The sequence below is a fragment of the Glandiceps talaboti genome, chromosome 22 (genome assembly GCF_964340395.1).
Source record: "Glandiceps talaboti chromosome 22, keGlaTala1.1, whole genome shotgun sequence".
In the NCBI taxonomy this organism is placed as follows: Eukaryota; Metazoa; Hemichordata; class Enteropneusta; family Spengelidae; genus Glandiceps; species Glandiceps talaboti.
In genome coordinates, this window is record NC_135570.1 from 15,916,902 (window position 1) to 16,060,321 (window position 143,420).

General features: G+C 36.2%; 7 protein-coding genes across 7 annotated transcripts; 3 read left to right on the plus strand and 4 right to left on the minus strand.

The window, feature by feature from the left end:
* The first annotated feature begins 4,052 nt into the window (after positions 1 to 4,052).
* On the plus strand, positions 4,053 to 15,347 carry LOC144452203 (growth hormone-inducible transmembrane protein-like). The gene is made up of 8 exons (XM_078143252.1): positions 4,053 to 4,132; positions 4,888 to 5,093; positions 9,747 to 9,858; positions 11,975 to 12,116; positions 12,798 to 12,996; positions 13,887 to 13,985; positions 14,723 to 14,894; positions 15,009 to 15,347. Exons 2-8 carry the CDS (start codon positions 4,892 to 4,894, stop codon positions 15,097 to 15,099), a joined length of 1,017 nt encoding a protein of 338 aa, XP_077999378.1. The 5' UTR covers positions 4,053 to 4,132; positions 4,888 to 4,891; the 3' UTR covers positions 15,100 to 15,347.
* A 13,314-nt stretch (positions 15,348 to 28,661) lies between these two features.
* On the plus strand, positions 28,662 to 35,172 carry LOC144452164 (uncharacterized). Its single transcript, XM_078143204.1, has 2 exons — positions 28,662 to 28,718; positions 32,461 to 35,172. The coding sequence occupies exons 1-2, from the start codon at positions 28,709 to 28,711 to the stop codon at positions 32,775 to 32,777; spliced, it is 327 nt and encodes a 108-aa protein (XP_077999330.1). The 5' UTR covers positions 28,662 to 28,708; the 3' UTR covers positions 32,778 to 35,172.
* Positions 35,173 to 45,034: 9,862 nt separating this feature from the next.
* Positions 45,035 to 68,491, minus strand: LOC144452296 (CCR4-NOT transcription complex subunit 6-like). The gene is made up of 10 exons (XM_078143365.1): positions 68,397 to 68,491; positions 58,737 to 58,862; positions 55,098 to 55,284; positions 52,766 to 52,941; positions 51,086 to 51,154; positions 50,788 to 50,945; positions 50,108 to 50,262; positions 49,510 to 49,664; positions 48,615 to 48,851; positions 45,035 to 47,996 (listed from the first exon to the last, which is right to left on the minus strand). The coding sequence occupies exons 2-10, from the start codon at positions 58,846 to 58,848 to the stop codon at positions 47,608 to 47,610; spliced, it is 1,638 nt and encodes a 545-aa protein (XP_077999491.1). The 5' UTR covers positions 58,849 to 58,862; positions 68,397 to 68,491; the 3' UTR covers positions 45,035 to 47,607.
* A 371-nt stretch (positions 68,492 to 68,862) lies between these two features.
* LOC144452169 (large ribosomal subunit protein uL1m-like) lies at positions 68,863 to 81,741 on the plus strand. The gene is made up of 8 exons (XM_078143210.1): positions 68,863 to 68,898; positions 69,791 to 69,959; positions 70,941 to 71,166; positions 73,937 to 74,017; positions 75,230 to 75,413; positions 76,151 to 76,248; positions 76,696 to 76,777; positions 78,984 to 81,741. The coding sequence occupies exons 1-8, from the start codon at positions 68,877 to 68,879 to the stop codon at positions 79,106 to 79,108; spliced, it is 987 nt and encodes a 328-aa protein (XP_077999336.1). The 5' UTR covers positions 68,863 to 68,876; the 3' UTR covers positions 79,109 to 81,741.
* A 3,197-nt stretch (positions 81,742 to 84,938) lies between these two features.
* Positions 84,939 to 92,020, minus strand: LOC144452206 (dnaJ homolog subfamily C member 12-like). Its single transcript, XM_078143256.1, has 5 exons — positions 91,884 to 92,020; positions 91,266 to 91,344; positions 88,315 to 88,454; positions 87,122 to 87,284; positions 84,939 to 86,708 (listed from the first exon to the last, which is right to left on the minus strand). Exons 1-5 carry the CDS (start codon positions 91,959 to 91,961, stop codon positions 86,617 to 86,619), a joined length of 552 nt encoding a protein of 183 aa, XP_077999382.1. The 5' UTR covers positions 91,962 to 92,020; the 3' UTR covers positions 84,939 to 86,616.
* A 4,839-nt stretch (positions 92,021 to 96,859) lies between these two features.
* LOC144452089 (THAP domain-containing protein 11-like) lies at positions 96,860 to 97,726 on the minus strand. The gene has a single exon (XM_078143101.1). It carries the CDS (start codon positions 97,724 to 97,726, stop codon positions 96,860 to 96,862), a length of 867 nt encoding a protein of 288 aa, XP_077999227.1.
* Positions 97,727 to 104,020: 6,294 nt separating this feature from the next.
* On the minus strand, positions 104,021 to 104,770 carry LOC144452090 (uncharacterized). The gene has a single exon (XM_078143102.1). It carries the CDS (start codon positions 104,768 to 104,770, stop codon positions 104,021 to 104,023), a length of 750 nt encoding a protein of 249 aa, XP_077999228.1.
* Positions 104,771 to 143,420: the final 38,650 nt, after the last annotated feature.

Here is a 143,420-nt window from a genome sequence, read left to right on the forward strand (position 1 = left end):
AAGGTAGATGGTAAACGTTCACTCTACAAAACGTATTTGGATAGCTTTCCGTTTGTTTGTTCGTTATAACCAGAGAAAACTCGGCTATAACGTGAAGTGTCTCACAAGATCGCATATCCCATCTACTAAAGTTATGTGTTTTTGTCATAAGCATTTGATAAGATTAGAAGTTGACGTAATACTCCATCCACTCTGACATCATTTGTATTTATCAGAGGTCTTACTCGTAAAAAGACTGTGTTGATGTGAATAAACTCTTCTTCTTTGACTATGTTGACAGTGTTTTAAAAATAAGTCTGAAGGCATTGCACTGACTTGAGAATCTAGTGAAAGTCGTCTAAACACGTTGTCTGGTTTCGGATCTTCTCTCTTCTCACGACGCTGATCATTTCCATGCTTAGATACCCATGACGATTGTCTATCGGAACTGTACGAACTGTTCCTCGACAGTCGGGATAAACGTTTCAAAGCCTCGCCCCTTTTGTGGTCTGTAAATTGACGGCGGTGTTGGTTTGACTGTGCAGACGTCTTTTTGTCGCTGAGCAATGCTAAACTCGTGCTTGTAGCATAGCCGTTGGTAGTGTATGACCCGTAAACTGCATCTTTATTCCCATCTGTTTTACCGCGACTTTGTCTGACTTTGGCATTACTTTTCCTATCAATTTTCGATTCTTCACTGATATCACAGAATGTTTTATGCGACTTTTTAATTTCTCTGTCGTATTCCTTCGTCATTACTTTCAATTCTTTCTCCAAACTCTGTTGATGGCTGGATCGTCTTCGGTAAGTCTGCAATGACGAATCGCTGAACGCCTTTCCACCACGGTATTCTGGTTTCACAGGGTTGCTATTTAACATGGCATTTGCTAGCTTCTGTTTGTGGTATTCGCCATGAATTTGATCGTCTAACATACTTCTAGGGAGACTCCGGTCTGCCATCATCATTCCCAGCTCCTGGACAATCTACAAGTATTATGGTATGCTGTGGTAACAACGGAAAATATTGACTTAGTTTTACCCTTGTGTTGTTGTAGGTTTCTACCGACCTTTGTGTGACCTGTATTTGTTCAGGATGCATTCCTTACATCGAAGTGACTGTCCTGTTTAACATATTGCCCTGTCTATTGTAATCTTCACGACCCAATGACAAGGCTCTTTTTCACATCCATATCTCGTACGATCATAATGAGCCTTTAATGTATGCACAGGTCTACCAATTTACTTGGAATGAATACTTAAATTGTGTAGTACAAAGAAGATGGTCTGCAATAGAAGTGATTTATATAACAATGGATCACTTCAGTCACATAGATGTAGCGTGTCAGTCCCGTAGAGTTAGTCGACAGTTCCTGCTAAGACTGGTCTTCTGTGTGACCTCAATAGAATCCCAACTATAATTGAAAAGAAAACTAAACCCCAGAGGCAAAATAAACAAAGAAAACACAGAGAATAAAACCAACCAAACTGAATCATAATATTCAATATCCTTTTTCTGTTTTTGGCTCATTATTGTCTTCATTTTAGAAACATTTTTTTTATATTCATAAGGGAAATACTCTTGAAATAATTAAATATATTTTATCATGTCACTATATATCATTATTTCTTCAAAAAATATTCAGTCGATACCTGACCTGACCTGACCTGACTTGACCTCCCTTCCTGCGTTTTGTACCGACCGTGTAGCACTAGCAGATTGTAAAAATTTTGATTCCCTTACACAAAGACGTGAATCCGTCATTATATTTGGTGTCGATTTTCGATTAGTTTCGGGTTATTCATTCTCAGCAATTTGTCGTCAGTTATCTTTGTTTTCAAAATCACCACACAATTACAATTATAGTGTCTTCTAGTCTAGGAATTACATTTTTCACATATATTACATACTCGTACTTACTGGGTGCATTGAGTAAAAACGTTTTGCACACTATACAGGCACTTTTAGAATGTTGTGCATGAAAAACAAAAAGATGGTAGATACTCATATGGGGAAAGTAGTTCGTACAGTTTCACTATTTTATTGATAACGCAGGACGATTTGCACAACTAAAATATACAACTGCGATAGGTTTAAGACAAGCATGAAGAAAGTACAAAAATATGAATGAAGTGACTCACCCAGGCTCGTTCAAGAACAAAACGTCATTGAACGCTAACAAACGTTAAAGCTAACAGAGAATTTGGAATGATTACGTTCAAAAGACATATTTCTCAGATTATTAAAGCAGTTTGTCAGACTACATCTAGGATATGCCTCACAAGCATGGTCACCTTGGTATATAAGAAATGGTCACGATTGTATGGACAATTGTGACCTGCCACTTCGCATATAGGAAATCATATAGTAATTCTTGTAGTTGAGAATGATTTGTAATTACTCTCTTGTTGATGCTTGTCATTATTTATTTATTTATTTATTTATTTATGTATGTATGTATGTATGTATGTATGTATGTATGTATGTATGTATGTATGTATGTATGTATGTATGTATGTATGTATGTATGTATGTATGTATGTATGTATGTATGTATGTATGTATGTGTGTGTGTGTGTGTGTGTGTGTGTGTGTGTGTGTGTGTGTGTGTGTGTGTGTGTGTCTGTCTGTCTGTCTGTCTGTCTGTCTGTCTGTCTGTCTGTCTGTCTGTCTGTCTGTCTGTCTGTCTGTCTGTCTGTCTGTTTGTTTGTTTGTTTATGTATTGTTTGTTTGTTTGTTTGTTTGTTTGTTGGTTGGTTGTGTGTTTGCTTGTTGGTTTGCTTGTTTATTTATGCATTTATTGGTTGATTTATTTTGTTTGTTTTCATAAACATAACTAACTAAGCCTGAGTGCCCTGTGAACTAAGGACATACATGATTTCAAAAGTAACATTATTATTATTGTCTTTATTGCCATAGGTATAAAAAAATATACAGTGGAATTCGCTTTGGTTATACGTAGCACGGTTAGAACACAAATATGTACATATACTCTAAAACGTCAAATAAATTACGAATCATTTAAAATACGAACTGACAGAGGACAAAAACTATTTTTGAAGCGATTTGTTTGGTTTTGATTGATCTATATCGAGTACCAGAGGGCAGTAGTTCGAACAATGTGTGGGCTGGATGATGTATGTCATTAATTACAGATTTTGCTTTCCTGCTTGCATGTGAATTAAAAAGTGACTCAAGAGATGGAAGGCCTATACCAATAATACGTGATGCCGTTCTCACAATTCTATTTAACTTAGTACGATCCTTATGAGTAGTGTTTCCATACCAGACTGTGATTGAGAATGTCAGAACACTCTCAACCACAGCCCGGTAGAATTTCTTTAATATAGCTTGACTGACACCAAAACTCGTTTTGGCGTAGAAAGAAAAGGCGTTGTTGAGATTTTTTTACAATGTGATCAACATTTTTCTCCCACTTTAAATCCTCTGAGATAAGTGATCCTAGAAATTTAAACGTATCTGCGTTTTCTACCTCTTTCCCATGCCTCTGATGAAATGTTATTATCTTAGGATACCCAACCCCTAACTAAACTAAACTAAACTAAACTAAACTAAAGTAGGCTTTGATTTCTACTTGCCTACAACACATCTAAATGCGCATGTTCCATGGGAGCAGTGATTAAAATTGGTAGTTACTGGTTGTCAAGAGATGTACCGTTTTGAGCTGTTCAGACACAGTCGCTTGTAAACTGTTATTCCTTTCCTAAATGGTTTTATTCTTGTCTATGACGGTCCTAATACAGAACAATGACGTTATTATAGGGATTGGCGATATTCTTATAAAATCGGTAGCGATGTCATACCCCCTACAACACATGTACATTATTGAATTTGGCATTTGCCATGAAAATCAATACATATTGCAATTAAAAACAGTTGACGGTCCGACGTATCGAATATATGTTATTATGAATTTATTGGTACTTCTAAATTGACACATACACTACATCGCTAGTATACTCCAGAGTAAACTCTGCTCTGAAATACGCCAGTACCCCGCCCTCTACGGACATCATAAGTCGCAAAATACGATCGTACGTACGTACCTCTTTACGGTAGACCAAGTGGAACTTCATTAGAAGTTAAACGTCGCGATTGAGTCAACACCCCACTTGCTTCGCAGAGATAAAAAACGTAAGTCATTGTTCATCAAACGCCTTGATGAATTAACAGTACAATACAGAGTGAACCATTTTCACTCTATAAAGATATTTTTCATAAGATACGACATGTGGCATTGCACAGTCCTGTGGTTTATGTAACGTGATGACGCAATACTTATACGATTTACATCGTTCGTACTGTACAACAGTACATATCGTAACGTAATATACGAAACAAACTCACTTTTTATAAGTGCGAGTTGTAAACACTTTCTAATATATGCACCTTTTGAATAATAACATAGATAAACCGAACTAAAATGAGAATTACAATCATTTTCAAATTAATAATATATTCTTCTTGTGTGATTTTTGGAAGGAGTACTAATAATTAACAAATCTTGACTGATTGGAGTCTGTATAGAGAACCTTTCAGAATATTTATTGTGATTTCAACAAATAACACGTACAAAGTTAACAGTCTCTTTAGCATATTATCTTTACTGACATCAGATCCATTCCAAATATTATTTAAGATATACTCTACGTTGTAATTTAGTGGTGTGTCAAATTGGCTTAGACTCAGAGGGTACACTGGTAATGACACATTCAAAATTGATCATGACAACATCAGACTGTCATTATTTGAATGAGGTCATTGAACTTGACATGCTTGAGTCAAAATGTAATGAAAAGAATCCATTTCTTGCATATACTCGACTCACAAAGAAACAATTTATGTATTCTATGAAGACTTATTTGAAGACATACTATTTTTATTTCCAGAAAAATGTTTGCAGCAAGAGTGTTGCTGAGTTCATGTAACACTGTGATTTGTGCTCCTATAAAGAGGTTTGAAGCCAACAAGTGTGTAGGTTTTATAGTTCGACATCAACGCTATGCATCACAGTCAAGACTAGCAGCAAGAAGGGCTGCAAGGGCACAGAGTAAAACACTGAAAGAAAAGGCATATGAACCAACATCAGGAACACGTATGTATTGAATATTTTGTACCACAGGGGTGTATAGAATCTCAGCTGATATCCGATATTCATAGTCGCTATCTACAATATTACTATCGATATTCTGAGTTGATATCTACAATATTACCATCGATATTCTGAGTTGATATCTACAATATTACTATCGATATTCTGAGTTGATATCTACAATATTACCATCGATATTCTGAGTTGATATCTACAATATTACTATCGATATTCTGAGTCGATATCTACAATATTACTATCGATATTCTGAGTCGATATCTACAATATTACTATCAATATTCTGAGTCGATATCTACAATATTACTATCGATATTCTGAGTCGATATCTACAATATTACTATCAATATTCTGAGTCGATACCTACAATATTACTATCGATATTCTGAGTCGATATCTACAATATTACTATCGATATTCTGAGTTGATATCTACAATACTACTATCGATATTCTGAGTTGATATCTACAATATTACCATCGATATTCTGAGTTGATATCTACAATATTACTATCGATATTCTGAGTCGATATCTACAATATTACTATCAATATTCATAGTCGATATCTACAATATTACTATCAATATTCTGAGTTGATATCTACAATATTACCATCGATATTCTGAGTCGATATCTACAATATTACCATCGATATTCTGAGTTGATATGTACAATATTACTATCCATATTCTGAGTTGATATCTACAATATTACCATCGATATTCTGAGTTGATATCTACAATATTACCATCGATATTCTGAGTCGATATCTACAATATTACCATCGATATTCTGAGTTGATATCTACAATATTACTATCCATATTCTGAGTTGATATCTACAATATTACTATCGATATTCTGAGTTGATATCTACAATATTATTATCCATATTCTGAGTTGATATCTACAATATTACTATCCATATTCTGAGTTGATATCTACAATATTACAATCAATATTCTGAGTCGATATCTACAATATTACCATCGATATTCTGAGTCAATATCTACAATATTACTATCGATATTCTGAGTTGATATCTACAATATTACTATCGATATTCTGAGTTGATATCTACAATATTATTATCAATATTCTGAGTCAATATCTACAATATTACTATCAATATTCTGAGTTGATACCTACAATATTACTATCGATATTCTGAGTTGATATCTACAATATTACTATCGATATTCTGAGTTGATATCTACAATATTATTATCAATATTCTGAGTCAATATCTACAATATTACTATCAATATTCTGAGTTGATACCTACAATATTACTATCGATATTCTGAGTTGATATCTACAATATTACTATCGATATTCTGAGTTGATATCTACAATATTACTATCCATATTCTAAGTCGATATCTACAATATTACTATCAATATTCTGAGTCAATATCTACAATATTACTATCGATATTCTGAGTTGATATCTACAATATTACTATCGATATTCTGAGTCGATATCTACAATATTACTATCGATATTCTGAGTCGATATCTACAATATTACTATCGATATTCTGAGTCAATATCTACAATATTACTATCGATATTCTGAGTCGATATCTACAATATTACTATCGATATTCTGAGTTGATATCTACAATATTACTATCGATATTCTGAGTTGATATCTACAATATTACTATCCATATTCTAAGTCGATATCTACAATATTACTATCAATATTCTGAGTCAATATCTACAATATTACTATCGATATTCTGAGTTGATATCTACAATATTACTATCGATATTCTGAGTCGATATCTACAATATTACTATCGATATTCTGAGTCGATATCTACAATATTACTATCGATATTCTGAGTCGATATCTACAATATTACCATCGATATTCTGAGTTGATATCTACAATATTACTATCGATATTCTGAGTTGATATCTACAATATTACTATCGATATTCTGAGTCGATATCTACAATATTACTATCGATATTCTGAGTTGATATCTACAATATTACTATCAATATTCTGAGTTGATATCTACAATATTACTATCGATATTCTGAGTTGATATCTACAATATTACTATCGATATTCTGAGTTGATATCTACAATATTACTATCAATATTCTGAGTTGATATCTACAATATTACTATCGATATTCTGAGTCGATATCTACAATATTACTATCGATATTCTGAGTTGATATCTACAATATTACTATCGATATTCTGAGTTGATATCTACAATATTACTATCGATATTCTGAGTTGATATCTACAATATTACTATCGATATTCTGAGTTGATATCTACAATATTACAATCAATATTCTGAGTCGATATCTACAATATTACCATCGATATTCTGAGTTGATATCTACAATACTACTATCAATATTCTGAGTTGATATCTACAATATTACTATCGATATTCTGAGTCGATATCTACAATATTACTATCGATATTCTGAGTTGATATCTACAATATTACTATCGATATTCTGAGTTGATATCTACAATATTACTATCGATATTCTGAGTTGATATCTACAATATTACTATCCATATTCTGAGTTGATATCTACAATATTACAATCAATATTCTGAGTCGATATCTACAATATTACCATCGATATTCTGAGTCAATATCTACAATATTACTATCGATATTCTGAGTTGATATCTACAATATTACTATCGATATTCTGAGTTGATATCTACAATACTACTATCAATATTCTGAGTTGATATCTACAATATTACCATCGATATTCTGAGTTGATATCTACAATATTACTATCGATATTCTGAGTTGATATCTACAATATTACTATCGATATTCTGAGTTGATATCTACAATATTACTATCGATATTTTGAGTTGATATCTACAATATTACTATCGATATTTTGAGTTGATATCTACAATATTACTATCGATATTCTAAGTCGCTATCTACAATATTACTATCCATATTCTGAGTTGATATCTACAATATTACTATCGATATTCTGAGTTGATATCTACAATATTACTATCGATATTCTGAGTTGATATCTACAATATTACTATCCATATTCTAAGTCGCTATCTACAATATTACTATCCATATTCTGAGTCGATATCTACAATATTACTATCGATATTCTGAGTTGATATCTACAATATTACTATCCATATTCTAAGTCGCTATCTACAATATTACTATCCATATTCTGAGTCGATATCTACAATATTACTATCAATATTCTGAGTTGATATCTACAATATTACTATCCATATTCTGAGTTGATACCTACAATATTACTATCTAAGTCGATATCTACAATATTACTATCTGAGTCGATATTTACAATATTACTATCTGAGTCGATATCTACAATATTACTATCTGAGTCGATATCTACAATATTACTATCTGAGTCGATATTTACAATATTACTATCTGAGTTGATACCATGGTGGTAAAGGGATGAGAAACAAATTATCTGTTTCAAAATTGTATGTACTGTAATCATCTCTAATTAGAATAATTTTTCTTTCACAATAAAATAACATTTTTGAATGATGTCGCACATCCCGACATACGGTCAATTTTGGGGTCAATCATTGAACTTGACAACACGGTTTGATGTATAATTACCGTCACCACATTGCTATTAGTTTTATAGTCACCAAAATATTTCATCATAAGTAATGTATTTTTGTTATCATTAAAAAAAAGCACTAACCCTCGGTTCACTGCTGACTTTGTGTAACATAATGGTAGCAATATAGTTCAGTCTGAGTTTCGACTTCCGGAAGTTGAAATCAAACATCCAAGCTCACAGCCAGGACACAGCTTCATCTCTTTCTATAAAGAGACCTATGCTACAACAATGTTCTATAAACACTTCACATTACATGTTGTGGTTGGCTGTAAGATTACATCTGCGGGAAATCATGCTGGAGAATTCGCCGACATAAATTCATACAATCTCTTCTGAATCACTATTTCATTCTCAATCAAAATTGAAAATCTTGTTTGTACTTCATTTGATACATGTGTACATGTTTGCACTCCTGCATGTTTCTGTTTGCCATGAAAGCATGCATGAGAAGATTGTCTGTGAAAGCAGGTCAGCTTCAACTTCTGAGTCATATAACCTGCTTTCTACCGAAAATTCTTGAACAAAGAATATAAAGTACACAAAGACCTTGGAAAGTCCAATGTATTGCCATTAGTTGAATTAGTAGATGTTTACACTCGCTTCGCATTGTGTTAATTGGGCAATTAGCCCATGAGTTTGTGCTAGACTAGCAATCTAGTAATTAATGCAAGGTTGGTAAACTCTGATAAGACAGTGATAACAGGTAGGAAATAGGAAAAAAACAGTGAGAGGAAACAATATTTAAAACTTTATTTGAAATATAGAGAAAGTATTATTAGAAATCTGGAAGATCGCGAGAACAAAATTGATTATTCATCCTTTTCGCTGTGTATTAACATTACTTGTACTCTCCTTGTTTTTAGATTTAGATCATGATAATTTCTTTGTGATCAGGTGACCTTTGTACCAAATTTATGTTGATTTGTAAGTTTTGATACATGCTGTATATAACAATTGACTAAAAAAAAAACATGTTATGTGTGTTTAATCTTGCAGCCATTATTTTAGGTAGAAGTCTATTAGCAGGTGCCTCAGTTGTTGGTATTGGAGCTGTGTGTTACTATGGTTTGGGAATGTCAAATGAAGTCGGGGCCTTTGAAAAAGCTGCGTAAGTTTTAAGCCATTGAATCTCTCAGTTTTTAGTGCTACAGTCATGGTACAGTGTCTGTCTGTCTGTCTATGTGCTATAGTCATGGTACAGTATCTGCCTGTCTGTCTATGAGTATGTGCTACAGTCATGGTACAGTGTCTGTCTGTCTGTCTATGTGCTATAGTCATGGTACAGTGTCTGTCTGTCTGTCTATGAGTATGTGCTACAGTCATGGTACAGTGTCTGTCTGTCTGTCTATGAGTATGTGCTACAGTCATGGTACAGTGTCTGTCTGTCTGTCTATGTGCTATAGTCATGGTACAGTGTCTGTCTGTCTGTCTATGAGTATGTGCTATAGTCATGGTACAGTGTCTGCCTGTCTGTCTATGTGCTATAGTCATGGTACAGTATCTGCCTGTTTTGATATTTGGTGGTGGTGTTACTTTTGGTGTCTAGTTTGGAAATTGTTCAAATCAAAATGATTGCACCACAGGTGTGCGTTTTGGGTCAAAAAATGCAATTTTTAAAAGAATTTATTTATTTTTTATAGACACAGAACCTTGCAGTCTCAAGACAGAGTGCAAGTCATAGTTTTAATGATGTCATGAAATCATTGAATCTTTTATAGAGTAATTCCCATCTAGGTCTGAATGACACCATGGGATTATCTCAACTATTTGGCAATAACACTCAGATTAACATGTTTTAGATTGCTTGATTGCACTGTTATTAGCACAATTGAACTATAAATCTATTATTTGCATAATTAATGATTTCCAGTAAGTAGGCTATACCTTAAGAATATATTGATGGTAACAAAGTTCACACACCATATAAACTTTGATAATGCAGCTTTAAGTTCTAATGGCTCATTTGCATAAATTAATGATTTTCCGTAATTGCTAAATCATAAGAATGCCCATTTCAAATTCTATAAAATTTGCTACATACATCAAACATAACAAAGTGCGCAACATTAAAAAAGCTTTGTGATGTATCTTTAGTTTTAATGACTCATTTACAATTATTTTCAGTATTAAATGTGGCTATATCTTAAAAATGCATCCAAATTCAATATTATATTGTACACACAACCAATTGCACATGTTCTGAAAACCTTGGTGATGTACCTTTCAGTTTTAATGACTCATTTGCATAATTACTGATTTTCAGTAATTAGGCTATAGTTTATAAATGCACTCCTCAAATACACTAAAAAAAATTGTGTATGTAGGAACACAAAGTCAAAAATCTTAGGGAAGTTTAAATCTGGTTGTATAATGTGGAGCAAATTTGACTTTTGACATAACTGAGATGCGGTTACAAAATTTGATAGATATCTCAATGAACGCTACACTGTTAAATATTTTACCCACAATTCCCTCTGATTTGTACTCTCACATGTAAGCTTCTTCAATTCAGACAAATCTCACCAGTGTACAGGGTTCTGTAGAAACATTTTTGTCATTTTCAAATCGTACTTTAGTAACTCATGAGTTTTTGAATACCCAGTTTCATTGGTTCAAATATCAATTATCTCTTGTAGAAGGAGATGGCAATTTTATAAATATTTAAATAGACTTTCTTGAAAGGCATGCAGAATATTTCCAAGGAAACTAAGGAAAATATTTGCACCTGTTATTACTTCACCAAAGATATTGATTTCTCTGAATAGGTATAACAAAAGAAATTTACATGTTAAAACTCTCTACACAGACTGACTACCCAAGTTTGTGATTACTTGATGTTGGAAAGTATATTATTCAAAGCACGTGTTTCATTTTGTTTTTGGTACATTTTTATTCAAAATTTGCAACTGTATTTTTTAATCTCAATCTTTTGCTACACATTATTCAAATGTAATTGTTATGTTTTAAATATTAAGAAATATTGCTTCTCTTTGAAGTTATAAAATAAGGAACATTCACGCATACAAATCAGAGAGAGTTGTGGGTAAAATACTGTACAGTGCGCTAGAAATTAATGAACACAGAGTGAAATTTTATGAATAGTTGTCAGGACAGCAGGATACAGGATTGAAAATAGTCAATTTACTTATGAAACAACATTTTTGCTTACATTTGTGTAGAAGAGATTTTTGTCAATGATAGACGCTACATATTTCCTTTGATAGGATATGGCCTCAATATGTTAGAGATCGCATCAAATCCACCTACATGTATTTCGGAGCTGGATTGAGTCTGACTGCATTATCTGCTGTGGCTATAGCAAGGAGTCCAGCTATCATGACCAGAATGATGTCAAATTCTTGGCTGGTAAGTAGTGACACTAGCTATCTAGCAGATTGTGACTGTAGTAATAACACCAGCTATCTTGTAAGTAGTGACTGTAGTAATAACACCAGCTATCTAGCAGGTAGTGACTGTGGTAATAACACCAGCTATCTTGTAAGTAGTGACTGGAACATTTCTCAGAACTAGTCACAGTTGTTTTCCGGACTACCTTCACTGTTGTCGTATGGTAAACCTATGGTGTGCATGTATCATTACACTTTTCAGACATGGTAAACCTACGGTGTGCATGTATCATTACACTTTTCAGGCATGGTAAACCTACGGTGTACATGTATCATTACACTTTTCAGGCATGGTAAACCTACGGTGTACATGTATCATTACACTTTTCAGACATGGTAAACCTACGGTGTACATGTATCATTACACTTTTCAGGCATGGCACACAATGTGGTGTGTTAGATGTTGACTGATTATACTCATGCCCCATCATACATCACTTTAAGTCAGGGCTGTTGGTCAACCGAAAGCTCAAGGAAAATAGTCTATATGTATGTTGTGTTTACCCACAATCCCTTGAAGAAACAAACACATGATGTTGCCCTCGTAATAAGTCAATATGTGTAATAGTGCCCTGCCTCACTGAATGGTAGTGAACAAGCAAAGTAGTAATTTTTGATATAATTTCTAATATTACTAAAGGCAATAGGAGCTACATTTGCAGCAGTGATTGGTTCTGGAATGCTGTGTAGGGCCGTTCCATATTCAGAAGGCTTTGGCGCTAAACAGCTAGCCTGGATGTTACATAGTGGTATCATTGGTGCTGTTATTGCACCTCTGACTATCATGGGTGGACCAATTCTTATCAAAGCAGCATGGTATACTGCTGGAGTAGTTGGTGGTATGTTTGTTTTCTTCATGTACATACATACATACATACATACATACATACATACATACACACTCATACATATGTACATATGTCTGTATGTCCGTACGTACGTACATATGTCCGTACGTACGTACATACGTACGTACATACGTACGTACGTCCGTCCGTACGTACATACATACATACATACATACATACATACATACGTACATACATACATACATACATACATACATACATACATACATACATACATACATACACACTCATACATAGAAATGCATAAGGAACTAATAAACCAGTCCGTATATATAGTTGTTAAATCCGACGTTTCGAATAAATATTCTTTTTCAAAGGAAAAATTGGCGAGACAGAGAAATGCCAGATATATGTACATATGTACGTACGTATGTGTGCGTGCTTGTGTGCATGCACATGTGTATGTACGTATGATTGTATGTATGCACACACATACACACATACATACATTCATGCATACATACATGTACATACATACGTACATACATACATACATACATACATACATACATACATACATATATACATACATACATACATACATACATATATATACACACATGGTACATTGTGTGTAAAGGGTGTATAATATTGATGTTATACAATAATTTGTACTATTTATCTAACTAAAAAAGCTCTTTCAATTTTCACATATTGTTTGTGAGTCATGTGACACTAAAATAGTGTATATATATGTGTGTGTGTGTGTGTGTGTGTGTGTGTGTGTGTGTGTGTGTGTGTGTGTGTGTGTGTGTGTGTGTGTAGTCTGAAGATTTTGACATGTGCAGAGATAAAATGTATACTTCAAGTTCATCATATTATATTATGTTTACTTTTGTGTGTTTTCTTGATCTACATAGGTTTGTCATTAGTTGCTGCTTGTGCTCCAAGTGATAAATTTCTGTACATGGGAGGACCATTAGCCATGGGTCTTGGTGTTGTTTTTGTTGCATCCTTGGGTAAGTCATTTTCTGGTATTTAGAACTAAGTAAGTCACAAATTTGGGTAAATATAAATTTTGATAATTCCTAGAAAGTATACATTTTGAGTAGGAAGTATAAGATGAAATCATATCTGATATCTAAGTCCTCAGCTACAACACCAATTTTTTATCTTTGCAAAATACAAGTTATGATCTGTTATTTTAACTCCCTAAGTAAGTCATTATCTGTTATTTTGACTTTCTAAGTAAGTGTCTTAAAGATAAATATCTAATTAGGTGTGTTATCAGAAACACCCATTTTTAGCACAACTGAACATCTTAGGTTCAGTATTGCTATAAGCATGGCAAAGTGTCTGTCTGTCTGTCTGTCTGTCTGTGGATGTGTGTGTGTGTGTGTGTGTGTGTGTGAACAACTTAAAGTCAGAAACCACTGGACCGATTGCCATGATATTTGGTTGGTATATTATCTTGGATGTCTAGTTGGAAAATTGTTCAAATCGAAATGATCTTACCACCGGTGTGTGTGATTTGGGTCAAAAAATGTGAGTTTTGGTCAAAAAACTTAAACTCTCGGGCAGATTGATCTGAAATTTTGTGGGAACATTCTAAGGGGTGTTAAGATTAAGAATGTTCATGACTTGATGACCCCATCAATGATACGCAGATATGGGCTAAAATAAGTCTTTTGTGATTATCTATTTCATTCCTGTTAGACCTGCATGACTAACATGTGTAATTTCTGTTTGGTTGTAGGTGGTATGTTTTTCCCTCCAACGACAGCCCTTGGTTCTGGCCTTTATGCCATCAGTGTGTACGGTGGTGTTGTCTTGTTTGGTGGCTTCCTACTCTACGACACTCAGCATATCATTAGGAAGGCAGAAGGACACCCAATGCTAGCAAACAGACCATTTGATCCAGTCAATGCGTGAGTTTCTTTGATAAATTTGTTATGTGATTCAATTACCAAGTCCTTTGTCTTTGCTTTAAGTGTTATAACTTGATTTTTATCTGCTAACTATTCCTTATTTTCATTCCACAGAGCAATGGGAATCTACATGGACACAATCAATCTGTTCATACGTATTGCTATGATCCTTGGCAGTGGTGGTGGTGGTGGCAAGAGGAAATAAACTGAAATCTTCTATTGACATTTCTATGTGTCAACATCTGTGAATAAGGACTTGTTGTGATAGAAACTGAAGACACCGAGTTACTGATGTATATACCTTTGAAACATTTGAATACATAAAACCTGGCCAACAATGATACGCTATGATGTGATATATGATATGAGGCAATCTGATGCAATATGATATGATATGATGTTATATTATATAGTATGATGCCATATAATATGATACGATGTTATATTATATAGTATGATGCCATATAATATAATATGATGTTATATTATATAGTATGATGCCATATAATATAATGTTATATCATATAGTATGATGCCATATGATATGATATGATGTTATATTATATAGTATGATGTCATATAATATGATATGATGTTATATTATATAGTATGATGCAATATAATATGATATGATGTTATATTATATAGTATGATGCAATATGATATGATATGATGTTATATTATATAGTATGATGCAATATAATATGATATGATGTTATATTATATAGTATGGTGCCATATAATATGATATGATGTTATATTATATAGTATGATGCCATATGATATGATATGATGTTATATTATATAGTATGATGCAATATAATATGATATGATGTTATATTATATAGTATGATGCCATATGATATGATATGATGTTATATTATATAGTATGATGCAATATAATATATGATGTTATATTATATAGTATGATGCCATATGATATGATATGATGTTATATTATATAGTATGATGCCATATAATATGATACAATGGAATATTAAAATTCAGTACAATATGAAAAACGTCAGTACAGTAATAAAATTGAAGACAAAACATAGAAATAGCACCAATGACGTTGTAGCATAACTGTACAGTTTTTAAAAATGTTTACCCACATTCTAGATATAGGTGTTCATTTGCTGAATTATTATCCAGTTACCTATCCAGCCCTGTTGTTATCTTTGCAATATACACAATCATTTGGCTGCTGCTATGGATGGGCATGGTCATGTTGCTACACATTTTTGCATATATTTTTTGAATGTTCGTTCACTTGTCCCTGATGTTATCTTTGCGATATACATCTTCATATGGCTATTGCTATGGGTGTGGTCTTGTTGCTAGGTATATTTGCATACATTTTTTGAATATGTATTGTCTTTGCAATATATGTGTTCATTTGACTTGCTATGGGCGTAATAATGGCATTTTTTAACCCAAATCACACACCTGTGTTGCGATCAATTTGCTTTGAACAATTTCCCAAATAGACACCAAAAGTAATGTCCCCACCAAATATGGCAATCAGTCGGGCAGTTTTGAGTTTAAGTCGTGCAAAACACACAAATACAGACAGACTGACAGACACCACGTTATGCCTATAGCACTACCGAACCTCATTAGTTCAGTTGTGCTAAAAATATGAACAAAATGATAGTACACACATAGATTTTGAGGAGAAAGTTTTAAATTAATGTATTCAACAAAATAGAATTGATTGTATAATTCTATGTAATAAACATGTTAGTATAGTCAGAAGAAACAGTTGATAAAAAGATATGAATTCCAATTTTGATGAACCACTCATTGTATTAATATTAGTTTGTTACTCCAGAAGTGAACTGTTTATCAAAAAGTAGTTTTAGCTTCAATTTTTCATAGGTTATTTATATGTAAGCAAAACTTTGTTTAAGAGAAATAAAGGGAAATGTACATTGATCGTTCTTGTATATCATTGTGATGAAGTGTAAAATTGTAATGCTATGATATTGTGAAGGAGTGGATATTCTCTCTCTCTCTCTCTCTCTCTCACTCACTCATTCTCTCACTCACTCATTCTCTCACACACTCACTCATTCTGTCTCTGTCTGTCTCTGTCTGTCTCACTCTGTCTCTCTGTCTTTCTCTGTCTCTGTCTCTCTATCTATCTATCTATCTATCTTATGATGTAGTGGTAGGGATGCAATGCGGAAAGTTTGTGTTGTTTTTAAATCTTAATATCTTTCCAACACTTTCAATAATGTGAGCATTCTGTTCTTGGAACGCTTGTTCCAAACATGTCAGGTGTATTTAACTTTATTGGACAGAGAATACATTTATAAAACAAGATTTTAAGTGTAGTTTTGATTCATGAAACTCAGACTACACTTGAGAAACTTTACGGATGTTCGTCGTGCACATGGAGGCTTTCAAAGGGGTGCGTCACGTCAGTTTCGTTTCTATATGAACATTAGAACTTGGACATATATCTACGGATGGTCATTTTGACACATTCCGTAGATAGATAATGTGATATCCTGCTGACTTCTGAAACATGTAAATCAATTATTGAACACAGGCACTTGTTTCCCGATACACGAATGAACAGCTGAGCACCATCCCAACAAGTCGGGGAGGGGTAATTCTATTACACGTATAGGTTTCACAATACAATAAAATATCAATAATATTGAGATGGTAAAGTGATCTTTAAATTTATAGGTAATGGGATTTATATGATTTCAGTGAATTTGAATATCTTGTATGTTGTCCCATAGTCAAGAAATAATGATAAAACAATGCATTATAGTTTGGGAAACCATAGTGACTATATTATTGTTCACAGTTCTATCTGAAAACAGACGAGATCAAACGGAAGTGGGGGGGGGGGAACGAATTATTTTTAATCATGGAATGTTACACAACCAAGGGACATTGACAAACACATCTCCCACTGACAATATCATTTTTAAAGCAATACAAAGTTTTATTGTAACAAATTTCAAATCTACTAAAAATATCACTAATTTGCTGCGATAGCATATGCATATTGGTATGACAAGTCTTCACGGCTTGGCATCAATGAAAAGGTCTCGGAGTCTGAGTCGGTTTCTTCGTCTGTACTTTCCATGTCATCATAACTTGAATCAGTGGGGACGTCGAAATGAACTTGACGTTGAGCAGTAACATTGTCATTTTCAATATGATATTCAGTGTTACTCTCATTACCTACATCTCGTTCATCTTTTTGTTCATCATCTGACCCAAAGTAGAATTTTTTCCATGCCGTGGTGACGTCATCATTGGAAACACGTGCATGTGTTACAAAAGTCTTCATTTTAAGGTGAGTTAGAAGCCACTGAGGACGATTAACTGCACTCTTTTCTTCATCGTCTTCACTTCATCAGATAAAGAAAATAGACAAAAACAATAGGTAAATGATAGTGAAAATTCGTCGTTGTAGGCGCTCCACGACGAAGAGTGTGATGTATGTTTATCAAATTTGAACATAACACAAAAAATACCCCTCTTTGAATGACTATTTTGAGAAGAAATTATTTTTGTTTTTATGGAACATAGAAAATAAGCGATAACGATCATCAAGACGCAGGATAATAGATATCTCTTTCATTATTATCACTTCTTGACAAAATATTAAACGATAGAAACGGGGAAAGTGACAGTCAGAATTCAAACTTGAAATGGTCATTCCTCCCAAATACACAATACAATATATACATTGATGGAACATAACATAATCATGATAATAGCAAATCGTTTGCTGCATTCAACCATGGACAGTGATGCAACTTAGAATTTAACGTCACATAGTTTGTAATCAAAGTTGTATGCAAATTATGTGAATGTAGATTAAACTTTACCAACCTCTTTTTATCTTGAGAAGCGATTACATCCGGGTACCTTAGTTTGAATATTTCACCAAACCGCGCACCGGCATCGTATACATCAGTTGGGTTCAATATCGTAGTCATCATAGCAAACCAAAAACTGGGCGTTTTCATCCAAGACAACATCGTGGTGCCAGTATTTTGTGTTCGATGACCTCTTCCTAAAAACATCATTGTAAAGTTATAACTGAACAATGACCAGTAAACATGTATATTTGACAAACTTTTACGAGCAGCCGCAATGTGTTCATTCAGTAACTATGTCACTATTCGAACTGATGGTGAAAATGCGCAGTCGTCTGACGCAGAATCTAAGTAAGACTAAGAGAACGCGATGGTATCCATGTGACGTCATCGATACCGTGATTCGATCGAACATACGCCATGGCAGGGCGGTGTCCACTGAGACCTCCATGGCCAAGTCATATAAATTATCGTTTTGAATATTATATTTGAGATATATTGTTATTGTGTGTAACGATGTTCCTCCTCTGAAATGAGATAATTTGACAGAGACACTCTCGGAAGAAAATTTACTCGTAAATATAATTTACTTTTTACCGTTTTGAATATAAAAAAAATATTTAAAGGTACAAGTAAATGGCTGAATCATCATTTTTTACTGTGTTGAATGTAAGAAATGTTGAACTAGGGTACGTCGCTCGTAAATCTATATTGTGTTGTATTGCCAATGTCATTACAATATTAGATTTAGATATTTTTATTGAGAAAGAAAACATGTTATACTAATAATAATGATAACTTACTAGTGTGGAGTGGGGGGGGGGGAGCTGGAAAAGAAACAGTAACCAAAAGAGTCTAAAAATTGACCCTTGCCGAAAATATAGGGGGTAGAGAAAACCATTACCCTTCTCCAATACATGTAACATGAAAATTCATAACACCCCCATTCCCCCAGCTCGATACTACTGCTACTACCCCCTGGTAATTTACACCCAATTCGTTACAGGGTCTATAGGCCTAGCGCCTACATACGGTGTATCACTGGTGGTCATTTGACAAATTGGAAAGTTTTAAGTCTTTGTAAAAATCTTTCCAACACTTTAAATAGTGTGAGCGTTCTGTTCATGGAAGGCTTATTCTCAACATATCAGGTGTATTTAACTTTATTAGACAGAGAATATATTGAAAACAAGTTTTTAAATGATTTGTCAGATCTCTGCTTGAGAAAACTTTATGGACGTCAGCCATGGACGCTCACAAAGGGGTGGGTCAGGTTTCGTTTCAATATGAACATTAGATATTGGATATGGATGAATAATTATGACACATTCCGTAGTTAGAAATGTGATGACCTGCTGCCACAGAGTGACGGCTACCGACCCGATCTCGTGTGCTAAACATGTAAACTGCGTTTTAGAAGCAACAGGTAGGTGCAGTGCGCCATCAAGCGGTTGGAATGCATTGACCGTTTGACCTCGGGAAACCTTTAACCTATGCAAATTTTAGCTAAGAGCAAAATTGTTTGCAGGTGACACAACGTGTCCCGGTTAGTCGATGGTCATGATTGTCTAGCAGTTAACAAGGAATTTACTACTTTTTACCAATATGGCCGAGAGCAGTGGTAGATGTGGAGCATGTCGAATGGTTTGGGACCATTTTACATTAGTTACCAGGATTTGGGGCATACTTACAGCGATAGGTAAAGTAAAATTCACACACGATTGTTTTGATCACCGACTTCCATGATGATACACACTGACACACTGCACTGTACACACTGCATCTTGTATGTGTGGCAACCGTGGATTTGAATTTGTGGCAAACGATCGACTTTGGCATGTATTTATTTAAACCTTCTCTCTTATTACACCGTACACGTAGTACATATCCATTGTTACTTACATTCTTGGCATGATTCACTGCAATAAACCGTTGTATTTATTTAACTGAGTATAATGAGTTGAATTTAATGATTCTCGGTTGATCAATCTCACAGATGGTACAGTCAGTTCAATTGACCTTATTCAAATCTTAATGCGATTTTTTATGGGACATAAATAGAAAAAGACAACAAGACAAACTGATGAGTATTAAAGGCAATTATATCGGATACAAACGTAAAGGATATATTTACCATCTGTGAAAGTCATGGACAATTTATCAAATCAGAATTGGTCACCATTCATATTATGTTATGTCAACAATAATTAGTATTCATAGCTATCTATAACGAAATTAATTTTACATGTGTTTTGCAGTGAAATACAGCAAATACATCTTTCCTGTCTCAAGTTGTTACTTTGCAAAGCATTATTAACATAAATTTGTTATAATATGGGACAAGTAAAGGCTCTGTTTTACATGTGAACATGTAATATACTGTTGTGTAACCAATGCATTATAACACAAATACTTTTATGTGGACTTACATGTAGTCTGTATGCCAACATGGTCTCTAACTAAACCAGTGAGTGGAGGTGTAACGGGTAACGATACTGTATAGGAACTAGACTGTGAGTGAAGGTATAAATGGTAACGATACTGTATAGGAACTAGACTGTGAGTGGAGGTGTAAATGGTAATGATACCATATAGGAACTAGACTGTGAGTGGAGGTGTAAATGGTAACGATACTGTATAGGAACTAGACTGTGAGTGGAGGTGTAAATGGTAATGATACCATATAGGAACTAGACTGTGAGTGGAGGTGTAAATGGTAACGATACTGTATAGGAACTAGACTGTGAGTGGAGGTGTAAATGGTAACGATACTGTATAGGAACTAGACTGTGAGTGGAGGTGTAAATGGTAATGATACCATATAGGAACTAAACCAGTGAGTGGAGGTGTAAATGGTAATGATACCGTATAGGAACTAGACTGTGAATGGAGGTGTAAATGGTAATGATACCATATAGGAACTAAACCAGTGAGTGGAGGTGTAAATGGTAATGATACCGTATAGGAACTAGACTGTGAATGGAGGTGTAAATGGTAATGATACCATATAGGAACTAAACCAGTGAGTGAAGGTGTAAATGGTAATGATACCGTATAGGAACTAGACTGTGAGTGGAGGTGTAAATGGTAATGATACCATATAGGAACTAAACCAGTGAGTGGAGGTGTAAATCATAACGATACCGTATAGGAACTAAACCAGTGAGTGAAGGTGTAAATGGTAATGATACCGTATAGGAACTAGACTGTGAGTGGAGGTGTAAATGGTAATGATACCATATAGGAACTAAACCAGTGAGTGAAGGTGTAAATGGTAATGATACCGTATAGGAACTAAACCAGTGAGTGAAGGTGTAAATCATAACGATACCGTATAGGAACTAAACCAGTGAGTGAAGGTGTAAATGGTAATGATACCATATAGGAACTAAACCAGTGAGTGAAGGTGTAAATGGTAATGATACCGTATAGGAACTAGACTGTGAGTGGAGGTGTAAATGGTAATGATACCATATAGGATCTAAACCAGTGAACGGAGGTGTAAATCATAACGATACTGTATAGGAACTAGACTGTGAGTGGAGGTGTAAATCATAACGATACCATATAGGAACTAAACCAGTGAGTGAAGGTGTAAATGGTAATGATACCGTATAGGAACTAGACTGTGAGTGGAGGTGTAAATGGTAATGATACCATATTTATAGGAACTAAACCAGTGAGTGGAGGTGTAAATGGTAATGATACCATATAGGAACTAAACCATATAGAAACTAAACCAGTGAATGGAGGAGTAAATCATAACGATACCATGTAGGAACTAAACCAGTGAGTGGAGGTGTAAATGGTAATGATACCATATAGGAACTAGACCAGTGAGTGAAGGTGTAAATAGTAATGATACCATATAGGAACTAGACTGTGAGTGGAGGTGTAAATGGTAATGATACCATATAGGAACTAAACCAGTGAGTACATTTATATGGATTTGTAAGCTGAACAAGTATCAGACGAACACCAGTTGTTGTATACAGAAACAGAATTTGAAGAAAATATAGTAATGGATATGAAAGAGAGGAAGTTCCAGTTTCCGAAGAAAAAAAATATTCTTTATGATTATGGTATATTTCTAATAAAAGATATATTTTTTGAAAACTGAAACTTGCTCACTTTCATACCCACATTTATGCTTGTTTTGCAAGATTTGAATTAATTCATTTTATATGTTTTATTGACAGCATTATGGGGCATTGGAATAGATACCCTACGTAAAGGTACACATGTAGAGATTGGTCTATATCTTATGTAAGTTTAACACTTTTTACTTTTATTTCATATTTTGAATTCAGATGATTGCAATATATCAGTAACCTTCATATTTGGGATGATTGCACAATGTCACACAAGCTTAAATTACAATAAACAAAGTTTGTTCATTTAAGGGAAGGGGGTCTGGCATCAATGCGATTGCTAAACTTCGTTTTTGTACTTCTAACCAAATTTCAAAAACTTTCATGCCATCAGTGATAAAAACTTCTGTATTTACAACTGAGATGTTGATAAGGTGACTGTTAATGTAAGACAGTTTTGAGTTCTGGTACTATTTTAATTTGCTTACAATCATGTTTTTACAAATTTCATCATAGTTTACTTCATACTGGTATATAAATGTGTTGATGTTGCGCTTGTGAACGTTCATTTAAGGGGAGGGTGAATGGGAGGGGGAGTGAGTTTTGTCCTAGACGAACTTCGTTTATGAAGTTCGTGTATTGAGCTTGTGTGACAATGTGTGATCGTCCCTTAGTGAACGTAAGTGTAAGTTTGACCTTGTGTGTAAGTTTGTTAATTATATGAATTTCATGTTTTGCTGACAGTATCACCAAATCTGTTAGCTTTAACTGACCACGTTTTGTTTTGACTTTGTCACAATGAATCCATACAATTTAGAATGACTCACATTGATGATGTCATAACCTCAGGTCAAAGGTTATCATACATAGTCACTATACACTTCAGTTTAACATGAAAAACAGCCACTTCAAAAAGGATAACATCTTATTTATTGTTCCCCCACACTTCAAGATAATTACAAACTTTAGAGAATGGATGGTTTGTTTTTCTGAATCACAGTCTGTAAACTGATTATTTTTTGGTAAAAAAGGACTTGTGAAACATGATTCTTGAAAGGTCAAAGTTGAATTGAGAAGTCACAATGAAGGGACTGTACAGGTATTAACTTGATACATTGAATAAACTGCCAACATTTATAAAATAATGTATACATGGTAATCTTGTAGTGTGTATTGTCTAAAGGTGCAGTAATCATAATGTCTGGTAGTATTTAGTGATATCTGTTTACTGTCACTGTGTGTTTTTGTACTTGTCAAAGCCAATGTTTTATGGTTTAGTTAATTGAATCATGGTCGTAACCACAGTCTCTTTTAAAGTACCATATTTCATTGCTTCAGCAGTAATGTGTGCTCTGGTTTGCAAGAATGATATAACGATACATACACATGTATATGTCACCAGCATACACTTTCTGCTGTATTATATGTAAAAATAATTTTAGGGCCATACCCAAAATTCAAACTTATAAATCATGGATGATCAGTGTTTTTGCTAAGGGCGGTAAATAGGTAAAATCTACCAGGGTTTCCATGTCATTTTGCCTGGGTTTCCTACCAAAACTACCATAGACTCCGTGGGAAAACACTACCATTTTTACCCCTTTTTCAACCTTAGCAAAAACACTGCTGGTGGTAACTTAGTAGTAAATTGATACAGTGGTCAGTGCACACATATGCATTTGTACTTAAACTTAACAGAATGAATACTTTTCTGGATGTATTGATGAGAAAAACAATATCTGTTGAAGGATGGAATTATTTATCACAGTTTGGGTTTTATTAGGATTCATTTGTATTGGTATGATTGCTTTGAACAATAATGATACTGTCACTCACATGACATGGACGGCATTAGAAATAAGTTCTCCTTAAAATCATAAAATCTTTGATCTTTATTTTGCTGTTGTAAAAACATTATTAATGTGTTCTCTCTTCTCTTCTTGTTTCTTTTATAGTGTCACTGGAGCTGTTGTTACATTCTTGGAAACTTTATTTATAACAGGAAAGTGTGTAACCAAATGTTGTCAGTAAGTTTAATCTTCTACTCATTACTAAGTCAACTCGGTATGTGTTGTATGTCTGTTATTTACCAAATACCGTTCCATATCTTACTGCGAGGGGACATTTTAGTCTGCTGTAGGAGGGACTGTTACAATGCGCTCCATCAATCCATCCATCTGTCTGGCCATCCTTGTGTCCATAACACAGCATTTCTCAGGCATGCTACATCTGATTTCTTTCAAACCTGGTACAAAGGTGACATATCATATGTTATGGGACATAAGCATGTCATTTGATTTGCTACCTATTCAAAATTGACTAAATGGCGGCCATATTTGTAGTTAAAAATCAATATTTATGTCATAACTCAAAAACTATAATACATAGAGACACCATTCATGTGTCTACCACCCTATTATCAGATAAAAGCTTTCTGTTAAGACCTTGACAACTTTAAAAAAGGGTCCAATCAAATACATTTGCACTTCTAGATAACTTATCGTTGTGTTTTTAACTGATATGCATGTGAATTTTAGAAATAAAATGAAACATATTCAAGTTATGTGACTTTGAAATGTCACAATTCTGCTATGTTGAGCCTCACATGTGCTGCTATTTTGGGAACTTTTGCCGCAAAGGATGCTGGGAAAACTCCATGCTTGTGACATCATGTCATCCTAAACGTCCATTGGCATCTAGATGTAGGTGTGTGTAGTAGCTGTTCATCATTGACAAACATGCCAAGGTATAAATATAACGGATGTAATCGTCATTTTCAGCACCATGCCTGATGGGAATCATTTTCACTATAACTGATCCTCAGAGATACCCAGTATTGTGTAAATTTTGGCTGCAAACTGATTTATCTAAAGAAAATGTTGTTCAAGTACCATTTGAGTTTATTCTGGACCAGTTTAAAGCATATATTTACATAATTTAACTGAAGGCCTCCCATATCTAGGGTATTCAAGAAAGTAACTACAAAAAGTCTTAATGCAGTCACTGTACCTTGGAAGTATGATCTAGGGAAAGGATTCTATTGGTGCACTTCCACTGGTATGGTAGTTTATATGCAATGAGAGAAACTATCATTTACAAACCAGGGCTTGAAATAATGAAAAAAATTCACTTGCCCCCCCTGGACATATAGGAAATGAAAAGTCCCTGTCCAAATTAGAAAGCACTTGTCAGAGTGGATATTTTTTGTAAATTTAATTTATTTTTACAAATGGTTCTATTGATCAATCTTTGTCATCATATAAGTTATCATATTGTTATTTCCAGTTTGAGTTCACTTTGACTTTGGTATTTTGTTCTTAGTGTAAACTGTAAACTCAGGAAATCTATGCTGACTCATCATTCATATGCTAAAATATAACTTCAAAAGATTCGGTAAAAGATTTACTTATATTACAATGAGCAAGTAGAAGTTAAAAAAACAATAACCATGAGAAATTCTATTTGTCCATTGGGACAATTTAAGTACTTTCTAAAATCCTTTGCCTAGTGCTTCAAATCACTTGTCTGGGAGTGGGACAGATCAAATACTAGGAAATGATATGTTTTGACAAGAAAATAACTGAAAGGTGTGAATTGTTTTCAGAGAGGAGTCCTGTTGTTATAAATGTTGGGGTATGATAACTTGGATTGACAATTGGAAGAGAAGTATTTTGTATGTTATTTTGTCAATTGTATGTTTTATACATCCATCGGAAGTATGGCTGGCTGTTATATCAGGTAGGTACACTCCCTTGTATATAATGTCACTTTGCAACCACATCATCATGTCTCCATGACAATACCATATCTACAATTATGAAACTTGTGAGGGAAACAGAGAAAGACAATTTAAACCTATCAAAAGCTGATATTATTTCACTGTTTTCATCTCTTACTTTATCCTAATCTGTCCATCCATCACAACTTTTGGTATGTGTTTGTTTTCTGTTTGTGTTCCATTTTTGAGTACACACATGGAATAAGTGTGTGTGTGTGTGTGTGTATGTGTGTGTGTGTGTGTGTGTGTGTGTGTGTGTGTGTCACTGTATGTATGTATGTATGTATGTATGTATGTATGTATGTATGCATGTATGCATGCATGCATGCATGCATGCATGCATGTATGTATGTATGTATGTATGTATGTATGTATGTATGTATGTATGTATGTATGATACATGGAATATATCCTTCCACCTTGCAATTGCATGCATGTTCATCACAAGATCTGTGTGCAATTAGAATCAAAGAGCACTCTATAAAGGATCACAACTGTAACTCTCATATACTTTAACCTTTCACCTTTGTATTACACTGCTATACCTCACCAGTAGAGGGAGTTCTTTAGTAAAAAGGTCTGTACATCTCGGAAGTGTTTGAATAGGCCTTTCCAGACTGCAAAGAGCAAATTGAGAATACAGCGCCCTCGCTCAAATTGGAGTATCATCACCTCCTAGTACCGTTTCATAAGAGCTTTGTCCCTTGGTATTCTGAAGAAGTGTAAATCAGGGATGTTTTTCATATTGTTCAGACATCAAGGAAAGCAGCAGTGCTCTATGATTAACTGAGTATTCTATACCATGTATACCCCTAAGGTACACACAGACAGGAAGTAGAGCACTACTATAGCAAATTTTGGAAAGGAATATTAGACCAACTTTAAACACTTCATCTTCCACATGTGTATGCTACTCACAAAATTATCACTAGCGGGCACCCTTCATTTGAAAAGGCTATAAATCATTTGACTCAACAACATACACTTCAAACCACCCACCTGCAGTATTTCATTTGACTCAACAACATACACTTCAAACCACTCACCTACAGTATTTCATTTCTGTATTATCTCTAGAGGGCTACTATATTTATCAGATTTTTCTGTTCATCTGATTTCTCAAATCTTGATATTTCATGCTTTGATTTGAAGGTGCCATGTTGATATTATTGGGTTTTCTCTACGCTACCAAATCCTTCTACAAAGAAGATGTCCCTCCTGAACAACAACAAGCCAGAAATGAAAAATATCAGTATTCACATATTTGAACTTGAAACTGGCATTTATATATTTGACTTTGCAAGCATTACAATATACTACAGAATTATGAAATTTTAGAATTATTATTCACAATTTTGAACTTTTAACTTAGGAAATCTCGTTATCATAAACCATCATCCTCTTTTAAGTCAGTGGAGAACAAGAAGCCATGGTTTCACTCACACACAGTTTACAAATGATTATATTTCAGTGTATCACAGATCCACGTCTTCCATTTTATATGCTGATTGCTGAAATAATGTCAAATTTTCAAATCAACAAATCATCAAATTTTCCATAAATTTATTACATTTGGCAGTGATTTGATAGTGATTTGGTAGTGATCTGGTAGTGATAAATGCCTGTATTTGATAACATTAACTTTCTAACCAATGGTACTGTGTAATAGTTTATTGAGCAAGGAGATACACATATTTATCAGTCTTCCATCACCTCTGACACAAAAATGTTGTCACAAAAACCTGTTATTATTTTGCAAGTTTACAAAATTATACAAACAGAATATTTATTGCAGTGAACTTTAAATTATAAACAAAGAAAACTTATTAATATTCCATAAGTTTTATTTATTTTGAAAAAAAAAGTGTAAATTTCATTTCAAAGTTATTTATTTTCTTTTACACATTATCTACCCCTTGACATCTTGCTGGTCTAATGTGTTTCTAACAGCGTTGCTTGTTGACTGTTTATTTGTTTGTTGCTGTTTTTTTTTCTTTTCTCTATTGCATAACTGCAATGTGTGTGGCTACTCTAATTTTGGTCCATATCCCATAATACATCACTCCGTTCCACAATGCAATTTGTAATGGTGCCATGTTATTAGGTATGTAAGAATAAAATGTAATATTTCTTTGGCTAGGTCGTTCAACATATTGATATTGAAATAAAAATAAATGTATCACAGATCCCACTTATAAAGTGTCAGTTTATAAAGGGGGGGGGGGTCTGGACTTAAATAAAGATATTGTGCTGACATTTTATGTAACACATTCTGAGACAATCCCTAGGCTATTAATACCATCAGTGACTGCATGCAAAGATATACACTCTAGTGTACACTATAGTAACACTCATCTGTAAAGATATACACTCTAGTGTACACTATAGTAACACTCACCTGCAAAGATATACACTCTAGTGTACACTATAGTAACACTCACCTGCAAAGATATACACTCTAGTGTACACTATAGTAACACTCACCTGCAAAGATATAATACACTCCAGTGTACACTATAGTAACACTCACCTGTAAAGATATACACTCTAGTGTACACTATAGTAACACTCACCTGCAAAGATATACACTCTAGTGTACACTATAGTAGTACTCACCTGCAAAGATATACACTCCAGTGTACACTATAGTAACACTCACCTGCAAAGATATACACTCTAGTGTACACTATAGTAGTACTCACCTGCAAAGATAAACACTCTAGTGTACACTATAGTAACACTCACCTGCAAAGATAAACACTCCAGTGTACACTATAGTAGTACTCACCTGCAAAGATAAACACTCTAGTGTACACTATAGTAGTACTCACCTGCAAAGATAAACACTCCAGTGTACACTATAGTAGTACTCACCTGCAAAGATAAACACTCTAGTGTACACTATAGTAGCACTCACCTGCAAAGATATATACTCTAGTGTACACTATAGTAACACTCACCTGCAAAGATATACACTCTAGTGTACACTGTAGTAACACTCACCTCGTTGGTTGTGTTTAATTTATCAACCTAATCCATACTATCACTGTCTCCATTGTTTCTTTGACTTTCAAAGGGACTCAGGCAAAGAACATGAAACCTTTCTCAAATGTTCTCAAATTTTGCTAGATGTCCTTTACAGTATTTGATATACTACAGTGTATACAGTATATACCACAGTGTATAGAGTATATAGAGTATATACTATATATATTACTGTGTATACTATATATACTAGTGTATACTATACAGTACAGTTTTCGCCTAAGCTGTCGCATTTTTCGCGTTCGCTTTGCTTCGCCTTCGCAGTCGCATCGCCTCATTATCGCTTCAATCAATTCGCTTCGTAACTTGGAATTGCTTCATGACGGCATTCGCATCGCTGTCATTTCACTTCGCATTCGCATCGCATCAAAAAACAATGAAGGTCGCTTCACGTCAAACAACAATGAAGGTGAAGCGATACCGTGAAAGGTGTGACAGTATTTGCATATCCGTTTTCACTGCTGTACGTTGTGAATTCTGTCTAGTAAAATACACGACTCTAAACATGCAATCATCACCAATGTCCCTCGTTCGTCCTTACCGACTTAACATGTATCTGCGAAGAAGATTTGTGTCCCTCTACAACATCGGTGTACGTATCGTTGACACCCAAGCCCGTCTTGAAGAGGAAGATCTTATTCTAGTATCTAGAAATGCGATCGGCCGGTTTTTGAAACATTTCAAGGAAACGTAAAGTAAATTTATCTATTAAATAGATAAATTTACTGCAAAGATATACACTATTAAATAGATAAATTTACTTTACGTTTCCTTGAAACGTTTCAAAAACCGGCCGATCGCATGAATTATGTAGGAGTTAGTACATCTAAAAGTACACCTATTATATTACTTTATTCCAATTGGGAAGTATGCCTATGTAGCCCTAATACTAAATGCAGAACGATTCTCATCTACATATACGTACGATCAATTTTCTTTAGCTTTTCAACCATTTACCTCACGACTCAGACCACTATGGAAATTTTTCCAAAGAAACCCCAAAGTCAGAACAGGAATGATTTCATATTTATATTACCAACACTGCAGTACCCTTACTCATTTTGATGGTAAATAAATATTCCTATACAGTCCGAATATGAAACACCTAACCTGGAGTTGTGAAAGAGCAGTATAGAGGTGAAGGGTTAGGCCGTGTTGACGAACTTTCAATACAAGTGGAGATGCCTGCCCACGAGTTCAAATCTAGGTCATGTCCGAATGTCATAGCAACTATTGTAATGAGATATGGTTGCCTGGCAACTATCATTTAGTTGCGTCAACAAATATAGTGCATGATGAGATCATAGACTCACTATGGGTAAGATCGCGATCTTTGATCATAAATCATAAATGGGGAATTCAATTTCATACTTGTTCACATACGACCGATGTCTATAAGAGAAATGCAAAAAAAAAAGGATTAAGAGATCGGACACCAAAATGTATTCCAATTGATGTCGTGTAACCGAGAAAGATTTATTTTTTGTCATGGGATAACATTATTGATAAATTACGTCTCTGGCTGGTTCGGACAGACAATACGAAAAAGAATATGTACTTCAAGAAATGAGGAGAAGCCTATTACTAAAACCCTCCTCCTTTTGCCAAAATACATGGTTGTTTAATACATGTATGGACAAGGGAAATGGAGAAACACTATGATATTGAAACAACTGATGAGTGGGACGCCCAAATAAATGTGTCTTAACTAACGTCAGAAAAAAAGTAAAAAACAAATTTTCGTAAGTTTTAAGTTTATTTAAAATGCGACATTGTCACCGATGTCGGGAATGCAAAAAATATGGGGTCAGGATACAAAACGTTCAACATAGATGTACGTTGTATTTTGCTTACTTCTGTAATTTGAATCTTGTAAGTTTCATTTTAAAGGTATAACCATGGAAGTATACTTCCATGGTATAACGGAGTAAAGTACATAAAATGGCAAATAAAAAAAAACTTCGTTCATGTATCGAAGGTATAGTGTATTCTAGATAATGTCCAAACAGGAGATCGGAAAGGACTGCATGATACTCAACATTTATTAACGCAAATTTAACCAAAAGGATTATCGTGCCGTAGACAGAAAAGTAAAGTACAACCCCACATAATTTTAGTAGCCCTAATGATCTATACTTTTCGTTTCAAATCCTTTATCATGCAAATATGTGGGTATAATAGCGCCTGTTCCACACGATGTGATTCGAAAACAAAGTTGACGCGATGCGAATGGGGTACGATGCGAATGCGAACTCAACGCGAAAGGGAAGTGATGTTTAATTGAAGCGAACTCCCGTAAACTTGACATTGAGGCGAAGCGAAGCTGAAGCGATGCGAACGCGAATTGAGGCGAGAGCTTAGGCGAAAACTGTACTGTATATACTATATATACAATATATATACGATACGATATATTTCAGTGTATACAGTATGTACTTCAGTGTATACAGTGTGTACTACAGTGTACACTATATGTACAATATATATATATATATATATATATATATATGCTAGTGTATACAATATATACATGTTCATTTCTACACAACTGAAAACAATATACAATGTACATATCAACTCACTGTTCATTTAGCTTTTAAAACTAACCCACCTCTACCTACTCTAACACTATTAAATCATTAAATTGATCCCTTCAAATGAAATAATTGTACCACTTCCTTCACCAATCTCCTGTATGATTTTTTAAATATATATTTTTTTCATATATGTGATGTATTTAATAACTTGTCTGATTTTTCAATACTGCAGCTTAATTTTAATATTTTCTTGTGTCATTGCAGGTATAATGTTATTGATAAGTGCTATATGTCATGGTGCCCACACAATCAAAGATAGACAAGCAAAAACTGGAAGAAGCAACAATTATGATCGCTTTCAAGAAGTAAGTGGTGAAGAAGAAACGCCTGGTACTGGGGAAGCAACGCGACACGATGCACGCATTGAGCCAGGGTTCCCAGATGAAATATTTACTGACGACGATAAGGATTTCAAAGACAATCCCTTCAAGGAAGAAGATGGAGGCAGGAAAAGAAGTAATTCTTTTGATCTGGGAACAGGAAGTTCTGGAATAAATCCCAGTGGAACAATGGTTGTGTAGACATTGAGAATGTATTGAACAGTTTATAGAAATGGGAAGACTTGTTATCTCACTGCAGACAGTAAGCTATTCATTTTTATAGCTACATATTAAAACCTGCAGATTCTGATGCAAAATATATTCAGTGCCTTTTGCTATACAATGTATTGTAGGACAGGTTTTCAAGGATACAGTTCAGAACTTTGTAGTTTTTCTGAGTAATTTCAGGTTTCAGGTGAAAACCCAGGACATTTCTAACTGTTTTATGTGTCTTTAAAGATCTGTAAGGGAAATCATGTAAGTAAATGACGTAAGGGAAATAACGTAAGTAAAATGTGGGGAAATAATGTAAGTAAAATGTGGGGAAAATAACGTAGTAAATTGTAGGGGAAATAACATAAGTAAAATATAGGGGGGAAATAATGTAAGTAAAATGTGAGAAACCATTTATGTGAAACCATGATAACTACCAAGAAAGAATGTGAAGTTCTTGACTGTTCCTTCAATACTTTTTTGTTTTCATTCTTCAAAAATACCAGTATTATGGACAACTTTCAAAATATTATTACATTTTTAGAATCTCATAATTTAATATTTGTGAAAAATACATAATTTATATTTGATGTGAATTGCAATAATACCGTGTAATGTTGGTAAATTGGATTGTTGGGTGTGTTGGTGATGTGTACAACTCTAGTCTTGGTTACCCAGACTCCCGTAGTTTGGGGGCTCTCACATATGGTTACCACCACCCAGAGAGTCTGGGAAAACAGTATTCAAATTTGAAGTGACTTCTGCTTTTGGTTAGGATGAAGCGTCATGGAATGTAATGAATGGAATGTCGTGTGTAATCCCAGGAAATTCAAACTCCATATAACTATCACATGTCTAACAATTTGGAACACCACATACCTGTTAATTTCAGGTATATAATTTTACAAACTCAGTCTGTGGCCATATGTACCTCCTGGTGCAATGAGTTGTACTCCACCAAAAGTGGAAGTCACACTCAAGACTTTCTGGGCAGCGGTAGCTATAAGTTGGAGCCTCCAACAACGAAAGTTTAGGTAAACGAAACTAGTACAACTCATAATTTGTGTTATTAGATTTAACTGTAGATCTTGGATCAGACTGACTTTGACATTGACATTGACATTACCAGTGTTGTATTAAGATTGGGATTTGTCAATGAGGGCACTAACATGACTGTCATTTCTAACATGACTGTCATTCCTAACATGACTGTCATTTCTAACAAAAATGAATCTCGCAATCTACAGTGTTGTGTACTTGTGTAAATAGAGCTTGTGAGAATGAGACAACAATGACAATGTCATCGTTTTGTGCCATGTGTTATCAAAACTTGCAGACGTAAAACTTTCGATTCTTGTCCATGAGTAGTTTTTGATGAGACACCAACGAGTTTCTCCTAAGTGAATGTGAGAGTATATTTTGGCATCTCCCCCCCCCCCCCCCCCCCTTTTGCCATCAAATTTCACAGAGAATAATTTCAAAATATACTTTGACTGATTTGTAAAGAACCATGTGTGATTCCACCAGGCTTTACTAAAAATCTACATTTAAAATACCTGTGGTATAGCAGATAAAACATCTTGCTGACACATCTCAGGACACATAAACGTTTCAAGTCAGACAGTGCTCCTAGCTCATATTTTTCATGATTTCACATTACATTCAGTTTAGAAATCGATGTAATTTTGTGCAAATACAAAATTGCATCATTATGAATGTGGTAGATTTGTGTACACAACATGTGTCGCATGCAAGCCAAGGGTGCAATATTGGAGTACAGAAATTCAAAATTGCTCAAATTACTTGAACTTTGACCTGTGCCTTGAAATTGGTAACATTTTACTACATACATTTTACTACATACATTTCTGTCTCATTTCATAGCCATTTTACCAAATATTCTGTTTTCATATGAACCTTGGTAAAAATCTTTGATCACAACAAAGCCATGGACATGTTGTGGTGTACAACCAGGGTTATTAGCATATTTTCTTTAATGATTGAAAGGTAATTCACATATACAGACCACAGGGTTGTTGACTGTTATTAATACAGTAAGTCTGAATACACAGTTCAGCCATCTGACATCACAATTACAAGAATTTTATGTCAAACAGCATGTAAATGTTTGTGAAGTGGGATGGCACAACTTTGAAAAGCAACTTTGTGAAAACAGCTTGCTTGAAATAGGAATTCTGAAACGTATACTAGTATATGTGTGTCTGAATAGGAAATGAATTAGTACAGGATAATTTGGAACATTCTCTTGTTGTCATGACGATAACGTGTGAATTATTGCCAAATAACACAGGAACCAATTCAAACTTTTATGAAATTATCGGATACATTTTGTTGAAACATCTTGTTACCGTTTAAACTAGACTGGACATGTTGTTACCATTTAAACTAGACTTGACATCTTGTTACCATTTAAACTAGACTGGACATGTTGTTACCATTTAAACTAGACTTGACATGTTGTTACCATTTAAACTAGACTGGACATGTTGTTACCATTTAAACTAGACTTGACATCTTGTTACCATTTAAACTAGACTGGACATGTTGTTACCATTTAAACTAGACTTGACATCTTGTTACCATTTAAACTAGACTGGACATGTTGTTACCATTTAAACTAGACTTGACATGTTGTTACCATTTAAACTAGACTTGACATCTTGTTACCATTTAAACTAGACTTGACATCTTGTTACCATTTAAACTAGACTTGACATGTTGTTACCGTTTAAACTAGACTGGACATCTTATGTTCATCTAGAAAGTGGTAGCAGTTTTCATACATCATTGTTGTCATCAAAATTATGCTTGTTTAACTTCACAGAATCATTTCACCAAACATGAAGTTTTATAGATTTTCTAGTAAATTCAACATTTTTGTAAGAATTAGTCATATTTATATATTGAGGGATTTTTAGACATAGAGGTAGCTATTTTGTACAGTATTGTTAGTAAACTTTACAAAAAAACCCTGAAATTTTAGGAAAATTTCTATTCCTCTTTGACTTTCATATTTCACTTGTCTGGTCTGGTATACATGTACATGTGTAGTGCCTTTTTTTTTTTTGGGGGGGGGGTCTCATAAATCACATACATTACTGCTCAAAAACCAAAGATTTTATGGCATGTTCCTAGTTACTGGCTAAGTTATTATAGTTAGTGACTCTGAGGCGTATTTTGGTTTACTATTATTGCAAACCAATCTGCCACATATATTACTAACATGTATAGTGTTTTCCACTGTGCCTATGTTTTAGAACCTCTGTAACAGACAGGAAAACTATTTAATATTTTGTAAATTCACTATCAATTATACCATAATGGGTGGAAAACCCTTGTACAATTTGATTTCAAAACAGATAGGTTTTGACTCTGAAGCCTGCAACAAAAATATGTACACATTACCACAGATTTATAACTACATGCACACATGATGGATGTAGTAAAATGAAATACATCCATGATTGGAGAAAAGAAACCCAACTTTGTTGTTAAGATGTGCAAATCACCAAGCAATAATTATATAACAGTATTTTTTGAGGGTTTAGTAAGATGTGTAAATCACCAAGCAATAATTATATAACAGTAGTTTTTGAGGGTTAATAGTTTAGACCAAAATAATTCAAACTTTTATGCAAATAATATAAATACAATCTCAGTGACCTGTGAAGGTTGCTAATTAGTCTAAGCCAAAGATTTTTTTTTTTTTTTATGTTAGAATGTACCTCATTGTCAGAAATAATCTCTTGTGTTCATACTTTGTTCAGGAAAAATCAACCTATTCGTTAAAAGCAAGAAAATAATCCAGGGTCATTGTACAAATTTTGAAGTGGAGGTCAAAATGATAACAGTATATAGTGGTTTCAGAATCCAATATGGTTGCTGAATATTGTGTTAACCCTATGGGAAAATGAAAGTTCAACGATTTCCTCGATGGTGGACCCACAATTTTTATATAACTTCAGAATCACTAGAAGCAAATTTCTATATATAGCAAAGTTTGGAGAGAATTAGACAACTTTGATTTTCAATAAATCTCATTTGTGAGGCACATTCTATAATCTCAATCTACAGTCAAAGCCCGACTTCTATCAACTTTTAAGACCAATTATTGACAGGGATGGATTTTGAAAATAAAGTACATAAGGCCTAAAAAAAAATTGTTTGGTTCCAGTTACCTGACCCACCTAGTTTTTCACTGCCGACCCTAAACTTTTTTTAACGTATTCAAGAAAAAAATAATAAAATTGTGATGTCTCATGAGAAATAGTGGATGCACAAACTGACATCAACTTAAAAAGACAATATAAAACTGGTCTTCCAATCTGTAATGGCTGTACATCTGATGAAAAGAAACCAATAACACAGAATCCATATGGAAAACAACGGAAAACATAACTACTTGAACTCACACATATCAAAAAAAAATCTACCTACCCCACCTATTCTAAAATTGAGTGTAATTGGAACCACATAATTTCTTTTTAGGCCTAAGGTAACAAAAGTGCCTCTTTTAATGTGATAAAAAGTGCCTAAATATTTCAATTTATATTGAATGATGCTGATCAGTTTGGAGTTACTCTGTTTCCAACACAATGTAACTATTGTTAGTTGTCCTAAATGACGTGTCGTTCAACTTCTGAATTCACCATGACTTTTTCCAGACGTATTATTATCACATTTACTTTATTTATCATATTGTGCTATTTATTTATCTTGACATTTGTGTATGTCATCATTTTGTTCATGGCATGAGAAGTGTGTAAAAACAAATAACAAAATAAAAGAATTGTATTGGTTATGTAGACTATTAAAGGTGATTGAATGTTTATGTATACCTCAATGCACACATGGTATATTGGCAGTGTTTCACATAGAAACATACAGGATAGTTACTGGGGGAGAAAAGAATGATATACATACATACATACATACATACATACATACATACATACAAACATACATACATACATACATACATACATACATCCATACATGCATATATACTTGTACTCCGGCGTGAGTGTTAAATTTCGATTGACAAATGAGGCTATTGACCAATCAGGGAAAAGCGTGAAGGCCGATGTATCAGCAGAGTAGCAAATTTATCAAATGTCGGTGGCGGGATTTCTGTGTATGAGATCCAATTAATGGCATCCAGGGAAGAGTGATTAGACGCAGACAATGATAACAAAAACATGACCCCTAACTTTGACTGAACAGATAAGACTTCCGTTCACAAGTTGAACACTATTTTCGTAATAATAAACATTACCTCAGAGTGTATTTAGAAGGTGAATAAAATACACATACTACAACTTGTACTTGCAAGGTAGACGGTGTAATGGCAGGGAGAAAGCAACGGTTTGCTGTTAAGACAGCTGAGGACATATAATACTGTAGTTCAGAAACTGACGGCAAGTGTACTGAAAAATACACAGAAATACACAGAAAAAAATACTAGCTCAAGCAAAGTTTGGAATAGTTGGGCCGAGGAGAGGGATGAAGACGGAATGGACAAAAAAGTCACAATAATTGTGGACGGTATTGCATTATAGTTTGAATGGTGTATTTTACTACAACTTGCAAGAGGTAGACGGTACTACTATTGCTTCGTAATACACAACATTTCAAAAGTTTGAATGGTGTATTTCATTTGCATGTAATCAATATGCTGTTTCTTTATGTTAGTCATGTTTAATAGACACAGATACACAATTTCGCTGAATGTTGTATTTTTGATGTCAGTAGCCATGTTTTGTTTTATCAGTGGCGAATAAATTTCATATCACTAGGTGCATACACATGATGGATGTGATTGTATTGAGTAGTTTGTAGTATGAATGTCCTGCGTAATAATATCAAGCAAATACATAGCGGTATGAAATACTCTGTCCATTGGGATGTAATTGCTATTTTCGCTGTGCAACATAGCGATATACGTGTGTGACATTGAATGTTGACACAGGCGTGTATCCAGTTTGTTGACACGCGTCAGCTTCGATTGGAAGTCACGTTGGTGTCAGGGTGTCTCATCGAAAATCAAAACATAAACAATGAGTGTATGGAGTTTTTCCTGGTAAGAATATGACACCATCGAATTATTAGCCGGGGTACAAGATAAATGCCATCCGGGCAATACACGCCTCCTACGTCGGCGTGTATTTACCCGGACGGCATTTATTACTTGTGTATGTATATATATAACAAAATACATACATACATACATACACACACTAATACATACATACATACATACATACATACATACATACATACATACATACATACCTACATACATACATACACACACTAATACATACATACACACATACATACATACCTACCTACCTACCTACATACACACACACACTAATACATACATACATACATACATACATACATACCTACATACACACACTAATACATACATACACACACATACATACATACATACATACATACCTACCTACCTACCTACATACATACATACATACACACACTAATAAATACATACATACATACATACATACACACAAATACATACATATATACATACATATATACATACATACACATACATTCTGTATGGTCAAAATAAAATGCTGGATTCATGGTATATTTGTATGGACAAGACTTTACTGTCTCGTTTCAACAAAAATATACAAATAGAGGTGCAGTGATTGGAGACTAGAAGAATGATATAATGGACATGTTGTAATTGGGATTAAGACTTGGTGAATACAATAATGAAGAAATACATACAGAAAATAGCCAACTCATACATCAATTTGTACTTTGTGGATGGTACCAAATACCTTGTTTTACTGCATTTTCCTACAAGCAAAGTACTGATTGTGGACTACATCATTTGGAGTGTATGACTTTCACTCACTTGTCAGGTCATAGTAATAGAAACAGATTCTTTTTTGTCAACACACGTCAGACGATGGGTTATTTAGCCAAATGCCACAAAGTGAGAACAATTTCTGCTTCTCGTGGTGACCACTTTAATATTATTAATTGCAAACCTTGTGTTATATTTGGTGTAGTAATGGGTATTTCAATGTCTAATCATCATAAACACTGCCACCTTAGTTGATTTGACCATAGTGATTTTGTAAGAGTTTATTTTGGCAGTGCGATCTGATCTAGGAAGTTTCGTCATGCTCGTCAACTATTTAATTTCACTTATTGAACACAGTGCAGCAATTTTCTTTATGGGTCAATCAATACATTGCCCATTGCTGGAGTTGGGTAGCTGAGTTTAATAAAATATGCAAATTAGATACTTTAATATGTATTGTAGTATCTGGGGCATTTAATGAAATATGCAAATTAGATACTTATGTAAAGTAACCATGGAAACAACATGGAAACCAGTCATCATGGAGGCTTATGAAGCTTTTTTTTCAGACTTCTCGTACAGACAAATTCTTTTGACTTTGCTTGCAGAATAATACACTTGAAATGACTATATGAATGCAATTATTCTGACCGGCTGTCAACACCAAGAGCTGACCGGCTGTCAACACCAAGAGCTGACCAGCTGTCAACACCAAGAACTGACTGGCTGTCAACACAAAGAGCTGATCATATTGAAATTAATCCAGTGTTGTTGATACAATGCAGTACAGAAAACGACAAAAATCCCACAAATGAGTAATTATGACATCAGACATCAGATGGATTCAATAAGTATTTTTTTCCAATAAAGAAAAAAAAAAGAGTAAAATGTTTGAGTGATAGTTGGCTGGATATAAATGTCTACTCAAGGCATTACGGAACCTGAACTATTTGACATATATAATCAGCTCTTGTTTACAAAAGGGTGACAAGTTCAGAATCAAAAGCAATAATGGACATCGTACCACACAATAAAAAGATGACATAATGTAGGGCTTGGAGGGAATTAGAAACATCCAAATGTAAATCACTGTAATAAATGTCAAATGTTTTTCTGTTCAAATCCCTGTTATTTTCACTTTACAGTCACAACAAAGTCACCATGTTTACATACTGTCTCAAAATGCCTTCCACTCATTTTTTTCACATTTTGAGCCAATTTTAACCTTTTTAGTAAGATCAGGTTCTTCCTGATTAAAAATTTTCGTTTACAAATTTTTTTTGTCTTTGATTTTCTTACGAAACTATTTTTTACGAAACAATATTTACATGTGATTGTTGTCAAGGTAACAAAGGATTTTGCTAGAAAAACACTTTACATGTCCAAATGAAAATTTCTTGTATGTTCTCATGAGCTTTGTTAAGACTGTAATTGATAATTTCCAAATAAACGGTTAAATGACCTTTGACATTACGACCCTTGACATAACTCAATCATCCAATCATGATCGAGTTTACATCAATTTTGACAGTTGAACGTAGAAGTATTCACAGACCCACACTGCCTTTGAACTTAGTCTTCTTCCAATTATTTTAACCTAAATATGTACATGCTCCTGAGAATAGAGGAAATGTGACAAAACTAGTTTATGTACTTTATAGACATTCTCACACTGACTCTACGGATTCTCCTTCAATACATCACAGAAAAATCTAATTATTGGCATTCAAAATTAAAACATGCTGATTGCCATGTAATGTAATAGATTTTTTTCAACCAATTTTCAACTGATGAATTTGCACAAGTTTCAATTTGATATGCTATCTGATTGACATGAATTGTGACCATTACAAAATCACCATTTGCCTAATAAGGAAGTCATGGGATTCATATTAACCAATGATTTGAGTCATATGACAGTGGATTTGCATACTGGCATAACAGCTATTGACCAATCAGTTTGCCTGAATCATGACACATGACAGCTACTGACCAATCAGATTGCACAAATCATGGTGTGGTGTGATAGCTATTGACAAGTCAGACTGCAAAAATCCTGAAATGACAACTGTTGACCAATCAGATTACATTGTGGTCTTAGCTGACTTAATTCCACATTCACTTCATTTGAAAAACCCAAAAGAAGTACAAAATAATTGACATAAATTTAACACTCCTTACAAAGATATCCGCCAGAAAAAGCTTTATGGCACAGAACTTTGTTTTCACCCTAGCTAACATTTGTGGCAGTTTCTATGACACCATGGAAACATGAAAGAGAAATACTGCAGTCATCAAAACGTTCTCTTAAACTTTGAACTTGAACCTGAAAAGTGGAATGCTATCTCTTTGGAATTCAAATCCAAAGCCCAACCCAGACCCCCTAAGCTACTTGATTTAAACAACCACTCCAAACACACTGATGGTGTGGTTTTTTGTTTAACATCTAAATTTAACTGCTTTGATGTCTTTTGCAAATATTAACTAAATTTAAAATCTATTGTATTCCAAATAGATTCAACTACCTGATTTAAAAATTGTAAATTCATGCTTGGACCCCAGTTTCCATAGTAACAGACTTAAATTGAAAAATTCAGTGTTTTGCTGTATTTCTCTTTCTTGTGTCCATGGTAACGAACAGGGTGGTGATTCTCAAAGACAACATAATTATACAATGTAAACTAGCCTACACTATAATCAAGTACACATCCAAAGAACAGCTACGAGTAAAAGAATACAAGAACTACATTCACAAAATTCACTTTGGAAAACGGTTTCTTTTACTTTTGTAAAAAGCAAAAACAAGGTAGTTATGCATTTGATTTGAAGAAAGACAGCCACTATACTATACTTACACATCTATATGTACAAAAATACTGGTTTACTCTTACAACTTTCAAAGTCTCTACAACTTTGAATTTGGTCCCTTAGACAACCAAAACCAATCAAATGGTAAAAGATTGCGACAACCAAAACCAAACAAATTTACTTGGTTGTGTGCATTTTTTACAGTATTCTACCAATGATATAATATCATAATTGGGCAAAGCCCATAAGCTTGCGCAGGGTAGATTCATTTGTGACTGGCTGCCTGCCTCACGATATTGTAGATAGCGCCATCTGTGTGGAGAATGCATATAGTATATAGAACGTGCATGCATAGTCACTGCGCCATAATGCATCCTTGGGTAAAACCACCCAAAAAAAATTGCTTAGTATATAGGAGGCACATGAGTACGAGTCATTGAGCCGCTATACCACCGCTTCGCGAGCTATTAAGGAGTTTACGATACACACCTAGACAACCAACTGAACATACATATTGTTTTTTTCGCATGACATAAAAGAATTCTTCAGGAAATTCTACAAATAAACCAGTACTTAATACACTACAAATGTGAGTATACTAATATGGCTGCCTTTAATACATGTCAATCATCCTGCTATGTACAAGATTTGTTCATGATCATCTAAGTTTACTTGCATTGGCAACAAAATACACACAAAAGTACAGTACTTAAAAAAGAGTGTTACCATGGTAACTCCAAACTATCCATAAAGGAATGGTGAGATTTTCCATATAAGGAATACATTCCATATAAGGAATACACTCAAAATAATTCAGATATTCATCTCACAGAAAACAGAGCCACAAGATATTTCAGATTTTGTAAAGAGGCTTTGAATGATAGTAGAGACCTTAGAGAGACTTAGACTGTTTACAGAGTATAGCAATGTTGACCTAGTCTCATGTCTATCCTGATAGTATTTGAATACTGCTAGTTCTGGATAGTTCTATCTATGGCCATCATTCCTACAGACCCTTTCTGCTGGATAGTTCTATCTATGGCCATCATTCCTAGAGACCCTGATGTATCGACTGCAGATTGCTTTCATTAACTCAGACATTTTTTTTTATCATTAACAAATCTGTCATTGACGTCTTTGAAATATCTGTATTGATTGGGGCAGATTGTTTCTGGGAAGTTGTTGACAATAGCGTTATTGTTGGAAATGGTCTTACAGGCAGTTCTGTTTAAATTTGGAGTACTACCAGGACAGATATATGGACAGGTAAATATTGATATAGAAAACTATGTCTGTAGTTAGACTAGACGAGGCAGTCTGCAGGCTCAAAATGGACAGTTTGTAGTCGACAGAACACTTCTAAACTTTAAAACACTCATCACAATAAAGTATTCCGATAAAATATTTCTGACACGTGTACAATGTCAGAATAGAAATATTCAAAGATACCATGTTAACAAATCGGGGCAATACTTTATACTTTTTTCTGTCTTTTCATTCATTTTATAATAAAAAAAGTTCTGAGTACACAGCTGTGCTGTCATAGATTGGTGCAAGCATTCACATTGAAACTGATGACATTTCAGAGAATTAATACCTTATAACATATTTCAGAGAATGAATTAATACCTTGTAACACAAAATACTTGCAAAGGGTGGTAAAGAATTATTAGATCACGATATTCAGAATGACCACAGCAGTAAGTTGATGATATTCAATATTTATCAGATGACACTTTAACAAAGTGGTACTGAGAGTAATACTATTTGAAAATAGCCTATTACAAATACATATCGATGGTTTACTCTGAAATGTCAATTTGAGTGTATCACAGAATTCAAGACTTGAAACCTTTTTAGAACAACTTGATCATTGCAGTCATTTATTATTTGCAGTATTGTATTGACCAATACAAAAAATTTGCTTATTTGCACGGAACCAAAATTATGTTTGTGAAACACTTATGGCAAGGAAAGTGCTTTATTTATCTGTTTTTGGATGTGATAATAGTATCATATCAGGTCATGACAAAACATTTGTTTCAAATTTTGTACTGACTGAAACAAACTGTGCCGAGACCCATGCTGACTAAGGAGAGCTATATAATTATAGAAAGTTTGGGCCAAATCATGGACATAACAATTAATTTTCAAAAACTTGCCAACAAGCCATCTTCACACTGTGAAACTACTTTTGCAATGATACTGCATTAGATTTCATTACCATATCATATACTTCCTGGAGGAGTCATTCTGAGAGAAAGAATGAGAGAAGTGGTCTAGGCTACAATGGAAAGATATACATGTTACTCCACCCTCACTGGCCTGCTCCTAAAAAGTGGTTGGCTGATGTGTGAGGGCGCTGTCACAGCATACCTTACATTCTTAGCCTGGGCCTACTGCAGGAGTCTTTTATCCAATTAGTTTATATCACACATCGATACTTCATTAAAATGAATTGTCTTGCATTCAAAGATAAAAACAGTTAAAACGTTGTAAGTGGCAAACTAATATTTACATAAGGAGACTTTGTCAATAAACCACTTTGTAGAAGATACCACAACTAAAATTTCTACTTAAAAGTACTTTATTTTGGAACCAATATGCTGAAGTTAACAAATCCGATAAAAAAAACTTACAAGGTACCATTGAGTTATTGTTTTCATGTGTGTTAATTTCAATAATGAAACAAACATCACAAAGAAGCACTAACTCAGCTTTACCTTACAATGCACATAAACTATTGTGTTTCAATTTCTTGCATCATGGTCTGACTATCTATTGTATTGTCTGTGCTGTTTCCATGGTAATGGGGTAGAGGTTGATTAGACTTGGCATTGAGGAATACAGCTCAACTTGGTGTGAAGCTTTGATAGATAAACCACCCTCAAATTAATGTTGCTTTAGACGTGACAAAACTTAACTCCTTAACAAAAACATTACAAGTCATAAACCTGGTAAACTGTATTGTTAGATTTCCCACATAAACTATCCTTTTACTAACATATCTTGGACAATTAATTCATTACTTATTCTTCAAAAGTGTACTGTTTAATATCAAAGTTGAATTGGCCCTAGCAGGAGATTTCAAATTAATTAATACAATGACTATATTTATCTTGTCTCCTACAATCTTAATTAAACTTCCAAAACAATATCACACAATATGATGAACAGTTCAAACTAAACCTACAGTAGACATCGTATCAGATAGAATCTACTTTCTGATTGGTTAAAGAGAAATATAACTAGTCTTTTGGAATGTGACAACCAATCAATGGGAAGGTAAAGGCAGAGTACTGATATGATTGCATGTCAACAGAATTATTTGTGGTTATTAGAATTATTTGTTCTCTGTTTTGAGAATTGGACATAAATGTTCTTTTACAGAAAAGTTTGTGAACATGTACATTTGCATAACAAAGCTTGTGTGGTTATGTTAATTTTTGTATATATGGACATTTGCATAACAAAGCTTCTGTGCTCATGTAAATGTTTGTTTTTGCATCAAATCAATGGGTAAAACCATTATGGCTTTTAGGGAGAATAGTTGGCAAGCCGGAATGTTTTCTCACTCATTTTTTGTTTCTTGCAAGTTGTACATGGATTTTGTTTTTCTTGTAATTTTTGTAAATTTCAGCCAAGAGTTAGCCTGTTAGTATAAATCAACTGAAATACATTAAGAAGTAATTTGATAGTATATTTCATGACAATGAATTTTTCCTGTCTTGATATTATCAAGAGCATTTACAAGTTCAATGTTTTTGTTCACTTTAATTTTCAACAGTGGAATGCATACTGATTTCCCTCACATATTTCAATTCACTTTTAACTGAGAAATATCACAGCAAACTACTTCTTGGTTCTTTCTGTGTTTGTGTATTATTTTGACATGAATAAAATGAGGCATATATTAAGTAGATTTATAATATTGATAAAAAACAATGGCGTTTAAATCCAACACAAATGTGATATCTGAAAACAATGGCATTATACTTTTTCTTGGTCCACTACACAATTGCTGATATAAACTTAAAGCTAGAGCCATGGGATGCATTTCAGAAAGGAAAGAACTCGTCAAAGTTTTAACATTGGAAAATTCTATTGCTACCAAAATGATATCTTAAGTTTCTTTACAGTACTTGTATCTTTGTTAGAATTTCAAAACTGGGTACAGAAAATTCTTTGACTGGAATCAATCCTGTTTGTAGTTCTACAAATTGAATCCACATTTCATGAAGATAGCAAAATATAATGACTTTAGAACAGCTAGTTTGAAATGATTGTTATGTTTAGATAGGTTTACAATGAGTATTAATTGCATGTTATTTTTTTCCGTATGAAAAGTCACAGATACTAATTACGTAACACTACTATGTGATTACTGCCAGTAGTGGACATCACAAAGATGATGGTGACGTCAATGTTCTCATCCACCTACTATATAGGCCTTGCTCTCTCTCAATTTCTATTAACTTCTCTATACGGCAAATCATAGAATGTACCAACACTGACAATTTCACACTGATGTATGTTCAATGCCAGTAAGTCAGTGTCAGGGGATTGAAATATCAGCCAATCCAAACAAAGTATAACAAACAGAAAACTGGCGTAGGGAACTTGCAAACCGGCCATCTTGAATATCCTGAATGGTGCATCATGGGAAATATGATAAATATGAATTCATCAGTATTGTAGTCAATCTTGTTACATTGTTTGTAACCACAAATAATCTAGTCAGGGTCACCCTTGACCACTGTAAGACATTTATGCTGTTGATAGCTCAGATAAGATGTTGAGATAATTCCACAGTCCTTTGCATTTGAGTATACTCAGTCTGGATTGCAAATTCCCTATTGATAAGCATCACTCGACATACAGCAAAAACAGTTTCCTGATTAGTGGCTAGTCACATGAATAACATGACTTGTACAACAAAATGTGTATGCTTGCACCAAATAAAATCACTTTGTGTTGCCTCATTCCTGCCTCTCAAAAACATTTGTACAGTCTGAAAAATGAGGGTCAAAGTGACAAAAAAATGATACCTGTTTTAGCCCCTACATACACTGATATAATTATAATATCACAATGTATTCTGATGTACTCTATGTACACAATCTTAAAAACAATACCGGTATGTTATCTGCGGGCTATCATGTTGTTACCCACACACGGAATTGGCATTTCGAACTCTGCAAGTAACGAGAAGTGATCTGACTGAAACTCGATATTTGGACATCCCAGGACTTTACTGTCCAGGTACCGGACATCAGTTGGCCCTAAAGCACCTAACACATTCATAGACTGATAAGAATACACGATGTAGTCGATAATTCCTTTAAAATCATACGTGTAATTCGTATAATTCATGAGATTACCCTCGTACGCCCGTCGTAACCTGAACGCATGACAGAGCTCATTTGGATGGTCAATACTGGAAAAGTTGGCAAGGCAGGCGTGGTATTTCATATCTTTGAAATCTTGATGGCTTGTGTGTATCCTGCCCTTTGATAAAAACTCCACAACACCTGCAGGTACAAACAATACAAGAATTGCGTTTAAAAAGAATATCTTTTCTATAAAGACTGCCCTCTAGAGGTTGGAAGACACACTGTCAAGATTGTCCTTACATACCAAAGTGAGACACAATATTCTAGACAAAATTCACAAATTATTTCAATTATTCAACACCTCTCCTCGTCCACTAGCCAAAGTCTTAAATTTGTCTTACAAAGTACCTTTTTTTAACAGCAAGTTTGGGTGTCAATATCCAAAATGCTATGCTATTATGACCAGGAGTTTTGGTGTTGAACAACCAATTTTTTTAACCAAACGTTTCAGTGTTGAACGCGTAAATGCTAAAATTTGTTGCCCAGAGAAGTTAAGGTATCAAACATTGAAATGCTATATGACTTGCTGCCAATTGTTAACTAGTATATATTACATTTTATGTTTTAAGTGATGGCTGGTACAGCCCCTGTTAATGAGCATATGAAACCCCTGTGGTTGACATGCACTACAAACTGTGGTGTTTCCTTACAAAACCTCTGCCTACAAATAATTCTTATTACAATTTCAAATTTAGTTAACTAATCATTAACTTTGGAAACTCTATATACAATGAAAGTGTATATTGTAATTCTTACCTGAATCTGGCAGTGAATTAAGATCTCCACAGAGTACTAATGGAATAGAATTAACATCAGGTGTTGTGCTGGCTCCAGGTCGGAAACTACGACTTGATTCTTCTATGAATTGTTTCAGTTCACTCATGAACATCATGGTCTGAATCAACTTGACATCACTGTACTCTGGGTCCCAGTGTATGTGTACATTGGCTACCACTATAAGCTGACGTTGTGATGGCAGATCACCAGGGTAACCTAGCAATTTACAATCAAATGTTCAATTATAATCTTGTTGTCATCAATCTGTTTGTCTCTACTTGGCTATAAACTGATACTATACAAGTTGACACTGTCACCATAATTCATAGCAAACAATGTTATTGTCACTTGACTGATACAGCTATTTATTTAACGTAGAATACACCTCGGAAACACAGTTCCCTGAAAATCAAACTTCTTCAATTCTGTCCAAACTTTGCCAAATGAAAGCTTGTTTCTGGTCCTTTTGAAATAATAAAAGTTTGGGGTTTCACTGTTTAAGTTTGAAATAATAAAAGTTTGGGCTTTCACTGTCTAAGTTTGAAATAATACAAGTTTGGGGTTTCACTTTTATATTCAAGGAAATCAACAATCTTTATTTTCTTCATAGTTTAACAAAATATTTGGCAGACATGACTACAATGGCTATATTTTAATATCATGATGACTTCTATTTAGTTTCCATGGTTACACTCGTCATTTCCTTCTTTGATTTGGACTGAGAATGGATTGAACAAAGTAACAGAAAAAAGTCGAGTTTATTTTGTAGGCACATACAACATTCACATGCCTAAAACAACATAAAAATTGCCTGTAATTACAATGACCTCTGACCTTGCCCCCTTAAGTCAAGTATTTTCATCATTGAACTTACTTGAACCGTCAAAGATTCCATCTTTGGTTTCTAGTAAGGCAGCAATGCCAATATTATCTTTTGGCATAACACGGTTCAGCATCTCCTCAGAGCCTTCCGCATTGGCCATAGCTATTTGGTTAAATTCTGCAACATGTTCTTTTACTAACATAAACCTACATAGAAACAATTCATACCAATGCCAATGTCAATGTCAGATTAGGGTTAAAATGTGGATGAAAAAAAAAAAAGTTATTTGAAAAAGTTTCAATTAAAGGAGTTTACAAGTATGTAAATCAAACTTCACCATGATTTTCTAATGACTTCCTAGATAAGTTTGACATTCCCAGACTATGAAGATCATTCCAGGAGTGAATGAATTTCAATTTTCAACATGTTATGACTACTTCATAAAGCTCACTTTCCATGAAATTCCAGAAATATATTGGATTTTCCACTGACTTGTGGAAGACATTTGACATTCCATTACTTTCAAGGGCTAACTGGTAGACTACAATGAACCATGACCATTGCTACTCACATTCAATAGTGATAATCCAAAACAAAGAAACATAACTAAAATATACTACTGCTATTACTTATAACAATGTATACTTACTTGCTAGTTCTGTAAAAGATAGCACATCCATCAACAAACTTTCTTTCATGCTCTGTCATTGTTTTAGCTCTTGATTTGGGACTGAAGACCCCTTCATAACCATGGGACCTCAGCTCAGGAAGAAAGAAATTAAAGTATTGGTCTGTTTCCACTTCCTATTAAAAAAAATATCCAGTACTATTTGAGAGAAATATCTTAAAAATACAGTAGTTGCCAAATTACACACACACACACACACACATACTGACAGACACACACACACACACAATGACACACACAGACACACACTCTCTCTCTCTCTCTCTCTCTCTCTCTCTCTCTCTCTCTCTCTCTCTCTCTCTCTCTCTCTCTCTCTCTCTCTCTCTCTCTCTCTCTCTCTCTCTCTCTCTCAGTATCACTAGTTTTCCTACTAGTACACAGTCCATTGTTTTGATTGAACTTCAGGAGATAGCTGTTTGGTAAACATGGCCAATGGGTGATAATGAGAGGGCGTATATTACTAACTATTCTTGGCAAACAACTGTCATGCTACAATGTAGAAATGGATGATGTGAATTACACATCACATATATACTGTATATAATATTGACAGGGACAGTATAGATTACATATCACATATATACATACTATAGACAATATAGATTTGAGGATAGTTGGTAAATTATGAAGAGACTACCTACCTGGAGACTGATAATATCAGCAGCATAGTTGAGTATCTCTGACATGATACCTTTCCGTCTGTAGTCCCAGTTCAAAGCCCATGATGGACAGTAACCGTAAAGTTGTCTAGTCGCATACTTATCACATAGAACATTATAACACATTACACTAAATATACCTAGAAAGTAAGAAAATCAAATATGACACATCAATGAAATGACAGCAACACTTCAATATCTTTTTAGAAGTCACACCAATTTACACATTAACACTCATCAGTATCTTCTTAATTTGGATCTAAGGATCTTGGTATCTTACCTGTTGGTCTTGTTCTGTCTGGTGAATTAAGCTGTACCCATGGCCTACTTGGTGATGATGACGATGGCACTGTGTAAAATAAATCAACAACAAACAAATTTGGTGAAAACGTGACACAAAGAAGACACCATCCTGAAGCTGGTACAGACAACATAGTCAAGTCTTACACTAGGTGTACTGAGAACAAACAATAAACTACTTACTATGTTTCTAATACATTTTCATACAAAAATAATAACTGAGCAAAAATGTAGTTGTCATATCCTTGTAGATTCTTAATTCAACTTTGACCCCAATATCATCTCACAAAGCATACAAATAGAGTATATTGATGTCATGTGAAAAAAAACTGTAAACAAATAAATGTATAGAACTTGCGAAAATGCTTTTGAAAACATGTAAAATCTAATTTGTCTTCTACACAGTTAAAAACTCAGCAGAGTACAACCAGTGTAGAATCTATGTTGTATGGTTTACATGAATATAGTACTAAATAGGTTATGATGCCACCCTCCCCTCACACTTCAGGAAAAGCATTATAACGATGGAAAAACTCTAAAGTAGTGCGACTATGTAATGGTTGCAGCCTTATAGTTTATAGCTCCTACAATTACCCTCAATTGCAGACCTGTACTAAGTCAAGAACCTGTACTAAGCCCAAGACCTGTACTAAGTCCAAGACCTGTACTAAGTCAAGAACCTGTACTAAGTCCAAGACCTGTACTAAGTCAAAGACCTGTACTAAGCCAAAGACCTGTACTAAGTCCAAGACCTGTACTAAGTCAAGAACCTGTACTAAGTCCAAGACCTGTACTAAGCCAAAGACCTGTACTAAGTCAAAGACCTGTACTAAGTCCAAGACCTGTACTAAGTCCAAGACCTGTACTAAGTCAAGAACCTGTACTAAGTCCAAGACCTGTACTAAGTCAAAGACCTGTACTAAGTCAAAGACCTGTACTAAGCCAAAGACCTGTACTAAGCCAAAGACCTGTACTAAGTCAAAGACCTGTACTAAGTCAAGAACCTGTACTAAGTCCAAGACCTGTACTAAGTCAAAGACCTGTACTAAGCCAAAGACCTGTACTAAGCCAAAGACCTGCACTAAGTCCAAGACCTGTACTAAGTCCAAGACCTGTACTAAGTCAAGAACCTGTACTAAGTCCAAGACCTGTACTAAGTCCAAGACCTGTACTAAGCCAAAGACATGTACTAAGCCCAAGACCTGTACTAAATCAAAGACATGTACTAAGCCCAAGACCTGTACTAAGTCCAAGACCTGTACTAAGCCAAAGACCTGTACTAAGTCAAAGACCTGTACTAAGCCCAAGACCTGTACTAAGACAAAGACCTGAAGCACTGAACCCTGGGAAAGACATGTGACATATAATATAGTATATAGTATATGGCCCATGCTTATCAATTACATCATACAATAGACACCAATCGACATAACAAAAGATTTCATTCAAATGCAGATATATGCAAATGACTTCTGAGATTGGGAGATTACCAATGTGATGATTGTGTCAAATTAAACTTTTGCTCCAAACACAAACTTTAAAACTGGACTTGAAATTTTCGACTGCACACTTCAGTCTTTGTCAACAGATTGGCCTAATATGGGGTCATAGGTCACAGTCAATGTCATGATTGTTAAGCTAACAAATTCAAAATCCTCACCTGCTAAATTATCAAGCATATAGGTAAGCAATCTGAAGGTGCCATTGGGTTCACTATAAAGACTAATTATATCAGATGACAGTGGGTTGCCTTTTAATCCCAGTGTCTGTAATTGAAATAGTCTTCCCAGTTCATATGGTAAAGCTCGAAGACAATTGTTGTTGAGCAAGAGTTCCCTGAAAAATAACATGAGTACAAATATTAATTATTCTTGGCTAGAAAGAGTTCAATGAAAAATATCACAAGTATAAATATACATTATTCCTGGCTTATTGACTGATTTATGTAAATTACTTTTATACATCGTTGCTGTTTCATCATTAGTACTAATTCACTAATTATTATTGTCCAATTAATGGATTAAACTCTAGGGGTGAAGATGTTGTCTGGCAGAGTTATAAATAATCTTGGTCAAGAACAAAATAATAATTTTATGAAATCATAATGGTTTCACTGATAAGGTAACACTAACGTACGACCACGGTCTTTTAAAAGGCCATGCTTCAATCCTTGGTCATCACATTAGTGTTAATAGTATCTTAATCAGTATTACATAGGATTATTGTTTTGTTTGGGACCAGCTCTGTCAAACAACCACGTTATACCTAGACTTCAAACCTAATCTGAAGTTGGAATTTAAACAATAATGAAATAGTTCCATTTTGCCTTTTATACACACAGACACAAACACAGACACATACATAGACAGACAGACAGACATACACATAGACACACAGACATGGACAGACACAGACACATACATAGACACAGACAGACACGGACACAGACTGACACAGACACAGACACAATGGACAGACAGACATACACATAGACAGACATGGAGACACAGACACACACATAGACACAGACAGACACGGACACAGACAGACACACATAGACAGACACATACAGAGACAGACACAGACAATGGACAGACAGACAGACACACGCACGCACACATGCACACACACACGCACGCGCACACACACACACACACACACACACACACACAGAGAGACTAGTGCTAAACAAGAGACTGTTTAGGAACACGTTAGTCCTGTATGTACACATACACATATACATGTAGTTCATACTGTTATCCAGCTAGTCCTAGTTTTCTATTGAACACAATTAATAGTTACTCCATGGTGGTACAATTTTATATTTCTATTCACCACTTCTATTTTGTCTGTTTCGTCAAAGTACAGTGTAGACATACATGTAGATGCTGGTACATACCTATTGTTAAGGTAGTCTATGTATTTACTATATTATAACTATTTACATATCAGTATTTCATTTCTTTTAAAAGGTATAGGTGACATGACATGCCTTGTTGTTTGACGACAAGATGAATGAGATGTTTTCCAATTTTTTATTTTCATTTACATATTGGACAAGTCAAGGGGTAGGCTCACTGAGCAAGAATGATTAAGATTTTTCATTTTTACAGTATGTACTGTCACCTGACTTGCACTTTATTAGGAAATTTTATTACAATTTTTTTTTTCAATATCTGCCTTGAGCATTAGATGACTGTTTTTTGTTTTAATCTTGGTTTCCAGACAAGTTGGTTGACATTTTCAGACAATCTTAAAAGACATACAGTAAACACAAATAATGAAGTATTGTTGATAATTTACATAACATTTTCAGTTATCGAAAGACAGAAATTAGGCAGCAGGGTTGGGGGACAATATATCTGGAAGCAGATTGGCAAAACAGGAAATCAAGACACAAAGTCAAACTTCAGTAAATTAGGACCTTAAATGACAAAATGTCATCATGCAAGATTGTAAGAGTTTGTTGGGGTATTACTTGTACTAGTGCAGTGTGTGTAAGTGTAACAGACACAGTGCAAGCATTAGTAAGGATACCCTGAGTACCTGTTTACATGTCACTGGTTTCTGTTATTTTTATATACGTTTATCTTAACAGTATATTTCATACAAAATTACCAATCTGAATTCACACAATTTTGGTCTGTACAATTAGACATTATTCATATTTTCTTTATTCCGCTGAGGAAAATATGAGTAATCTAAGGGGCCCTGTCACTACAAGTTACTAGACAAGTAGTGGCAAATCCTTAGGTCACGAGTATTTTCCGGCTGAATAAAGAAAAATATTGGGGAATGATATAGTTATATACCTCCTCAATAATATTTAACGAAAAATCAGGGAAAAATAACGACGATTTAGAACGTTTTGACTCGTATTTTCAGCTCTGCAAAACCAGTGATGTAGACATGGGTTGTCGTGACATAGAACAACCAGGGTATATAATCCATATTTTCTGTTCAAAGACAATAACTTGGTTTGAATGTCTTACCTGAGTTGGCTCATGTCTCCCAATTCAGCTGGTAAACTCCGTAGTTTATTGGATGAAAGATCCAAGAATGTAAGGCGGTTCAGCTTTGCAATGTCAGGTGGAATTCTGGATAAATTATTATCATTCAAATATAGCGCTGTTAAATTTTGAAGCCTCCATAGTTCTGGGCTTAAATTACGTACTGTACCTGCAAGTATTCAAGCAAAATATAATTTATGGTAAATATTCAGTCATTTCTGATCAAAATATAGCATTGATGAAGATCAATATTTGAAAAGCACAGTTCCAAGTAGGATTAAAATTGGTAAAATCAGTTGTCTACCAGAGCTATAGAAAATGTTGGTCTCAAACAAAAGAATAATGCCAAGTAATCCTTATGGCTACACTTATAAGATAACATTTAAGTGAGAACCTGGGATTGAAACCTTGGCCTTTAAAATTCCAGTCCTCTATTTATACTATTTCATCAGTGGAGTTCAAAGGATTACATGAAATTATTCTTTTGTTCTAGACCAACTATTTATAAACTCTACCAGATGACTTTATTTCCACACCTACACTTTAACTCTTTCACCACTATTCTCCCCATGGGACTGTATGCTATCCACTAGGCCCCTCATTAGCATACACATAATAAAAGTTTGAGTGAGTGTTATGTTATCAAATTGATATAAAAATACTTAGAATTGCCTAATCTTTGAAAATTATGTATCATTTTAAAGCCAAATAAATTTTCTACATTACACTTCCAATTACACACATCCAAACATCAAATATACAGCTAGAATTTGGGTTAAAATGATAAAATTTCGTTAAAAAAACTGTGTGTTGCTTATTTATTGTCATATCACAAATAAACAATACATTTATATCACAAATAAAATACAAAATACCAACATTCATGTTCCTACAAAACTAATATATTCTGGTTGTATGGTCAAAATGGGCGAAAATTTGATAAAAAATGTTATTTTATGTCATAACAATTTGAACGAAATTAATTAACGGCTCACTAATCCGATTACGACGCAATAGTCTGTGCCGCACCGGCAATGAAAGTGTTCTAAAATATCTGAAGTTGTCACCTCAATACCTTTTGAAAAGTTAGTTTGAGTAAATATAATTCATTATTTGACAGAACAACAAAAAATTACCACTAAATTTATGCCCAAAATAAATAAAAAATGACCACAAGTTCGAGGTATGCGAGTCCGAATCGGGATGCCAAAGTGGCGCTTTTTGCCGACATGCTCATCCTCAAGAGCAAATATACAGTCGGAACTTTGAACTAACGTCGCGGCAATCTGATCCCTACATAAACTGTTTTGAGTTCACACAGCCATGTCCTTGTATAAAACAATGTATCGACAGTCAAAATTTATTGAAAATTTCTATGAACAGCACCTTTATTTAAGTTGTAAACGATGTTAGGGGAGACAGTTTTGCTTCGGCCATGTTGAAATTTTGAATTTTACGCTGAAAATCACATGTAAAAAATCCGATTGGAAAATCGCCCCGATCGTGCAAAAGTTTCCCTCCACTGACCTGTACACAGTGAGTGTGTTACTACAAGTCATTATTGAGCCGTAACAAAAAGAAATAAAACGAAAATAATCCATTTTATAGCCAAAAATTACAACCAAGACGTTAGTATGGGCGTCGGTACCTGTCACAAGATTGCGTAAATTTGCCGACATTCAAAAATTCAGACGTAAATTGCTGCCGGCAGCTCAAATAGACTGAAGCGGGAATTTGATGCTTACACACGAGTACAATGTGTTCCCACAGCTAAACACTTGCATTCAACGATGTATTTCGAGTCAAATTCTGTCGAAATATCCAAGGACAGTGCCATAATTTCTATCGTAGACCATGCTATGGGAGCCGTTAATTACCTCCGCCATGTTTAAATTCGATTTTGTTGGCGAAAAACGCACATAAAAATTACGATCGCTCGTTTTTTGGGCCGTACTCGGTTACTGTTCACTGTCACGCATTCAAAATGGCAGTATAGATAAACAAGGCTAATACGCATGTGTGGAACTAGTTATGGCAGCAAATTTTGCAGCAATAGCTGCAGTTGAACGGTTTTACGGCGATGAAGGTGAATGAACTTTGGCGTCCCGGTATACCGGGTTCTCGTGGGCGCCCTAGCGCGTCCCGGTATACCGGGTTCTCGTGGTGAAAGGGTTAATCCTCACCAATCATACAATGTAAGTCTGTAAATACTAAATAACAGAACTCATCTCGCCCATCTCATATCACCTTGCACTGAAGTGTTGGTGAAAAAAATTACATAAAGAAAACAAAAACACTACATATGATTTGCTGGGTTATGAAATACCACTGTGCCGATAAAACATGGGAGTTATTGAAATGTTCAATTACAAACCCAGTGGGAACAGCAGTGAAACTAGTTCAAAATCCCAAATCAATATCATCTACTTACTTTTCATCCAATATAAACATAACAAATTGTGAGTAAATCATACAAATACAATTGTATTTCACTTTCAATATTTTATTATTTTATTCGAAGCATTTCACTGAAACATGTACTTTTCTGAAATTGTGTATTTCATATATATATATATATATATATATATATATATATATATATATATATATATATATATATATATATATATATATATATATATATTTTTTACATGTATTTTATTAAAAGAGTTACTGAGTTGACCATATTATATACATAGAATAACGCGATATTTGTCCTATTTCATAAAAGGCATGGCATTGTTATACAGTATTGATCACAAAATCATTAACCAAACAAACTGACCACATATTTTTCGAAATATAATTTCAGACATAAAATATTGTGAATATTATCATAAATATAGCATACATATAAATACTGGTATTAATTAGTTATTGTATAACATCCATGGGTTGTAATCAACATGAATGCTAATTTCTTGTGACATTAAATTGTCACTAATACTAGTGTTTTCTCTACAATTTTATTTACAACCACCAATAGTGGAGTTTACCAACTAAAGACCAGAAGAAGGGAGAATCTGGGGTGTGATTGGGGGTGTGTGTGTGGGGGGGGGGGGGGTGGGGGTGGGTGGGGTGTTGGGTTCAAACATGATTTAGAATGAGTGTCACCATTTAAAGTGGATACACTGAAATGATAAGAGGACTTCCTTGTCACCACAGATACAATGTTATGAGAGAACTTAAATTTGGGTAGCACACACAAAATAATACATTACAGGAGAATGGGGCAGTTCTCTCTCTTTTGACATATTTTCCACAAGACCAGCCTAGCAACCATCATTCATAAATTTTGGAGGCTGTCAATGTGACAAATAAAGATCTTAACTACAATGTAATCCCCTCCTTCCCAAAAAAGGGAAGTCCTATCACAAGTTTTACTATGTTTACATTATTACCATAAGTATTCATTTCATATTGAATTGACTGTTTTATCAGGTAATATTATAGGAAAGTGGTATAATGTTTGAACCCAACACCCCCAACCACACCCCAGATTCTCCCTTCTTCGGGTCTTTAGTTGGTAAACTACACTATATCCCATAATAGTCTTATTGTCTGCATTTCAAACAGACTAACATGTCACTTACCAATCTTATTAATTAATCTGTCACTTACCTGTTATTTCTAATTCCAGCCAAATGGATGGTTTACCTTGTGCTATATCTTCAGATGACATAATCTTATAGGCCCGCCGAGGATTCGGCGGCTCGTATTTTTCTTTAGGCATTGTTGCGGCCTTACCTGTTACGAAAAGAAAGGCACTGTGTTAACAATGATACATGGAGTATATATACCAACCGTCTCTATCCAATGTTCATACTAAGGTTTAGGAAAACCTGTGGCTAGATTTCAATGCCAGGTATCACATAGTAAGTTCCAAGGGATATTCTAGTTATAACAAGAGGGACCCTACATGTACAGTACTGTTCTTACAAATTGTAACAAAATCACTGACAACTACTACTATGTTTACATTACTATATTTGGCTCAAGTCCAAATAATGTCATTAAAAGTAGGTCACATATTATATGATACAATCATACACACTTCAAAAGTCTACATCCATGACCTTTGTGTGACCCTGGCGTAATGTCAGGTGCCATTTAAAAAAAAAATTATTGTAAACATGTTGTCACATGTGTAAATGTTATGTTCCTAACTGCAACAATACCTCTTCCAAGAACAAACACTTACATTTTTATTTGCTCCAAAAGCAAGCCAAGATATTGAACAGATTTCAAATTATCATTTTCATTGAATATTTCTTTTTGTGTGCTTCCAGAAATGCCTGGATGTATGCCACACAGACATATTTTTCATATCTACAATGTATGTTGAAGATCAAGGCCAATACAGTCAATATTGTCAACAGGAAGTACACAACTCCTCATAACATGGTGTGAACAGTTTGAGTTCAATATTTGCGTAAAGTAATAAAACTTTGGAATATTTTCAGTCAAACCCGTCTGATAAACAAAACACAAAGATGACAAGATGAATAAGAATGCACATGCTACATGTATGAGTACGACCCATCTCCCCTCCCACAAGTTACGTATCAGTAAGACCCACCCCCTCCCACAAGCTACATGAGTACGACCCATCTCCCCTCCCACAAGTTACATATCAGTAAGACCCACCCCTCCCACAAGCTACATGAGTACGACCCATCTCCCCTCCCACAAGCTACATGAGTACGACCCATCTCCCCTCCCACAAGCTACATGAGTACGACCCATCTCCCCTCCCACAAGTTACGTATCAGTAAGACCCACCCCCTCCCACAAGCTACATGAGTAAGACCCACCCCTCCCAGAAGTTACGTATGAGTACGACTCACCCCATTCCACAAGCTACATTTTGTACATGTAGAATATATTTTTCTGCTCACATAGCGAAAACTCATACATATACATTTGTAAGTGCTTGCTGCTGGGATGGTGCCCTAAAATAGACTGTGCTTTACAACAATGTCATATTAATTATATATTTTCATTTAATTTCATGAGTTATATACAAAATTAGCAAATATAATCACCAAACTATGACCCTTAACATTTGAAGACCAAACATCCCTGCAGTATTGTCATGTCAAACTGAATGTCCAATTTAATCATAACTAAATTATGTAACTAATACCATTCTCAGCAAATTTAACCAAAATTATCAATATTATTATATAACACTAGTGTTAATATATCAATTATTCACTTTATAGATTAATTAAAGCACCTAATTATATAATAACATTTCACAACAGTAGTATTTATTTTACCTGTTACAGTTTTCTCTATTCTATTGTACTATTGGAATAAAAATTATTTTACTTTACCAATAATGTGCAATGTACATGTTTTGTATATTGCTAGCAGGATGGCTGACCTGATCAATTTGAAGTTGGACAAAGGTCAAAGGTCACAACCATGCCAGCAACACAAATGACCAAGTAAGGCATACAAATCAATATTTAGAAAAAATAATATGAAAAGAGTTTGTATTTTCATTACATTCATAATTTTGAAAGAACATGACTTTTTAAATATTTGTGTCATATTTGAGACAACCTTAACATCTATAGGGAACTTGAGGTTTTACTAGTGATCTCCACAGGAAAACATTGCAGGATGCGAGGGCCTAATGTAATTTTTAGTGCCAATTTGGTAAAATAAAAATACAAGCGACCTATCGGTCAGAATAGCTCCGCTGTTTTTTTTTTAATTTAATTTTTTATTTTGGTGACATGTAGAAGTGGTTCAGGTCTTCAGCTCTTCACTATGCAGTTTTGTTTTAGCGATGCAATAAAGTGGTTAGTGGTTTCATATGATGTCTCACTATAAAACACATTTTACACAGAAGTTGGTAATGTATTGTACTTTTATACCATAGTCACCATTTTATAACAAAAATCTACTGTTATGAAAAATTGCACAAAATCTCAGAAAAAAATGACTGGGAAATGCACACAAGAAAAAGAAAAAAAGAGGATTTTGAGGTTGGCTATAAATAATTCCAGTGTCTTACAGCTGTAACCCTGGAAAATTTTAATGATGAATGAAATAAACTAGGGATCTAAAATAATTTTGAGGCAATTTGAATTTCAATTTTCTAACAAATTTACAAAGTCAACAACATTCAACTTGTACTAGTTGTGGTAGATATATATAGGGAAGAAATGTATTAATCGCCATCTTAGTTTCCGTACGGCGACAATCTCAAGTACCCGGAAGAGAGTCATTCTCAGCCATACGTTACAGTGGTAACACTCGTTCATGTTCGGTTACCTTTCACAAAGAAAACACAACGAAATGGTTGAAATGATCTTTTTTTTTATTTCTTTTCATCACAACAACAAAATCTGCGTGATCAAAAGTGTTGTAAACTAAACCAGAAAGAATTATCGGACTGGCTAAACTTCCCGGTGAACTGGAGTAAGGTCCTACTACTTCCAAGTAAGCCTCGATAGTACTATAGTGCGTGAGAAAATCGTCTCAAACTAGCGATACAACTTTCAAAATATAACTTGACATGTCTTCATTTGTTAGAGTTATACAATTCAAGACGCGTTTTCACTCGAAAACAACAATTCTGTGAATAATGACACTCTGAACGCAGCGATTTCTCGGACGATGTTACCACTGTAACGTATGGCTGACAACGACTTGCTTCCGGGTTAGTCCCTCGTGCATACGGGTGGATTGTCGGCGATTAATACATACATCGTCTGATATTTTAATTCACAGTGTTTCTTGTGACCGGCGCCTGTCAGCAGACTCTGCCATTTTTTTCATCATTCCATTGTATTTAAACCTTGTACTTGACATTTCGCAATATTTATAATTCTCAACAAAATACCTCAACATGCCTCACTTCGCTCGTACTCAAAGCAGCCCCGCGCGTAGTCCTGCTTGCATACGGAGGAATTCGGGACTCGATTCTGACAATTGTCCCTCCCCCTCCGGTGTTTAGAGTCAAGTCAGTAATACAGACTCGTGCACCCGATGACTACCCCGCGCGGTATGATCACTGACACTGATGACATGATGAGAGAGAACCTTTTCGGATTTACATGTAAAACGGGGAAAGATACGCAAAACATAATGCAAAGTCTGAAGCCAAATTAAAGTTGTAATTATTTTAATTATTTTTACTTGCCAAATATTTGCATTTTGGAAAGGCAAGACACGTTCATGTCGTTTAACTTTACATGTGAACTGTCGGCCATAACTTCAACCGCATGCCTGGCATGCCCTTCCTTACGCAAGTTGTCTGAATTCTGGTTCACTGTCATTCCAAATTGCACGACAATATAGAATTAACCACAAGTTACATGTTATCTGAAAACATCACACTTTTATAGTGGGTCTGAAGTGTGATTTTAGTGAGTACCAAGAACGTCCTGTGTTGATACTCAAGATACTTGCTGTGGAAAATCGCTCGGTCGAATGAGGTCACCTTCAGCTTCTGGTCGAATCAGGATAGAGTATGCAAATGAGGATGTTGCGGACTGGCTGATTATGTATTTGAAGTTTACAACCCTGTTTCGAACAAACGCTTGTCATTTGGGCGCCCAATGCGTAGAATTATGACTATAGCACATATTACATTGCTTGTTTGACGTCAATAGTGTCTTTTGAAAAGTGGCAGTTTACTTAAAGTCTCGTCGACTGATTTCCAATATGGCGTCGGTCATTATGCTCATTAACATATTCATTTTTTTTTCAAATTACAAAAAAAAAATCATAAAAAATAAAAATGAGGATGTGCTGACTTGAAATTAACAAATCTGAGTAAGCTACCCCCTGCGCATCAACACGCCAGATATCAAAGCAATCTAATAAGAGGTTTTCAAGGAGTTGATGAAAATGACATTTTATGAAAAAAAATCATAAAAAATTGAAAATGGCACAGATCAACTTGGCATGAACAAATCTGAATAGCCTCCCCCCAGGGAACATGCACACCAAATATCGAAGAATTCCGACTGTCACTTTCGGAATAGATAGTAAAAATATAAAAGTTTGACGGACACCTATGATTCACTCTACTCTCTATACCTCAATACCCACCTATACCTAAAGCTACGCTTTCAGCTTTCGCTGACAGCGGAGCTAAAAACTTGATTTCTCATCATTTTCTACAAAAATTATCTCAACACAACAACAAATAATCCCACATGCTCTTCTTTTGGTCTCAAGTACAAATGGTTGTCATGGTCACAGAGCCCTTGAGTGAAATGTGTCCAATGTGTTACAAAAAATGCCCTCTTTTTTCTTCTTTTTCAATTTCATCCTTTGAATAAATGTACAATGTATAATAAAGAACTGAATTCAACCTGCCAATCTTGTATTAGGTAAACAGAGCAAAACAATGTCATCAGAAAAGTGACAAATGTTAACATTAGTTTTTTCAAAATTCATTTGTACAGAGTTTTGAGGAAATAGACAGATACAAAGTATTCTGTCAAATAATACTTGAATTATCCGTTCTAATATGTGATAAGGTCCACCCAGGCATGTTATTTCTGTTGAACTTCTACAGTGATGTGAAGAAAACTTATAAATATTTTGTCAATTACCAGAGTTCCCCACAGGTACATGTATGGCTGCTGACCAATCACAGGCTAACAGCGAAATGATGGAAAACATATAAAATGCTTAGAAAATAGTGTTTAACAACGAAAAAGTCAAACTACACTGTACATGTACCTTTAGCGCCATAAAATATTTCCAGTATTATAGTAAATAAGTTATTGATAAGTTTTTGAACAACTACGCATACATGTGGTCCAATTATACATTTTCCCCTTCATACATGTAGTACTGGTTACAATCTAAAGTGTAAATAAATACAACATTATTGTTGCAATTTTTGTTGCCATTTCGGCGACATGTATGATGTACTGTACATCAAAAATCACTGCATGCTAAGCACAGGTTCATAGTGGACGTACAAAATGTAGCACAGTACAGTATTTAAGTAAGGGACGGTCCCACAATGTCACACAACCTCAATAGGCAAACATTGTTTGTTTAGGGCAAAACCTCCCTCTCCTACATGTTTGTAAATGAACATTCACAAGTGTGACATCACTTGTTTATATATGATGTAAACCATGATGAGAATTGTACTAGTCACACCGCTACCACTAAGATCAATGCTATATTAAAACATAATGGTAAATATAAAGTTCCAACCTTATGAACCTCTTTACTGAGATGATGATAAACACATCAAAATACATGTACTAACTCAGCACCTTTATCAACATCTCAGTAGTAGACAATACAGAACCTGTTATTATCACCAGAAGTGCAAAAATTAAGTTCAGCAATTGCACTGATGCTAGTCATCACCCCCCACAAAAAAAAAAAAAAAAAAAAAAAAATTGGTAATGATTAATAGAACAATGGGGAAGTACACTTCTAAGTGCACATCATTGTTCCAAGTTTGATCAAGATTGTCAATTGCCTGCTGTGATACAGCACTGGAACCATGACAGCACAAAACCCATTTCTATGCAGTACACCTAGAAATGTCAAAACCCAGGTCAGGTAAAATTGCTAAATACAACATCCATCCTAATGGAACATCTATATGGTTTCCAGGTTACAATTTCCTATCCATTAGATTGTCCAAGAAAGACAATAAAAGTTACCATGGTAACCCATTCTCCTATTCACACTGTTCATCAAGCATCAGGTAGATATACCTACACAAATGTCCAAAAGGAAATGCTTCGGTTTCAAACCATTTTTAATATTTTATTGACAGATTAGTTCCTAAATGAAATATGGCAACCTACTAATTCATGTCTCAAATTTTTGAATGTAAACGTACATACATGTACAGTGTAGGACACTCTTTTATATGGATAATTCAATCCTTTGAAATATGCCTTCTCCAGAGACATCCATAAAGGAACCACTTCTATTCTGAATTACTGGCGACACAGAAAGCTAATTTACTAATTGTTGCTACCCTCTGCAAATTCCCACATTTAATCTGAATATTTTCCCAGGTGAACACTTTGTTCTCCCTCTAGCAAAAATCAGTATTATGAGCACACCAATTGCAATACTTTGCCATCTAGCATTTCATAACACATCTATGAGAAATATTACCACATAAAAATGGCTTTTTATCTTTAAGTATACTGTGATGTTCCTAGTTGTAGCAAGTGAAGATTGTAGTTGAAAAGTCCTATTTTTATACTTTATACTAGTTGTGTGATATTGTTTAGTTATTTCTAGTTGTGTGACATTATTTAGTTATTTCTAGTTGTGTGACATTATTTAGTTATTTCTAGTTGTGTGACATTATTTAGTTACAACAATTTTCAGCACATAAAGTCAAAATTTACCTTGTATTGTAGAAAGCTTTTTATTGCAATGAAATCTCATATTATTTAATGTTTGCTCATAAATTGCCACTAAATAAACAAAACTGATTGAATTTGGTCACAATTGAATCTTTTGGGCACATGGTTGATTTAAAGAAATGTTTTTTTTTTATTCTAGTCAAACTCCAGTGTTGTCCCAAGAATTGTATCACAGGAAGGTTATTAAGTTTGCAACACTTGCAGAAAATGTCAGGTGATACCAAGAAAAATGCAGACCCCCTTGTTTACTTTGTTTGGTACCCCTTGTTTACTTTGTTCAGTGAGACCACTCCAAATGAATTACCTATCCTTTCACACTACATCAAAACTAATGTTGTAACTTTGTGAAAATAATTGTACATATATATCTACCTGCAACTACATATACTTTACAAATATGAACGCTAACCAGTCCGTTAAGCTAAGGTACAAAGGACACATTGAAACCAATGGGACAGTACAGTGGTACTCATAATATTACTAGAATCAATTGTTACTGTGGGAAGCTGAAAAGAAAAACTAAGCCATCAGGAAAAATAACACCTACAAGTATTTAATTGTGATAAAACTGAAAAGATTTGATAAGTTGTAGATAAAAGTCACTTAAGGTGTTTAGGTGTAGGGTGTTTATTTACATTAAAAAGCAATTACATACATAAATAAGATACATGACAGTGATGTGTGTGTGTATGTATGTATGTATGTATGTATGTACATGTATGTACACTCACTGTCGCAGTTTTCAGACAGGGTCATGTTATTTGACGATTACTATTGGATAAAAACTGCAAAAAAGTAACAGCCATCATTGCTGCTTATACATTTTCCTTTAGGGTCTTTTTCAACGAGGTTTAAAGTCAGAAGTAACTTTGCAGATGACGTAGTCCTCAAATTTATAACTCTACATTCATGACTTAGAATCGGACGACAGTATTGGTAACCGGACACGACTTTCCACATCGATTTACGTATTTGTCGCGTAAATTAAGAATTTTGTCTCTCCATTTGATTTAATTATTGGGCAAAAACATTGGTTTATTGTGGTATTTTAATCACTGTTACACTAAAGTTGATTGTTTTTGCAAAGGAAATATCATGAACACTGTTCTACTTCCGAATTCGACCTGGGATTCAATCACAGTTCATGGCACCGCTTGGTAGTCTTTGTCTTAGGCGCGAAAACGTGAACACTGTCCGATATCTGAGACACTTCTTTGCTCCAGATATGTAACACATTTTCGTTCAAAGAAACATCAAGATTTCATGGAAAATGTCTTCTAGTTTGACCGGAGCACTGAGAGAAAACTATGACTGAATATTTGTAGATTTAAATAAGAACGAAATGATATTCAAGTGATTATGTAACATTCCTGCGTACTTTGCTGTAGCGTAAACACTGGCAACTAAGGTAGTGTTGTTACATACAAATGTAGTGTAACTTTGTGATTGCCATATTAGTGCTCTCAAAACCGATACCACAAGATTAGTATTGAATCAAAACTTTAGTATCGCCTGATCTTTCGTACGAATGCTTGAGCATGATAATATGGCAGTTCCAGAGAAAACGGCGACGATCGCGGGACGAGTCGATATCTGTCCAAAAACTACAACTGTGAGTGTATGTATGTATGTATGTATGTATGCAGTGTTTTATTTAAGGGCGGTAAGTAGGTAAAATCTACCGGGGTTCCCACATCATTTTACCGGGGTTCCCCACCTAAACTATGATACATTGCATGGGAAGCACTACCAGTTTTACCTCTTTCCCCCTATCTGTTACCGGGGTTCCCAAACCTTAGCAAAAACACTGCGTATGTATGTATGTATGTATGTGTGTGTGTATGGATGTATGTATGTATGTATGTACATTGTATGTATGTATGTATGTAGGTGTGTGTGTGTGTAATATGTGTGTAGTACTAATATAATATATTATATACACACGTATAATAATGTATACATACATGTATAAATACATTTATCAACATCTTGTATTTTCTCTCATTTTCTCCATTTCACTATGATTGACACCAAAACCGTATAGTTAGTATACAATTTAAAATAAAACACCACGAAATATTGGGATTCACATAATATTGTCTTTACGCATTGTGAATATGTACGATCAATGTTTAAAGGAACATTAAATCGGTAACTGCAAAGAACGCGTAAAGTGTTGGCGCCAAACACACACGCCTCTTGAAATAGAGGTACGGGCCTGTTGGGGAAACCCCAGTCGTTTGATCGTACCACGACCAGGAAACACGCTATCTACATTTTAATGAGGTCATGATCACGTTAGAACTCGACCAAACACTCCGACACGTTTAGTTACTATTACGAGTAATCCGTACACATTTATATAAAAAACACGCACCGTTTGTTACGAATCACAAAAATACGTAATAAATTAAAAGAAAAATTCCAAACACGACTAAACTGATGCATGTTGCTACTCGACAGAGAGGTAAATTGTATCACAATGTGTAACATTACACTCATACGAAACCCCATAGACAAAGAATTGGTCACACACGGGGGCTGTAGTAGTAATAGCTAATACTACGAAATGGCTTCACAAATATCGAATGTATAATGTTACAATCTCGACGTTTAAAATACGCCTTTCTCTTTCGTACATTAAAGATCAACAGCGTGAAATTATATTATGTGAACAAAACATTAACTTTGTGATATTCTAATAATGATTAGGCCAGCATAATGCTCTTTTAAGTATTATTTTTTCTCGATATTCTTGACAGATTGGCCATCCTATTACTCGCTTAGAACCATTTTCGATTTTACCGCGTCTTCTTCTGCGATTTTAAACGGGAAAGCACGACAATGTACAAATAAATTTTGTACGGCACTGAAAATTTACACTCTCTCTACTTACCTTCATTGAATTGATATAAGGGTTGGACTTGGCGATTTGTCAAGATTCTGTGGCTAAGTTGGAGAAAATACTGAAATCAGCAAGAAAATCCAACATGGCAGCCAAACAAAAAATATCGGGGATTTACCCCTACTGTAGCATTTGTAACACGGCTTCTGATTGGTCAATTTGCTAATTAATTGGAATAAATTATCGCAAAGTGTCAACATTCGGGGACTCTCGCAGGCTCGTACCAACTTTAAAATAAGGGGCATTTTGTAAATATTTTTTATCGCTCGAGATTTGAACAGAAAGATTTATTATTTATACTAATAGAATTGTGAATACAAATATTTTGAATTTTGATAAATTTTACCAAAAAGGGACATGAACTTAGAGATCATTAGACACTTGAAATATCATGTTCGGGAAGAGCTATGTTTTCGAGAAAATAGCTGGCCTATTACTCTCGGACTTAGTCGGAAAACTTCGTAAAACAAAATGGCAGCCTCCAGCAGAAAAGGTGTGTGCACGTATATGTATTTACAACAGATTGCCACCCATAGAGCAAATACATGGAAGTAGTTTAAAACTGTCTATCTTGAAATATAGCAACAGTAAGAATATATTTGAGTAGTAATCAATAGTGATAATGTGAGGTTGATGATGCATATATGATAGGTTTCGTTAAAGTCCAGTCAATCCTGATAAAGTGACACCGATCACTTGAATCAATCTGTATATTTATACTTTACTAATACTACCATACATTTTATATTTATACTTTACTACCATACATTTTTGTATTATATATATAAAACTGCTTAGTGTGAGATATATATATATATATATATATATATATATATATATATATATATATATATATATAAATTACACAGAGAGAGAGAGATATATAAATTACAGAGAGAGAGAGAGAGAGAGAGAGAGAGAGAGAGAGAGAGAGAGAGAGAGAGAGAGAGAGAGAGAGAGAGAGAGAGAGAGAGAGAGAGAGAGAGAGGGAGAGAGGGAGGGAGGGAGGGAGGGAGGGAGAGAGAGAGAGAGAGAGAGAGAGAGATTTAATCATGGAGGTATAAAGGGAGATTCCATGATTCCATATATGCAAGGTTCTCCCTCCCCGTTATCAGTTAATGTTTATCAACCTTACTGTGTTATGATTTCTTGAAAACAAGACATACTACTGGGTATCATAATCCACCTGGTTTCAAAAACAACACTTTATGACTCCAATGCAAAACAAACTCCATGCTCTGTATCAAGTATATTTGTTATTGTCAAGTAGTGAAAAATACATTTCTAAATGTCTTAGATTATGGCAGTTAGTTTGTTTATATTTTTGCATGAAAAGTAAACACCCACAGTGCATTCATATCTGTAAACTATGTTCTATCCCACAGTGCTTGCTACATACCTTTTGCAATGTCATCTAAGGTCACCGTTATTGCTCAGTGGATTACACAGGGGTGTTCAAACTAATGTGATGTCATTATGTACAAGAGTAAAACCAATTCCTGGAAAAATGATAGCTGTTTCTAGACTACCACAGTGTAGGTATTATGCAACCAGGTGAGTTCAGTTCATTTGATTAAGGGATGAATATCTGCAGATAATAATGTTCCTCAGATCCTGTTTGTTGATCATTGTTATTCTTAAAGTCATTTGTGTCCCTTGACATAGTTCGGCAAAGTGTTCCATTCATTCATTTAGTGAGTATCATTCAGTAATGATTGTAAGGTTTGGTAACCCTACATGTATCAACATTCTTTTGACTATAGTCAATATACATCTCTCTGATTCCTGAATGGAAATAGACTGATCATTCTGTGTGGCAAATTAAGATTCTCGGGTGGAAATAGACTAACCATTCCATGTGGCAAATTAAGATTCTCGGGTGAAAATAGACTAACCATTCCATGTGGCAAATTAAGATCCCTGAGTGGAAATAGACTGATCATTCCATGTGGCAAATTAAGATTCCTGAGTGGAAATAGACTGATCATTCCATGTGGCAAATTAAGATTCTCGGGTGGAAATAGACTAACCATTCCATGTGGCAAATTAAGATTCCTGAGTGGAAATTGACTGATCATTCCATGTGGCAAATTAAGATTCCTGAGTGGAAATTGACTGATCATTCCATGTGGCAAATTAAGATTCTCGGGTGGAAATAGACTAACCATTCCATGTGGCAAATTAAGATTCCTGAGTGGAAATTGACTGATCATTCCATGTGGCAAATTAAGATTCCTGAGTGGAAATAGACTGATCATTCCATGTGGCAAATTAAGATTCTCGGGTGGAAATAGACTAACCATTCCATGTGGCAAATTAAGATTCCTGAGTGGAAATTGACTGATCATTCCATGTGGCAAATTAAGATTCTCGGGTGGAAATAGACTAACCATTCCATGTGGCAAATTAAGATGGCATAAATTACATAATCTAGTGTATTCTTTAAAGACAGACCCTTGTGTTTAGCAATTATTGAACAACATACTAGTCGTAGCTATTACTTCTTGCACTCATAAATTCTTTGTTTGTTGTCAGTTCCCCAGCATCAGCTAACAAGGAATCCAAATCAATTAATGAATACATGGCACAGGAACCTGTGGATGATGTCTTTATGCTGAGTCACTACCCACCCACACTTTACAGTGTGGATGAAGCCTTGCAGAAACTAAGAAGGAGATTGGATGCAAGCTTAGATCCTAAACCTAATAGCAGTAGAACTGTTTTACTGAATATAGCACTTGATATGAAATTACAGAAAAAGGTTTGTTGAATTTCAGAAAAGGGTTTGTCATTTTACAGTGTTGTTGTCAAGGGTAGGAAATCCACCTAAAAGAGGTTGGAAAGTGGATAAAACTTGCAATATATTTTGATACAGCACTTTGCACATTCTGTCTCTTTCTCTATTTGATATACCCATGCAGAAACCAAGCTGTACATACTCACGTAAAGATAGCAAGATTGGATGCATACAAATTGTTGCTACATGTTGTTTAACAAACAAACAAACAAACAAACATGCCATCATGCTATCAAACCATTTGGACTCATATATCTGCATCTTGTTACAGTACGTTTGATTGGTTGATTTAACTCAGACTAAATGTAGCAAGAAATTGTGGTTTTAAAATCTTAAAAGTGTAGAATACTAAGTTTCATGTAGGGTCTATGGTTTCATATTGGTTTCTATCAAACAGAGAGAATAAACAGTAATCTGCAATGCGCTGTACATTTTGTACTTTGAACCAGGAAGTTGATGAGGAATGCTGGTAAAATAGTGTGGGCGTTATGTACTACCCCCTTTAAAAATTAATAAAACAGTGTTCAATGATTTAAAAACTATTTTGTGAGACACTAAATTGAAATTGGAAATGGTGTAACTCTTGCCCCCGTAAAAGAAGCTAGGAAACATACTTCAAGTTTTGAACCAACTTCTTTTATGTAGAAAAACTTGATAATCAAATCTAACAATTATCATTTATATGTCACATGATTCTAGTGATGACTAGTGTACATGCCATCAGTGCAGTGTTTTTGGCTGGGAACCTTGGTAACAGAAACCTTGGTAACAGAAACCTTGGTAACAGAAACACTGGTAACAGAAAAACCGGTAATAGAAACAGAAAACTGGTAAAACTTACATAGTTTCCCTCAGGAAACCCTGGTAAAATGACCGGGGAACTCAAGTAGATTTTACCTACATACAACCCTTAGCAAAAACACTAGTCAGAAACCTTGGTAAAATGACTGGGGAACTCGGGTTGATTTTACCTACTTACCACCCTTAGCAAAAACACTGGTTAGGAACCCTGGTAAAATGACAGGAACTCAGGTAGATTTTACCTACTTACCACCCTTAGCAAAAACACTGGTAGGGAACCCTGATGAAATGATGGGGGACTCAGGTAGATTTTACCTACTGTATTGCAACATTCCAACTGTGTATGGATGAGCACTTCAGTTGCTCTTTTTGTAAAATATCAATGATGTGTTATGTTTCAATAGTTAAAATGTCTAACTAATATGATACTTTGATGTGCTTCTTATCTGAAAGATCTAGTGATGTTTTAGTGTGCTGTTTCTAAGGTCAGGAATACTTGTTGCCACAATTTCCAGAGAAGTTTAATCAACCAATTATACTAGGAGTTATATACTTGACATGGAAGGGGAACAACACTCCAGGAAATGAAGCCATTTTTGTAAACTTTGGGTTCTGGAGAGTTCATTTCTTGATTTCACATCACATATATTCCTTGCAGTTACCAAGAAGTGTCAAGCTGAAGCTTGCATCACATTAATTGTCCTAGCAGTAGTCCAGCATTGATTGCCTCATGGGTGTTTATAACAGACATGCTATGTATTTGATACACAATAAATATTCATGACTTTTTATGTGAAGGTGATGAAGACTTGAGAGTCCTGAAGTTTTAGTGTTGATCTGACATATACATGTCTGCTGACACCCATGAGGCAACACTGGATTATTGCAAACTCATTCACAGAACAATGAATGTCAAACAAGATTCAATTTTCAATTTGTGTAGTGTAAAAATGAAATGAAATGAAATAACTCTCCAGAACCCAGAGTTTATGCATATTCCTTTAATCCTAAGAGTGTTTCCTCTTTAAGCAAAAATGAAATACAGCACTTCTATTTTCTCTCAAATCTCAGTGAGATTGCATCCATTAACACTTGTTGTATAATAATAATAATGTTGGTTTCTTATATAGCGCTTTCCCACTCCGTGCTCAAAGCGCTTTACAATTATTACCCCTGGCTCGGATCAGAATGGCACAACGGCCCTTTTAGTCTTCATCAACTCCCCGGGGAGCATACAATCCATTGCAGCCATTTAAGCGCATAGGATTAAAGCCTTCACATTGCAACCTACATCCTACCAGGTCCCCAGTTATACAGCTTGGTTTACTGAGGCACAGTCGTGGTTCAAATCTTGCCCAAGGACTTTAGCCACTCAGAAACAAACAGCAGGCAGCGACGGGTCTCGAACCTGCAACCTGTAGATTCCAAGCCGGTCACGCTAGCCATTCACCCATCATGACTCCACATATACATGTCTGCTGACACCCATGAGGCAACACTGGATTATTGCAAACTCATTCACAGAACAATCAATGTCAAACAAGATTCAATTTTCAGTTTGTGTAGTGTAAAAATGAAATGAAATGAAATAACTCTACAGAACCCAGAGTTTATGCATATTCCTTTAATCCTAAGAGTGTTTCCTCTTTAAGCAAAAATGAAATACAGCACTTCTATTTTCTCTCAAATCTCAGTGAGATTGTATGTGTTGAAAGGTGGAAATCATTAGTTTTGATATGAGGAATATTGACAATATGAAATGAAAAGCATGATTTTTCTTGTTCTTAAAAGGGAGTTGTAAATTGTAATAGGGTCAGAAAAGGTTGTAGACAAATGTAGCCACCCGCCATGACTTTCACATCGCTATCAAAACTACCAACAGCAAAAACTGTCAGAATTTGAAATCACCAGTAATTTGTCTTTTTTGTTGTAGAAAAAAGTAGATCCTTTCCAGAATGTGGTAATGCTTCCACACAGATTCAGAGGAGAAAGAAAAGTTCTCTGTTTTGCTAAGGTAAGTATATTTATACCATGCACAAGCCATTAAGAATGAAAAATATGTGACGACAATGCTCGTTTATGTCACAACAATGTGTGTTTACATCACTTGTTCTGCTGTGTTCAAAATATGAGTCAAAACGTTCCAAATTACCATTATTATCCCTAATTTTTCTTTGATATTACTGGTGCTGATAGAAATTATGTTATACTCCAATATTTGTTTTCATTCAGCTAGAAAATACTCATTACGTAAGGGTTGTCACTGTTTGTCTATCGACACATAGTGACAAAGACCCCTTAAGTCACTCTTATTTCCCTTGACTGAACAAAGAAAACTATTCTAATTGTCATTCTGTTTGGCATTGTTGCCATCATGAAAACTGCAGTTGGCAAAAATATGAAATGTCAGTGTTCTCCCAAACTATGAAGACCATGGATGTTTATCAAAGTATCAAAATATCTTAGACCATGATATTTAAAAATAAAATGAAAATTCGCCTTTTAGTAACTTAGGACATGTAGAATTGCAAACATATATACATTTTTGGGATGTAATTTTTTTTCTGCATATTAAAATACATGTATACTCACAGTATTCTACTTACTGGTGCATACTTAACCATCACTTGCAATTGCCTGTACTCAAACCTGGTGCTAGGATATAAATTACAAACGATCCAATGACGTAATGTATTATATGTATCAAAAACCATACAGAAACTCCCTACGATGCAATCAACAATTCTAAAAATGCCAGAACACAAACTGTAATGTCATAGAAGGCATGCATTAACATTAACATTATACTAGAATAGTTCCATCAAAATTTTATGTAAGTATTTTAACTTAGGTAAAAAGCTACAAACTTAGGTTGTGCCACTTTAAAGCAAATATTGCATTAAAAATTGTCATGAAAAGGATGGTGACTCACTGAAAGAATAAGACCAATACCTAGTGTTATGGTTCTCCCCAGACCTTACAGAGTAGTGGGCCCCACACTATAGAGTTCTCCCAAGACCTTACAGAGTAGTGGGTCCCACACTATAGCGTTCTCCCCAGACCTTACAGAGTAGTGGGCCCCACACTATAGAGTCTTTAAAACAATGGATATTAAGAAACAAAAGCAATATATTCATTTGATATGCAAAGTTACAATCATTCACAAAATAGGAAAAATGGGAAAAATCTTGAATGCAGTTGATTATATTTTGATATTTATTGACAGAAACCTGAGGATATCCAAACAGCTAAGGAAGCAGGTGCAGATATTGTCGGTGGAAAAGAACTAATAGAAGACATCATCAATGGATTAATTACATTTGAACATTGTGTAGCCACTCCTGATGTAATGCCAGATCTTCAGCCATTGAAAAAAGAACTCAGAAAGAAATTTCCCAAATCAAAAAGGCGTAAGTACTCTGTTTGAATCAATGGCTTTGTGATGCAGTATGCCCTCCAACCCTCATGTGAAACTAACACTGGCCCACTGACCAGGCACCAGTGGCTTTGTGATGCAGTATGCCCTCCAACCCTCATGTGAAACTAACACTGGCCCACTGACCAGGCACCAGTGGCTTTGTGATGTAGTATGCCCTCCAACCCTCATGTGAAACTAACACTGGCCCACTGACCAGGCACCAGTGGCTTTGTGATGCAGTATGCCCTCCAACCCTCATGTGAAACTAACACTGGCCCACTGACCAGGCATCAGTGGCTTTGTGATGCAGTATGCCCGCCAACCCTCATGTGAAACTAACACTGGCCCACTGACCAGGCACCAGTGGCTTTGTGATGCAGTATGCCCTCCAACCCTCATGTGAAGCTAACACTGGCCCACTGACCAGGCACCAGTGGCTTTGTGATGCAGTATGCCCGCCAACCCTCATGTGAAACTAACACTGGCCCACTGACCAGGCACCAGTGGCTTTGTGATGCAGTATGCCCTCCAACCCTCATGTGAAACTAACACTGGCCCACTGACCAGGCACCAGTTGATTTGCTGCTGGGCCACTTATTTTCAAAAGTTGTCAGTCCAGCTGTCCAGGAACTATTCCTTGCTACACTAGGCTGTAATGTTTACACACAACAAGCAATGTACTGTCTTGATGATATTTTGATTTTCTCTTCCATTGCATCTCTCCTCTAGAATCTGTTAGTAAAAATATACCAGCAATGCTGAATCTGTTCAAGAATGGACAATTATATAAATGTACTACAGATACAGTTGATGTTCCTGTTGGTACGGTAAGGGGTGTCATTTAGAATTATTCTATATGTAGCAGTATGTGCATATGTGTGTGTGTGTGTGTGTGTGTGTGTGTGTGTGTGTGTGTGTGTGTGTGTGTGTGTGTGTGTGTGTGCGTGTGCGTATGTGAATGCATGTGCAGTGTTTTGTGCTGCACTGTCACTTGCTATGCCTCAGCAGTACAGCTGCAGCAGAAAATACTGCAAGCACTATTACAAATACCCTGACACTCATGTATCGTGGGGTTTTGTCATATCATTTGATATCCAATCTACGAAGAGATCATAACAAACAGCACAGTCTGGAACTTTTGAATTCTTACATCTATCAGGAGGCACCACTTGAGAGATCCATTTCTTGGATACCATCTTTACCATTTTTCTAACAGCCATTTTGATTTCATACACAGATTTGATGTCATAAAGTTTCATTTTCTTTTATTGCAGCTAAGTCAACCAAATGAACATCTTGAGGAAAACATTAAAGCAATAGTAACTGCTGTTGCAGAGCACAAATCACAGAAATATTGTAAGTAGACATCAGAAAGTAATTCTTTAATTTTGTTATATCTATAATCCTGTTACAGTGATGTTATTAGCTACAGTGGTACTGTGGCATTTGCCATGGGGTACATACAGCATTTTTCAGAATAATAGCTTCTTTTCAATGTTACAAGGGGTTACCACTTGAGGTGCTCAGTAGAAGTAACTCATTAATAATTAATACGGTAGCCATTGTGTAGGCAAAATGAGGTAAATGCACAGGTTTCTTAGCCTGTCTTTGGTTTTCAACATCATTGCTGACTAGAGGCAATACAAGTTTACTCTCAAAAAATATGTTCTAATAGTCAAACTGGAGACATCATTTTTGTATTTCAATAAAATCCTACGTAAAACAAATGTATAATGTCGGATACCCTTCAAATTGTATTTTCAAGTCTCCCTACTAAGCAACACTCTCCTGTTTACCAGCAGGTCAATGATACATGTATGTACTCATAAACGTTTTCAGAGATCAAAATTTTTTATCAAACAATGAATCCTGTAATAAAATAAGTCAAACCATACTTACAACAACTTTCTATTTCAACTTTTGAACAAGTTGCTCTCATACATTTGTGTTGAGCATAGTTGTAAAGATGACAAAATTCTATAAACATAATAATAAGTTCAGTCTATCAATATTTATTTATAAAATAGATAGGGTATATGCATCGTTTTCTGATAAACCCTGGGTTCTTTTCCAGAACATGACAAATATCAAAGTGAGAGGAGGAAGTGATTCAAATTTCAAACTTGAGTTGAACTATTGATATTGTCTAAAACGGAAAAAAAATCATGAGAGTATAGCGTCAGTCTGCCTTTCTTAATGATATCGGGTTTGTACAGCTGTACTTGACAACAAAAAAGAGCATTATATACGAATCAATACCTTGTTAGAGGAATTTTACACAGATTTACAACCGTTTTTTTTTACATTGTCTTTTTTGGTGTATGGGCAACAGATACACTTCCTGTAAAAAATTTTAAAATAGTCACTATGACGCATCTGACAGGACAAATGTGTCTTATCTAAGACATGATGTTCTAACTTTCTATAAACAATAAAAGAGAGCAGTACAATATTACAGCAATGTGTTCATGAAAAAGTTTTTTGTGAAGTTTTCATGCCCGTTGAATAAACAGTATGTTGTCATCGGGACCAGTCATGTAACATCTGGTCACGTTCCATAGTAATGTTAGTCTTGCTGCTAGACGTTCGACCTTTCTTCCGATACAATAAGCGAACAAAGTTTGCAGTGAGGGCTTGGATGTTCCATCCTCGATAGCGATGTTTGGTCGTGTTGTTGTATCGGAAGAACATCCAAGGTCTAGCAGATAGACTATAGTAATGTAGGCAATTGACACTTGTCAATGTTTGAACAAATGAGTCCCTTTGTTTCCCAGTTAGGTAGGTGTGAAATTCCACGAATAATATTATGAAACACATTCGTTTGTCAGTTGTGTGTTAGCTTTCAACATTGAAAGAGCAGTCACCATAATGCTGACAGAAGAACAATAAGAGGCCATATGTGCCTTGTGGTGACACTTACTTGATACTAAATTGTATTGAGTATTTACATAGGATCCTAACACCACTGACACTTACTTGATACTAAATTGTATTGAGTATTTACATAGGATCCTAACACTCCTGTTATCACAATTATTATGTTCAGACTACAAATGTGAGTTTGGACTCTGAGGTGACATAAATTGTAAAACTGATAAACTGGATTTTGGGACACATTCACATTGTATTTTGTACTTGACTCACTGTCGACATAAATCACATACCAAAATCACCCAATATTAGTGTAGCTCATTTAGCAGTAACCTGAACTTTGACCCTGAAGAATGTGATAATCAAAGGGAATTTTGTGTTAACATAAAATTTATATCAGCCCTTAAGAATCATCTTGTACCTTGCCTAAATTAACTTGCCTGTGTTGACTCAAAGTATTCACATTTGTGTTGTTATGTTGGGTTAAGCTTGGAGTCACCTCAGTCAACGCAACTTGCCCAGTGTGAACACACTAAGTAAATGTGTCAGATACTAGTACTTATAAACAGGACATTTCAAAGCAAGCCATTATTGTGTTACTGTTATGTTCATATTGTTCATAATCTTAACATTTTTAGATTCTCATTCCAGGGCCATATAAATTCTCATTCCATTTAAATTCTCATTACAGGGCCATTTATCAAAAGCATTTTTCTATCAGCATATCAGTTGGGTGGCTATAAGATAACGTATCAACACTGGCTCCCAGAAGTTGAAGAGGAAGCTGAAGTTGAAGTCTTTTCATTGCCATGGTAACCACATTAGAGATAATAGTCACTGGCTACTAGAATTAGTAGAAGAAACTCAATTTGAAGCATTCTTGTTCCCATGGTAACTGATTATCACCTTACCTCTGGAGATTATGCTAAACAAGGATTCATTTTTGAAATACTGGTATTTTGTCAACACTGAAATGAAAAGTTGTAACTATAGAGCGCTATGTTTGAAATCAGTATATACTGATGACTCGACCAGCAAAGACTTACACATTTACTCAATCTGTGTATAGAGCTGAAATTGTAGATAGACCTGGACCAGTACAAGGAGAAAGTATTCTTGTAGAATACTGTGTACTAAGTATTACTTACTGTACGAGTGTTTTTGTTAGGGTTGGTACTGTGAACTAAGTATTACTTACCGTAAGAGTGTTTTTGTTAGGGTTGGAACTGTGAACTAAGTATTACTTACCGTAAGAGTGTTTTTGTTAGGGTTGGTACTGTGTACTAAGTATTACTTACCGTAAGAGTGTTTTTGTTAGGGTTGGTACTGTGAACTAAGTATTACTTACCGTAAGAGTGTTTTTGTTAGGGTTGGTACTGTGTACTAAGTATTACTTACTGTACGAGTGTTTTTGTTAGGGTTGGTAACCCAGTAATACTAAGGGGTAAAGGTAGCAGTGTTTTCAATAGAATCTATCATGATTTTGTTAGGGAACTCTGGTAATAATGTTGGTTCTTATATAGCACTTTCCCACCCAGTCTGGGTGCACTTTACAATTATTACCCCTGGCTCAGATCTATAGTGCACAATGGCCCTTTATACTTCCCCCAACTCCCTGGGGAGCATACAATCCATTGCAGCCTATATAAGCACATAGGATTATAGCATTCATATTGCAACCTCTATCCTACCAGGTCCCCAATTATACAGCTGGGTTGACTAAGACACAGTGATGATTCAAATCTTGTCAAAGGACTTTAGCCATTCAGGAACAAATGGCATTGATGAGGCTAGAACCTGCAACCTGCAGATTCCAAGCCAGCAACTGTGATACCTCGATAGATTTTACATACTGACCACCCTTAACAAAAACACTGGTAGGGAACCCTGGTAAAATGACTGGGGAACTCAGGTAGATTTTACCTACTTACCACCCTTAACAAAAACACTGGTATGGAACCCTGGTAAAATGACTGGGGAACTCAGGTAGATTTTACCTACTGACCACCCTTAACAAAAACACTGGTAGGGAACCCCGGTAAAATGACTGGGGAACTCAGGTAGATTTTACTTACTTACTGTCCTTCGTGAAAAACACTGGTAGGGAACCCCGGTAAAATGACAGGGGAACTCAGGTAGATTTTACTTACTTACTGTCCTTCGTGAAAAACACTGGTAGGGAACCCCGGTAAAATGACTGGGGAACTCAGGTAGATTTTACTTACTTACTGTCCTTCGTGAAAAACACTGGTAGGGAACCCCGGTAAAATGACTGGGGAACTCAGGTAGATTTTACTTACTTACTGTCCTTCGTGAAAAACACTGGTATAACATGAAGATTATCAGAGATTGAATTGCGAGTGATAAATTCATACTTTATGTCTATAAATGTTATCAGTCATCCAGGTACAAAGTTAGTAATAGTATTTACAATTTATTCCACTGGACTTGCTTGTCTAAACCTGATTAGCTTATATACTGTTATTTGTAAAATTCAATGACGGGTTTCATTATCACATGACAGTTTAACACTGTCACATGTCACCAACCACCTGTCACTAGATTATCAGTCGATCTAAAGAAGCATCTAAAATAGAACATGAAACTGTTTCCAGTTAAAACAACACCAAGTCCAGTAGAATACCGAGTACCGATAGATCGTAATTTCTTCATTATTAAATCATACTTCTGACAGTGACATAAGCGTGTTTGTAAAGATAATTGTTAAGAAAATGTATTTTCCATCATTTTGGTCAAATATCTTCAATTTGGTACACAATTTGTTACAACTATGACTCCAGATAGGTGTCTTATTCAGAAAACATAAGTGTTGACTCTCAAACCAAGTTACTACAAGTGTGTCAATAATAAATTTGAGTGAAATAAACCATGGTGAAAATAAAATTGAGTTGAATGTTTCTTTACGCAACACAAAGATATCAGTTATGTCTGATCAATGGTGTTTGGGACGATTGTACAGTGTCACACAAACTTCACATTGGCTAAAACGCCCACCCCCTACAAATGAACATTCACAAATGCCGTCATTGGTATGTTTATATGTGATGTAAACCATGGTGAAAATTGTAGCAGTCACACCACTATGATCAATACAATGTAATAATGTGGTAAACACATTGAAATACTCACCAGAAACCTGAGAACATATATCATATTAGCAGTAAATATTAATCAACTTATCAACATCTCAATGTTATCATTGAAGGTGTAAAAGTTTTTGAAATTTGGTTATAAGTGCAAAAATGACTTGGAAGTTCAGCAATTTCATTGAGCCCCAGCCACACTCACCCACCCACCCCCATCCGCAACAAATGAAGTTTGTTTATTGAGCTTGTGTAACACCCTGCAATCGTCTTGTATGACTCAGACACCAAAAGTGGTCTCAGCTTATGATCATGCATTTTAAGTTTCATAGCCTGCCTTGACCAAAGCATTGAGGATAAATTCTGACCATGACATTGAATGAGTACCATACTAAATCCAGGTCTGTCACTCATTCCTTTCAAATTTATGACAATATTAATTTGTTAATTTTGTCTTGCGGTTAGTGTGATTATGGTGTCAATAAATATTTGTTGTAACAGACTGCAATGTATTGTCTTTTAATGTGTAATAATTCAAAGGAAGCTGTGATGAATTCCTTGATACCATTCATGTGTCCATGTTGTAACTAACTGATGATAGCCATGTGTATCAGTGTTCAGTTCTGGTATGTCAGGGAAAGTACATCCCAGCCCAATCTGATTAAAATCCAATGTAGTGTACACGTCACAAATTCTTTTTTGGCTGTTACGTTTACTGTTGTTTATTCTTTTTGCCCTACAACTGTATACCAGTGTGAATTCAACTCCAAATGTCACTCATTAATGAGACTAGATGCTTCTTTAAAATATGGTATGCATCTTTCAATAATATGAAGTAGGAATGTAACCCATGTCAACCAAACTCCAGTCCGTTCAGTATTATTTTTCATTGCATCAACCGGGAAAAAATGTTCTGGCTTGTGAGAATTGGTGTGCTCTGATCAGCTAACATGTCAACTGGTAGATGCTTTGTAGTTGGCCTCTATCCCCCCCCCTCCCCCCGTCATTTCTATAAATGCAAATCATTACAGTCAATATTATAGTGTCATTGAATGTTGTCCCAAGCCTGGAGGGGTTGGGGTACTCACATAGAAAGTGGAGGGGTTGGGGGTACTCACATGGAGGGGTTGGGAATACTCATAGAAAGTGGAGGGGTTGGGAATACTCATAGAAAGTGGAGGGGTTGGGAATACTCATAGAAAGTGGAGGGGTTGGGGTAATCACATAAAAAGGGTATATACAAAGTTTGGCCCTTTTTGGATGTACCGGTATGTATGACCTTTGACCCCATATATTGGACAACAAAGTTTCCAAGTTGTTAATTTTCCCATTCTTTTTCAAAATTACAATTTCCAGGGTGCTAATTTTCATATTTTTTCAAGACTTTTGACTCCTGTCTCCTATTTTGTGGCAGGATACAGACATGTTACCCTTACTTTCTGGCTGATATGCAGAATCTTTACTGAGTCAATTATCGTATAACCCCCACCCCCACCCCCATCCAAATTCATAATTTTATCCTGATTTTTCGGTTCCAGGACAAATGCCCCCATAGGAAAAATGCCCCCCAGACAAACACCCCTGGTAGGACTGTCATTGGCTACAGATAGAGATCCAAAAGCCGAATTTTGGAAGTACACTTAAAATATGGTTTTATCACTTTTATTGTATAACTGACGAATAGAATAGACAGAAGATGTTCAAAAAATGTTGAATTCGACCAAATAGGGCATGATTTGGTTTTATCACTTTTATTGTATTATTACTAAAAGCGTCCTTATAAAGTGATTTCGGGTGGTGTACTTAATATGTTAAAAATGACTTAACACTAACAGTCATTGTTATATACACATACACATTTTATTTCGGACATTAGACTAAAATTGTGATGACAGTGACGAAAAATACAAACAACAAACTTAAGTGTGATAAACACGGGATTTGATTTTTAAATAAGGCAGTTAATAGGTATTGCTTAAGTCTAGAACTCCAGAATCTGATTGCATAAATACTAAATTTTACTATAATATTCAAAACTGGAGGCTGTGAGCTATTCCCCTCAAAAAGTCAAGCACATGACGATTCTCGAAATCGGCAACAATTTGTGTAGAACTCTGGAATCTGATTGCATAAATATTAAGTGATAAAAACCATATTTTTTATTTTAAATACACCGCCTGAAATCACGTCTTTCAATCACACTATAGTAGAAATGCTAAGTAACCCTAAAAACATGCCCTTCTTGGTTGAATTGTGAGCCATAGTCCTACCGTATACATTTGTTCGGGGGCATTTGTCCTACGGGGGCATTTGTCCTGTTACTGATTTTTCATCTTTTTTCTAGCATAACCTGTTTCACAAACTATGACAATAACATCAAAATATTGCTGTTACATGAATATATGATTTAATGCTTTCATAAAACATATTTACAATACAAAACTGTACATAAAATATATATACACAACTCTTCACTGATTCTATAAATAAATACTACAAACTCATCTCTCCACTTTGTTGTTATGGAAATCAAAATGTGTTTATTGCAACCAAAATGTGTTTATTGCTTGAGTTATGCAATATTTTGAAAGTCCATTACTGACGTAACACGTCTATCTGTTGATCTAAAATCTTGTGGCACATTTCCCTGCTTTGTGTACATCGCCATATTGTACACAAAGCTCATCGGACATTTGTCATCAGATATGCAAAGATCACATCATATATTCAAATTTCCCACCAGATATAATTAGCATATTCAGCAACGGAAAAGCTGCCACTTGAATTCTTAGTTGTGCATACCCTACAAGTGTTGAAATGTTTACTAGGATAACAACGACATATTGATACTGTGAGTAAAGACTGGAAGCCAAGGCCCTGAACCACAAGTTACCATGGTTACAGTATCTGTACTCAATCTATAAACTACATTCATAACAGCAATGAGACAGTACAGAGTTAGTACATGTATACAAAGCAACAAGGTAAGGTCACTTTATAGTCATGTACAGATTCAAGGCACTGCACTGCTAATTATAGCATCTGTATTAAATCATACATACATACATACATACATACATACATACATATACACACACACACATACATACATACATACATACATACATACATACATACATACATACATACATACACACATACATACATACATACATACATACATACATACATACATACATACATATATACATACATACATACATACATACATACATACTGTACATACATACATACATACAGACAGACAGACAGATAGACATACATACATACATACATACATACATACATACACACATACTGTACATACATACATACATACATACATACATACACACTAATACATACATACATACATACATACATACATACATACATACATACATACACACACACACATACATACATACATACACATACATACATACATACATATACATACACACATACAAAAATACACACACACACATACATACATACATACATACATACATACATACATACATACATACAGTCTGCACTTGTCATGTCTAGTAACACCACAATAAAGCTACATTTTGATTATATTCTTACTTTGAGGACACATCAACCAACAACATTCATCTAGAGGTATTTACTAAGAGTTTACTGAAGTCAACAAGTTACTTTGTATTCATTGTAAAGTTACAATATCTTCACTATATGTTAGGTTTTATCAAATTGAAATTTCTACTCTTTGAGTCAAAAAAAACTTTTAGAGGTAAATCCCAAGTTTTTGCTGAAGTTTTCTTCATATCATCAGGGTAAAAAACCTGACGATGCTAAAGAAGTCAGTGAGAATTTTCATTTGGTACTATGCACCCAGAGTCTATGAACATTCTTCTTGTATGTTATGTCACAGTCCCTCTATCATAGATAGAGAGAGACTGTTGTTATGTTTTGTTCTTTGCCATGGTTACCCAAAGAAATCTAATTCTTGTTAGTATTTCTTATATCAGGTCTACATAAATTAAAATATTAAAATGTACATAATGGTTAGCAGTGTGCAATGGCTGATCACTTAGTAACTAAATAAATAACTATATACACAGTACACAAAATAATTTGCTATGTACTTTAAAAAAACACTGATAAAATGCTGGCATTGTGGCAGTAAAAAAATGGTAAAATAATAGATTGGCAAGATTGTTTTTTGAAAGGAGAGCTAGGCTATGCTAGAGAGTAATGGTTAACTACACACATATACTCTACCAATGACAAAGTAGAAATTTAAAGACCTACCATACTTCAGATTAGGGTTAAAATTTAGCTGTGAAAAACAATTGTTTGACAGCTGTAGAAAAACTTGGTCCAAAATAAAAGAGTAATCCTATGTAATCCATACTAAGATAACACTAATACGATGACCTGGGATTGAAACATGGTTTAACAAATGTGCACAACATAATTTGATAAGTTGAGAGATTTTGACAGCAAACTGTCAGTTTTGTTTATCTATTATATATAGCACTGTTTATTATTGTATCTGGATAACATCAACTGATCACAGAAAATACTCTCATAGATCTTTGGAAGCACATATCGGCCTTCATTCCCATTCATTTTATTGGGCAACTCTGAATAGAAGAGACCTCATTTTTAAGGTCACTTCTCCTACGTCTACCACAACAGTTGAATCTTTACAAATGTAACTCTACATATGTTACTGTATCTACTACGAGTATATTGATGTAACTCTACCTATGTTACTGTATCTACTACGAGTATATTGACGTAACTCTACCTATGTTACTGTATCTACTACGAGTATATTGATGTAACTTTACCTATGTTACTGTATCTACTACGAGTATATTGACGTAACTCTACCTATGTTACTGTATCTACTATGAGTATATTGCACTATAGTCATAATAATAACACTGTATGTACATTGTATGTATTTACAGACTAGTTATCATATCGTTATACTGAGTTACTTACAAATAACTAAGATAACATTATATTTACTCGGCTTTCTAACTGTGACAAAATCTCTACTTTTTACATCACAACACTGCAGTCAACATACTTACAAATAAGCAACATTTTGGACAGTTTTCTGTTGTGTTTTGCAGGTTGTACTGAGCAATGTTTTTTGGCACTGGAATGATTGTGAATAGCATTCAAGTTCAAACTATTTTAGGAATCCATGGAAAATAGTACTTTATGTACTATCCTGTCTCAAATTTCATAGTTCCGGAATTTACGTAGAGTTTCACTGGGAGAATCTGATGACCAGGAATCATTTCTCCATCCCCAATTAGCTGATGAACCTGAAACCAAATTAAATTAACTTCAAATTAATGAAAGGACTTCACTTGTTTACAGTGATATGCATGTGTTGTTTACTACTATGATGACTGTGAGGGCGCCCTGTCATGTCGGACCTTACAGACTAGTAATGATCCTAACTAGAATGATATCAGTACTTTCCAATGCTATGGTTGTCAAATAAGGGCTTGACATCAATGTATTCAGATTAAAATTTACCCTCTTCAGGTCAAGTCAGTGGCCAAAATCATCCTGGACTCCCATAGCTTACACTATTTTATTACAATTTTTAAATTATCAAAACAAATTTGATTTCAAGCCTGAGACAAACAAAGCCAACTTCAGGTAATATCCCAAGAAATTAATTATTACTTTAGTTGCTTAGAAACAGAGTACATAGTTTGTTGACTCTCACCTCCAGTACTGTTGCCTCTCCCATCAATCTGAGTACTACTTGATGCCCCAGCCTCTCCGTCACCGGGTACTGTCTGGGTTGTGTCTTGGATTATGTCACTTGACTCTGAGGGATAATGTTCAAGCATTGGTTCCTTTCTAGGTTTTGTTGCCCAGTGCATGGACTGTAAATGAAAACATTGTAATGTGAAAAACTAACATGTGATGTTTAGCACACAGTGTGGACTAAAAGATAAAATGACATTTCAAATTGTTATTCATCACAGGAACTATTAGTCAGTAAGACAGACTGTTTTGGCCAATCCCTCTCCCTTTCTCACCACTGAGGGCAGAGTGACAAAATATACCTTACAGTTTGACAATCATTTCCTATAAGGTGTAAACAAAAAAAATGCGTGGTTCCGATTACATTCAATGTTAAAATAGTTGGGTAGGTAGATTTTTTATTTTATTGTCTTGTATATTTTTCATGGGTGAGTGTCTATTTCAGGTTTTCCATTGTTTTCCAAATGGTCTCTGTGTTGTTTATTTCTTTCTATCAGATGTACAGCCATTACAGATAGAATAGGTTTATATTGTCTTTTTAGGTTGACGTCAATTTCCGCACCCACTATTTCTTGCGAGACTTCAGGATTTTCGCAATTTCATTATTATCTTTCTCGAATACGTAAAAAAAGTTTAGGGTCGGCGTGAAAAACTAGGTGGGGTCGGATAACCTGAACCAAATAACTTTTTTATTTGGCCTAAGTATTGTTTGAAGTCTTTTGATTGTAAGATATTATTACCACTGAAGTCATTGAAGTCTGCTACAAATGTAAATTTTATACAACGTATTTATCCCAGATTTCAATGACTTCAACAATATCTGACAATTGCTCATATCTTACATTCATCACTGTTGATAAAAAAATAGAAATATGTCATTCTTGATACAAAGCAATGGATTCTAATTATACTTACAGGCAACATTTCACCTGTCCAGATTGATAGTCTTGTAGTTTATTTCAGGTTGGTGTGTTTATAAAATTGCTGTCCCTTCACACAGTTTTGGCAATGTTGTGGCTGCTGACTGTGGGTAGCTTGAATTTCAACACCTATTCTAAGCATACAGCCACAATTCAACTTGTGGCTACTGACTGTGAGTAGCTGAAAACTGACTTTGAACAAATGAATTCATCTCTTAATGTTACTCACCACATGGACATGTTTCTTAAGATGTAACCATTGTTCATATGGCACAGACAGACCACTATGACGCCAAGCATCGTATAGCTTTCTACTCTCTTCATTCACTAGTGTATCTCGTGCTTTTTGTAGTAGATGAAACTTTCTTTCTATAGAGAGAGAGAGAGGAATACTGATACATGTATATCAATTGTGAATCTGAATTGATGTGCGATTGAAAACCATGGAAATCATGTTAAAAATGATATTTATGGATGAGAAATGGGTACTTATGATTTTCAATAAAATACAATGTGAAAGAACATAGATGAAGATCAAAAACTTCAAAATGTGTAAAAAGTTTGTTACTGCATGTAAGGAACTAATTTGTGAATATGCACCTGATATATGAAGTCCAAAGAACTGATGTTAAAGAAATGGATGAGGCATGGGTTGGGTGTGATATGGGTTGGGTGTGATATGGGTTGGGTGTGATATGGGTTGGGTGAGATATGGGTTGGGTGAGATATGGGTTGGGTGAAATATGGTTTGGATGTGATATAGGTTGGGTGAGATATGGGTTGGGTGAAATATGGGTTGGGTGAGATATGGTTTGGGTGAGATATGGGTTGGGTGAGATATGGGTTGGGTGGGATATGGGTTGGGTGAGATATGGGTTGGGTGTGATATGGGTTGGGTGGGATATGGGTTGGTGAGATATGGGTTGGTGAGATATGGATTGGGTGGGATATGGGTTGGTGAGATATGGGTTGGGTGAGATATGGGTTGGATGAGATATGGGTTGGGTGGGATATGGGTTGGGTGTGACATGGGTTGGGTGAGATATGGGTTGGGTGTGATATGGGCTGGATGAGATATGGGTTGGATGAGATATGGGTTGGGTGAGATATGGGTTGGGCGAGATATGGGTTGGGCGGGATATGGGTTGGGTGGGATATGGGTTTGGTGAGATATGGGTTGGGTGAGATATGGGTTGGGTGGGATATGGGTTGGGTGAGATATGGGTTGGGTGAGATATGGGTTGGGTGTGATATGGGTTGGGTGAGATATGGGTTGGGTGTGATATGGGCTGGATGAGATATGGGTTGGGTGGGACATGGGTTGGATGAGATATGGGTTAGATGAGATATGGGTTGGGTGGGATATGGATTGGGTGGGATATGGGTTGGTGAGATATGGGTTGGATGAGATATGGGTTGGATGAGATATGGGTTGGGTGAGATATGGATTGGGTTGGATATGGGTTGGTGAGATATGGGTTGAGTGAAATATGGGTTGGGTGAGATATGGTTTGGATGTGATATGAGTTGGGTGAGCTATAGGGTGGGTGAGATATGGTTTGGATGTGATATGAGTTGGGTGAGCTATAGGGTGGGTGAGATATGGGTTGGGTGAGATATGGGTTGGATGAGATATGGGTTGATGAGACATGGGTTGGATGAGGCATGGGTTGGGTGAGATATGGGTTGGGTGAGATATGGGTTGGGTGAGATATGGGTTGGATGAGATATGGGTTGGGTGAGATATGGGTTGGGTGAGATATGGGATGGGTGAGATATGGGTTGGATAAGATATGGGTTGGGTGGGATATGGGTTTGGTGAGATATGGGTTGGGTGAGATATGGGTTGGTGAGATATGGGTTGGGTGAGATATGGGTTGGGTGAGATATGGGTTGAGTGAAATATGGGTTGGGTGAGATATGGTTTGGATGTGATATGAGTTGGGTGAGATATAGGGTGGGTGAGATATGGGTTGGGTGAGATATGGGTTGGATGAGATATGGGTTGGATGAGACATGGGTTGGATGAGACATGGGTTGGATGAGATATGGGTTGGGTGAGATATGGGTTGGGTGAGATATGGGATGGGTGAGATATGGGTTGGATGAGATATGGGTTGGGTGAGATATGGGTTGGGTGAGATATGGGTTGGGTGAGATATGGGTTGGATGAGATATGGGTTGGGTGAGATATGGGTTGGGTGAGATATGGGATGGGTGAGATATGGGTTGGATGAGATATGGGTTGGATGAGACATGGGTTGGGTGAGATATGGGTTGGATGAGACATGGGTTGGATGAGATGGGTTGGGTGAGACATGGGTTGGATGAGATATGGGTTGGATGAGATATGGGTTGGGTGAGATATGGGTCGGGTGAGATATGGGTCGGGTGAGATATGGGTTGGGTGAGATATGGGTTGGATGATATATGGGTCGGGTGAGATATGGGTTGGGTGAGATATGGGTTGGATGAGATATGGGTCGGGTGAGATATGGGTTGGGTGAGATATGGGTCGGGTGAGATATGGGTTGGGTGAGATATGGGTCGGGTGAGATATGGGTTGATGAGATATGGGTTGGGTGAGATATGGGTTGGACAAAACATTAGGATACATTATAATATACCTAGTGATAATGCTGTGCCATGATTCGCTAGAATCAGTCACGTGATAGGAAAATAGAATGACTACTTCCCTTGGGGAATAGTCCCATCAATTTTTACATAGTCACGTGACCACCGCGCGTTCACAGCAGGTCAAAATGGCAGCTTCTGACGATGTCGTCTGCCACCGCGAGTTCACAGCATGAGGTATATTATAAAACACATATTGCCTGGCCTATATTCGGGCTATAGCACCCGTTCATTACCCCCTCGTGACTGTGAGTTACCAGAATCACATGCTATTTCCCTCGGCCGTTGGCCTCGGGAAATAGCATGTGATTCTGGTAACTCACAGTCCCTCGGGTGTAATAAACGGGTGCTATAGCCCTCATGGCCAGGCAATATGTGTTCACTATAACTTATCCTAAAGTATTTACATCCTTACCAATTCATCCAAGTGAACATAATGATAGATATTTAATGCACTTCAACAATATAGATTTGTATGTTTGTAAAATAATTAGACAATTTTTACAGGATTCAGGAAATATATCGTCTGCAGTGTGATGTGTTTACCTGCTTCTGGACTGTCTTGGTTTTTATCTGGATGTACCTCCCGTACTCTCACCCTGTATTCAGCATTTATCTGCTCTGTCTAGAAGTAGAACACAGAAAGAACAGTAATTATAATACAACAGATTTCTCAGCTAAGTTAAAAAGTGTAATGATTGGCCTTTCCCTTTTACACTTTGTTACTGTTGAGATTAAACAATGTCGATATTCCACTTAATATCAGAACATATTTTTCCCATTTGTCTGTACAAGACGAACACCGTCACCTGAAATCTGCCTCGAGATCTCCTTGCCGAGAGTACTAATTACTAAATACAACAAGTGGCATTTAGGGCATAATTACCGTATCGGCGTATTTATTAAAAGTTGCGATTAGACTGCATAGAACATAGCATCATTGACCACCGCCACCCACATCCACGAATCCCCACCAGATAACCCTGTTCCGCTCCCGTCACACCGTGACAAAGTTACTGACGAGACCAACTTGAGCCTTGAGGGGATTCCCTCTGCAGCAAACTGGCACATAGTTCGTGATTTCAAACACTGGTTCATGGTGGCTGAAAACGATGTATCCGTCACACGCTATCATTGATAGCGAGTGAAAATAACATTACATACCGCTGACAACTCATCACAACCTAATATCTTGTAAAAGTCTTCTTCATCGGATGGCTTATAGTCGAACACACCTTCCATCTTCGACGAAGACCTCAGCTACATACAGGGGAAACCGGAAATCCCAACGCACGTACGTACGTACGAAACAGCGATGCTTGTACTACAAGCCAATCAAAGTGCGCGTTATATATTTACGAGGTCTTTACGTCATCAAAATCTGAAACCGCAGTCACTGAGACAGCTAGCTTACTTTATAGAGGAGGACCATTACATAATATATGTTATATTAAAATTAGAAGAAGTGGACTCTAATTTTTCAAACTATCGTTTCATTTACCATATTTCATGTCCACTGTTTTCATCTGTTTTGTCTGTGTATTCTGACTGAATACATCGCATCACATTTATATATTTCATTTATTACTTATTTTAAATTTCTTTCTTTCAGTTTGTCTTTCTTTTAAATCTGTTTATTTATTTATTAATCTATTCCCTATCTATCTATCTATCTATCTATCTATCTATCTATCTATCTATCTATCTATCTATCTATCTATCTATCTATCTATCTATCTATCTATCTATCTATCTATCTATCTATCTATCTATCTATCTATCTATCTATCTGTCTGTCTGTCTGTCTGTCTGTCTGTCTGTCTGTCTGTCTATCTATCTATCTATCTATCTATCTATCTATCTATCTATCTATCTATCTATCTATCTATCTATCTATCAATCAATCAAGCAAGCAAGCAAGCAATCAAGCAAGCTATCTATCTATCTATCTACCTACTAGCATCTATGTATCAATCAATCAATCAATCAATCAATCTACTAGTATCTATCTATCAATCAATCAATCAATCAATCAATCAATCCATCTATCTACTAGTATCTATCTATCTATCAATCAATCAATCAATCAATCAATCAATCAATCTATCTATCTATCTATCTATCTATCTATCTATCTATCTATCTATCTATCTATCTATCTATCTATCTATCTATCTATCTATCTATCTACCTACCTACCTACCTACCTACCTACCTACCTACCTACCTACCTACCAACCTACCTACCTACCTACCTACCTACCTACCTACCTACCTACCTACCTACATGTCTATCTATTAGACCATTGGGAACTCAGGATCTCCATTAAAGCTTACAAGCATCATAGAGCCTCTGGGAAGCCACCCCCTGAAATGTTTAGTTATATTATCATACAAATAACAATGATTGATATTCATGCCAAAAACTTAGTCTTTGTTCCAGATAAAACAACAGAAAAGATATAATAATAGTTATTGTCAAACCAAGAACTTGACAACTAATTAATGAACTCAGTCTAATTACATGGATAGAATGTGGAAGAAAAATATGGAAAGAAATTTTTGAAAAAACGAGTATCATTTGTAAACATTAATGACATTTATCAATTTTGGAACTTTTTTGTTGTACTATATACCGTAGTCTAGATGCCATATAACAACAATGACCTTGTTCTTGAGTTGCCTTGGCTACGTTATTTATTATTTGGCCGACCCTATTTTTTTTATGTTTCTCAGTACATTTTCATGGCAAGGGGTCTGTCAGACAATTTCAAAAAAAAAAAAAAAAAAAAAATCTTCATGTTTTTTTGCTTCTCCTTTTCCTCCTCTATATCATATGTTCTTACCATTGGATTCCTGGTAACACGCCCTTTCCAAGCTTCTCTCAGTGACACAATTGGTATGTCCTCAGCCCCCCCCCCCCCCATTTGAATAACTTTATCATGAAAGAAATGCTTTGTTAATGAACAAGTAGAGTGTCACCATCATGACTGGTAGATGAAATCAACACTTACTTATTCTTGCCACAGAGGGTGCTTTTATGCAAAATGATAAGGATGGGTGAAAATAAAAATATTTTTTTATTTTGAGCTGGATATTTGGGTTAGTTGGGTAATAAGAAACAGAAAATAATTTTCGGTTCACACTTTTTGAAACTTAATCCCTGTACTGTGTTTGAGATAATGTATTGCTGGCTATAGCGCACGTTCAATTTGCAAAGTCTGTTCTTTTTTCTCAATTTTTTTCCTCGCTAGGATGATTTTTAAGTGATCATTAACTAAGTTTTTCAATGGAAATGAAATTTTGCAAAAAGGTGGTTCTTTCACACATCATGCAACACATTGTGGTCACCCAAGATTTCACTTACAGATTTGAAACTGTTGTCTTGAAAGCTTTAAAAGCTACATTGGTACACACAAAGATGTTCTGAGTCAAGCAGCCTTGTCTGTACATGCTGCGACCACCTGTGGAATGTTTTTACCAAGAACACCTAGTGATCTACTTTGTGTGTTTGTTTTCTTACACTTTGGTATTTTGCTGATAAAAAGACAATATTTCAATAACCTTGTTGTTTTGCAATATTTGCTCTTGTAAAGTATAAATTTAGAAAGAGATAACCAAAACTTGGCGATTATGATGTAAATTTATCTCATTTGCTAATAAAATAAAACCTCAAACTAGATTAGGTGAACTGAGACATTTACATGTACAAGACAACCCGCGCTCATTCACATGTCGATCGTCATTCATCAAACTTCACATTTTTACCGAAACATTACTTTGACATCAGAACAATAGATTTTTTCGGGGGACACGTAGTCAGTTCGGATGACCGATCAATTCAGATATTCGACATTTGGATAATTGATGTTTTACTGTAATTCAATTGACACTTTAAAACAAACCTCAAGACTCATATTTTCATGCAAGTCTATGACTAATAATTTCATTTTGAAATGAGTTGTCTACTTTTTTTCATCAGTTGTTTATATTTGTATCAGTGTCTTTTTTTGGCATAAATTGGATCCGTTTGATTTTTTTGGTCCCCCTTTATAGTATATTAACACCTCTGAACAATTTTAATTGGTATTTTGATGATTTATAAATTATTTTATTAAAAGATTACTGATTTTTTTTTTATTCTAGACATTCTAGTCATGTGTATAATCCTACAATAAACTGTTTACTGGTGATAAATAATTAGATGTCATCCCAATATTTTCTCTGTTCAACCAAGGAAAATACAAATCACCTAAGGGGGTCTTTGTAACTATGAGTTGATAGACAAGTAGTGACAATCCTACAGGTCATGACTATTTTTCCGGCTGGAGGAAGAAAAGTATTTATATCTTGGTATAATACTGACAAACTTGTCAACTTAAATTTGTTTAAACTATCACCATGGACTTCTTGTATATGAAATTAATAATTCATGGATATCAGTCTGATAAATTATGATATTATAAATACTTTTTGTATTTCATCTTACAAGCACCATTTCCTATGAATGCATTTTACATGTATTCAAATGTTCTTTTCAAATTTGTCTTTGACCCATTTTCTCATGCATTAAAAAAACAAACTTCTGAGACACCATCCGTCATCATAAACATTTTTAATTTAATATTTGAATTAACAGAACAGAATTAACATATTGAATAGTGAATACAATAGAAAGTTGCACATCACAGTGTAATAATACATATTTATATGTGTGGTTCTATATATGTAAGTGACACAGCACTGTATGTCACTAGTACATATTTATATGTGTGGTTCTATATATGTAAGTGACACAGCACTGTATGGCACTAGTAGCAATTTCAAGAACTAGTTTTAGATCGATTATGATTAAAATTTATCAGTGAAAAACAGTTGTTTCGCAGAGCTGGTTTAATACTTCAAACTCTTGGTCCATGACAAAAGAATGAATGATCCAATGTAATGATCTTTGCAGTTCTGTCGATAAAATAGTACTTAATATGCAAGAACCTGGGATTGATTCATGGGCCTTTAAGGAGAATGTCAGATTAGAACTGAATAGGTGTTGAAAGCTGTCTAGCAGAATGATAGGAAAGTTGATCCTGAAGACAATTCATACAGCTCCACTGATAAACTAGACTATTAAGTACATACACTAGTCTACAATTCTAAACTGGTACAGTATTACGTCCTAAAAACTTCATTACTAATACCAGTCTAGTCAAGATGGTTACAATAGGTGTTAAATTGTGGTGCTCCCCTATAGTGAACGAAGTGCAAAGGGTGCATGTCAGTAGTAATCCATCACAAACTGACACGCTGTTGTCATCACTCATTAATATTCATTTGATACAGAAACATTTTTAACCTTTCTAGATTCTAGGACTGCATTGATATGCAAATGTTGAACCAGGACTCCACCTCCAGTCTGTTCAAACTAAAATCATGTGGGGATGCAACAACGTCATCGTGTTTATATGAACGCGGTTGGGGGTAGCACAGAAATATGTGTTGGAACAACCATCTTGACTAGAGTGGTATTAGTAATGAAGTTTGTAATATGTAATACTGTACAAGTTTAGAATTCTAGACTATACATACACTGTCAAAGTTGTAGTATGGTGTTTTGTTATTGTTATAGAAATAGACTTCATAAATTTGTTTAAAACATCTAACTTTTTGAAGGTACTAAGGCCTAAGAAAAAAAACAAGTTTGGTTCTGGTTACCCAACCAAACCTAGTTTTTCACACCCGAGTCCTGAGTCCTAAATTATAAAATCATGAAAATTGTGAAGTCTCGGATGAAATAGTGGATACAGAAACTGATATCAATTTAATAAGACAATATAGAGCTGTTCTTCCAAACTGTAATGGCTGTACATCTGATAGGAAGAAACCAATAACACAGAGACCATATGGAAAACAACGGAAAACATAACTACCTGAACTAGACATTCACATATGAAATACATATTTCATATTATATACATATATTATATATAATAAAATAAAATACAAAAAAAAATACAAAATCTACCCCACCTATTCTGAAATTGAGCGTAATCGGAACCACACAATTTTTTTTGAAGCATACCCTAGACGATCTAACAACGAGGGTCAATGTCCTCTTATAAAATGGAAAAATCACAAATAAAATATCAAATGTTAAATGCTAGTCTCAATTCTGTCTTTGTAAGTTTATATTTCACATCAACCAGTTCATTCTCAAGTTCTTTTATTTTTGTCTCCATGTCTGTAATTATACTATTTTTCTTACGAATGATATTCAAAAGTTCTACGGGATTATTTGTCGGCAAACTGTACGAATGATCGTCATCGACAACCTGCATTAATGTACTGGGGCCGGCAATGGCCTCGGCGTTCTGCGATGGTTTCAATCCTTTAGCCAAAATATCACGATGGTTGATCACACGATTTACAGGTCTCGCTGAGCTTGTGCTGGCAAAGTTCTGCAATGACTCGACCCTTCGATGAATTGTCGTACTGCCACGAATATCAGTCACATTGCAAGGCCCAACTGAAATCGTATCGATAGCTATCGTTCCTTCGGTCACATCGCCCGTAGCAGTACTCGGACCGCGACCGGGGGCTATCGTTCCTTCGGTCACATCGCCCGTAGTAGCATGCGTACTTACATTTTCTACAAGTGATCTCTTTGCTTCATTCACATCATCACCAGACTCAGCCGTGCTAAAATTTTCAATGGATCTCTTTACTACACGACGTTTAGATTTACGAGTACCATTGTTTTTCGAGGAGAATTCAGTGGGAACATTAATCATGTACGTTTTCAACCCTCCTTCGAAATGAACACTACACACACGATGACCCGTCGTCGGCTGGAACTCACTACCATCGTCATCCACTCTTCCGATGTTTTTTAGCCATTTCTTTCGAAGTTCAGGCTCCTTCGGGAAAACATAATACTTCAGTTCCCGCTCTCTCTTGTTATTATTATAACAACCAGGCACACAACACGTATATCCACCTCTTTTCACTGGCATCGTAATACGGATTGTAGCTACTGAATATAGTAAACAATATGGCCGCTAACCACAATTCCCATGATGCAACACTCCGAAGCCCGAATTATTTATAAGAAATAAGTCTTCTGTACGCTCTTTCATCTACATACCTATTGTATCACACTTACACCAGGTTTAACTATTTTAACACTTTTACAACCACTTTCTTATTTTAGAAATAGTGCATATTGCATGCAGTGATTGAAACCCCCCCCCCCCCTCCTCCCTGTAAAATGCTCCCTCCCTTTACCAAAAACCAATCAGATTGCAAGAATTCAGCTTTACTCAAAACAAAAATAGGGATCTGGTAAGGCAGAGGTTGATTGTAAAATATTAAATACTAGTATACCAGGTTTATGATTGATTTGTATGCGTACAGGGTCAAATGTCCAAGCACAGGGGGCAGCGAGCATGTAACTGATTGATTGATCGATCGATCGGTTGATTTATTATTTGGTTGAATGATTGATCGATTGAATGATCAATTTTGTGGTGAAATATAACTTATTTTGTGTGTGATATTGATCAATTCACTCATTGAGTTTTAAAACTATCTCTTTTTCTTTCCCTGACTACTTTGCTCTCAGCTATATCTCAGACCACTAAAAGTCTGAGGCTCTTTTCTTTATTGATTAAATAAAGACGCCTTGTCCATTCTTCTCAACTTATCTAAATTAAAACAGTCCTAATCTTATAATTGGCGAGAGATCACTTACATTAACAGTTTGCTTTATCACTCATCTGCTGGATCACACTGGACAAACATTCAATCATGCATAAAACTAGTAAGAAAGAGTTCTCTTTTGGAGGGGTCTTTTGTATTGTTAGGGCATAGACCCTCCACGGTGGAGGGTCTATGGTTAGGGTGAGTGTGGGAGTGGGAGTTAGTTTGGGTGCAAAGCAAGTGGATTTTGGTTAGTTAGGGTGAGCCAAGGTTTTTTCTTTATACAATGTAGTTAAGATGAGGTGGGGGGTTGTTAGCTTAGGTGAGAAAGGGAGTTTTGGTTAATAGTTAGGGTGAGGGTGAGTGGGGAAGGGGTGGGTTTAGGTGAGCAAGCTAGAGGGGTATACCCCCCCCCCCCCCCACTTGCTCACCACAACTAACCAAAACCCACTCACTTTGGTTAGTTAGGGCAGATGAGAGGGGGTTTGCTTAGTTTGAATTGCTGATTTCTATTTTCACACATTGGGGTATTGGTAATTTAGTATACTTTACAAATTAATTAATTATTGAATTCGATAAATAGAAAATAAAATAGGATGCATTAATTATTATACTAACACCTAAATAATACAAACATTGCTAGTTTATATTAAAATTTCCATTTATTCATTTCAAAATCATCTCCAAAATATATTATTTGACAGCAAAGTGTAATCATGTGACACAAACATAGCATGAAGGAAGAACTTTATTATTAACACATGTACAAAGTTTAAGAGACTGAAAGAAGAGAATCAAGTGTACATATCATATTACATGTTTGAATCACATCTATATCATACAAACTTATATGCAGAGGTATTTCATAACTTTATACATAAAAATATATTTTGTGTACATCATTATATTATTAAATTTATTAAATCATACCAGTTATAGGTAGATAATGTATGTTAACATATTTAATATATCATTTCTATCATTGCATATAATACTCATAAAATACAGTATAGATAAAAGTATAAATATCATTGCATATAATTGGCTGATGTACATTGATGATGTATACAGTCATTGAAGCCATTGGCTAAAAGTTTCTCAATGTCATCCTTAATCAGGCCAAATAAAAAAAGTTGTTTGGTTCAGGTTACCCGACTCCACCTAGTTTTTCACACCGACCCCAAACTATTTTTTTTTTCGAGAGAAAAGATACAAAAATCACAAAAATTGTGAAGTCTTGCAAGAAATAGTGGATGCAGAAACAGACATCAATTGAAAAAGACAATATAAAACTGTCACCCAATCTGTAATGGCTATACATCTGATGAGCAGAAACCAATAACACACAGACCATATAGAAATCAACAGAAAACATAACTACCTGAACTAGACACTCACATATGAAAAAAGAATAAATTAAAATAATTAAAAAATAAAATAGCGTCAATGGCGTTGTAGCACAAGTGTACAGTTTTTAAAAAATGTTTACCCACATGCTGATCCACGTTTAGGTAAAGGTGTTCATTTGCTGAATAATAATCCAGTTGCCCATCCAACCCTGTTGTTATCTTTGCAATATACACGATCATTTGGCTGTTGCTATGGGTGTGGTCTTGTTGCTAGACACATTTACATACATTTTTTGAATGTTTATTCATTTGTCTATTAAACCCCGTTGTTATCTTTGCAATATACATGATCACTTAGCTGTTGCTATGGGCATGGTCTTGTTGCTAGGCACATTTACATACATTTCTTGATTTTTTATTCAATTGTCTATTAATCCCTGTTATCTTTGCAATATACGTGATAATTTCGCTGTTGCCATGGGCATGGTCTTGTTGCTAGGCATATTTGCTTACACTTTTTGAATGTTTACTCACCTATCAGATGTTGTTATTTAATCAAAATATACTGCCATTTGGTTGTTGCTAAGGGTGTGGTCATGGTTGCTAGGGCCAAGTGTAAATATCTTTCGGTGAAAATCTGCAGAATAACATTTCCAGAAACATCTTACCAAGTTTCAGTCTCATTGCCCAAGTACTTTTTGAGATACAAGTTTTTGACTAAAATTCACATTTGTACACCTAATTTGCATATCACCAATGAGATCATAATATGCTTAATATTTCTTCATCTATACACCTCCAGATGCATCCCCGTTAAATTTAAACCCAATCTGCTCAGTAGTTTTGGAATTGAAGATTTTTGACCAAAAAGACACATGTTTAGCCCCTAATTTGCATATCACTGATTGAATTGAATTGAATTGAAATTTATTCCACCAGAAGAGAAAAATATATACACAAACTCTGAAAGCAACGGATAAAACATTTCTGGTGAGGGCCATGGAAATAGTTCGTAGGAACTAATCAATGTCCATGGACCGTACATGTAGATAATAAATACAAATTTGGGCTGGTACGAGTTTCACAATAACAACAAAAATACAATTCTTAATAAATAAGGAGAAGTGTTGGTGGCAAAATTAAATGGAAGCTTATAAACGTAACGGAAAAAAATAGTAAAATAAGAACAGGTAACAAGCACAAGTTCTAATATACAGAAATAAAATTACAGTGGCAAATTGAAAGAGACAACAGATAAAGGTTATTCCCTCAGAAGATACTGCTTTAAGTTTTTCTTAAAATTATGTCTATTGTTTATCGTTCTTACAGACATGGGCACAGAGTTCCAGGTTTTAATAGATGCGTACTTGAAGTTGTGTTGACTAATTGAGAGGTTAACCTTAGGGATTGGAAAGTTACCACTGTTGTTAGCACTGGTTGGATAGCTATGGGACAACTGGTATGTGATGTAATGGTCAAGAGTGTGTGTAAAGCGGTTATGGTTTAGATCGTAGATGAACATGCAAGTCTGAAGTTTACAAAGTTTATAGATGTCAAGAATATTAAGTTGGTTAAAGAGAGGAGTAGAGTGTGCATGGTAGTCAGAGAAGGTTATGAGACGAACTATTTTCTTTTGTAGACGGTAAAGTGGGTCAAGGGCTGTTGGATAAGTGTTTCCCCAGATTTCAACACAATAACTAAGGTGGGGGAGAATTAGACTATTATAGAGGAGGATGAGGACAGATTTAGGAACATAGTGCCGAATGCGTGAAATTATGCCAACTTTCGGGCTGATTGTGTTCCTCACTTTTTCAATATGTGACTTCCAAGTAAGGGAGGGGTCGATTGCTACGCCTAGGTATGTGGCTGACAACACTCCCTTCACGGGTGTATTGCCAATACAAAGACGTCCTTCCAAATGGGTGGATTTTTGGGGCGTTTTTATGACCATATAGTTTGTTTTTTCGATGTTAATTGTAAGTTTGTTTGCATTGCACCAGAGGTTGACTTTGTCAAGAGGTTTACTGAGAAGAGAAAGGTTAATATGGGTGGATGTCATGTATTTGAAAAGATTAGTATCGTCAGCAAATAGTCGAATGTTGAAAGCATCAGTAGATTTGTTAATATCGTTAATATAAATCAAGAAAAGGATAGGTCCCAAGATAGATCCTTGCGGTACGCCACATTTGATCTGTCTTGGGTTTGAAGTGAAGCCGTTGATATTAACAACCTGTTGACGATTTTCCAGATAGCTTTGGAACCAGCGGAGAGGTACACCTCTGATTCCATAGTAAGAAAGTTTTTTGAGTAGAATTTGGTGGTCAATAGTATCAAAAGCCTTTTTAAGGTCAATAAAGATGCCAAATGTAATTAGACCGTTGTCCATTTTGTCTGTAATGTCTGAAACCAAATCAGCTAAAGCAAGTTTTGTACTATATTTTTTTCGAAATCCATATTGGGTATTTATAATAATATTAAATTTGTCGAGGAAAGTGGTTAGCTGGTCATGTACAATTGATTCGAAAACCTTACTGAGTATCGGTAGAATAGAAATGGGCCTATAGTTACTGGCTTCAAGCACTGAGCCTTTCTTGTAGATTGGTGATATTTTTGCAAATTTGAGTGGGTCTGGAAATATGCCTTCAGTGAGAGAACAGTTAATAATGTGGGTTAGTGGACGAGAAATGTAATGAACAGAATCAATGATGAGTTTAGGATGAATATGATCGTGTCCCATAGCTTTCCGGGGATCTAAGCGACTGATTTCCTTGGCAACATCGTTTTCATTAACTGGACGAAAAAAGATTGAATTGGGGTAATTGTCAGTAAGGTAACTATCAAAACTTTCGGGAGAATTTATATTTGCTGCAAGATTAGGTCCAATATTTGAAAAGAAGTCATTAAAAGTTTCAGCTATGTCACTGCTTTCTGTCAAGAGTACATCAGTATGGTCACAGGCTTTTATTTGTTTTGGGGATGACAAGTTTTTGCTATTTTTGTTTAAAATCTCGTTAATTGTTTTCCAAATTTTGTTTGTGTTTCCTGTATTGGACAGAAACTTAATGTGGTAATAGTGCCTTTTCGCTGATTTGAGAAGTTTTGTCAGTATGTTACGATATAATTTGTATTTGTTCCTGATATCGCTATTATTGGGTGATTTCTTTACTTTTGAGAATAATTTGTGTTTAGTCCTGGTCGAAATTAGCAAGCCCTTTGATAGCCATGGCTTGCGAAATCCAGAACCTTTAATGTTAAAGTGCTTAATTGGGGCGTGTTTCGAGGAAAGTTGATAGAATATATTACAGAAAGCAGTGTAAGCATTATTTGGGTCAGAGCAGTCAAAAACTGGTTGCCAGGAAATGTTGCCGAGATCAGACAGAAATGCCTCACAATTATACTTTGAAAAATCACATTTGAAGAAGGTTGAATTAGCGTTAAATACATACTCAAAATGATTGATTTTTGCGAAAACTGGGAAGTGGTCGGTGATATCAGTGTCAATACTCCCACAATCAATTAAATAATCTGTGATATTAGTTATTACGTGGTCAATAATTGTTTCTGTAGTGGTGGCGATTCTAGTTGGGGTGTTGATTGTCTGTACAAAATTATAACTATTTAAGAGGGCATTATACTCAGTATTTATGGAGGAATTCTGGTTGACGTCTATGTTGAAGTCTCCTAAAATTATACAATTCTTATTCCTTGAAGACATGTAGTCCAGGCAGTTTTCCAAGCTCGTAAAAAATTCATGCACTGAGGTATTAGGCCTCCTGTATATTACGCCAACTACCAATTTCTTTTTGTCTATATACATCTCTACAAATACTGATTCGGAGTGTGCAATTTGAAAGGTGTTAATTTGGGAGAATGACAATGAACTGTGAATATATAAAGCTGCTCCTCCACCTTGGGAATGCTCACGATTGCAGGTGATAATTTTGTAAGACGGGAGATTGAATAATGAGCATTCAGTATTATTATGTAACCACGTCTCAGTTAACGCAATGACAGGGAAATTGGTCTGTAGACTATTTAAGAATGAAACTAACTCATCAAAATGTTTTCCTAGCGATCTGATATTCAAGTGAAAAGTAGAAAAAAATTGCCTGTTTACATTTGTAGAGGTTAAAGAAGTTGTACCTGAGTTAAATTGTTCCAGTGAATATGCTTTACAGTTGTAATTTACAGTTGATGGTTGAGTGTCAATAGAAACCATTATTTACAGAAGTCTATTTATGGTATCTACAAATATACAAGTTAATGAGCATACTGCAGACGTTCAATGTCGTTCACTGATGTTATCCTGATTGCTCTACTTTCTTCGTTCTTTCTCACCAATATGTTGCCGTTCATGGTCCAAATAAATTTCCATTGTAGAGACTTCTTCTTTTCGTTTGCTTTGTAGAAAAGTTGTTTGTTGGCGGGGCTCAGGTTCTCGTTGATATATATTCTGGTATCAGTGTGGTTGTCAATGTTCATGTCTCTTGTAGATTTGTTCTTGATGTGTTTTCGGGCAGAATATATGTTATTCCGGATGGTTCTTCTGGTAAACTTGACGATTATTGGAGCTGGTCTTGGGTGTGGGTGTGCATGTGTTCTGGACGGTAAACGGTGACTGATGTCAATGTCGCTCGTTGAGATGTGGATGCCGGCTGAATTGGCGACTTTTACAACCAGAGAGTCGGTATCTTCGTCAGGCTGCTCTGGGACACCGTGTATTTCTAAGTTGTTTCGCCTTGTGTACTGTTGTAGATCCCTCAGTTCTTGTTGTGTTGTGGTTAAGTTGTCGTTTATGGACACTAGTTGTTCTTTCAAGCTTTTGTTTTCTGCCTCAATGTTTTCCATTCGTTCCTTGTACATATCAAAGAAAGTACTAATATATTCGACGGATGCCTGTAGGTCATTAAGCTTCCTTTCTACGGTTGGTATTTTTTCAATCTTGTCACTCAGTGATGCTAGCGTTGACAAGATCTGGGAAAACTGGCTTTGTTCTTCTCGGTCGGCCATCTTGTCTTTGTCTTGGTGCTTACTTGAACTTGAAGTTGGAGCTGGGAACCGCTTCGCCTCACATTTCTTGCAAAGGTCAAGGCTCCTTGGCAAAGACGTACTCCTCGTGACTGACCACAATCATTACATTTCATCTTGCTGTACTTTGGGATGATTTACTGGGCTTACAATGGTAATTTTAGCGATTTTATACGGAGCGTTTTTCAAAAGCTGTTACTACCCATACGCCCATTGTCTCTCATCATGTGATCATGCGATCATCATGTCGTTAACAATTCTTAATCTAAACACCCTTAAGAATGTTCCCACCAAATTTCAGACTGATCTGCCTAGCAGTTTTTGTTGAGTTTTTTGACCCAAATCACACACTGGTGGTAAGATCATTTTGATTTGAACAATTTCTCAACTAGACACCAGAAGTAACATGACCACCAAATATCAAAGCAATCCATCCGGCAGTTTTTGACTTTAAGTTGTTTACACACACACACACACACACACACACACACACACACACATGCACATACGCACACACACACACACACGCACACATCCACACAGACAGACAGACAGACAGACACTTTGCCATGCCTATAGCACTACTGAACCTTATCAGTTCAGTTGTGCTAAAAATCTACCTACCGCATCTATTTTGAAATTGAGCGTAATCGGAGCCACACAATTTTTTTTACATCTCATAGTAATATCCATCTTTTCTGTTGTGTCATCAAAATTGACAATTGTTAATGACTTTGGATACAAAATATGGGAGTTGTATATATGTTGTAGCTACCATAGTTATCATATCCCTGAGATATATAGTCCATGTCCCCACCCAATCTGATTAAAATCTGATGTGGTGAAAGCGGCTAAATGCTGGATTTACCTCTATTTCCATCATTTGTGTCGTTTTTTTTTCTGTTCCAAGTGATCGCTGCCTTCCTACTTGAAGACAGCAATCACTCAGAACAAAAACAAATAACACAAAATGATGGAAATAGAGGTAAATACAGCATTTAGCCGTTTTCACCACATCGGATTTTAATCAGATTGGTCCCCACCCAACCTGTCAATTTTAACTAGGTGACCATGGAACCAATTGCTTTTCCCTCTGTATATTGTTTGTCATTAAAAGTGAAGTGTTGTTGTCTAATACCAGTTCATTAAAAGTGAAGTGTTGTTGTTTAATACCAGTTCAATCATATTGATGATTTCAGGATTGTAAAGTGTTGTCGATGTACTTGTCAATCAGTATTTCTAGAACTGTAAGTGGTACAGGTCCGCATGATAGAACCACATCATGGAAGTCTTTGATATCAAATTTCTCACCTGTAATACAAAGAAAATTATCTTCAAATTATTAAAAATATTTTCAATTTTGAATGTCTTCCTCCAATATGAATAAATGGACACAGTATATTATAAGTGTTTGTAGAGAGTTTTTTTTTTACATCTAACATCATTTTTATAGTATGATGAAAGCTCATCTGAGCAAACGTTCAGTCTAAGTTCATGAGTTTAACTTTGTTTTGCACCAAACTTTTCAAGTAGCTCACTTTCAACAGGTATCATTTTCATAATGCATTACATCAACAAAAACAAGCCTTCATTGATGACATAGTCATTGTGTGTGTTATGGCGAATCTGAATGGTGCCTCTAGATATAAAACTTCATAATTCATTGACCAATTTGCCATTTGACCTTGAATATGGAGGTCAAAGTCAAAGGTCAAGGTATAAAAAAGAAAGCTGACCTTTGGCGTATGGAGTCTTTGTCTATTTAACTTCTTGAGTTAATGCAGAAAGAAAACGTTTTGGTCATTTCACCTTGAAAATGTTTGTCAAGATCAAAGGTCATAGTCTCAAAAGAAAGCTTATCATTGATAACCTGTGGGTAGACACTTGAATGTGTATCAAACTTTTGGAAATAACAGGCAAAATGTGCTTTTCTATCACAAATATGGCCAACATTTTACTAGTATTCATAGCGTTATACTAGGATTTTAATCAACTATGCAGGTGGTAGTGATGGCAGTAGTTTTGGTAGTGATGGTGGTGGTGGTGGTGGTGGTGGTGGCAGTGGTGATGGGAAAAGTAGTGGTAGTGTTGATAGCAGTGGTGGTAGTAGTAGTTATGATGGTGGTAGTGATGTGGTAATGGTGGTGGTGGTAGTGATAGTAGTAGTGGTAGTGATGGTAGTAGTAGTGGTGGTGTTGAGTGATGTGGTAATGGTGTTGGTAGTGATGATAGTAGTGATAGTGGTGATTGTGGTGGTTTTGGTAGTGGTGAGGTGATGTTGGTGGTGGTAGTGGTGGTGGTGGTGGTAGTGGTAGGCAGGGTTGTGGTTGTTGTAGTGTTCGTGGTGGGGGTTGTGGTGGTAGTAGTAGCATTGGTATGGGTAGTGGTGGTGGTGGTGTTTGTGTGTGTGTATTTGGTTGTGTGTGTGAGTGTGTGTCAGTCAGTGTGTGTGTATATGTGTGTGTGTGTGTGTGTGTGTGTGTGTGTGTGTGTGTGTGTGTGTGTGTGTGTGTGTGTGTGTGTGTGTGTGTGTGCGTGTGCTTGTCTGAGATGTCACCAGATAATTCACAGAATACTTACCAAGCTTATCCTGTGACTTTTGTCGTAGTTCCTTGATTTTCAATTGTCCTATAGTATATGAACAGGCCTATAATGACAAGAACAAGAATTACATTAATCACCTGTCATACTGAATTACATGTTTTATTTATTGTATAAGGTATATATAATCTTGGTAAATTTTAATCGAATGACTTGAGTCTGTAACTAGGCAATTATGTGAGTTTTTTGTTTCATTCCACTTACATTGTATGATAAGATGAAAGGTCCTTTTCTACCAGTAAATAAGTAGTAAGTTTGAAATAGGAGCACAATGTGACAAGTCACCATAATTGGACACTGCACTGTTAATAATTGGACACTGCACTGTTAATAATTGGACACTGCACTGTTAACTACATGTACATATTGTTGTGTAATTGATACAGTGCATTGTTGTGTATGGGGTAATGGGTGCAGTGTAATTGATACAATGGATTGTTGTGTATGGGGTAATGGGTGCAGTGTAATTGATACAGTGGATTGTTGTGTATGGGGTAATGGGTGCAGTGTAATTGATACAGTGGATTGTTGTGTATGGGGTAATGGGTGCAGTGTAATTGATACAGTGGATTGTTGTGTATGGGGTAATGGGTGCAGTGTAATTGATACAATGGATTGTTGTGTATGGGGTAATGGGTGCAGTGTAATTGACACAATGGATTGTTGTGTATGGGGTAATGGGTGCAGTGTAATTGATACAATGGATTGTTGTGTATGGGGTAATGGGTGCAGTGTAATTGATACAATGGATTGTTGTGTATGGGGTAATGGGTGCAGTGTAATTGATAAAGTGGATTGTTGTGTATGGGGTAATGGGTGCAGTGTAATTGACACATTGGATTGTTGTGTATGGGGTAATGGATGCAGTGTAATTGACACAATGGATTGTTGTGTATGGGGTAATGGGTGCAGTGTAATTGATACAATGGATTGTTGTGTATGGGGTAATGGATGCAGTGTAATTGATACAGTGGATTGTTGTGTATGGGGTAATGGGTGCAGTGTAATTGATACAGTGGATTGTTGTGTATGGGGTAATGGGTGCAGTGTAATTGATACAGTGGATTGTTGTGTATGGGGTAATGGGTGCAGTGTAATTGATACAGTGGATTGTTGTGTATGGAGTAATGGGTGCAGTGTAATTGATACAATGGATTGTTGTGTATGGGGTAATGGGTGCAGTGTAATTGATACAGTGGATTGTTGTGTATGGGGTAATGGATGCAGTGTAATTGATACAGTGGATTGTTGTGTATGGGGTAATGGGTGCAGTGTAATTGATACAGTGGATTGTTGTGTATGGGGTAATGGGTGCAGTGTAATTGATACAATGGATTGTTGAGTATGGGGTAATGGGTGCAGTGTAATTGATACAGTGGATTGTTGTGTATGGGGTAATGGGTGCAGTGTAATTGATACAGTGGATTGTTGTGTATGGGGTAATGGGTGCAGTGTAATTGATAAAGTGGATTGTTGTGTATGGGGTAATGGGTGCAGTGTAATTGATACAGTGGATTGTTGTGTATGGGGTAATGGGTGCAGTGTAATTGATACAGTGGATTGTTGTGTATGGGGTAATGGGTGCAGTGTAATTGATACAGTGGATTGTTGTGTATGGGGTAATGGGTGCAGTGTAATTGATAAAGTGGATTGTTGTGTATGGGGTAATGGGTGCAGTGTAATTGATACAATGGATTGTTGTGTATGGGGTAATGGGTGCAGTGTAATTGATACAGTGGATTGTTGTGTATGGGGTAATGGGTGCAGTGTAATTGATACAGTGGATTGTTGTGTATGGGGTAATGGGTGCAGTGTAATTGATACAGTGGATTGTTGTGTATGGGGTAATGGGTGCAGTGTAATTGATACAGTGGATTGTTGTGTATGGGGTAATGGGTGCAGTGTAATTGACACAATGGATTGTTGTGTATGGGGTAATGGGTGCAGTGTAATTGATACAATGGATTGTTGTGTATGGGGTAATGGGTGCAGTGTAATTGATACAATGGATTGTTGTGTATGGGGTAATGGGTGCAGTGTAATTGATAAAGTGGATTGTTGTGTATGGGGTAATGGGTGCAGTGTAATTGACACATTGGATTGTTGTGTATGGGGTAATGGATGCAGTGTAATTGACACAATGGATTGTTGTGTATGGGGTAATGGGTGCAGTGTAATTGATACAATGGATTGTTGTGTATGGGGTAATGGATGCAGTGTAATTGATACAGTGGATTGTTGTGTATGGGGTAATGGGTGCAGTGTAATTGATACAGTGGATTGTTGTGTATGGGGTAATGGGTGCAGTGTAATTGATACAGTGGATTGTTGTGTATGGGGTAATGGATGCAGTGTAATTGATACAGTGGATTGTTGTGTATGGGGTAATGGGTGCAGTGTAATTGATACAGTGGATTGTTGTGTATGGGGTAATGGGTGCAGTGTAATTGATACAGTGGATTGTTGTGTATGGGGTAATGGGTGCAGTGTAATTGACACAATGGATTGTTGTGTATGGGGTAATGGGTGCAGTGTAATTGATACAATGGATTGTTGTGTATGGGGTAATGGGTGCAGTGTAATTGATACAATGGATTGTTGTGTATGGGGTAATGGGTGCAGTGTAATTGATAAAGTGGATTGTTGTGTATGGGGTAATGGGTGCAGTGTAATTGACACATTGGATTGTTGTGTATGGGGTAATGGATGCAGTGTAATTGACACAATGGATTGTTGTGTATGGGGTAATGGGTGCAGTGTAATTGATACAATGGATTGTTGTGTATGGGGTAATGGATGCAGTGTAATTGATACAGTGGATTGTTGTGTATGGGGTAATGGGTGCAGTGTAATTGATACAGTGGATTGTTGTGTATGGGGTAATGGGTGCAGTGTAATTGATACAGTGGATTGTTGTGTATGGGGTAATGGATGCAGTGTAATTGATACAGTGGATTGTTGTGTATGGGGTAATGGGTGCAGTGTAATTGATACAGTGGATTGTTGTGTATGGGGTAATGGGTGCAGTGTAATTGATACAGTGGATTGTTGTGTATGGAGTAATGGGTGCAGTGTAATTGATACAATGGATTGTTGTGTATGGGGTAATGGGTGCAGTGTAATTGATACAGTGGATTGTTGTGTATGGGGTAATGGGTGCAGTGTAATTGATACAGTGGATTGTTGTGTATGGGGTAATGGGTGCAGTGTAATTGATACAGTGGATTGTTGTGTATGGGGTAATGGGTGCAGTGTAATTGATACAATGGATTGTTGTGTATGGGGTAATGGGTGCAGTGTAATTGATACAGTGGATTGTTGTGTATGGGGTAATGGGTGCAGTGTAATTGATAAAGTGGATTGTTGTGTATGGGGTAATGGGTGCAGTGTAATTGATACAGTGGATTGTTGTGTATGGAGTAATGGGTGCAGTGTAATTGATACAATGGATTGTTGTGTATGGGGTAATGGGTGCAGTGTAATTGATACAGTGGATTGTTGTGTATGGGGTAATGGATGCAGTGTAATTGATACAGTGGATTGTTGTGTATGGGGTAATGGGTGCAGTGTAATTGATACAGTGGATTGTTGTGTATGGGGTAATGGGTGCAGTGTAATTGATACAATGGATTGTTGTGTATGGGGTAATGGGTGCAGTGTAATTGATACAGTGGATTGTTGTGTATGGGGTAATGGGTGCAGTGTAATTGATACAGTGGATTGTTGTGTATGGGGTAATGGGTGCAGTGTAATTGATAAAGTGGATTGTTGTGTATGGGGTAATGGGTGCAGTGTAATTGATACAGTGGATTGTTGTGTATGGGGTAATGGGTGCAGTGTAATTGATACAGTGGATTGTTGTGTATGGGGTAATGGGTGCAGTGTAATTGATACAGTGGATTGTTGTGTATGGGGTAATGGGTGCAGTGTAATTGATAAAGTGGATTGTTGTGTATGGGGTAATGGGTGCAGTGTAATTGATACAATGGATTGTTGTGTATGGGGTAATGGGTGCAGTGTAATTGATACAGTGGATTGTTGTGTATGGGGTAATGGGTGCAGTGTAATTGATACAGTGGATTGTTGTGTATGGGGTAATGGGTGCAGTGTAATTGATACAGTGGATTGTTGTGTATGGGGTAATGGGTGCAGTGTAATTGATACAGTGGATTGTTGTGTATGGGGTAATGGGTGCAGTGTAATTGACACAATGGATTGTTGTGTATGGGGTAATGGGTGCAGTGTAATTGATACAATGGATTGTTGTGTATGGGGTAATGGGTGCAGTGTAATTGATACAATGGATTGTTGTGTATGGGGTAATGGGTGCAGTGTAATTGATAAAGTGGATTGTTGTGTATGGGGTAATGGGTGCAGTGTAATTGACACATTGGATTGTTGTGTATGGGGTAATGGATGCAGTGTAATTGACACAATGGATTGTTGTGTATGGGGTAATGGGTGCAGTGTAATTGATACAATGGATTGTTGTGTATGGGGTAATGGATGCAGTGTAATTGATACAGTGGATTGTTGTGTATGGGGTAATGGGTGCAGTGTAATTGATACAGTGGATTGTTGTGTATGGGGTAATGGGTGCAGTGTAATTGATACAGTGGATTGTTGTGTATGGGGTAATGGATGCAGTGTAATTGATACAGTGGATTGTTGTGTATGGGGTAATGGGTGCAGTGTAATTGATACAGTGGATTGTTGTGTATGGGGTAATGGGTGCAGTGTAATTGATACAGTGGATTGTTGTGTATGGGGTAATGGGTGCAGTGTAATTGATACAGTGGATTGTTGTGTATGGAGTAATGGGTGCAGTGTAATTGATACAATGGATTGTTGTGTATGGGGTAATGGGTGCAGTGTAATTGATACAGTGGATTGTTGTGTATGGGGTAATGGATGCAGTGTAATTGATACAGTGGATTGTTGTGTATGGGGTAATGGGTGCAGTGTAATTGATACAGTGGATTGTTGTGTATGGGGTAATGGGTGCAGTGTAATTGATACAATGGATTGTTGTGTATGGGGTAATGGGTGCAGTGTAATTGATACAGTGGATTGTTGTGTATGGGGTAATGGGTGCAGTGTAATTGATACAGTGGATTGTTGTGTATGGGGTAATGGGTGCAGTGTAATTGATAAAGTGGATTGTTGTGTATGGGGTAATGGGTGCAGTGTAATTGATACAGTGGATTGTTGTGTATGGGGTAATGGGTGCAGTGTAATTGATACAGTGGATTGTTGTGTATGGGGTAATGGGTGCAGTGTAATTGATACAGTGGATTGTTGTGTATGGGGTAATGGGTGCAGTGTAATTGATAAAGTGGATTGTTGTGTATGGGGTAATGGGTGCAGTGTAATTGATACATTGGATTGTTGTGTATGGGGTAATGGGTGCAGTGTAATTGATACAGTGGATTGTTGTGTATGGGGTAATGGGTGCAGTGTAATTGATACAGTGGATTGTTGTGTATGGGGTAATGGGTGCAGTGTAATTGATACAGTGGATTGTTGTGTATGGGGTAATGGGTGCAGTGTAATTGATACAGTGGATTGTTGTGTATGGGGTAATGGGTGCAGTGTAATTGACACAATGGATTGTTGTGTATGGGGTAATGGGTGCAGTGTAATTGATACAATGGATTGTTGTGTATGGGGTAATGGGTGCAGTGTAATTGATACAATGGATTGTTGTGTATGGGGTAATGGGTGCAGTGTAATTGATAAAGTGGATTGTTGTGTATGGGGTAATGGGTGCAGTGTAATTGACACATTGGATTGTTGTGTATGGGGTAATGGATGCAGTGTAATTGACACAATGGATTGTTGTGTATGGGGTAATGGGTGCAGTGTAATTGATACAATGGATTGTTGTGTATGGGGTAATGGATGCAGTGTAATTGATACAGTGGATTGTTGTGTATGGGGTAATGGGTGCAGTGTAATTGATACAGTGGATTGTTGTGTATGGGGTAATGGGTGCAGTGTAATTGATACAGTGGATTGTTGTGTATGGGGTAATGGATGCAGTGTAATTGATACAGTGGATTGTTGTGTATGGGGTAATGGGTGCAGTGTAATTGATACAGTGGATTGTTGTGTATGGGGTAATGGGTGCAGTGTAATTGATACAGTGGATTGTTGTGTATGGGGTAATGGGTGCAGTGTAATTGACACAATGGATTGTTGTGTATGGGGTAATGGGTGCAGTGTAATTGATACAATGGATTGTTGTGTATGGGGTAATGGATGCAGTGTAATTGATACAATGGATTGTTGTGTATGGGGTAATGGGTGCAGTGTAATTGATAAAGTGGATTGTTGTGTATGGGGTAATGGGTGCAGTGTAATTGACACATTGGATTGTTGTGTATGGGGTAATGGATGCAGTGTAATTGACACAATGGATTGTTGTGTATGGGGTAATGGGTGCAGTGTAATTGATACAATGGATTGTTGTGTATGGGGTAATGGATGCAGTGTAATTGATACAGTGGATTGTTGTGTATGGGGTAATGGGTGCAGTGTAATTGATACAGTGGATTGTTGTGTATGGGGTAATGGGTGCAGTGTAATTGATACAGTGGATTGTTGTGTATGGGGTAATGGATGCAGTGTAATTGATACAGTGGATTGTTGTGTATGGGGTAATGGGTGCAGTGTAATTGATACAGTGGATTGTTGTGTATGGGGTAATGGGTGCAGTGTAATTGATACAGTGGATTGTTGTGTATGGAGTAATGGGTGCAGTGTAATTGATACAATGGATTGTTGTGTATGGGGTAATGGGTGCAGTGTAATTGATACAGTGGATTGTTGTGTATGGGGTAATGGATGCAGTGTAATTGATACAGTGGATTGTTGTGTATGGGGTAATGGGTGCAGTGTAATTGATACAGTGGATTGTTGTGTATGGGGTAATGGGTGCAGTGTAATTGATACAATGGATTGTTGTGTATGGGGTAATGGGTGCAGTGTAATTGATACAGTGGATTGTTGTGTATGGGGTAATGGGTGCAGTGTAATTGATACAGTGGATTGTTGTGTATGGGGTAATGGGTGCAGTGTAATTGATAAAGTGGATTGTTGTGTATGGGGTAATGGGTGCAGTGTAATTGATACAGTGGATTGTTGTGTATGGGGTAATGGGTGCAGTGTAATTGATACAGTGGATTGTTGTGTATGGGGTAATGGGTGCAGTGTAATTGATACAGTGGATTGTTGTGTATGGGGTAATGGGTGCAGTGTAATTGATAAAGTGGATTGTTGTGTATGGGGTAATGGGTGCAGTGTAATTGATACAATGGATTGTTGTGTATGGGGTAATGGGTGCAGTGTAATTGATACAGTGGATTGTTGTGTATGGGGTAATGGGTGCAGTGTAATTGATACAGTGGATTGTTGTGTATGGGGTAATGGGTGCAGTGTAATTGATACAGTGGATTGTTGTGTATGGGGTAATGGGTGCAGTGTAATTGATACAGTGGATTGTTGTGTATGGGGTAATGGGTGCAGTGTAATTGATACAGTGGATTGTTGTGTATGGGGTAATGGGTGCAGTGTAATTGACACAATGGATTGTTGTGTATGGGGTAATGGGTGCAGTGTAATTGATACAATGGATTGTTGTGTATGGGGTAATGGGTGCAGTGTAATTGATACAATGGATTGTTGTGTATGGGGTAATGGGTGCAGTGTAATTGATAAAGTGGATTGTTGTGTATGGGGTAATGGGTGCAGTGTAATTGACACATTGGATTGTTGTGTATGGGGTAATGGATGCAGTGTAATTGACACAATGGATTGTTGTGTATGGGGTAATGGGTGCAGTGTAATTGATACAATGGATTGTTGTGTATGGGGTAATGGATGCAGTGTAATTGATACAGTGGATTGTTGTGTATGGGGTAATGGGTGCAGTGTAATTGATACAGTGGATTGTTGTGTATGGGGTAATGGGTGCAGTGTAATTGATACAGTGGATTGTTGTGTATGGGGTAATGGATGCAGTGTAATTGATACAGTGGATTGTTGTGTATGGGGTAATGGGTGCAGTGTAATTGATACAGTGGATTGTTGTGTATGGGGTAATGGGTGCAGTGTAATTGATACAGTGGATTGTTGTGTATGGAGTAATGGGTGCAGTGTAATTGATACAATGGATTGTTGTGTATGGGGTAATGGGTGCAGTGTAATTGATAAAGTGGATTGTTGTGTATGGGGTAATGGGTGCAGTGTAATTGATACAATGGATTGTTGTGTATGGGGTAATGGGTGCAGTGTAATTGATACAGTGGATTGTTGTGTATGGGGTAATGGGTGCAGTGTAATTGATACAGTGGATTGTTGTGTATGGGTAATGGGTGCAATGGGAAATGATAGTCAGTTGTCACCATTTTGGTTTACAATTTCCTTACCTGGCCAGGAACGGAAATACATCTTAAGAATTCCTGTTCTATAATCAACGGAGCCATTGGAGTGTTGTTTTCCAAGAATTGGACAGCCTGTTCCTTGGTCCATTCCAGGACATTAAGTGCAGGATCAATCACTGATCGACAAGCTCTTTGTAAACCAGTACAATAACTTCCAAACCTAACACAATGATATTGGTGACCATTAGAAGAACAAAAACAACCCAAGTAGTTCTTTGGAAAATATCAAGAGCACTTATTACTAAACTTGTCCTGTTGCACTAAAAATGACATTTTATATGCAGAGTTAGACATTAGAATATATCAAGACAAGTATGTCTTGAATAGGTTGTCAAGGGTTGAATACTTACATGGCATTCTAAGGGTTGAATACTTACATGGCATTCTAAGGGTTGAATACCTTACATGGCATTCTAAGGGTTGAATACTTACATGGCATTCTAAGGGTTGAATACTTACATGGCATTCTAAGGGTTGAATACCTTACATGGCATTCTAAGGGTTGAATACTTACATGGCATTCTAAGGGTTGAATACTTACATGGCATTCTAAGGGTTGAATACCTTACATGGCATTCTAAGGGTTGGATACTTACATGGTATACTATTCTAAGGGTTGAATACTTACATGGCATTCTAAGGGTTGAATACTTACATGGCATTCTAAGGGTTGAATACTTACATGGCATTCTAAGGGTTGAATACTTACATGGCATTCTAAGGGTTGGATACTTACATGGCATTCTAAGGGTTGGATATTTACATGGCATTCTAAGGGTTGGATACTTACATGGCATTCTAAGGGTTGAATACTTACATGGCATTCTAAGGGTTGAATACTTACATGGCATTCTAAGGGTTGAATACCTTACATGGCATTCTAAGGGTTGAATACTTACATGGCATTCTAAGGGTTGAATACTTACATGGTATTCTAAGGGTTGAATACTTACATGGCATTCTAAGGGTTGAATACTTACATGGCATTCTAAGGGTTGAATACCTTACATGGCATTCTAAGGGTTGAATACCTTACATGGCATTCTAAGGGTTGAATACTTACATGGCATTCTAAGGGTTGAATACTTACATGGCATTCTAAGGGTTGAATACCTTACATGGCATTCTAAGGGTTGGATACTTACATGGTATACTATTCTAAGGGTTGAATACTTACATGGCATTCTAAGGGTTGAATACTTACATGGCATTCTAAGGGTTGGATACTTACATGGCATTCTAAGGGTTGAATACTTACATGGCATTCTAAGGGTTGAATACTTACATGGCATTCTAAGGGTTGAATACTTACATGGCATTCTAAGGGTTGAATACCTTACATGGCATTCTAAGGGTTGAATACCTTACATGGCATTCTAAGGGTTGAATACCTTACATGGCATTCTAAGGGTTGAATACTTACATGGCATTCTAAGGGTTGAATACTTACATGGCATTCTAAGGGTTGAATACCTTACATGGCATTCTAAGGGTTGAATACCTTACATGGCATTCTAAGGGTTGAATACTTACATGGCATTCTAAGGGTTGAATACTTACATGGCATTCTAAGGGTTGGATACTTACAGTGAGTACACATCTTCATACAGACCCATCTCTTCACCAAGATATTCACAGTACATACCCCATCCCTACAAATATCAAATACCAATAACAGGAAAGTGTAAAAAAAAAAATGCAATACCAAAATGTCAGTGGTAAACATTGTAATGAACTGAATGTTATCATGCATTCAATCAATCAATCAATCAATCAATCAATCAATCAATCAATCAATCAATCAATCAATCAATCAACTAATCAATCAATCAATTCATCAATCAATCAACCAATCAATCAATTCATCAATGAATCAACTAATCAGTTAGTCAAGACACAATTTAATCAATCAATCAATCAATCAATCAATTCATCAATCAATCAATCAACTAATCTGTTAGTCAAGACACAATTTAATCAATCAATCAATCAATCAATCAATCAATCACTTCATCAATCAATCAACTAATCAGTTAGTCAAGACACAATTTAATCAATCAATCAATCAATCAATCAATCAATCAATCAATCAATCAATCAATAGCTGGATTGATTAATCATTATTATACAAAACACACCTAAATATAGAGTGTGGCACACGGATACAAGGATACAAATTGAACAAGATAAGAAGTAAAATCTGTAAATGAACACACTTTAGTTCTCATCTACACATGTATAGACATGGTTACCTAAACCCTGACAGGAGGACTATCCTTCTAATTGTTATAGATTAGGTAACTATAAATACAAATATTCACATAGACCTTTGCAGCTAAGAATATTCATTTTAGAGCAGAAATTGGATATTGATACATACCTCTATGTACCCACTATGCATTGGAAATGTTGAGGGAACTATGTTAAAGTAGCGATCATCCTTAAATCGCCGATATCCTGGTAAATGAGTCAGTGATAGACTGTATGAAGTTTGCATGTGGTGACCTGGAAGGGCTTCATGTAGACTCAAAGACATCATTTCATATTTGGGTCTACAAATTAATTTGTAAAACAGATCATTAATAGTGTAACAAAACACCCCCATATTTTACTACGTATTTCGATTGTTTACATTGTTGATAATATATATGTACATATGCTTTTTATACAGCACACCATGTTATTGTAGAGATGTCTAGAGATAGCTGACTTAACTGAGTACAGAGCAGAGAAACAAACAAACCTATTTTTATCGTTCCAATTTGACCCTTTTTAGCGACCTTAGCTTGCCTTCCCATGTTTTAGTATAGTGATTTCAAATTCAATTTCAAATTCAAGTTCTTTAGAGTAGTAAAGTTTCTTGACTCCTGGAGCGTTGCCTATAATTTTACATAATCTGATTGGATAACAATCCTTGAACTTGGCCAACATCCAAGTCAGGCCTGGTGTATGTCATACTTTGTAACAGGTCAACAGACCTTCTAGTTATGATTGACAGGTCATTTTGACCACAGATTCGAACTGCGAAGTGAAATGTCATTAATTTTCAGTAGCTGGACAGTTATTTTTAGTTAGGGCCATTCATATATAAATTTAGCAGTTTTCTATATGTGGTGGAGTTCAGAGCCTCGATAAGCAGACTTTGCATGGTATGCTACCGGAGTAGCTTGCTGGAAGGAGAGCATACTTTGTGTGGTCTGCCCAAGGTGTAGCTTGCTGGAAGGAGAGAAGACTTTGTGTGGTCTGCCCAAGGTGTAGCTTGTCAGACAGTACAGCTTAGTCAATATACAATATACATCCTCCCCTACTCCAGTTCTTATCCTGTTTGGCAACTAGTGCAGCAACCCTGAATTATCACCATTTTTTTACAAGTGCAGTAAAGCAGTCTAGTGTTTCATTTGAAATATTCCTGTCAAGCATATTTTCTGGCAATCTGTGGGTTGTCAACCCCATAGTATAGATCCCGCCTCCCCAATTTCTGAATCACTGAATCCAGCGACACATCGAAAGAAGATCAACGACTGGAGATGAATGATATCACCATGGGAGAAGACAATGTCCAGATATATACAAATACTCAAAGGAAGTCAGTCATCATCTGGTGGCGCTACAACTACTATTATCAACATTGAAAATGACGAGCGAGCCCTCCCTCACCACTAAACTATGTTATTTTTCCTACGAGGTTTGACCTTAACGTCAAACAACCAAAATAAACACAGAACACAGAATAAAAATCAAAGAACAAAGAACACAAACAAAGAACACACGTAGATTGTTACAATAGTTTTCATTTAAGACCTAGAGATATTAAATCAATAATAGAGTGATAGGCACTTGAAGACTCTACATTCTATAGTTCCTGTACAGTAAGGGATGTCACCCTTGTGCCATGTTTGAATGTAATGACAGAGATATGGCAGGACATGGCTGCAAGGAAATGGGTAGAGAACCCATTCCAATAGTTACCTAGGATGAAAGTTAGAACTACACTGAGGAAACATTCACAACGGTCATTGGAACTATTTCATGTTTATTCTTGGTTTTGACTTTGAATACTATGATGTTGTTCTACTTGCTGACACATATATCACCATTTAGTAATCAAACCCTATCAGCATAATTAAAGTTGACAATTTGTTCAATAAATGACAATTTCTAACTACCAGTTTTTGGTTACTGACAATTTCTATTTATCTAAGTTGTGGTAAGTGACAATTTCTACTCACCTAGTTTCTGGTTTGTGACAGTTGAGATAAAATGTCCCTGGTTTACCACCGTCGTTAGAGGGTGCAAAGTAGAATCCTGCAGGTAAATATTCACATTCAGTGCCCATCCAAACTGGTTCTAAACTTTATAAGACAAAAACATGGAATATGATGAGACAGATAATAGATAAAGAAGACATAGCAGTAGATAATATTCCTCAACAGTTTTCTTCATTCGGCCAAGGAAAACACAAGTGACCAACGACCAGAACAACCAGAGTATATATTCCATATTTTTTTGTTGAACATGGTTTGTGTTTGTGTATGTTACAATTAGATGTTACCCCTCAATATTTTTCTTTGTTCAGCCAAGGAAAATATGCATGACCTACAGAGTCTTTGTCACTATGAGTTGATAGATCAGTAGTGACCCCTTAGGTCACGAGTATATTCCGACTAAATGAAGAAAAATAATGGAGAATAACAATTATACCAGCACCAGTAATATCAATGAAAAAGTGGGGAAAGTAATGACAATTTTGAACGTTTTTACTCATATTTCGAATACGGCAGAACCAGTGAAGTAGACACATGTTGTTGCTCTATAGAATGACCTGAGTATATATTCCATAGTTTTGTTCAACTTGGCCCATGTATGGTATTATGTCAAGTTATTTACACACACGCATGCATGCACGCGCGCACACGCGCGCGCACACACACACACACACACACACACACACACACACACACACACACACACACACACACACACACACACACACACACTTTGCTGTTGCCATTTGTTTCAGCATGGCTAAAATCCATTTGTACAATCACAGTGTGTGACCATTGAGATTTTGTTAACAAACGACAATCATGTGTAAGTGTTCAGATACATTGTGAACTTTAGTTTTAGTCAATGTACAAATGTAAGGTGAATTACAAGTAAACAAACATCATAGAAGACATAGAACCCCTCAAATGTGACTGAATGGACACTTAAAAAATATTGATGACAACAAATAAATACTACAAAGTGTCTGTGATAACGCATGGAGTTGCTGAATTTCAGTATTGAACTGAACCTGAAGATCCAGGTCTGGGTCAAAGGTCAAGGTCTAAAATTCTAAACCTGGCAATATAAGGGTAGTCTCCATGTATTAACATTTTTGAATTAATTGGTGAATCATGATGGTTCACTACAAATATGGCTGCTATTGAGTAAAAAATGATTTGAGCAAAAAGAAGTAATGCATGTGTATGTTTATCTGGTGCTGCATTATCTATAGACATGAGGGGGCTGTTGGGTTAAATTTAAGTTGATATGTGTGGACTTTCTGTTAGCAAAAGTACAATATCGTTGCCTCTGAGACTGTTGTTCACAGTTCTATATTATAACACTTGTCTAAATCTCTTAATCTCTCTAAACTCAATATTTGCACACTGATTTTTTTCAATCATAGTTTTTGATTAGTTTTCTCAGAAAAGCTAAAATTGTTTCAAACTAAATATCCAAAGACGAGTAGAGTTTCAAAACTCTAAAAAGCTGCGTATATTTTGTACACATAGTGACATACGCATCACATCTGGACGAAATATCATAATACATAATACGGATAGATGGATGAATGGAGCTCATTGATAGCACCAACTTCAGGGGGCTAAAAAGAAAAACACTGAATTATATACACTACTTACCTTAACTCAAGATCAGGAATATTTTTGAAATATTTTGGTAGGACATTTTTCACCTTATCTAAAATGTCACGATGTCCTTGTATTAGTTCTTCCTGAAATTAATAGAGTATCTAAAATAAGTATAACGAGATAACATATAGTATATACATGTAGTTAAATGTTGAATAGACACAACCTCACTATAAAGTTGTATTACTCCCATACATTCTGAAAACCTAGCGTTCGGAAGCTTAAACCACCTAGGAAAGGTGAAAGTAACAGTATGCTATGCAAACCATAGAAAACAGGTAACACTACTCATTGGTATTGTCAGTTATGAACATACAGTACTTCACCAGAATAAACACATATGAACATACAGGACTTCACCAGAATAAACACATATGAACATACAGGACTTCACCAGAATAAACACATATAAACAAACAGGACTTCACCAGAATAAACACATATGAACATACAGGACTTCACCAGAATAAACGCATATGAACATACAGGACTTCACCAGAATAAACACATATGAACATACATGACTTCACCAGAATAAACACATATGAACATACATGACTTCACCAGAATAAACACATATGAACATACAGGACTTCACCAGAATAAACACATATGAACATACAGGACTTCACCAGAATAAACACATATGAACATACATGACTTCACCAGAATAAACACATATGAACATACAGGATTTCATAAGAATAAACACATATGAACATACAGGACTTCACCAGAATAAACACATATGAACATACAGGACTTCACCAGAATAAACACATATGAACATACATGACTTCACCAGAATAAACACATATGAACATACAGGATTTCACCAGAATAAACACATATGTACATACAGGACTTCACCAGAATAAACACATATGTACATACAGGACTTCACCAGAATAAACACATATGAACATACAGGACTTCACCAGAATAAACACATATGAACATACAGGACTTCACCAGAATAAACACATATGAACATACAGGACTTCACCAGAATAAACACATATGAACATACAGGACTTCACCAGAATAAACACATATGTACATACAGGACTTCACCAGAATAAACACATATGTACATACAGGACTTCACCAGAATAAACACATATGAACATACAGGACTTCACCAGAATAAACACATATGAACATACAGGATTTCACCAGAATAAACACATATGAACATACAGGATTTCACCAGAATAAACACATATGAACATACAGGATTTCACCAGAATAAATACATATGAACATACAGGACTTCACCAGAATAAACACATATGAACATACAGGACTTCACCAGAATAAACACATATGAACATACAGGACTTCACCAGAATAAACACATATGAACATACATGACTTCACCAGAATAAACACATATGGACATACAGTACTTCACCAGAATAAACACATATGAACATACAGTACTTCACCAGAATAAACACATATGGACATACAGTACTTCACCAGAATAAACACATATGAACATACAGGACTTCACCAGAATAAACACATATGAACATACATGACTTCACCAGAATAAACACATATGAACATACAGGACTTCACCAGAATAAACACATATGTACATACAGGACTTCACCAGAATAAACACATATGAACATACAGGACTTCACCAGAATAAACACATATGTACATACAGGACTTCACCAGAATAAACACATATGTACATACAGGACTTCACCAGAATAAACACATATGTACATACAGGACTTCACCAGAATAAACACATATGAACATACATGACTTCACCAGAATAAACACATATGAACATACAGGACTTCACCAGAATAAACACATATGAACATACATGACTTCACCAGAATAAACACATATGAACATACATGACTTCACCAGAATAAACACATATGAACATACATGACTTCACCAGAATAAACACATATGAACATACAGGACTTCACCAGAATAAACACATATGAACATACAGGATTTCAGCAGAATAAACACATATGAACATACAGGATGTCACCAGAATAAACACATATGAACATACAGGACTTCACCAGAATAAACACATATGAACATACAGGATTTCACCAGAATAAACACATATGAACATACAGGATTTCACCAGAATAAACACATATGAACATACAGGATTTCACCAGAATAAATACATATGAACATACATGACTTCACCAGAATAAACACATATGAACATACAGGACTTCACCAGAATAAACACATATGAACATACAGGATTTCAGCAGAATAAACACATATGAACATACAGGACTTCACCAGAATAAACACATATGAACATACAGGACTTCACCAGAATAAACACATATGAACATACAGGATTTCACCAGAATAAACACATATGAACATACAGGATTTCACCAGAATAAACACATATGAACATACAGGACTTCACCAGAATAAACACAGGACTTCACCAGAATAAACACATACGAACAAACAGGACTTCACCAAAATAAACACATATGAAGACATCTAAAGAAGGTTAGATGGTTTGATTCTGATGTGTAAGAATGTAGAGGTGTCATAAAAAAAGTTTATAGCCCGACTCCATTGGCTTACACACTGGAGTCATTTCAATAAGTGTGTCCATTTTCAAATCATAATAAAGTGTTGGACTTTCTCTGCATGGTGTCATAAGTAGATCAAGTCAAGGCCACTCTAATTAGACACTCAAGCTTACTTAAGCAGTTGACTGAATACAAAATGTATATATTAACAACTTAATAATAGATACAGTCCTAAATACCATAATTATGCACTCATGTATGTATAGGGTTATTATGTTTATTTGAAATAAAGGCCCCTTGAAAAAATATAACTGTGTTCATGAGATTTCATAATAGAATTATGCTTTTTTGCATTCATTTGCATATCATTTGTATACAGGTCTTGCAATTATGTTTTCAGCATTGCACTGCAGTGTAAATACCACTAGAATGTGTGTGCAAATTGATGCATTGCTTAGATCACTGGGTATAGTTTATATATGCAAACCAGATCACCATTTAATCATAAAATACTAACTGGTACTTACTCTCTCTTGAAAGTAAAATCTCTTTTCATTTTTCAAATGTTCAAAGAATGCTTTTAAGTCCCCTTTGAAGTGAACACTTTTCATCAGCTATGGAAGAAAAGAAAATAGAAAACAAATGTACAATTATATTTTGCTATGTTTTTTTTTTTACATTATCCATGCCCTTCTTTCCACACCCTATCCAGCATCCTCCCCTCTGGAATATTGTAACATCTCTGAGTTTGACATTTACACACAAATCGTAACCTAAATCTAGCATCATCTCAAAATTGTTTATTCATGTTATCGTCCACTAAAAATCATACAACATCTCTGAGTTTGATGATTGCCAAACCAGTCAAATGTTATACCCATCTTTGATTGATTTCCACCCAAAGACTTCATTTAACCTGGACCAGTGTTTAACTCCATCAGTCAATTCATCTGTGTTTCAAGTATTTCTGACTTTACCAGTGTTCATTCTTAGGATGTCATGATTAAGGGGCATGTGGGTCTCTTCCATTAAAAATAACGGATCATTTTGTGCCATTTTCCTGTTTGAACCACATAAATCATTTTGTAAAAATTGTAATTCCTTGCTTTCACTTTTATAGATCGAACTGATGACCATGGAGGTATCAGGGGATCATTACCATCAGACGTCTACTAACTACATGAACTATGTGACCTTTGGCCTGAATTTAATACTAGGTGTCCACAAATCATAGGTACCGACAGAGAGTAGTATGTGGAAATAGCCAATCATAGGATGCGATGCACAGATCTTACACTTCCCCATAGGACAATGGTTATTAGCATGTTTGACCTGGTAATTGTATTAGAAGTACCATCAACAGAAGTAGATTTCAAATTATGCAATCTCCATGATCTCAAAACTGGATCCTGGAGTCACTGAATGGGCATTCTCCTTCAAAACATAATATTTTCAATACAATTTTGGGATTTTTGTGTTAGAAGTGACTTCAAAGTAAAATAAAGGTAGCAATGCAGACATCGTAAACAATTTCCAACATGGCCCTATGGCTGCATTGATCAGATTTACTGGCGCCTTTTATACAAAATACATGCTAATTCTGTGATCTTGAATGAACACTGTTTACGTACCTTGTCCATATTGTTTCTTATTCTATTAACTTCACTAAGTCCAATATCAAACACCTCCTTTGGTGTTAAATCACATGTTATATGGAACTTGAGTGCTTCCTCATAGTACACCTTGCCATTGGGTAGTAAACCACAACCAATCTCTTGTCTTGTATTTGGTTGGTATTCCTGTAACAGCAAACAAAGTCACTCAGCTTTCATGCATCAGACATTACGTCAGTTGTGTTACCATGACAATAACTCATTTTCATATATTTAGCATTAGAAATAATTATACTGTTTGGCAATAATGTCTTTTATCCCCTACGTTTAATATACTGCAATGTTGATACCAATGACATATCAACAGTGAACAAGTCAATTAAGTGAATAGTGTAAATTATTTAAGCAATACATGTTATCTCTACAAATCAAATGAAAGTAACACACTTCAAACATCATACTTACATCTTTTAAGAAAGTAATTAATGTCTTATATGATCCTTGTAGTTTGTCTCTGATTTCTTGAATTCCAAGCTGACATAGTTCTTCTTTCCTGTAGTCAATACAGTCAACAACATGTAAGTCTTTGTGTAGCTGATACAATGTTACTAAGTCTTCCTGTAGCCAATACAATGTTACTAAGTCTTCCTGTAGCCAATACAATGTTACTAAGTCTTCCTGTAGTCAATACAATGTTACTAAGTCTTCGTGTAGTCAATACAATGTTACTAAGTCTTCCTGTAGTCAATACAAGTTACTAAGTCTTCCTGTAGTCAATACAATGTTACTAAGTCTTCATGTAGTCAATACAATTTTACTAAGTCTGCCTGTAGCCAATACAATGTTACTAAGTCTTCCTGTAGTCAATACAATGTTACTAAGTCTTCCTGTAGTCAATACAATGTTACTAAGTCTTCCTGTAGTCAATACAATGTTACTAAGTCTTCCTGTAGTCAATACAATGTTACTAAGTCTTCGTGTAGTCAATACAATGTTACTAAGTCTTCCTGTAGTCAATACAATGTTACTAAGTCTTCCTGTAGCCAATACAATGATACTAAGTCTTCATGTAATCAATACAATGTTACTAAGTCTTCATGTAGTCATTACAATGTTACTGAGTCTTCCTGTAGTCAATACAATGTTACTAAGTCTTCCTGTAGCCAATACAATGTTACTAAGTCTTCCTGTAGTCAATACAATGTTACTAAGTCTTCCTGTAGCCAATACAATGTTACTAAGTCTTCCTGTAGTCAATACAAGTTACTAAGTCTTCCTGTAGTCAATACAATGTTACTAAGTCTTCATGTAGTCAATACAATGTTACTAAGTCTTCATGTAGTCAATACAATGTTACAAAGTCTTCCTGTAGTCAATACAATGTTACTAAGTCTTCCTGTAGTCAATACAATGTTACTAAGTCTTCCTGTAGTCAATACAATGTTACAAAGTCTTCCTGTAGTCAATACAATGTTACTAAGTCTTCCTGTAGTCAATACAATGTTACAAAGTCTTCCTGTAGTCAATACAATGTTACTAAGTCTTCCTGTAGTCAATACAATGTTACTAAGTCTTCCTGTAGTCATTACAATGTTACTAAGTCTTCCTGTAGTCAATACAATGTTACTAAGTCTTCCTGTAGTCATTACAATGTTACTAAGTCTTCCTGTAGTCAATACAATGTTACTAAGTCTTCATGTAGCCAATACAATGTTACTAAGTCTTCCTGAAGCCAATACAATGTTACTAAGTCTTCCTGTAGTCAATACAATGTTACTAAGTCTTCCTGTAGCCAATACAATGTTACTAAGTCTTCCTGTAGCCAATACAATGTTACTAAGTCTTCCTGTAGTCAACACAATGTTACTAAGTCTTCGTGTAGTCAATACAATGTTACTAAGTCTTCGTGTAGTCAATACAATGTTACTAAGTCTTCGTGTAGTCAATACAATGTTACTAAGTCTTCCTGTAGTCAATACAATGTTACTAAGTCTTCGTGTAGTCAATACAATGTTACTAAGTCTTCGTGTAGTCAATACAATGTTTCTAAGTCTTCGTGTGAAAATACTACATACCTTTCAGGTGAAATACAAGATAAGTCATGTATCTTTTGGAATGGTTTATAAAACTTTGTATCCTGTGGAGCCACTTCTAAAATAATTCCAATGTCCTTAATAATTAATTCCTTTAAATGTGAAAATAAAAAAAATTGCCAGATAGAAAATGAATGCCTCTCATAGGCTTGATTTTGAGTATTGCTGACAATCAATAAACAGTTTATTTTAAGTCAAATTTGAGATATCTACAATCCTAACATATGACTGGCCACACTATCAACTACTACATCTAAACTTTAGGGACACTACACATTATTGATATTTTTAGTGAAAGAAAATCTGAAGCTTTTGTCCACACCCATGGATTTGTTGACCAGTATGACTCTTGACTGGAAACATATGATGACGTGAAAGTTGAAAACAGTCCCTGACCTGATATTGTTCACTTTCTTTACACCACGTTCAAACCAACACTGTTCCTTGTCAAGTACTAGTGAATTCAAGTCTGGGTATAGCTTGACCAATCAGAGAACTGTTTTGAATAAATGCTGAGAATGTTCTGAGAAGCTTCTGATTGGTCAATCTGTTTCTCTTTTTGTTAACTTGAATGTGGTATTTCAAGGACTGAATATACATGCACATTAGAAATATTCTGATCTTGCAAGGACAGATATGTTTAGCAGATTGGTTCTACAGAAAACTTAAGATGTGTATCCTGTTTCAAGTAAGCTTCTGGTAGATATATGCTATAGTGTTGACTGAACTTACCATAGGTAATCAGTGTTAACTTACCATAGGTAATCAGTGTTAACTTACCATAGGTAATTAGTGTTAACTTACCATAGGTAATCAGTGTTAACTTACCATAGCTAATCAGTGTTAACTTACCATAGGTAATCAGTGTTAACTTACCATAGGTAATCAGTGTTAACTTACCATAGGTAATCAGTGTTAACTTGCCATAGGTATTCAGTGTTAACTTACCATAGGTATTCAGTGTTAACTTACCATAGCTAATTAGTGTTAACTTACCATAGGTATTCAGTGTTAACTTACCATAGCTAATTAGTGTTAACTTACCATAGCTATCCAGTGTTAACTTACCATAGCTAATTAGTGTTAACTTACCATAGCTATCCAGTGTTAACTTACCATAAGTATGTATTATATCTGAGTTACTAGGAATTTGTTTCAACAGAAAACGTATCGTGGGTATTTAGAGTGACTTATCAGCATTTTAGTTCTGCAGAATACTTACCATGGTTATTTGGTGTTGAGTTATTCCTTCATTTATTCCTTGTCTTAAAATACTAATGACATCATCAACCTGATATGGTAACAAAGATAAGAGGTAGTTATATATACCAATCTATTATACCGAACAAAATCCTTTTACAACTGTTACAATATCAATGTGTCAGTGAGGGCAAATACACAATCATATAGTGTTGTAAGGGTTTTCCCTGTATAGTGTTGTAAGGGTTTTCCCTGTATAGTGTTGTAAGGGTTTTCCCTGTATAGTGTTGTAAGGGTTTCCCTGTATAGTGTTGTAAGGGTTTTCCCTGTATAGTGTTGTAAGGGTTTCCCTGTATAGTGTTGTAAGGGGTTTCCCTGTATAGTGTTGTAAGGGTTTCCCTGTATAGTGTTGTAAGGGTTTTCCCTGTACAGTGTTGTAAGGGTTTTTCCCTGTATAGTGTTGTAAGGGTTCTCCCCATTTAGTACTGTAAGGGTTCTCCATGTATGTACAGTGCTGTAAGGGTTTTCCCTGTATAGTGTTGTAAGGATTCTCCCCATACAGTGCTGTAAGGGTTCTCCCTGTACAGTGTTGTAAGGGTTCTCCTCATATAGTGCTGTAAGGGTTCTCCCCATACAGCGTTGTAAGGGTTCTCCCCATATAGTGCTGTTAGGATTCTCCTTGTATAATGCTATGAAGGTTCTCCCTGTATAGTGGTGTAGAAGTTCTCCCCATATACAAATGTAGTGCTGTAAAGGTATTCCCGACAGTGCTGTAAGGGTACTCCCCGTACAGAGCTGTAAGATTCTCTCTGTGTAGTACTGTTCTATCAGGGTTCTCCCCATAAAGTGTTACTCCATCAGGGTTCTCCATGTAGTGCTATTCTATCAGGGTTCTCCATGTAGTGCTGTTCTATCAGGGTTCACCCCATGTTGCACTCTTCTATCAGGGTTCTCGATGTTTTCCCCACGTAGTACTGTTCTATCAGGGTTCTCCGTGTCATAACTGTTCTATCAAGATTCTTCCTGTGTTCTACTATTCTATCTGGGTTCTCCCCATGTAGTACTATTGTATCGGGGTTCTCTCCATGTAGTGCTGTTTTATCTGGGTTCTCCCCACGTAGTGCTGTTTTATCTGGGTTCTCCCCACGTAGTGCTGTTTTATCTGGGTTCTCTCCATGTAGTGCTGTTTTATCTGGGTTCTCCCCACATAGTACTATTTTATCTGGGTTCTCTCCATGTAGTACTGCTCTATCAGGGTTCTTCCATATATAGTACTATTTTATCAGGGTTCTCCCCACGTATTCTGTTCAATCCCTGTATCAATGTTCTCCCCATGTAGTACTGGTTTACCAATGGGTTCTCACTCTGCAGTACTGGTTTACCAATGGGTTCTCACTCTGTAGTACTGGTTTACCAATGGGTTCTCACTCTGTAGTACTGGTTTACCAATGGGTTCTCACTCTGTAGTACTGGTTTACCAATGGGTTCTCACTCTGTAGTACTGGTTTACCAATGGGTTCTCACTCTGTAGTACTGTTTTACCAATGGGTTCTCACTCTGTAGTACTGTTTTACCAATGGGTTCTCACTCTGTAGTACTGTTTTACCAATGGGTTCTCACTCTGTAGTGCTGGTTTACCAATGGGTTCTCACTCTGTAGTACTGTTTTACCAATGGGTTCTCACTCTGTAGTACTGTTTTACCAATGGGTTCTCACTCTGTAGTACTGGTTTACCAATGGGTTCTCACTCTGTAGTACTGTTTTACCAATGGGTTCTCACTCTGTAGTGCTGGTTTACCAATGGGTTCTCACTCTGCAGTACTGGTTTACCAATGGGTTCTCACTCTGTAGTACTGGTTTACCAATGGGTTCTCACTCTGTAGTACTGTTTTACCAATGGGTTCTCACTCTGTAGTGCTGGTTTACCAATGGGTTCTCACTCTGTAGTGCTGATTTACCAATGGGTTCTCACTCTGTAGTACTGTTTTACCAATGGGTTCTCACTCTGTAGTACTGTTTTACCAATGGGTTCTCACTCTGTAGTACTGTTTTACCAATGGGTTCTCACTCTGTAGTGCTGTTTTACCAATGGGTTCTCACTCTGTAGTGCTGATTTACCAATGGGTTCTCACTCTGCAGTACTGTTTTACCAATGGGTTCTCACTCTGTAGTACTGTTTTACCAATGGGTTCTCACTCTGTAGTACTGTTTTACCAATGGGTTCTCACTCTGTAGTACTGTTTTACCAATGGGTTCTCACTCTGCAGTACTGTTTTACCAATGGGTTCTCACTCTGTAGTACTGTTTTACCAATGGGTTCTCACTCTGTAGTACTGTTTTACCAATGGGTTCTCACTCTGCAGTACTGGTTTACCAATGGGTTCTCACTCTGCAGTACTGTTTTACCAATGGGTTCTCACTCTGTAGTACTGTTTTACCAATGGGTTCTCACTCTGTAGTACTGTTTTACCAATGGGTTCTCACTCTGTAGTGCTGGTTTACCAATGGGTTCTCACTCTGTAGTGCTGGTTTACCAATGGGTTCTCACTCTGTAGTGCTGGTTTACCAATGGGGTCTTACTCTGCAGTACTGTTTTACCAATGGGTTCTCACTCTGTAGTACTGGTTTACCAATGGGTTCTCACTCTGTAGTGCTGGTTTACCAATGGGGTCTTACTCTGCAGTACTGTTTTACCAATGGGTTCTCACTCTGTAGTGCTGGTTTACCAATGGGTTCTCACTCTGTAGTACTGGTTTACCAATGGGTTCTTACTCTGTAGTGCTGGTTTACCAATGGGTTCTTACTCTGCAGTACTGGTTTACCAATGGGTTCTCACTCTGTAGTGCTGTTTTACCAATGGGTTCTCACTCTGTAGTACTGTTTTACCAATGGGTTCTCACTCTGTAGTACTGGTTTACCAATGGGTTCTCACTCTGTAGTACTGTTTTACCAATGGGGTCTTACTCTGTAGTATTGGTTGACCAATGGGTTCTTACTCTGCAGTACTGTTTTACCAATGGGTTCTCACTCTGCAGTACTGGTTTACCAATGGGTTCTCACTCTGTAGTGCTGGTTTACCAATGGGTTCTCACTCTGCAGTACTGGTTTACCAATGGGTTCTCACTCTGCAGTACTGGTTTACCAATGGGTTCTCACTCTGTAGTACTGTTTTACCAATGGGTTCTCACTCTGTAGTACTGTTTTACCAATGGGTTCTTACTCTGCAGTACTGTTTTACCAATGGGTTCTCACTCTGCAGTACTGGTTTACCAATGGGTTCTTACTCTGCAGTACTGGTTTACCAATGGGTTCTTACTCTGTAGTACTGGTTTACCAATGGGTTCTTACTCTGCAGTACTGGTTTACCAATGGGTTCTTACTCTGCAGTACTGGTTTACCAATGGGTTCTTACTCTGCAGTACTGGTTTACCAATGGGTTCTTACTCTGCAGTACTGTTTTACCAATGGGTTCTCACTCTGTAGTACTGGTTTACCAATGGGTTCTCACTCTGCAGTACTGGTTTACCAATGGGTTCTCACTCTGTAGTACTGGTTTACCAATGGGTTCTCACTCTGTAGTACTGGTTTACCAATGGGTTCTCACTCTGCAGTACTGTTTTACCAATGGGTTCTCACTCTGTAGTACTGGTTTACCAATGGGTTCTCACTCTGCAGTACTGGTTTACCAATGGGTTCTCACTCTGCAGTACTGTTTTACCAATGGGTTCTCACTCTGCAGTACTGTTTTACCAATGGGTTCTCACTCTGTAGTACTGTTTTACCAATGGGTTCTCACTCTGCAGTACTGTTTTACCAATGGGTTCTCACTCTGTAGTACTGGTTTACCAATGGGTTCTCACTCTGCAGTACTGTTTTACCAATGGGTTCTCACTCTGTAGTACTGGTTTACCAATGGGTTCTCACTCTGCAGTACTGGTTTACCAATGGGTTCTCACTCTGTAGTACTGGTTTACCAATGGGTTCTCACTCTGTAGTACTGGTTTACCAATGGGTTCTCACTCTGCAGTACTGGTTTACCAATGGGTTCTCACTCTGCAGTACTGGTTTACCAATGGGTTCTTACTCTGCAGTACTGGTTTACCAATGGGTTCTCACTCTGTAGTGCTGGTTTACCAATGGGTTCTCACTCTGCAGTACTGGTTTACCAATGGGTTCTCACTCTGTAGTACTGGTTTACCAATGGGTTCTCACTCTGCAGTACTGTTTTACCAATGGGTTCTCACTCTGTAGTACTGTTTTACCAATGGGTTCTTACTCTGCAGTACTGGTTTACCAATGGGTTCTTACTCTGCAGTACTGGTTTACCAATGGGTTCTTACTCTGCAGTACTGGTTTACCAATGGGTTCTTACTCTGCAGTACTGGTTTACCAATGGGTTCTCACTCTGCAGTACTGGTTTACCAATGGGTTCTTACTCTGCAGTACTGGTTTACCAATGGGTTCTTACTCTGCAGTACTGGTTTACCAATGGGTTCTTACTCTGCAGTACTGTTTTACCAATGGGTTCTCACTCTGTAGTACTGGTTTACCAATGGGTTCTCACTCTGCAGTACTGGTTTACCAATGGGTTCTCACTCTGTAGTACTGGTTTACCAATGGGTTCTCACTCTGTAGTACTGGTTTACCAATGGGTTCTCACTCTGCAGTACTGGTTTACCAATGGGTTCTTACTCTGCAGTGCTGGTTTACCAATGGGTTCTCACTCTGCAGTACTGTTTTACCAATGGGTTCTTACTCTGCAGTACTGGTTTACCAATGGGTTCTTACTCTGCAGTACTGTTTTACCAATGGGTTCTCACTCTGTAGTACTGGTTTACCAATGGGTTCTCACTCTGCAGTACTGGTTTACCAATGGGTTCTCACTCTGTAGTACTGGTTTACCAATGGGTTCTCACTCTGTAGTACTGGTTTACCAATGGGTTCTCACTCTGCAGTACTGGTTTACCAATGGGTTCTTACTCTGCAGTGCTGGTTTACCAATGGGTTCTCACTCTGCAGTACTGTTTTACCAATGGGTTCTTACTCTGCAGTACTGGTTTACCAATGGGTTCTTACTCTGTAGTACTGGTTTACCAATGGGTTCTCACTCTGTAGTACTGTTTTACCAATGGGTTCTCACTCTGTAGTACTGGTTTACCAATGGGTTCTTACTCTGCAGTACTGGTTTACCAATGGGTTCTTACTCTGCAGTACTGGTTTACCAATGGGTTCTTACTCTGCAGTACTGGTTTACCAATGGGTTCTCACTCTGTAGTACTGGTTTACCAATGGGTTCTCACTCTGTAGTACTGGTTTACCAATGGGTTCTCACTCTGTAGTACTGGTTTACCAATGGGTTCTTACTCTGCAGTACTGGTTTACCAATGGGTTCTTACTCTGCAGTACTGGTTTACCAATGGGTTCTCACTCTGTAGTACTGGTTTACCAATGGGTTCTTACTCTGCAGTACTGGTTTACCAATGGGTTCTTACTCTGCAGTACTGGTTTACCAATGGGTTCTTACTCTGCAGTACTGGTTTACCAATGGGTTCTCACTCTGTAGTACTGGTTTACCAATGGGTTCTTACTCTGCAGTACTGGTTTACCAATGGGTTCTTACTCTGCAGTACTGGTTTACCAATGGGTTCTTACTCTGCAGTACTGTTTTACCAATGGGTTCTCACTCTGTAGTACTGGTTTACCAATGGGTTCTCACTCTGCAGTACTGGTTTACCAATGGGTTCTCACTCTGTAGTACTGGTTTACCAATGGGTTCTCACTCTGTAGTACTGGTTTACCAATGGGTTCTCACTCTGCAGTACTGGTTTACCAATGGGTTCTTACTCTGCAGTGCTGGTTTACCAATGGGTTCTCACTCTGCAGTACTGTTTTACCAATGGGTTCTTACTCTGCAGTACTGGTTTACCAATGGGTTCTTACTCTGCAGTACTGTTTTACCAATGGGTTCTCACTCTGTAGTACTGGTTTACCAATGGGTTCTCACTCTGCAGTACTGGTTTACCAATGGGTTCTCACTCTGTAGTACTGGTTTACCAATGGGTTCTCACTCTGTAGTACTGGTTTACCAATGGGTTCTCACTCTGCAGTACTGGTTTACCAATGGGTTCTTACTCTGCAGTGCTGGTTTACCAATGGGTTCTCACTCTGCAGTACTGTTTTACCAATGGGTTCTTACTCTGCAGTACTGGTTTACCAATGGGTTCTTACTCTGTAGTACTGGTTTACCAATGGGTTCTCACTCTGTAGTACTGTTTTACCAATGGGTTCTCACTCTGTAGTACTGGTTTACCAATGGGTTCTTACTCTGCAGTACTGGTTTACCAATGGGTTCTTACTCTGCAGTACTGGTTTACCAATGGGTTCTTACTCTGCAGTACTGGTTTACCAATGGGTTCTCACTCTGTAGTACTGGTTTACCAATGGGTTCTCACTCTGTAGTACTGGTTTACCAATGGGTTCTCACTCTGTAGTACTGGTTTACCAATGGGTTCTTACTCTGCAGTACTGGTTTACCAATGGGTTCTTACTCTGCAGTACTGGTTTACCAATGGGTTCTCACTCTGTAGTACTGTTTTACCAATGGGTTCTCACTCTGCAGTACTGGTTTACCAATGGGTTCTCACTCTGTAGTACTGGTTTACCAATGGGTTCTTACTCTGCAGTACTGGTTTACCAATGGGTTCTCACTCTGCAGTACTGGTTTACCAATGGGTTCTCACTCTGTAGTACTGGTTTACCAATGGGTTCTTACTCTGTAGTACTGGTTTACCAATGGGTTCTCACTCTGTAGTACTGGTTTACCAATGGGTTCTTACTCTGTAGTACTGGTTTACCAATGGGTTCTCACTCTGCAGTACTGGTTTACCAATGGGTTCTCACTCTGTAGTACTGGTTTACCAATGGGTTCTTACTCTGTAGTACTGGTTTACCAATGGGTTCTCACTCTGTAGTACTGTTTTACCATTGGGTTCTCACTCTGTAGTACTGTTTTACCAATGGGTTCTTACTCTGTAGTACTGTTTTACCAATGGGTTCTCACTCTGTAGTACTGTTTTACCAATGGGTTCTTACTCTGCAGTACTGTTTTACCAATGGGTTCTCACTCTGCAGTACTGGTTTACCAATGGGTTCTTACTCTGCAGTACTGTTTTACCAATGGGTTCTCACTCTGTAGTGCTGGTTTACCAATGGGTTCTTACTCTGCAGTACTGGTTTACCAATGGGTTCTCACTCTGCAGTACTGGTTTACCAATGGGTTCTCACTCTGTAGTGCTGGTTTACCAATGGGTTCTTACTCTGCAGTACTGGTTTACCAATGGGTTCTCACTCTGTAGTGCTGGTTTACCAATGGGTTCTCACTCTGTAGTACTGTTTTACCAATGGGTTCTCACTCTGTAGTGCTGGTTTACCAATGGGTTCTTACTCTGTAGTGCTGGTTTACCAATGGGTTCTCACTCTGTAGTGCTGGTTTACCAATGGGTTCTTACTCTGTAGTGCTGGTTTACCAATGGGTTCTTACTCTGCAGTACTGTTTTACCAATGGGTTCTTACTCTGTAGTACTGGTTTACCAATGGGTTCTCACTCTGTAGTGCTGGTTTACCAATGGGTTCTTACTCTGTAGTGCTGGTTTACCAATGGGTTCTCACTCTGTAGTGCTGGTTTACCAATGGGTTCTTACTCTGTAGTGCTGGTTTACCAATGGGTTCTCACTCTGTAGTACTGTTTTACCAATGGGTTCTCACTCTGTAGTACTGTTTTACCAATGGGTTCTCACTCTGTAGTGCTGGTTTACCAATGGGTTCTTACTCTGCAGTACTGGTTTACCAATGGGTTCTCACTCTGCAGTACTGGTTTACCAATGGGTTCTCACTCTGTAGTGCTGGTTTACCAATGGGTTCTTACTCTGCAGTACTGTTTTACCAATGGGTTCTCACTCTGTAGTACTGGTTTACCAATGGGTTCTCACTCTGCAGTACTGGTTTACCAATGGGTTCTCACTCTGTAGTACTGGTTTACCAATGGGTTCTCACTCTGTAGTACTGGTTTACCAATGGGTTCTCACTCTGCAGTACTGGTTTACCAATGGGTTCTTACTCTGCAGTGCTGGTTTACCAATGGGTTCTCACTCTGCAGTACTGTTTTACCAATGGGTTCTTACTCTGCAGTACTGGTTTACCAATGGGTTCTTACTCTGCAGTACTGTTTTACCAATGGGTTCTCACTCTGTAGTACTGGTTTACCAATGGGTTCTCACTCTGCAGTACTGGTTTACCAATGGGTTCTCACTCTGTAGTACTGGTTTACCAATGGGTTCTCACTCTGTAGTACTGGTTTACCAATGGGTTCTCACTCTGCAGTACTGGTTTACCAATGGGTTCTTACTCTGCAGTGCTGGTTTACCAATGGGTTCTCACTCTGCAGTACTGTTTTACCAATGGGTTCTTACTCTGCAGTACTGGTTTACCAATGGGTTCTTACTCTGTAGTACTGGTTTACCAATGGGTTCTCACTCTGTAGTACTGTTTTACCAATGGGTTCTCACTCTGTAGTACTGGTTTACCAATGGGTTCTTACTCTGCAGTACTGGTTTACCAATGGGTTCTTACTCTGCAGTACTGGTTTACCAATGGGTTCTTACTCTGCAGTACTGGTTTACCAATGGGTTCTCACTCTGTAGTACTGGTTTACCAATGGGTTCTCACTCTGTAGTACTGGTTTACCAATGGGTTCTCACTCTGTAGTACTGGTTTACCAATGGGTTCTTACTCTGCAGTACTGGTTTACCAATGGGTTCTTACTCTGCAGTACTGGTTTACCAATGGGTTCTCACTCTGTAGTACTGTTTTACCAATGGGTTCTCACTCTGCAGTACTGGTTTACCAATGGGTTCTCACTCTGTAGTACTGGTTTACCAATGGGTTCTTACTCTGCAGTACTGTTTTACCAATGGGTTCTCACTCTGCAGTACTGGTTTACCAATGGGTTCTAACTCTGTAGTACTGGTTTACCAATGGGTTCTTACTCTGTAGTACTGGTTTACCAATGGGTTCTTACTCTGTAGTACTGGTTTACCAATGGGTTCTCACTCTGTAGTACTGGTTTACCAATGGGTTCTTACTCTGTAGTACTGGTTTACCAATGGGTTCTCACTCTGCAGTACTGGTTTACCAATGGGTTCTCACTCTGTAGTACTGGTTTACCAATGGGTTCTTACTCTGTAGTACTGGTTTACCAATGGGTTCTCACTCTGTAGTACTGTTTTACCAATGGGTTCTCACTCTGTAGTACTGTTTTACCAATGGGTTCTTACTCTGTAGTACTGTTTTACCAATGGGTTCTCACTCTGTAGTACTGTTTTACCAATGGGTTCTTACTCTGCAGTACTGTTTTACCAATGGGTTCTCACTCTGCAGTACTGGTTTACCAATGGGTTCTTACTCTGCAGTACTGTTTTACCAATGGGTTCTCACTCTGTAGTGCTGGTTTACCAATGGGTTCTTACTCTGCAGTACTGGTTTACCAATGGGTTCTCACTCTGCAGTACTGGTTTACCAATGGGTTCTCACTCTGTAGTGCTGGTTTACCAATGGGTTCTTACTCTGCAGTACTGGTTTACCAATGGGTTCTCACTCTGTAGTGCTGGTTTACCAATGGGTTCTCACTCTGTAGTACTGTTTTACCAATGGGTTCTCACTCTGTAGTGCTGGTTTACCAATGGGTTCTTACTCTGTAGTGCTGGTTTACCAATGGGTTCTCACTCTGTAGTGCTGGTTTACCAATGGGTTCTTACTCTGTAGTGCTGGTTTACCAATGGGTTCTTACTCTGCAGTACTGTTTTACCAATGGGTTCTTACTCTGTAGTACTGGTTTACCAATGGGTTCTCACTCTGTAGTGCTGGTTTACCAATGGGTTCTTACTCTGTAGTGCTGGTTTACCAATGGGTTCTCACTCTGTAGTGCTGGTTTACCAATGGGTTCTTACTCTGTAGTGCTGGTTTACCAATGGGTTCTCACTCTGTAGTACTGTTTTACCAATGGGTTCTCACTCTGTAGTACTGTTTTACCAATGGGTTCTCACTCTGTAGTGCTGGTTTACCAATGGTTTCTTACTCTGCAGTACTGGTTTACCAATGGGTTCTCACTCTGCAGTACTGGTTTACCAATGGGTTCTCACTCTGTAGTGCTGGTTTACCAATGGGTTCTCACTCTGTAGTGCTGTTTTACCAATGGGTTCTCACTCTGTAGTGCTGTTTTACCAATGGGTTCTTACTCTGCAGTACTGGTTTACCAATGGGTTCTCACTCTGTAGTGCTGTTTTACCAATGGGTTCTCACTCTGTAGTGCTGTTTTACCAATGGGTTCTTACTCTGCAGTACTGGTTTACCAATGGGTTCTCACTCTGCAGTACTGGTTTACCAATGGGTTCTCACTCTGTAGTACTGGTTTACCAATGGGTTCTCACTCTGTAGTACTGGTTTACCAATGGGTTCTCACTCTGCAGTATTGTTTTACCAATGGGTTCTCACTCTGCAGTATTGTTTTACCAATGGGTTCTCACTCTGTAGTGCTGGTTTACCAATGGGGTCTTACTCTGCAGTACTGGTTTACCAATGGGGTCTTACTCTGTAGTACTGGTTTACCAATGGGGTCTTACTCTGTAGTACTGTTTGGCACTAGACTATACTCAGATTTTACACTACTTCCAATAAATCCCTTTTTTACGAAGTTAAACTTGATTTAATAATAACCTGCAACAGATTTCTTAGGGCATGAATTTACTTTGACTATAATTGCTTCTTAACAATATTGTCCTGTCAGCACTAAATTTTAGACTGGTGGGTTGTTTTTTATTCTGATGAATACCATCTACTTTGTCAAGGAATGAGATTAATAATGAAATGCATACTAACCTGTTGTGGAAAATACTTGAATCTTGAGAGCAATTTCTGGTAATCATTCTCATTATTGTAATTCATACGATCTACAACTCTTTCAAAAGGGAATTTGAGGTTATCAGCATATCCTATAGCAAGATAATATCTAAAACAAAATATTGGAAGTTATCATCAAGTAGCAAGATAATATCTAAAACAAAATATTGGAAGTTATCATCAAGTACTATAGCAAGATAATATCTAAAACAAAATATTGGAAGTAATCAGCAAGTAGCAAGATAATATCTAAAACAAAATATTGGAAGTTATCAGCAAGTACTATAATTGCAAGAAGACAAGTTCACATACAAGCAATTCCTTGAATATTTATTTAATCAATTTATGTATGAGAGAGTGAGTGTGTATCAAGATATGTAACTATATACATGTACATCTACATGAATGTGTGTCTGTATATGTGTCTGTGTACATGCATGTACTTGTACATGTATAATTACTATCAACTGCGTTGACCCTCCCCAATTAAGGGAACTAGATACATTGTGATAACTGTGGTCTTGACAACATTATTACATAAATATCACCAGTGGGATCTGTAAGTAGGGTTTCAAAGATAGCGGCACTGCGGGAAATCAAAACACTTCTCTGTACCATAACATAGCGTCATTGATACTGTTTCAACTTCCAAGTTTATTTCCTCCACCAACTTTAACAGATGAAGAGTCTGTGTAAAAAAAACTTCTGGATTTGTCCATTGTAGTAGTGTACATGTTGATTTTGAAATTCTGGTTTTGGTCTTAGTTTTAAACTGTTGGGAGTGTCTCATAATGACAGTATGCCGCAACATCAATCTTAGGAGCCGTGTCATTTTAAAACTGACGCACAAGAAACGTAATTTCTTAGTATAAGTTTAAACCCCCCTCCTCCCCTCCCCCTCAAAACGAAATGGGGAAAATTGACGACCTGTCCTACATAGTACATCGTCGTACACGTATGTTTATATCATATACCATGACATTGATAAACACAACAAACTCTAATTGCAATTCAAATTATAAAACATTTTACTGTCTCTGCAAAACATAGTTTCAATTGGAAATTGTATTTACCAGTTCTCATACTTTTTAGCCTTCAAGTTGTTTCTGTCGAGTCGTTTTTATTTGCACGTTTCCATAATTTATACATGTTGATTTTGACTGTCGCACCACATCAGTGTGGAACACGTTAACGTCGGCTTTCATGATAGTCATGCATGTTTCAACTATTACTTGAAAACATCTACAAATCTGTTTGGAATTACTAAACTATTGCTGAATAATTATTTCAGGCGATCAAACGTTTTGGTTTTCACATTTAATAGATGGATTGAATCAACATCAGTCGAACATTCAACTTGTTGTTAGTGCTTAAATAAACATTTGCAATACCACTCTATCTACGACAATTTAGTCCAAGTTTAGGTCACGTCAAACATGTGACATCTCATCAGTAATTTCCGGATTTAGATTTGTATTCTCTTTATACCTAAATGTGGCCTAACTTAGAACCTTCACGTAGGCGAGTTTTAGTGACGTCCTCTTCATAGTTTATTCAACTCAATTATCGTGAATGTCCTATAAGTGTTGCCACTATGATTGAACGATCAGCTTGTATCACCCTTTGGTAATTTTCGTTGACAAGATCACATGCTGTTATGTACGTAGTATAAAGTGCAGTGTTGTTGTTTATATTTGCGTACAATGGACCTCATCGTGTCTAAACAGCTATCCCGTCTAGAATTTGGCATCAGGTAATCCTCAAAGCTATGTTGGATGTTTTAAAACTGAGAGTTGCCGGTACAAGAAAAGAAGGTAATGTCTGCAATATTACATGTAAAGTGTAATGCCTTGCTTTAGCAGTCGGCTTATCATCCAAGTCAGAAGAAATTGGTTGACGTGTGTGTTCATCAAGTATCATCATTTATACTATAGTTGGGACGACCCAACAAACTGTAAAAATTCTTTTGATTTCAGGAACTTCTGTTTACATTTTGGTGAATAATACATCAATATTTTCATAGCATTCAAATGGTTGATTTTGTAATTCATTTATTGTACTTCCCTCCCTGGTCAGGGGTTTTGTAGTTCCTTCCCTGGTCAGGGGTTTGGCAGTTACTTGGCCATATGGTTATATTAGCACAACATGCATCCTCTCTCCATGTATGTTGGCAAAGTTTCTGACTGTCACTTCTTCATGACAAGAAAAATAGCACTGCCTCTTTTGATTCCATTTCAGTAAGAATTAAAAATCCTTATTGAAATTTTGATGCATGCAAACGGAAATGAACTCTTATACTCCCTCCCCATAAATGAAGGAATTGCGTTTGTCGTGCATCAGTTTTACAATGTAAAATGACACGGCCCCTTATCATTGTCAGTTGTGAACTTGTATGCTTTTGTCAAGTGATGCACTTTATACTATATTACATACAATAAGTCAAGCTTCTAGTAGTTCAGCTGTGTTTTCGTTGTTACTTTTTTCAAATATTAAAGTTTGTTGTTTACCATTTTGAAAATAGTATATCATTCTCTGAGCATTCAGGACAAGCCTTTTACATGTATTTCTCATGTGGAATTTTGATGAAAGATTGTAATGCATGTATAAGGAGGATGTAATGTAATGTGATGTGATGTGATGTGATGTGATGTGATGTGATGTGATGTGTGTTGATAGCGCGTGTTTGTTTTCATTCTGACTTCCTGACATGTGCAATACTCGGACGTCTTGACTCCCTTGGTGACATTTTCTCAAATAAGAGTTATCAAGACTGCAGTTATCACAATGTATCTACATTTTGTAGTTCCCTTAATCAATGTAATCGATAGTATATGTGCATGATTGCATATGAGTGTAAAGTTGTATATGGGACGGGGTTATTAAGATAAAATTACAACTTACCCTTTAACTTCACAACCAGACAAGAAAAGTTCCAATTCTTTCTTTAGTAGAAGTAGATTAATGGAGTCTTCATTAGATAATGCTGAATCCTGAAATGTAGCCACTCTTCCTAAGAATCCCTTACAGTCTTCCTGCAAAGGCAAACACAATAGAAAAATAGAATTTATGTTGCTTACTTGCTATTATTTAAAAATATTCCATCTATCGTTGTGAAGGTGAACGTTACACAACTGCCCCAAAACACTGAAGTAATATTACGTAAACAGAAATCCTTTATCTTTTAAATCTTTTCATTGATGGTGCTACATGATAATACATATGTTGTGATTTGTACCCTAGTGTTATGGATACCCACAGAGG

What these genes read in the sequence shown, in the direction of transcription:
- LOC144452203 (XM_078143252.1), top strand. Translation starts at nt 4,892, where the DNA reads ATGTTTGCAGCAAGAGTGTTGCTGAGTTCATGTAACACTGTGATTTGT. An exon ending in GGGGCCTTTGAAAAAGCTGC is followed by an intron (nt 9,859 to 11,974) that starts GTAAGTTTTAAG and finishes TTCCTTTGATAG; the next exon opens with GATATGGCCTCAATATGTTA. An exon ending in TACTGCTGGAGTAGTTGGTG is followed by an intron (nt 12,997 to 13,886) that starts GTATGTTTGTTT and finishes TGATCTACATAG; the next exon opens with GTTTGTCATTAGTTGCTGCT.
- LOC144452296 (XM_078143365.1), bottom strand. Translation starts at nt 58,848, where the DNA reads ATGCCTAAAGAAAAATACGAGCCGCCGAATCCTCGGCGGGCCTATAAG. An exon ending in GCTGGAATTAGAAATAACAG is followed by an intron (nt 55,285 to 58,736) that starts GTAAGTGACAGA and finishes GAATACTTGCAG; the next exon opens with GTACAGTACGTAATTTAAGC. An exon ending in TATGCTTGATAATTTAGCAG is followed by an intron (nt 51,155 to 52,765) that starts GTGAGGATTTTG and finishes TATTTTACACAG; the next exon opens with TGCCATCGTCATCATCACCA.
- LOC144452169 (XM_078143210.1), top strand. Translation starts at nt 68,877, where the DNA reads ATGGCAGCCTCCAGCAGAAAAG. An exon ending in TTGATGTTCCTGTTGGTACG is followed by an intron (nt 76,249 to 76,695) that starts GTAAGGGGTGTC and finishes CTTTTATTGCAG; the next exon opens with CTAAGTCAACCAAATGAACA. An exon ending in GCACAAATCACAGAAATATT is followed by an intron (nt 76,778 to 78,983) that starts GTAAGTAGACAT and finishes TTCTCATTACAG; the next exon opens with GGCCATTTATCAAAAGCATT.
- LOC144452206 (XM_078143256.1), bottom strand. Translation starts at nt 91,961, where the DNA reads ATGGAAGGTGTGTTCGACTATAAGCCATCCGATGAAGAAGACTTTTAC. An exon ending in GTTGTGATGAGTTGTCAGCG is followed by an intron (nt 91,345 to 91,883) that starts GTATGTAATGTT and finishes TTCTACTTCTAG; the next exon opens with ACAGAGCAGATAAATGCTGA. An exon ending in GAGAGGCAACAGTACTGGAG is followed by an intron (nt 86,709 to 87,121) that starts GTGAGAGTCAAC and finishes ATTTGGTTTCAG; the next exon opens with GTTCATCAGCTAATTGGGGA.
- LOC144452089 (XM_078143101.1), bottom strand. Translation starts at nt 97,726, where the DNA reads ATGCCAGTGAAAAGAGGTGGATATACGTGTTGTGTGCCTGGTTGTTAT.
- LOC144452090 (XM_078143102.1), bottom strand. Translation starts at nt 104,770, where the DNA reads ATGGCCGACCGAGAAGAACAAAGCCAGTTTTCCCAGATCTTGTCAACG.